The 129,332-nt window shown below is 36.1% G+C and overlaps 2 protein-coding genes across 2 annotated transcripts; both read right to left on the reverse strand.

The window, feature by feature from the left end:
* Positions 1–7,541: 7,541 nt before the first annotated feature.
* On the reverse strand, positions 7,542–54,083 carry LOC129255571 (calcium/calmodulin-dependent protein kinase type 1-like). Its single transcript, XM_064095988.1, has 5 exons — positions 53,680–54,083; positions 41,122–41,260; positions 24,217–24,416; positions 22,397–22,509; positions 7,542–7,624 (listed from the first exon to the last, which is right to left on the reverse strand). Exons 1-5 carry the CDS (start codon positions 54,081–54,083, stop codon positions 7,542–7,544), a joined length of 939 nt encoding a protein of 312 aa, XP_063952058.1.
* A 3,574-nt stretch (positions 54,084–57,657) lies between these two features.
* On the reverse strand, positions 57,658–119,611 carry LOC135153752 (calcium/calmodulin-dependent protein kinase type 1-like). Its single transcript, XM_064097885.1, has 3 exons — positions 119,257–119,611; positions 83,917–84,048; positions 57,658–58,139 (listed from the first exon to the last, which is right to left on the reverse strand). Exons 1-3 carry the CDS (start codon positions 119,328–119,330, stop codon positions 58,061–58,063), a joined length of 285 nt encoding a protein of 94 aa, XP_063953955.1. The 5' UTR covers positions 119,331–119,611; the 3' UTR covers positions 57,658–58,060.
* Positions 119,612–129,332: the final 9,721 nt, after the last annotated feature.

The raw sequence follows: 129,332 nt of genomic DNA on the forward strand, positions 1-129,332 counted from the left end.
GATTGTGATTTTTTGCATGGTCAGCCCCCCCCCCCCACTTTGAAAACCGTTCCGCGGCCCCTGAAATATATCATCAATATTTCGAGCCACCCATTTTGTTGAGCAGTTATACATGTATGTTAAGCCCATGCCCCTGCTATGACAAAAACAATTTAAATTGGGGGAGGGGGGGGGGGGGCAAGAGGTACATCTTAGGTACTACTTTCAGGAGGCATGAATAGGATTGCAAAAGTTTTCAGTAATTGACAATGGACTCATGATTCCACTGTTTGCCTAAGGCTTTGTTTCCCTAGATACACCACTAAAGTATTCCCTTCCCCTCCCTATCATAAAAAGAACCTGTAGCCCCCTCCCCCAGCTAGTGACCCACTTACACGTGTATTATCCTTTTCTTACTCCTCTTTTATCCCTGTCAATCCTTAACTAGTCTGTTCATTTGTTTCTAAATGAAATTGTACAATTTTGCCTCTAGAACAAAATCGACCCAAAACCCTATATTCTATGCCATTGTTTCTACATAAAGCAATGTGAACCCACATCTTCAGGCATCTACTCGGGAAGTACAATAGGATATATCAGATGAAATTAGTAAGATGTTTATGATATCCCTTGCAGATGGTAATGGAATGATGACTGTATCATTCAGAAAAAAAAAGTGTCTAATACTTTAGAAATCAATTATGAACACTTGAACCCAAAATAGAGAGAAAAGACATTTGCCTTTAATAAAATACATAAAAAGAACTTCTCTGAGATAATACAAAATACTCCCAATATACATGTTAAATGGTTTAATTGCATGAAGAGAGAGAGAGGTGTACAAATTAGGCAAAAGGAAAAAAGACATAAATGTACAAAGTTTAGAAAGAGGTAAGTATAATGATGAGATGGAGAGGAGAAAGACAAAAAAATGGAACAAAAAAGTGGGTACGTAATAAAGAGAAAGAGAGAAAAACTTCTAGGTGCGAGTGAAATCCTGGAACCTAAAAAACAAGGTCCTATTTAATGCCTAAAAGCTCTTCAAAAGCCCAACATTATAATCTATAAAGTACTTAGATTGATCAAACCCAACCTTCTCAGATAGTAGGGGGTGTGTGGTTGAGGGGGCGAAGGAAGACATGACACAGGATATTTGATCTTGAAAACAGGATTGGACACTTCTAATGAAAAAAGACTAGAATGTTTAAGAGGAAGGTGGGTGGGCATATGAAAATAAATGTGGGCCTACCGGATAAAAAGGGCAGACAGACAAAGGGACATGGGGGGGGGGTCAGAAAGAGGAATGAGGCCCAGGAATAGATCAGGGGTGGAGTAAGGAGGTAGAAGGTGTGGGATAGAGAAGAATAAGAGGATATTGATGAACAAGTCGAACGCCTCTGGCAATCTTGCCTGCATTACGCTATTTGATACACATGTAGCAGTAGTACTGACTTTGAAAACAGCTATTGAATAATTATTCACAAAAGAAAACACTCATTTGATAAGAAAATACTATGTCCATTGACCCAACATGACCCTTTAACCATGATCATGTGACCTAAGATGTGTGCAATTACCCTTATGACTAGATGTATCATGAACTACATGCGTAGATCCATAAACTTTCTAAGTTATAATGCCAATCAACAAATACCCCCAACATGGCCAAAGTTCATTGACCTTAAATGACTTTTGTTCTTGGTCATCTGACCTGAAACGTGCACAGGATATTCAGGGATACATGGTTACTTGTCTCTTATGTCCAAGTTTCATGAACTAGATCCATAAACTTCTAAAGTTATGATGGCGATTATACAAATACCTCCCACAGTATCAAAATTTGTTGACCCTAAATGACCTTTGACCTTGGTCATGTGACCTGAAACTCGCACAGGATGTTCAGAGATACTTAATTGCTCTTATGTCTAAGTTTCATCAACTAGATCCATAAAATTTCAAAGTTATGATGACAATTCCACAAATACCCTCAACATGGCCCAAGTTCGTTGATCCTAAGTGACCAAAAACTCAGGCAGGATCTTCAATAATACACTACTACCCTTATGTCTAAGTTTTATGAACTAGGTCCACATATATACTTTCTAAGTTATGACAACATTTCAAAAACTTTACCTTGGTTAAGATTTCAAAATTGATTCCCCCAACATGGTCTCAGTTCATTGACCCTAAATGACCTTTGACCTTGGTCATGTGACCTGAAGCTAAGCCAGGATGTTCAGTAATACTTGATTACCCTTAGTTATATCCAAGTTTCATATATACGAGGTGCATATATACTTTCTAAGTTATGATGACATTTCAAAAACTTAACCTTGGTTTAAGATTTCAATGTTGGCAACGCCGCCGCTGCCGCAGTCGGAAAAGCGGCGCCTACAGTCTCGCTCTGCTATGCACGTGAGATAAAAATGGCACAACCCCAAAATTGGAAGAAAAAAAATGACCACAGAAACAAGTAACAACTGAAAAAAAGGAGGAAAAACACAAAAAAATAAAAGGAGGTTAGGCAATATACAAGAGATTATCCAGCATATCGATCATCCTGACATTTTCTTCCAACTCCTACTTAAAAAATGAAGTTTATAGTTCTTAATGAGTGATGGTGCTTTTTCATTTTACAGCCCATTTCAGTTATCAACTTCAACCTACTTTCCCAACCACTGCATGGTATTTCAGAGGGACAAGAGTCTCCACATGCTCTGACCTCATATTTCTTTTTTTATCATGGATCGTCCACATTTCTGACATAAATAACATGTATCTGATGAAATGCATAAAGATATCTACATGTAGTGTGTTTATGCAATCAAAAAAGCTTTTTAACTCTTATAATTATATTTTTGCTCCTGGAAGACAACTGACTGCATAAAATCAGAATAACCGGTTCACTGCTAGTACAGAGTGAAATAAATGTACAAAAATTAGGTCAATAAAGGAACCAGAAACGTCCTAATAACCAAACTACACTTTTCTGGGTTTGAAAGTAATGTTTTCTCATGTCCTAATGACCGTATGGAGCAGGACAAATTGGAGCATCTTGGTTTCATGTTCTGATTAAGCTCAGTTCAATGAACTGCTTTTCAAAATGGAAGCGATTCTCTTTCATGTTTATGCTCGATGCACATTTAACTTAGAACTACACAAGACAAATAAAATAACAGCCAAGTTCCATTATGCAATATTAGATATAATGTAATTACCAGTATACACAGTGCTGCTTTTAACAAAAATGCATAGATTATGTAGTTAAATTCTTATTGTTCACAGGACTCGGCAATAGCCAAATTCTTGAAATATATAAAGAATTCTCTTCTATTTCATACCTGCAAGCTCAAGAATATCATAATGCAATCACAATAAAAGGATGGTTGGGGGGGTTATGAGTCTGGATAAAAACCTCCCTTGATGTTCGTTTAATAAATAAAAAAATACCTAAAAACATTAAGCAATATGAATAACTGCGCTTTGAGAAATACCCAAATTAGTTAATTTCTATATAACTGATGCCATGCAACAAACTTAACTTGCCATTTCATTTCGATATAGGACATATCTGAAAACACAACAGAAGGAAATGCAGGTTCAAGGAAGGAATCATGAATTGCTAATAAATGTCCATCTGTAAAGATCTTTTGTAGTAGGGTGAAAGACCTTAGATGACATCAGTTAAAAAGCCAAGACCAACATCAGGTGTGAGTGCTGTTCGCTATAATGCCCAATTAATCTACAAGGTGTAAAAAAAAGAGTTCATGGCACGGTGCATCCGAGGCTGAAGCCTTCTCATGTCACTACCCACTAGAGACAAATCTACCAACACACTCATGCCCTATTCACACCAGATGAATATTGCACAGTGAATTTTTTTTTCCAAATCACAATCTGAAAAACCATACAAACTGGAATCATACAGTGTATGACTTAACAAAAGGTTATATGAGAACCAATAAGAACATTCATCAGTTGCTCTAAAGCTAAATGACAAGGATTTTCAGATGAGAATGTGATATCAAATCTATATGAATTGTTACACTATCAAAATTAAACAACTTTTTATGGTGCATTTTTGGTGAATGAAACTTTCAACATGGACAAACTATCATAAAAGAGAAGTAAATCTTTATTATACATCTGCCCCATTAATTTCAAAGGTGTAATACAGGTACACATGTTTCCTCACTTGTACTGTCAATGAAGTAGAAGAGGATGGCGTATATTTGCCCACTTTCGGAAGTGGCACATTATGGCGAGCATGAGAGAATCCTGTCCGTTAACACCGTTAATCTAATGAGGGAGACAGGTGATACCAGCATGGTGATGCCTCTTCTCCAAACCTTCATCCTCATCTACCATCGCTTGAGAAACCTCCCATCACTTTTATATTTAACGGGGTGGGGCAAAAAACTAATCCACAGCCCCCCCCCCCCTTATAACCTAACATTGAACATGTGTTTGATTTATGCTTGGTGGCCATTAACACTTTCATTGAATAACATAATTATTATACAAATCCAAGGCAAATATTCTCTTGCCCATATTACATGCACAATTTCAGCAGCTTGTAACAGTAATGTGAAATTCACCATCAATATTACATATAATCAATAAGGATCATTTTGCTTGCCTTCATCTCTAACCATCAACCCATACTCTAATTTGAGCTCCCAAAATAAATCTCCAATGATATCTGAAAAACACTCTCTAAACCTGGGCAATTATCTTTTCATAGATGTCATACACAATTTTTTTTTTCAATTTAGCTAGATGGTATTACTGTGCAGAGAAACAGCACTAGTTTCACTCTTAAAATCTATTTTATCCAGTGCTTCACTTTTCAACTTTATGATTGTAGAAGAATTATTGACACATTATCTTAGGAGTAATAATGATACATGGTAATACTGTATGAACATAATCAAATGGAAAATGAAACCTCTGATTTCCCAAAGCTCAATAATAAGAATTTCATTTCATACTGAGACTACATTAAATAAAAATAAAAACACCTATTGAAAAATAGCACTCTCATTGCAGTGTGAGACAATGTTATATGACTTCTAATAAAGCAAATTACAAATTATCATGTGAGTAGAGTCAGGAGAAGTTTAACACTACATAGATTGCACTCAAGTGATTTTCACAGAGATGAATGTTTCCAATACACAAGTAACACACATTGACTGTAATCGAATAAGGGTTCAGAGCAGAACAACCATCCAGATTCACCATGTATATGAATCATTGTGTGGATATATATTCAATTCAATTAAAAGGAAGGAAATGGGTGCACATATGTTTCAACTGACCTCACATCCTTAAGTTAAAAAACAAAAATACAAACTCAGAACTGCGGACTAATTTTCCTCCAGGGGTAAGTTTTTTTTTTAACATGTGACTCAGGACTTCGTAGGATGTGTGTTCAGAACCTTCAAATATTATCTTCGAAGTCAATGATTTAGAGGGGAAGTTCACCCTGACGTCAAGCTGACTTCAATAAATAAAAGCAGAAAATGAATGATAAATCTCAACAAAGGTTTGATAAATGTTCATAACAGAATACCACGTATGATTTTCAAAGTTTTGATATGTGATGTCACTTGCAAATGGGCTCCTTTACATATCATGTAACTTAAATTCCTAAAATTGATGTTAATTAATTATGATTTTTTTTTACATTTCAGGGAAATTTCAATTCAAGGAATGCATTTTATATACAAAACAAATATGAGTTAGCTCCTTGAATGTGATCACAAAACTAAAACTCAAAAATAAATTTGTTTCAAGATTTTCCTATATATCTAATGACAAGTCTGCTGTACTATAAGGCACATCTCTATATTACAACAAAAATTGGGGAGGGGGGGAATAAAGAGCATAAAACATGTTACCTTTGATTAATCAAGCCCTGCTGTAGTGGATTGTCACCAAACTTTAATTGAAATGGGTTTTTTTCTCACATAATGAATGCATTAAAAGACTTGTCATCGGGGTGACCATTGCCTTTTAACACCAGCAGATTCCATTATAAGTAGGATTGGAGTAGATTTTTTTTTACTTGACTATATTCACATCTACCAAAGATAAGGGGAGCATTTAATGAAACAGCCAGCCAGTCATTACCCCTGTGTATTGTTATAACTTTCCAACATCCTTGCCACTGATTGATTGACAGCACATTTATCAGTGAAGGACACTGACTATTGACTTCATGACATGCTTTCAAGGCATGACATCTAATAACTACTTATACAACAATATTATTAAGATCAACTTGTACAGTCAGTGACTATGTATCAGGACACTGATGATTTTTAGTTGAGATTGATCATATCAATCATACCTTTTTGTAGCATTTGGTCCTGGTGTTCACCACAGAACTATGATATCTACCTATTTGAAACTGCAGAAACAAGGTAATGAAATGACAACTTTATAACTTACATGAACAGCATATTATCAAAATAAATTACACACAACTTACTTGGATGCATTGGGCACAGTTTAAGAAAAAAAAATATATGACCCTGTGCACAATCTAGGGATACTGCCAACAAAGGTTTTGGAAATCACATCGCAGGTGAAACTATAAATACTGACAGATTAACTTGGTTTTTTTATAATGAATGATATAATATAGCATTGAGAAATTGGTCACATATCTGAAGGTCATCAGATAAAGAGTTAATTGTAACTTAGGGATGCACTTAGATTTCAAGTTGCATGTTATACAGCGGCATTAGTCACATTTCTACAACTCCCAAGAATGTAGCTGTAATCTGATTGGTCCAAATCGGATCACATGATATTCAGCAAATTGTACGTTTGCATCCAAAATGCACTATCCTGCTCTCTGACGTCATACCAAAAGTACTATCGTGCACTCTGACGTCAGAGTGACGGATAGTGCGAGGTCTGGAATTATCTAGAATTTAGCATTCGGGTAGCATTCGGGTCAACTCAGTAACATGGGGGAGGGGGGTTGTATAAAACAAACAATGCAAACATTCTTGTGCATAGAGGACCTAAATAATGAACTCTGTGCTTGACTCCCCAAATGGATATACCGCACTCGGTCCGCAGGACTGAGTGCGGTATATCCATTGGCTCTTCTCGCACATCGTTCATTATTTGGTCCTGCATGCACGCGCTTACGTGCATTATTTGTATACTATCTTAGGGGATGCTCGCCACAGGATAGTTATCACACATAACTGTTTGTGAAACAGTCCCAAGTAAAGCCAAAGAAAAAAGCAACCAAAGAGTGTTGCTATAGAAATAATTATGCAAATTTTCTTATGAAAAGGAAATGCTAAATGTACCTTTACAATGTGTTTATTTTTTTTTTCAAATATAGATAATGTAACCTGTTTGATACAATGGATAGAACTTCAGTTTGTTTAATGATTTAGTTCACACTATTCTGCTGCAGTGTTTTATCTAATGATTGCTGTTTATGTACTTAATGCATTTCATTACATCTTGTTTTAAGAACACTTTTAATCTACTAAAAACTGGAACAAGGAAGACATATAAGCCTTGAAGAATACTTACCAGGGATGTCTAATGGCATCTTCACTTGTATATCTATCATCTGGATCCAAAGCCATTAAATGCCCGATAAAATCCTTAGCTGTATAGAGAAGAGAGAAAAAAAAGGAAAAGGTTGGCAAACAGATTAAAAACCTTGCAGAACTAATAACCAGATGCTGTGTGGGGTTTGAAATGATGCATGGTATAAATGGAAAGCATGGTGATTGCACTCGTCTGATGTAAGCATTGATGTCCATATTTGATCAGGGGTGTGACTTATTGGTAGAAGAATTGAACCACCTTTATAAATGATAATCATTAACTTGAATTAATTATGGTCAAAAAGCACACACATTACTACACAGTTGAATTTACAAAATCATATGGAAAAAGGGGAAATGCGATGGTACTTCCAACATGAATGTCAAAGCATTCTCATATATCAGTACCACCAACATTAAATCCAACATGGTTCACCCTTTGATCCCTTTAACCCTTATTTTACCAGTAATTTATCACAACAATAATCATCAAAGGTGTGCATAAGAATGCATGAGTGAACATAATCTAACAACATGAATGTTTGGCAATGCTGTGTTTCTGTATATTTTTATGGGGTATTTTCACATCTTCAGTAGATAGCCTAACATCTTAACTCTTGATATCAGTTAAAGATTCCCTCAATATACCCCAAATGAAATTAACATCTTTTGGGTCAACCTCTTTACTTCTCTTCCTATTTTGCTGTTGATACACATTTTCCCCCAATTTATCATTTCCTTCATTTGTGTTCTTTTCCATTTACTTATGCAGGCCAGTTTCATTGAAAAACCCTGTAACATTTATAATACCTTTGACATTATGGTAACTACCATTGTAACAGTAATCAGCAGCTGATCTAAATTATATCAATTTCCATGGTCTCATAATGCGGAAGTATAACATGACAATCAGAAGTTGTTTTGAAATGAAATAAGCCTTCTACAATGCTCTCCATCCTCCAATCTCTTGCCTAACACCACCCGACCCCCATTTCTCTCTTCCTCTCCCATGTCTTCTTGTTTCTCTTCTTCATACATAACACAACCCTTCTCTATATATCTATCTCAACCGCCATACCTTCTGCAACAGACTGATGACATAATCTCAATCACGCACAAAATACAGGTATAACTAGCATGAAGACAAAGAGAGAAAAAGGAACACATCTGTCATCTGGTACCCTTTCCCCTCTGTTTAAATTACTGAAAAGGTCATCAAGAACCTCTAGCATTCAGGTGATTATCTCATCTTCCTGCTTTCTTGAAAATAAAAAGAAAGAGTACATACCCTCCCCCAACAAAGTATTAATAAATGAATGAAAATATCAACTAGAAATATCACAAAAGGTTATTACTAATCCTATGCTGTTACAATGACAATGCAGTTTCAATCACGTTTGGAAAATGTATCTTACAATTAGTATTTATATAATGCTCCTCACAATGACTGTATCACAACACTTTACACATGAGTAAAAATAAGATTTTTTGTAAAGAAAAAAATAATAATACATACATATATGACAAGTAAATTAACTATTACAAAGAAATGTCTTTAATGACCGTTGAAATGCTCCAGGGTGTGGCGCGGCAGCAGCGAACGATCAGTCCCCTGAGGAGGTAGCAGTTCTTGGTCTTTTTAAAGGACAAGTCCACCCCAACAAAAAGTTGATTCGAATATAATGAGAAAAATCCAAGAAGCATAACACTGAAAATTTCATAAAAATCGGATGTAAAATAAGAAAGTTATGACATCTAAAAGTTTCGCTTAATTTCACAAAACAGTTATATGCACATCCTGGCTGGTATGCAAATGAGGAAACTATGACTATTTCTTTTGTATTTTATTATATGAAATAAGAAATATTCTAATTTTCTCCTCATTGTCAAGTGATACAACGATTCATTCCTCCCTGAACATGTGGAATTAGCATTGTTTAATACTATATGGTTCAGTCATGTTGGTCCTTATTGTCAAATCTATTAAAAATGAAATATTCTATATTTCAAACAATAAAAAACAAAAGAAATAGTGAGTGATGGACATCATCAACTGACTCACCTATTTGTGCATGTCACTGTTTTGTGAAAAATAAGCGAAAATTGAAAATGTCATAACTTTCTTATTCTACATCCGATTTTGATGAAATTTTCAGCACTATGCTAGTTTGATTTTTCTCTTTTCATTCAAGTCAGCATTTTCTGGGGTGGACTTGACCTTTAACAGTAATATTGTTGCCTGATCTTAGTCCATGCCTTTCACTCTGGTATGGAGAAATTAGGTATTGAGATAGGATGGAGCACAATTATGGAGGCATTTGTAGGTAATGGTGAGGAGTTTGTATGGGATACGCTTATGGACACGAACCAGTGTAATTGTTGTAGAAGGGGAGAGGCATGATCACGCTTCTTGGCAAGTAATAGCAAACTTGGCTGCCCAGTTCTGAGCTTGTTGAAGTTGCTGGATGTTAGCCGAAGATGTACCACATAAGAGAGAGTTTGCATAGTAAATTCTTGATGTAATCAAAGCTATCAAAGCTCTCACAGTATGCTCACAGGCAGTCTGGCTTAGGAACGGCTTTATACAAGCTATTTATATTTGAGAGATGAAAATGCAGCAAGCTTGAAAGGGATGTAACATGGCGATTCATCTTCAGGGAAGAGTCGATCACAACACCCAGGCTTCTAACAGAAGGGAAAGGTTGCACTACAGCGTCATCAATGACAGTGCAACATTGGACACAAGATGAAGATAGCGGGGGTTGGCAACAACCAGGAGCTCTGTTTTGTCACAGTTCAGTTTCAACATGTTGCTCTGCATCCACTGCTGCAGGTCTCTAACACACACAGATAATGTGGTGATAGCTAAATCAACTACACGTTTATCTTTTGGTCTACAAAGGTATAGAGCTGCAGGTCCTCTGCGTAGGTATGCTAATGAATACCTTCATGCTGTTTGATGATGCCTGACATGGGCTGGGTATACAACCTGAAAAGCTGCGGACCAATCACCGATCCCTGTGAACTCCGAAATTAAGAGGAACTGATTCCGAGAGCTTGTTCGCAACCTATGAAACTCTGATCCTTCAGGTAAGAATCGAACCAGGATTTTACACTCCCAGAAATGCCAAATTGACTAGTGAGACGATTCTGAAGAATGTCATGGTCAACGGAGTCAAACGCAGCCGAGAGGTCTAAGAAGACAACAAATGTCACAAGTTTGTTGTCTATCGCTCAAAGAATGTCATTTTGAACCATTAAGAGAGCAGTCTCTGTATTATGGTCACGTCGGTGGGCTGACTGACTCTTAACATGCAGATCATTTGTATCCAGATAGTCCAAGATTTGGGACAAAGCAGCCCTCTCAATGATTTTGGAAAAAAATGGAACATTGGAGACAGGTCTGTAGTTATTCAAGTTATTACAATCGAGGTTAGATTTCTTGGTCAGTGGAGTAACCAACGCTTCCCTCAATGTTATAGGAAAGACACCGTTGTTCAAAGATGTGTTAATGATTGACGCAATATATTGAAGAAATGTGTTAATTTTCTCCTTCAAGAGTCGCGTCGGCAATGGATCCAGCAAACACGACTTATAAGGTGCAGAGTGAATGAACTTGTACACTCTCCGCATTGACATCATCAACATCTTTTAGCTGAGACACTGCTCCATCTTCATGTGACCCACTGGTACAAACTTGAAGAGATGCCGCATTTTTGCATGAAGATCTGATCTAATTCTCTCTACTTTTTGAATGAACAAGGTGGCAAATCTGTCAGGTAAGGATGTAGCTGAGATATCTGCAGGAAGAATGGTTGGCGATCTGTTCAACAGCATATTGAGAACACAAAACACGTTCTTGACATCATGAACTGCAAATAAGTACAGCTGCCGGCTCTTGGGTGTTCGCAACTTTCTCTAACATCTTTCCATTTTTTCGCCGTGTTCGTCTCGCTTCATGGACTTCATCTGTATACCAAGGACGATGGAATCTTGCATGTCTTCACCCAAGATGAATGTTTGTACCAAATTTCATGAACAATGGTAAAAAAACGGAGGAAGCAATTCAATCTGCAATGAATTTTCATGGTTTTTGGTAATAATGTGCTAATACCATGGCAACACAATTTCCAACAAATTTGGAATAGGGAATTGTAGGTTTTTACTCAAAGACCAACGTTGGTGCGACCTTGCATGAACACAAGCAAAAAACTGGGGAAGTAGCTTAATCTGCAATGTCAACACCATGTCTGAAAAACGCCAAAAAAATGTCTTGCACATCTTTAGCTCAAGACCAATGTGTGTACTAAATTTCATGAGCAGGGCCATAAAATGAAGAAGGAAATGTTGAGACCACCACTTATTCTAAGAACTATTGTCCAAAGGATTACCCAACAGTCCTTTTCAGGACTACCTTACATTGTGAAACCAAAAATTTTATTATCTATATTATCATACTTGTTTGAGATTTGTGCCTGTACAGGTACAGTAAAATCAAAACCAAGGCTACTGGGCTATTTATGTTATCTTATGACAATATGACAAATATTTTGCTGCTTTATTGCAGTATCATTTATTTTCAAATGGCTAAGATCGTTACATGTCCATTTGTACAATATACAGTAATACTAATTATATCTTCAAGATGATAAAGATCTAAGAGGTTGCAAGGGCCACAGAACGGTTTTAAAAGGGGGATGACCATGCAAACACAATCAGATCGTCAGCGGCAATCCAAACTTTTGTATCAAACATACAACAGTGCAAACCCATTTCAGAGAAAATCGCAGACGAAATGGTAATTTTTACATTTTTTGTACATATTTATTGAAAAGGTGGGGGGCTGAATCCCCTAGCATCCTCCTGCATCCCCCATCTTATCATTATAAAAGTTCAGAATTGATTTCACATACATATCAGAGACTATAGATTTTACTCAATTTCACACAAATAATTGCACCTTTTGTCATTAATTCATATCATTTTAAAGGAATGTTTATGTGTCTTTTATTCCCAGGGTTCTTGTATCATGACCTCAATATCAAATGGAGTTTATGTATCACTATGCTAGTAGAATGTATGGGGAGTGTCTATTTCCTTGCTCATTTATAAGTTAGAAAGGTCATGAGGCTCCCTCAACTGGCTGTCAGCTAAGCCTCTAGAGTGCTTACACAATCAAGGTACCACTCTTTTTCAATATGGAGAATAATTCAACAACATTCCTTTATACTCAATTCATGTTTGAATGTATTGCGCCAATTCTGATTCCAAATATTTTTGCTAAGCCTGGAACTACTACTGCGTTTCATTTAGAGTCCATACTTGATCAAAGCATTTATGACATCTGAAGGGCAAAGAATTCAACCATATCATTTTCATGCAATATCGTTTGGCTAAAACTTCAATATGCTGTGAGATTCTAAATTAGCATATATCTCAAGACAATTTAGAGACATATGATACAGATTTCCTGTCAGGATATTAAAGGGAACACCATCTACTCTATTCCAAACTAGAATAACGATAAAACGATATAGGCTGAAATAAGACTGAATACAGATTAAAACATGAAATCAATAAATGCTTGATAGTTTATTTGATCTAACATTAATTAGTAAGACTCTGTGATAAATTCCACTCCAAATTGATTCTGCTAATCTCATGAATTTAGTATTCTTTTAGTGAGAAATGATGACAAAATAGGCACATTCCAAAAAGGGAGTTTGAAAGAAAAATATTCCAAAAAGGAGTTTTGAAATAAACATATTCAAAACTAAGGGCACATCTAAAGGTACAAATGTGAAAAAATACACTTGTGGGTATATAATTTTCAGATTTTCTATTCTTATAAAGCAAATTTGTAAGGTTGCACATTCTCTCTTTAACCCTATTAGAGCTGGGTTATTTAGACCATCTCACAGCAAGGGGGGGTTGGAAGATTCTGCCTCCTGAGATCTCACCGCTGTTTGCACAGGGGTACTGTGCGATGAAATCTACAAGGGGTAGTATGGGATGAAATCTACAAGGTTGTATGGTTAATTTTTCCACAATAACAAGATTTTTTTATATGAATTGTTACTTTATATGCATAAAATATATGCATATAAAATATGTTAGATCAATAATATCCAAGTCCTTTGGAAGCGCATAGAGACATTATTCATAATGTGATATGCGCTATACAAGAACTGTATATTATTATTATTATTAAATATTAAATTTGCTCCAATTAACTAAATACAGCCCTCGAACAGCTACTTTTCTACTCACAGACTCCTTATAGGAATTTCAGTCAAATGTACTTTAAAAATATTTGGTATCGCCATTTCTTACTCATGTATCTTTAATATAGATTTTGAAATTCCTTATATATTCATGTATTTCTTTATGTTTTGAGTCTTTGTATTTTTATAATTTTTTAATGGAAATTGAGTTTAATTAGTAAAAGTGGAAATAATGATACACTTATGAATTTTGGCTAAAAACACAGTTTACATTGGATTTTTACATGAATTCACATTTTGAGCAATTTAGGTCTGACAAGTACTTACATAATGTGGTGTAATTTCGTAACCGCATACATGGGCATCACAAAATTGGTCTAAAAAGTCAGCCAGCGCCATGGTTGAAATACTATGCATGGCAGATTTATCACGAAAAATGCTGAGGGGGTGGATTCCAGCCGCCCCCCCCCCCCACCTTTTATGGTTAAGCCACTATTATTTAGTGTGTGCCATATTTTGCCACTACCGGTATATTGAATGTAAAATGATTGTATTAACATTATGGATTACCAAGGGCCAATGTTTATTTACCAATATGAGTTAAGAATTCTAAAAGTATATGTGTGCTACATGGTATTATTGTGTTTTTTTGTCCTTGGTTGAATGAAAGCACTCTTGAATCAATATAAAAGCATTCAAATTAGTATTATATTTACAATTAAAAATAGCATGCAAGTTTTTATCATCTAAAAAAATTATTTTATCCTATTTTATCTCTTGGATTTCAAATTAAATTTCAAAAAGTAAATTTCATATATTAAACTTTAGTCTATGCAATGTACCGATTCTAGTTTTAGAAGCTCACAAAGTGTTTTTTCAGTTTTTATAAAAACCGAATAATCATAAAAATTGGAATTATGGTAGTAAAGGTAGTGAATTCAAGAAAGTCCACTGAAAAACCAATTCAGGATCCCTTTTTGCCCCTAATGATGGATGAGTGACTCCCCTCAAAATGGCAGTGCAATAATTCTTTTCATAGAAGACTGGCCCCTGTACCGATTTTCATCAAATTTAAGACATTAATATCAACCAGAACTGGTGTAAAAAGAGATACAATTTCTTTTGCTTTCAAATTTAACAGGAAATGATATTCGGTAGACCCCAATTAGCAGAGTATTTCAAGCAAACTCAGCATTATGATACATCAGTTTACTTAATTTAATGCAATAATGTTGGTTGCTTGTACTTTGAGGTAACTGAGCAATCTCTTTTCAATTCAAGTCCTCACTCCTTTCAAACAAACAAAAATCGTGAATTCTATTCTTTTCATGATAGATTCATAGAGCCAATAGAGAATTTTCACTTGAAACATGTCTGCATTAATTTGAACAAAGATGTATCAAATGTAACAATACAAGAAAATATTAAGTGGTCTATGGAGAGAATTTTCCTTGATCAATCTGAAATGCTAATTAGACTTTTGTAGATCAATGCTGTCTGTTTTATTCCTACAAGGGAGTCATAAACATCACTGTTCATAACTCATCGACACATCGGAAGCAGGTAGGGATATCACTTCAACCACAAATCAAGAAAGTGATTGCAATCCATACTCTAATCTGACAGATTTACTTCGCCCTTAATGAAAATCTTTTTAGTGCATCAGCGTAGAAGATCTGATGAGGGGTCTATAGTTTCAATTATAAACCTCTTGATGAAAATTGAGCATGAGATATCCACGGTCCAATGTTTGATCTATTCATCATTTGATCATAAAATGCATGAACAAGATAGGAGTGAGTTTAGGAAAGAGGATTGTTCACAAAAGAAAGGCTGATAAAGGGAAAGGTGTATAAGAAACATGAGATAGAGTGTAAGGTCGTTGGAAAGGCAAAGATACAAAGCAGATAAAAACAAATTCTTTTAATATCAATAAGAAAGATGCAGTGGTCAGAGAGAGAGAGTCAAAGACAGACGGACTCATAAGAGACAGGTAAAAAGAGTTGTGGTGAACATATTGAAACATGAAGTGAGAGAAGAATATTAGGGGTATGGTAAGATAAGGAAGGAGGAAACAAGAAGAGATGTGATTAGTACAAAAACTAGTTTGAGATTGAAAAAGATGTTTAAAAGAACAAACAAAAATTAAAAACAAAATAAAAATACAAAAACACCAGAGTCTAATAAAAAGGAGATTTCAACAGTGTTTTGGTGGAAAATGTATGTAATCTCAGCACTGCATAACCAATACTACAATCCTTTCTTTAACAATCAACACTATTATCATCATCGTCATCACCATCAAGGTGTCCAGTAAATATAAAATGTCTTTCCTGAATTCCCAATAGGTCATAGCAGCTCTTAAGTCTGAGCCAGCCTCAAATTGGCAACAATAAAGTAGCTTCGCATAACCAGTGGGTGAAGATATACCCCCACAGAACCACATGCTAACCACTCATGCATGAAGATCAAAATGCTATTTATGGCACCCTTCATTGTAAATTTCATTAGTCTTCTGGATCCATGCACATCCCGGATCCTCCTCGGTAGAATTTCAAGGAATCACATCTGAGCTATAGCCTTGTTATCAGTTAGCATGTTTGGCTTCAAATGTTATTTTATTATTGTTTTTTACTTATTTCTTTATTTTCAAGAATCATAAAAACCCCAAAGTAATACAAAATAAAATCATATGGATTGCCAATTTCCAAGGCATTTATATGGTTTATCATTCCAATGACCTAATACTCATATACCATCTTGTGATGGTGGTAATAAATATGTTGACGGTAACAATGAGCCAGATGATAAGCAAGGAGGAGGAGGATCGTAGTCTACTTTACCCAACTCAATGTTATAACAATGGTCAAATTAATAAATACACCACCAAATAAATCTGGAACATACCACTAAGTTTTACAAATAAGCTATCAGGCATCTCATTGTGTGGAGCACCATGGTTGAATGGTCATGTTTTTTTTCTTCAGCAAGAATTACCCACATCGTGCTGCACTCAACCCAGGCAGAGTAAATGGGGACCAGTAGGAAAAAATTCCTTGAATGCCTAAGCGCCTAGGCAGAACTGAAGTGGCTACCCTGGATATGCTGTTGTTATTATGATTATCATTATCGCATTTTCTCTTATGCAGTTCATTTAATTACAAGTGCAACCAACTTATCTGTAAAAATAGGCCTAAAAAAGAAACTTATGTTGCCTTGGTTACTGCCCTGCACAAAGCAAATCATGCATGGGATGATTTACTCATGCTGTCAAACATGTCTCAAAACGCATATTAAAAGGCTTAAATGGGGTTGATGACGTGGCGGTGTTGCATTAAGGGAAACCCCAAGGCCCCCCAGTTTTGCCGAAAAAGGTGCATTTGGAGTTTTGAATTAAAATATTTATCCTACAAACAGTCATTTAAAAGAAGCGATCATCCGGATCAGTTTATTACCACCTGGTCTACAGCCAGTTGGTCTAATAGCCAATTGGTTTAATATCATTTGGTCTAATATACCAAATGACAATTAGACCAAGTGGTTATTAAACTAAATGGATGTAGGCTAAATAGTAATAGACCATCGTTGAATAGACCAACTGATGTTAGAATGAATAATGTTACAGTAACTGTCTATATTACACCAATTGGCTGTCGACCAAGTGGTAATAAATCAATCTGGATGATAGCCGCTTTTAAATGACTGTTTGAAGATTAAATATCACTTTAAAACTCACTGAAAATAATGAGAATGGCATTTTTTTTTTAAAGTCCCAGTGCAACCTTTTTGCAAAATGCGGGGGGGGGCGAAGGGGGCTTTGAACAAATGGTGGGGGTTTTCCTTAACACGACATCACCTACCCCTTCGGTACAAGCGATATTAAAGTGGTTTTTAAGCCACTGAATACAAATTCATGCAAATTCTACCCCCAAATCTGACCTTTAATTCACAATAACATTGCACTTGTGTAGTTTTGATCTGCTTAAAAATTAGAAACCATTTTTTTAAAGGTCGAATTAGGGCAACAGAACAATATTTTAGGCCTTAAGAGAAATAAAGAATAACATTTTGCACTCTAGAATGAATTAGTTCTGTATAGGCTCTTCTTTACAATGCCAAATCAATAGAGGACGGCTCTTTTGTATTTTTAAAATACATTTTGAGGGAAAATTACAGCATATCCCTAATAAAAAAAATTCTTGTCACCCTTAGACAAGCTAGAAAATGTATACCCTTGTGATAATGGTGTCCTGTCTCCTTTCCTGCTGCAAGTTTAATATGCTTTGGAAAAATGCAGGGTGTTTATGCTTAGAACCATGGAAGTTCAAAGCTAATAGCCACATATGGAATACACATTACTTGGTTTTTGGAGTAATATATCTATCATCTTTCACCTTCGATGAACCCTGCTTATTCTCATCTTGAATTATAAGTACTTCAAATTTGTATAATATTACTAAATATAAATCAAAGATTTTCATTTCAATCGTCATATAGTTCTTCTGCCTTCATCATGTTTACCTGTTCCATTTTATGTTTCATTAATGAAAATTATGTTTATTATGAACGTACTAAATTTGCACTTATATAATATTACCCCAGAAAAAAAACAACTAGAAAGATAACTGCAAACAGCCAAAATTTATGTCTCCACCTCTGCCAGACATGAATGTCTTACACATCTAGCTCTAAAATTTCTGAATAATGACCTCTGAGAACTCTGACCACATTATGACTTTGAACCCACTTACAGGTAGGGCAGAGGCATTAAATTGTGGCAGTTTCATTCTCATGTCAAGTCCAACAGTCATGTTTGATCTATCCAACAAAATACCCTTAAACAGTTTGATACAAGCACATTCAATATGGATAACTAATTTTTTTATTAGAATGGCTAATAAAAACTAGAAGTACTAAGTAAGCCTCCCCGTAAACAGGTCCTTTACATCCATTTCACCTCTGTGAATCCTTTCCCAAAATAACTATTTCTTGATGCTCTCATTCTCCGGTGAACCCCAAAATGATACGCCAACTTATCAATGAGCATTTAGTAGATTTACAGCACCGGGAATGATAAACAACTCACTTCGTCATCATCCTTGAGCCGGATGGAGACGTTGTGAGGATGGGATGTTTTCTTGCTTGCGCATGATTGCACAAGCATCAAATCAACTGGGCACAGCTACTTTACATGAAATTTCATGCATACTCTAGAATGCGCAATCACTATGCGATGTGTCCTGTTACTTGTGATGCAATATTATTAACATGACGATTCTTGTTGTTGAGAATAAATTGTGTTGTTGATTGTGATGATGATGATGGTGATAATCATTTTATACATGTTAGTATACAGAAAAATGGTGGTCTATTAAATCAATTTTAGTTAGATTAAGCAATCATAGGAATAATTCTAGTTCATTCAATTTCACTGTTTCTGTAGTGAAAAATGAATTATAATCATATTTCCCTCATTCACAAAGTGGCAGAAACAGAAGAAAATCATATTTTTCCCCCAATTTAGATTTTTTTTTTCTTTGACTAACATCTTTTATTTAACCTTAAACAAAGTTCATACCTTAAAAGTGATTCTGCATATTCCTATGATTTGTGAAAGTAGAATTCTCAGAAAATGTGATTTTTTACAAAGTCACTGTTCTGCTCAGTGTCCTATGTGTTTTACACGCATGGTAAATGAGATGACAGCTGTGGTGCACACTCATCATGTCCTATATTATTTACAAGGGGATGGAAAAAAATATGTCACTTCGTAAAAAAAAAAAACATTGAACAAGACATGTTAATTTCCTTTTCATAAACTGATACCAAGTTTAATTTCAATATTTCATTAAGAAAATTTTGCTTAAATAACCCCCAAATTCATATGATTTCACAAAATATGGTAAAATTATTCCAAATGCAAAAAGATATATGGAATCATAGTGTACACATTCAGAAGCTATTATTTTGGAATCACATTTTTTTAAGCAAATACACATATGTGCCAGTAAGTGAAATAAGGGATAACATTCATATTAGTGTATCAGATAGGTATTTGGAAGGGGCAATTGCAAGAAATGGTTTTCATAGATTTATAAGCATTCTGAGTAATGCAGACAGGAAGGGGGTTGTAAAAGATATGGAGACAAGAAGACAACTATGTACAAACAATCCATTATGACTTTCGAAATTTCTTTACTGTGCACTCAAAATATAATGTTGATTAAATTTCAAGGAATGCTACGTATGGACCCCAACATCCCCATGCTCCTCTCGCACGCACACACACACACACGCACACCCCCTATTATCTACGGCAATGATCCCACACCAGAGGTGCCCATGTCAAGGGGTATAAGTACAGCAATGCCTACATTCCATCAAATCATTCATTATTTATACAAACATCAGTATACTCCTGGTAAAACAGGAAAAAGATGAGGTGAAGCAGCTAGGAGAAGGGAAGGAGAAGAGGGAGGAGAGGAGAAGGGGGAGGGAGTGTAAAGCATTAAAAATAACAACCCTAAAAATAAAAATGTTTAGCAATTGAACTTCTCTACTATATATCAGCGACAATACATGTATCGTACAATATCAGACTGAAACCTTAGAACTCTACCACTTCCATTCCCACACAATACTATACACATACAAACCAATCTGAAAAAGTGGAAGAGATATAGTGTTGGTGAAAGTGATAAACGAGACAGAAATAAGACGGAAGAGAAGAGGCATAGAGTGAGACGAGAAAAGTACATTGCACTTGCCCATATTTCTAGATTCATGCCGTATCCATGGCAACACGTCACAGTCAGATATTACAGGCATAATATGGTGTTGGATTCATTTACGTCGTGATAACCTGGTATTTCACCTCACTTATTTACAGAGAACATCAAACTCACACAGCAATAATCCCCATGAAGTCACACTACATTTTGATACAAAAAATAAATGTACACCTATGTTTCAATTTTTCTTCCTTGTTCTTAAATGCAGTTAGCAACCTTTAAAATGATTAAAAATCAAAGACAATGATCCAACTCGTTTTACTTCATTCATATTGAAATCTCTTAGGGTCTTACAGGAATGACCAGAGCTTTATAATATAAGCCAAGTGCTGATTCAGCACAAGACTCCAATTCTAATCTCATTTAGCGAACCTTGTATTTTGAATTCCCAACGAACCTCCACACAAGATCTAACATGTGGCAGATAAAAGTAAAAATTTTCTATCATTTGTTGACACAAACAAATTTCAAATGCCACAAGTGTGACAAGCATATATTCATGAGACTTCATTCCTGACATGGTGGCAGAGTCCCAGGGGGGTACTATGTATATTGCGGATAGTGGGTATGTATTGCGGATAGAGGGGACCCCTGTTTTTACACTTGATTTTCCATTCCAGGGCGTACCATTTTCCCCTCTGCGGCCAGGTGCCAAATAAAAACTGTTCCAAGGCATGAGGAATTGTTTTCCTTCTACTACCAGGGATACCATTTTTGTTTCGCCCCGTAGTTTATGACGTCATCTTCCAAGCATTTTCTGAGGTGTTACGATTATGCTCTCACAGCTCTGATTCTTGGGTTCCCGAAGCTGGCCCGAATCATTCATGCGTGAAGCTCATACAAATTCGAATGGGTAGCGAGCTAGTTGTCTCCATGCAGTGCACGGGGCAGTGCAGTGGCGCTGGCCTGCGCCTGGGTACGTATCATATCATAGATATAGCGCAGTTAGCCGTGATGGACGCCGACGGCAGGGGACCGTCACTCAGATTTAGAAGGTAACAGCATAAATGAATCAGTTATTGTACATTTCATATAAAGATGAGGAGCCATAAAATCTAGTTCTAAGGGCCCCATGATTTGTAATGTTTATTAGTTCCAGGGCATCATATTTACATAAAGATTAGTTCCAGAGACCCCCACTTTCATAATGAGCAGTTCCGGGGCCCCCTAATTTTGACTTGCCAGTGGCACATAGGCCCTCCATGCACGGGGGAAGAGTTCACTGGGCCGGTCTTATATTTTTGAGAGAAAATCAACGGTAAGCATCTATGTTGGGTGCAGAGTACAATGCAATCCAATAAAAAGTGCACATACTGATGGCACAACTTGAATGCTACATTCATTGTGCATGGAAACTGGTGTATTATATGTACTAGCACAAGGACTTGCATTGTTGTTTTCTTCTATATAAGGATACGAAAATGAGCGTAAACCGCTAAATTTGGCTCAACTTGTAGGCCCGAATTATCAAAGGTTGTTTTCAGGTCATGGTCTCAATCAAAGCTTTATAAAAATTCACCATTCATTTCCAAATTTTGTGAATGAAGCACCCTTTGAAGTAAACTGAATTCAAAGCTAACTTATTTTCAAATTCCACTTTAACACATAATTCATTCAATTAGTCCAGAAGAAATTCTATAGAAACATTCTTATTCAGGATTAATGTGATTATTCCAACACTCTACCATATACACTAAGTGTATTCAAATCAAAATTCACAAATTACAGATTTTTTTCCCCAATATACTCCCATGACGAGATCTTAACTTCATATCTTTAAAGAAAAAGAAAAGATAAGATGTATATTACAACTCACCTGAGTCTGAGATATCATCCCAGTATGGAGAGTCAAATTCATACTCCCCTTTCATGATTTGCTGAAAGAGCGCGGCGTCGTTATCATCATAAAATGGAGGATAACCGCATAATCTGATCAGGGGAAAGTAAAGGTTAATGAGATAAGATTATGGCTCTAGCTCAAGATGCAATCACCTACCTGCATGGCTTCAAATATTTAAGATGCATGGTTGCCATTTTGTAACAGGATCTTTTGTCCTTCTGCTAGAGCCTACTTTATAAGAGGTCAGAAATGATCCAACTTGAATTGATACAGATATGTCATGAGTAATATACATGATTCATATAAAAAAATATATAATGGATTAATGATTTGATAATACTTGAAAATGTCACACATATCCAAAACCCATTATCCAAATTTCAACAGGATTGTTTAAAATCAATATGGTATACATCAATTGTCAAAATGCACTTGTATGTACAGTAGCTATAATCATTTTTTACTCGTGGTACACAAAATGCATTCTCTTCACCATTCCATTGACAATATCTTTGTATAAATGTATGCTTTATTCATATAAAACTTTACCAACCAAGAAAAAAATTGTTTTAACTTAAAATTTGAAATTTGTGCTTAACTGCCTCATTGTATGTGCAGCCAATTTTCATGCATTATCATGACTATTTAATAGTTTTTAGTATTGAATGATAGATAATTCATGGGATAGATATTCAATATCATGAACACTGAAAAATACACCTTTCTCATAAGCACTGAATAAAGTAAATACTGCATAATTGGAACTTCCATCAGTTCAATAATAGCCTAAGTAAAATAAATTTTCAAACCAAAATATCCAAAACAATTTTGAGACCAAAATATGCAGCATGTGCCATTTGTATGAAATTTTGCCCTAATCAAACAGATTTTTGTGGTTCCATGATATTTGACAGATTCATCTGTATCTGTTTTGATATCCGATATGATAGAAGGAACATAACAAGGCCAGTATTCAATCCCAGACTGAAGCCAAAATACAGTATTCTGCTAAAGGGCAATTCCATAAAATGATCAACCTTTCTGTACAGCTGACCCCTAGTTTTCTCTAGTTTTACTTCATTAATTGACCAATTTATGGTCATTTGACAGCATAACAGACTGTCAAAAGAACAAACAAGTGGAGCTCCTCTGGCAGTCTCACCTGCATTACGCGATTCAATATAACAGCAGTGCTGGCTTTGAAAACTACTATAAAATAATTATTCACAAAAAACACTATTCATATAATAATACAATACTACGTTCATTGACCCTAAATGATATTTGACCTTGGTCATGTGACTTGAAACTCAGGCAGAATGTTCAGTAATACTTGATTACCCTTATGGCCACGTTTCATGAACTAGGTCCATATACTTCCAAAATTTCTAAAACTTAACCTGAGGTTAAGATTTTAATGTTGATTCCCCCAATATGGTCCATATACTTTCTAAGTTATGCTGTCATTTCAAAAACTTAACCTTCGGTTAAGATTTGATGTTGACGCCACTGCCGTCTCACTCTGCTATGCAAGTGGGACAAAAATCAGAGACAGAAAATTTCATGAAGGTCCCACAAAGAGGGGGGTATAGGGGGTCGGAAGCACATATTTTATGGAATTGCCCTAAAGTAAATCATTATTGTAATTCAATTGTCCTTTTTTTCCTGCTTAGTATTTTGCTTAAATCTAAGTCAGCACCCTACCCTCTAATCATGATGATTGGGCACATGTCTCCCTTGCCTCGATCCCAAGATATGTTACTAGAGTGACTATGCCAACTCAATAAGCCACTTACAGAATGTATGTGATAACACCTATTGACCAGATGTCAATTCCCTTCCCATAATTCTTCCGCCTCAGAACTTCTGGTGCTACGTAACCGGGCGTGCCGCAGGCTGTCGACATACCCTCCTGACTCTCGAACTTTGACAACCCAAAATCACTGATCATGATTTTTGAATCTTCATCAGGACTATAGAATAGTAGATTCTCTGGCTGTAAGTCGTAGAAAGAAGAAAAAAAGATAAAACAATATGTATTAGGTGCAGAGTATCAATGATCAATGATTGTGTATTAACCTAATTATGTAAGAAGGCAATGAGACAAAGTTGGTCACAGAACAGAGCTTGTATGTTGAAACTTTTATACAGGGGGGGAGGGGGGCAATTCATAAAGCTCTTCATAAGTTAAGAGCAACTTTAAGAATGACTGGTGAACCTTTGTAACACACTACACCATCACTGATGAATATTTTGGTGTGTATACCATATATCAGAAAAAAGGATTATCATTCATTCTTTAAGCCATTCTTAACTTACACACAGCTTCATGGAACACCAACCAGGATGACATATTGGGAGACACTAACTGGGACAAATTGAAAATCCATTCAAGCATGCCATTGTTTCAGACAATGCTACAACCATGTAAACGTGGTAAAGAGTTTAGTCGTATCTTGTTCATGGAATGGATGCTATAAATAATGCTGTGAAAACCAGAAAGATGGAGCTGCTTGTTTATGTATAGAGAGACTCTTCATCAATTCACAGAGTGACTTTGAGTTGCATTGTTCTTTGAGACCATGTCCTCTACCCTGTGATGAAATATCCCTATTATCATTATACAATTTTCTTGTATAAACCCAGGTGAACATATTAAAAAATTTGTACAAAAAATGCAATAGAAATATGATGAAGAAAGAATCGCTTTTATGCTCAAGTATTATACATCAAAGGCATCTGTAATGCCTTGATAAAATAGTTGTTTCATCTATCAAAAAGAAATTTGGTTGACACGGTCGATAACTTCTGGAGAAGTACAAAACAGGTACCAGAATGTTGATTTCAATTTCTAAAACCTAAACAGACAAAACAAAACCCGGACTGCATAAAACTATATTATGAGAGGCATTTATTTAAAATAAATCAAGCATTCACAATTTACTATCATATGATATACATCACTGACAAATGTAATATTAAATCTCATTCTGTATTCAACTCAAGCAGGGAATTCACTGAAACAATGGACTATTCAACGAATACAACTAGAAGTGACCGACTAGCAGGCCCTGTTTACAAGTGAAGCTTCAAGTCAATTGAAAGGGATTTGAGCAGCCCAAAGGTTGACTTATCTAAATCAGATCATGATGGACAAGAGACCAGAGGGACCTCTCTAATAATTGCTTCAAATATTCTCTCAATAAAACACAATAATACATGGACTGGAGTTCTATAGACAAGGGATATGATGGTCATGTATCTTAATCAGCAGCAATAAGGGATCCTTTTGGTAGCAAGGCTCTGATGGCAGTCTGAGGCAGATGATAGCATACCAGATGGGTTAGGAAGAGACATACAACAGGCTTATAGAAAGATCCACAGGGACTTGAATTACACCCACTCATTTAGGCGTGGTGGATTATACTTCAGCGAGGTGATGAAAGCTGTTTTCTCTTCCTATGCTACATTCAAGCTTAAAGTAGGCCTAACAAACGAATATATGCAACAGGCATACAGGCAGGTGGGAGTTGCCTTGAGATCCTGATCTAGAAGTTGATTGAACTTGTATGTCTTCTTTCCAATCTTTTGGGACAGCGCGGACCAGTTTAATCAATCTTGTGTCTTTGGGACTGAAAGTTGGATTCTGTATAGGAAATGAATATTAATTGTATTGTCTAGACTGAAAAAAAAATGTACCTGGGATTACACTGACTATCATAACTTTTGTTGAAATAAATCCCCTTATATTGGATTTTAGATGGGCATTAAGTCTTGACATCGTAAATCGTGAAGGAAAATAAGCACATGAAAGCAGTTAATCATTTGAAACACAATATAAAACATAGACATTAGAAGGGGGGAAATAGAAGAGAATTTATAGAAGAAGGAAACAACACCAGAGATATAGGAAAAGGAGGAGATCTTACAATGAAATGTTCAAAAAGGAATAGACAATGTTCTCTTTCATCATAATCTTCATTCTGACAAAAGTCATATCAATATTATATCAATTTCAGGTATTTTAGCACATATTTGTTGAATGACAGACCTTCTTGGATTCTGAAATACAAATATATTTGGTGCAGTTTGCTCAAGACATGTGAGCTACTATAAGGGTGTGTTCAATGTAGATTTTCAAATTTAAGCAACAGCATAAATCATGATTCATAATACAATTTCAAAACACTGGTATAGTGAGTAACAAAGGGTGTCATTCAATTTCCCTCATTCCCGGTAATAAGAGTAAACAGACGAAAATTTAAATGCTGAAAAGGGTACGTTTGGAAACACGATCAGCTCAGATTTTACAACCTTCAGCATCTCAAATTAAACAAAAAATGACATTGATCACAATAAAGTTTTGAAACATCTTTAAATTTGCTCTCGCAGTGAATGGAAGCCTGCACAAATGCATGCCAGAATTGACTTTTCTTGTGATGGGTCAAACTACACAGCAAGTTGGCTGTGATCAGTCAAACTGTGCAGTAAGCTGCGCTAATAATGCGAGTGGGAAATTCAAAGATGATAAACGTAATTTTCTCTACAAAATTTGACACTGAACCATGCAACTTTGATGGCGTTTTGTAATTGCGTTTTTAATCATGATTCATGTTGCTTTTTAAATTTGAAAATGGACATTGAACACACCCTGACTAGGCACTTTCAATAGGGGGTCAATTTGCACCCGACCCTCTCAAAATTTGTTGTAATTTGGTAAACATAAAATTTCCCATGGCCCAAGCACAAAACAAAAAAAATTAGTCAAATCGGTCCGTCGGTTCTCGCGCTACGGCCTGCCCTTTTCTCCTTGTTTTGACAAAAATGGGCGTAACCTTCAACTTTCAATTGCCACTGTGTCGTAACGTGTTGACCAATTTTCACGAAACTGGTACCATTCAAAAGGAAATTCAGAGAGGAATCCAAAACATGCATCAAAAATGTATTGGAGCGATTTATAAGGTCATGACCTTTGACCTTTACTTTGACCTTGAGTTTGACCCCCGGACAAATAATTTTTTAACTTGATTTTCGTGTATGTTAATTATTAGTATAATATTGACAAAATATGTTAAAACCAATGATGATATCTTATTTCTTCACCTTTTAAAACTCTTTCAAAGATACCATTTTGCACAAGATAAGTTACTAAGCATTAACTTTTTTTACAAGTTGCTCCATACTCCATACTAAGTATTCCTTTATCATTAAATTGTAGAATGCCTATTTCAGGCCAAACCCCCCATATCAATTTTGTTGTTATGTTTTGAGATATTGGTGTAAATCTTGAATTTATTAAAGCAAATACTCAGTTTCCCGTGGAAAAATGCAGTACCCACAGATGAAGAACATGTTAAATAAACTCAAAAAAAATTATGCAGCACTTTTTTACCCTAGAATCATGATCTGAATCATGCTTCAAATCATGATTCTGCAGAATCATGATTGTGTTTAGTCAAAAGTGAAAATAAACATCTTTCAAATCACAAACATTAAGCACGGAGAAAGGGGCGTTTGGAAAGATGTTTCTGTAGAATCACAAATTAAAAAGGTTGTATAGACGCAATCGTGAGTTGAATCACGATTCTATGACGTCACTGTATTGGGCTACTTTTGGTTCGACTCTTGCCAAGCTCAAGGCGCGCGCTATGCTCAGTGTATGTACGTAATTATGTGCTATGCATGCATTTTTGTCACGTGCATTTAACTTCAAGTTCTGAGTTGGTCATCGTATCGTCCACTGTTTTTTTAAAATATTTTTTGTCATGTCTTCAACTGTTCTAGTAAATGAACTAACTGAACACACAATGATCTCAGATGTTATTGAGTTAACAGTGTTGATATTAAATTGGATCTACGCTAAATTTCACTTCCGAACACCACTTACAATAAACTGACAAGGTGAGTAAAAGTAAACAAAATGAGGTATAATAGAATGAATTCTGGAAGCAAAAGATTGATTTTACGAGAGCCGAAACATGTGCAATTACTTCCTCTGTCAAACTGCACACTGTGATGCGCAATGGATCGGCCCGAATCCGAGGAGAAATAGCATTGGAATGAAGATCGTCTAAATGCTGATTCTGTTGTATTGTGATTCATGTTTGTATTTTGAATCATGATTCAAATCATGATTCTGGCTTGAGGTCCCATAATCGCAGCCATAGACACACATAATATGGCTGATAGAAATTTCATGAAATTTAACATTGAAGCCATGAGAAAGAACAGGCTCTAACAATGCATCACAGCACCTTGTTTGATTTCCGTTAGTCCATTTCAGATTACCAAATTGACTTTCACACCTCGTGAGATTTTAATACTCCCTCTTTGAGGCTACCATATCCAGGTAAGTGGTTCCAATCATCATATTCCACACGAATCATGTGAGCCAACTCAGCCAAGGTATTATCTTATGTGGAAGATTTCATGTGTTAGAATATGACTCTCTTGTGCCCTGACCACGAGGCAATGTCTCTTGGATGGAAACAAAGGCCTTTGACAGAGTTATATATGAAGTCTCTCGCAAGTCGGCCTATACACATGTGATTTACATTACATTACATTTTGGTCAGGAACTTTATATAGACCTGTATTCTAAACTTTGGTTTATTTTAAAACTGTGGTCTAAAGTTGCTGTTGGATAGTCCATTGTGACTCAAGCTATTATCAGTAGGCCTCCATGTTCAATATTTTCAGCTCATTCAACACTTATTCGTAACTGTCTGGAATAATAACTAAATTTGTTTTATTCACCGTTAAAGATTGAGGAAAGAACACAGTAAGCATAAGAGACGGGTAAACAAAATGTTAACATTTTTGGCTTCCAAGTTCCAACAATTTTAGCCCATACTGAGACCATGTGGCCTAAGTGAAACTGGAGCTCAGAATATGGACCATAGTTTCTTGGCTTGGCATATGGCAATAACTTAAGGCCTATTACTGTTTACTAAACAAATTTAATTGAAAGCTTAATTATTTCCCCAACCTACTTTGAATTTTAATTATTCTATTTTACAGATACATTCTTACCTTTTATCTCACTTATGTAGGTTTGCCATGGTTGTAAGATTGAGGCCCCCATCTACCCCAATATTTTCTAAGACGGCTGTTTGACCTTGGTGTCAGTTAGTATCAAGCCCCTAGATCACTTTTAGTCACTAGGCACTCTGTGCATACATCTTAGCATTTAGTGTAGTCAATTAAGAGCAAACCATACCATACCAACCATACACCACACTCGCAATTAGCTAAGAGGTTTTAAGTCTGAGCGGTTCCCATTGCTCTGTGTACCATCATCAAAAGAGCCAATCTTCAATTACATCTACTTTAGGAGTTAAGCATAACACATTACAACCATTGTTCACTTTTCATAGCATGTAAGATAGACAAGATAGCTTGTTCAAAGTGAGATTTTGTTGATTTTGTTAAAAACTAAATAAATACAAAGCTATAAGTTGACACTGATGTTTCTGTTCATAATAATCAAGTAAACTTTCAGGAAGCACATTTAAACTAAGCAGCTACATGTAGCCTAGGGGTCCAATAGTGAATGTGAGTTTTTCTTATTTAGGTAGGCCTACTAAATTCATGTATGTTCCTATTATTATGATAACTTACAGAGAAATCATTCATACAATTCTGTGGGCTTACCATGCTATATCGATATATAGCAACAAGCAAGCATGACCCATGTTTGCAGGCACAGAACCTTTTTGAAACTTTGATCAACAAGTGGGACTTCACACAAGACAATCACTATATGAATGTTGGTCAGTTTGGAAAGTATGGTTCCTGAAGTGATATGAAAGTGACTATTTTATTGAAATTATCACTGAGTTCATCATAGTTAAAAAGGGACCTTAAATAGTGAGTCCTCAAGGTTGTACATATTCTTCTTCTTTATATCTTACATAACTCCACACTTAATTAATCTCATAGTTTATATTAGGGCAATTCCAAGCAAAATTTGAAATTTTCCAAAAATTTATATTGGCTCTATTTCAAATCTGGATCGAATTTTTCTATCAAAACTCATATGGGATTTCATGAATACTAAAAGGGAACATAATTAGCTACAATTTTTTTTCTTACGCATCTCCTTATAGGAGAATCCAAACCATACAAAAAATTATATACATGGGACTACATATATTGTTTTTAATTAATTTTAATCTAACAGAAAACTATTGATTGTTTTGTAAAATTTTCTTTCGGATAATCTGAAGGTCATCATTTTACATCATATCAAAAGAAAATTTTAAAATATAAGTTAATTTAACGTTGCCAGTGTGTGAATATTTCAGATGTCACTTCGTAACCGTCACACCGTAACCGGGTATGGGTTTATGTTTTAAGTTGTAATTAATGAAATAATACACCAATATTTTAATGTAATGCAGCATATTAAAGCTAGAACAACGTAAAATCCAATCAATAACTCAACATTGTGATGGCCATTTAAAGTTCACAGAGTTTGAGCAATGTGTTTTCTCCTCAAATATGCATGTCCATTTTACGTCACTCCGTAACCATGTTTATGAATATTCATATCTCATTAATTCAGTGGATCAAAATAAAAAATGTTATCATTTTGAAAAGAGGGTTTCAGCAACTACTGTCAGGTACCATTTTTTTGCAAATAACTATCTAAATATGGGTGATATCTTTGTTTGAATGCTAAAAACTTGTTTCTGAATGTCACTCCATTACCTTGGAACTGCCCATTATGACAGCTCACACATGGTCCAATGCTCAAAGTCATATACATATACATGCAAAAATGGTTGCATAAAAATGCAGTATACCATGGTCATGATTAAGTATACTATGTACGTGGTGTAATAACTGGGTAAAATAGTTTTTGTGTGTGAACAGAGTAGACTCTGATGCAATTTTAAAAGCATTTGAAGTAAGATATCATTGCCGGTCTTCAAGACCAATCAATCATAATTTTGTAATTGATTGCAAATATTTGAGCTTCTTGCACCATCCTTTAAAGTTGAATTTTCAAGCTAATATCATAAAAATCAAACCCAATCATCACATCAAGTGTCAACATGTTCCTATCTACTTTAGATGTACATTGAAGTAATTTTATATCAATTGAAGGACTGATTAGGAGGAATTTATACATTTGTTCATTTAAGAACAAATACCTTATTGTGATATCCCTGGCATTTATTCATTTACAATTGGAAAATCCCATTGCATCACTTAATCCACCCAAGGCTAATCTGGTTTACTAAAATACATGGGTCCCATGCCAATTCACCCAATGAATGTGCAATTTTGCACCCGACCCTCTCGGAATTTGTTGTAAATTGGTACACATAAAATTCACCATGGCCCACGCACATAACAAAAAAAATAGTCCAATCGGTCAGTCGGTTCTCGCGCTACGGCCCGCCATTTTTTCCTTGTTTTGACAAAAATGGGCGTGACCTTCAACTTTCAATGGCCACTGCGTTGTAACGTGTTGACCAATTTTCATGAAACTGGTACCATTTAGTAGGAAATTCAGAGAAGAATCTAAATCATGCATCAAATAATGTATTGGAGCGATTTATAAGGTCGTGACCTTTGACCTTGAGTTTGACCCCCAGACAAATAATTTTTTAACTTGATTTTCGTGTATGTTAATTATTAGTATGATATTGACAAAATATGTTAAAATCAATGATGATATTTTATTTCTTCACCTTTTAAAACTCTTCCAAAGATACCATTAAATTTCACTCTCGTCCTACATACTGATATTCTTGTTAGTAAATAGGCATATAATCAACAATTTGATGATAAAAGTAAACACTTTACTAACAAGAATATATATATATATGATATATATTGCTGAACATCAAAATGCCTAAACAGATACCTATTCATGAGCATAAATGTTTAATGTTTCATTTGTGAACTGATGAGCTTAATTTCTTTTCATGTGTTTGCATACTGTAACTTAAGATTGGAAGAAATCATGTAACTGGTAAACACTTTTACTAACATGAATATTAGTATGTGGGACTAGAGTGAAATTTCATGGTATCTTTGGAAGAGTTTTAAAAGGTGAAGAAATAAAATATCATCATTGGTTTTAACATATTTTGTCAATATCATACAAATAATTAACATACACGAAAATCAAGTTAAAAAATTATTTGTCCGGGGGTCAAACTCAAGGTCAAAGTAAAGGTCAAAGGTCACGACCTTATAAATCGCTCCAATACATTATTTGATGCATGTTTTGGATTCCTCTCTGAATTTCCTAATAAATGGTACCAGTTTCATGAAAATTGGTCAACATGTTACGACGACGCAGTGGCCATTGAAAGTTGAAGGTCACGCCCATTTTTGTCAAAACAAGGAGAAAAGGGCGGGCCGTAGCGCGAGAACCGAAGGACCAATTGGACTTATTTTTTTTGTTTTGTACGTGGGCCATGGTGAATTTTATGTGTACCAAATTACAACAAATTCTGAGACGGTCGGGTGCAACCACTGGGTGAATCCAGATGGAATGACCCACATGGTAATTTCACTGCAAATGCCAAATCCTGCATGTTAAGAATATCAATTAATAATTTTAAAAAGTACTCATTTAAAAGAAAATAAAACAAATTTTTCATAGACCTGTGGGAAGAATAAGCAGCTATGCATTTGGAATAAAAATCAATAACTGTCAAAAAAATTCAAAACTGTTTAAAAAATATACATATATGTTCAAGTCCACTAATCAATATCAACATTGTCCTAATCACTCCTGTAATAGCCAAGATTACAATCTACATTATCCTAATGAGGTCTGATTCTTATCATGGAGGGAGAAAGGATTCCACAAAAATGAGGAACAATGTTAATCTTTGCATGGATGGCTCATTTAGCTTTATAACTATGCACCTGTGTAAAGGTCATGGGAACCTTAGGGTCACTGCCAAAGTGATTATAAAGATTATAAAGATAAGATATAAATTATAATCCATGGAAATTTTTCCCAGAAATGTGAAAAGGTTCAAATGATTCTACTAGGGTAGGTAGAGTACCTTTATGAAAGTCAGAGCTGTATCTTTCATGCAGGAATCCCACAAGCAGCTTTTCATTACCAATTCTCACACTTCATCATAGACAAAGCAATGGGGAATGCAGGGATGCCGCTATGAAAAGACGCAAAGCGGGATTCTTGAAAAAACAGATGCAGCACAGAACTTTGACAATAAATACTTCAAAGACAATGTAGCTGAATATCTGTGAGAGTGAATGTGGCATGGAAGTAATCCATCTGACTATTCTAGACTTAATCTGATTCTTGTTGCCACGTCAAATCAATGAAAATAGAGCCTAAAAGTGTGAAGAGCGCCAAGTAGACACAGCTGTATCTTTCCAAGATGTCTGTAAACTAAGAACCTCATCATGACTCTGTGATTCATTTCTTGAAAAGTCCTGCATGGTTAAAATGAAATAGGAGAATACAAGGGTGCATTTGTTTGCTGATGACAAGAAACACATTTCATCCATGTTTGTAGTGTTTCAAGAAGCATTTAATAATATTTCTCAACCCCTGTATACTTTTCAAATCATGAGGTGACAGTATATTAATTATAATTGTGTCACCTTATGTTCTTCATTTTGAATTATTTGCAAAAAAGGTATTAAAGCAGAGATGGGCTACTGGTTATCTCCAGACCTATACTGACTGACGACCAATGAGTGACAGATACTAGTATCAATAAAGATGTTGTCAAAACAAACCAAGCAGCTCACAGTTTGTTTTTCTCACCTCCTTCTCCTGTTGATTACCTTGTCAAACCTACCTTTTACCTCCATGCTTTATCTTCATTCCTCAGTGCAACTTTGACTAGATATTTTCTTCTGCAAAGATCTTAATTAAACAATTTAACTTTCATTGGATGGACATAGTCATGTGTAATTCGGGTTTTATAAAATAGTCTAGTATATCTTTAAACAAAACCATACATTCCTATTGAATGTTTTTCTGTTTCTTTCTCTCACCTAATCTCTCTGGAGTTATGTGTATGTGGTATGTACGTGTGCGACATCTGTAAGTGTTTTCTTAAAGAATCCACACACCTAATACTGGTCCACAATCTTATTTTAGAACAAACTGCATTTTGCTTATTTTCTGAAAATGTCAATTTTCTTTTTATTTGAAGTTCAAGTTAACTGTAACAATAATAATGTAACAATTTTTGATAACTGCAAGCTTTTGTTTTTAGTAAAAACTAAATTGGTTTAATCGTAGCTAATCATAATACTGCTATGATGTCATACTAGATATTTAATTCACTTTTATTCTTATGAGGATGGTAACATAGTCACAGATTTGAACATGAGTATTTGTATAACTTTACATAGTAAAATGTTCCATATCTCATTATTCACATAAAGATTTACGAGTTTAATTTCAAAATCGGGTCACAGACCAATCGTATTGTGAGCGGTTGCCTTTATGGCAAGGACTTTATTTCACGCATGTAGTTAGCGCTTTGAATTATGCTGAATGTACGCACTGACATGTAAGTGGGTATCATAAAAACAAGACGAAAAATATCCCTGAGTATCCCTAAAGGAGTAATTAATTATAAGAAAAGACTTGTGAGACTTGGTACTCATGTTTTTGAATTAGTAAAATAACAGGACGTGCAGATAATGTACATATTCATTTGTTCATTATCCATCTGCTCAAGTTGAGGCTTTGCTCATTATATTGTGCTCAGCCTTACAATCTAATGATAATAATAATAATAAACCTAAATTTGTATAACGCATTTTTTGTATGAATATATTCAGCTGCGCTAGTTCAGAGCTCTTTTTGCTTAATTCTATGTGTACACAGAAATTTCTTAATTAAAGAATTATGTTTTCAATTTCGATTTGAAAATATTAAGTGATGGAGAGATGGAGTCAATTGCTATTCCAAAGCTTGGGGGCAGCAAGTGCAAATGCGCGTTTGCTGAGAGTGACTTCTGTTTTGTGAAAGATCTGGAACAATAATTTATATGTGGAACTTCGCAGACTTCGACTATGTGATTGGGTTTTAAGTTTGAGTAATTCTGTTATGCAGTATGGGGCTTGACCGATTAATGATGCAATGAACAAAATTTTGAATGAAATTATTTGATGCACTGGCAACCAGTGGAGCTCTCTCAGAAGAGGTGTAGTGGAACAGAACTTTGGTACATGATAGACAAGTCTTGCACATGAATTTTGGACTCTTTAACTTAGAAATAAGATTATCAGGCATTCCAAACAACAAACCATTACAGTAGTCAAGCTTACTTGTAATCAGAGCATGTACCACCAATTTGATACTTTCTTTATCAAAATATTTGCAAATGCACCTAATGTTGTACAAAAAAATAACATGTTAATTTACATACATTTGTGACTTGTGTTTCCATGTTCAGGTTTGTATCAAAAGAAACTCTTTAATTCCTTGCAGTATTAGAAGGTTTCACATTGGAATTTGGATATTCCAATTATGATACAGTCAATATCAATTTTAGAGATCTGCTGTGTGGAGTGTGGTACAGGTACCAATGAGCAAAAACTCACTTTTGCTATCATTAAATTTAAGATTATTATTCAGCATCCAACTATGAATAAAAGCAATACATTGTTCTAGCACTGAAGCACTTGTGTTTGCAGTGGTAGTAGACGGCCCTGAAAGATATATACAATTGTGTGTCGTCTACATAGCAGTGACAAGAAACTTCAGGAAAATTATGTTGAGTGCCATTGATTAGACTACTTTTGTATGATGCAAAAAGCAAGGGACCGAGTCATGAGCCCTGGGGCAAAGGGTACTACTGGGAAAGAATCTGAGACAGTACCATCAATTACAACTTTTTGATGCCGATCAGACAAGTACGACTTGATCCAATTCAGAGCACTGATACCAAAACATTCCTGCAAAATTTCCAATAATCTGGTGTGGTCTGTAGTGTCAAAAGCACTACTTAATTCAAGTAACATCAAGAGTGATTTTCTGATTGTCCATTGCCATCAGAATATCATTCTTTATCCTCAGTAGTGTGGTTTCTGTACTATGAAAGTGTCTATACGCAAATTGGTTGGATGGAAGAAGTGAGTTTCTATTGAGATACTGTAAAATTTGTTGCGTGGCTGCACCTTCGACCAATTTTGAAATGTACTATAAGTTGCTTACAGGTCTTAGATGACAAAATTCAGGATCGAGACCTGGCTGTATCAATAATGATGAAGCCAGGGCTACTTTCCATTCCTTAGGAAAATGACCTGTAGACGGGGAGACATTGATCATAGATCTGTAAACACTAGTAGTATAACATTGATATGTTGCATAATAATCTTTGTTAGAAGTGGATCGGCAGAGCAAGACTTCTTACTGAGCTTCATCACCAATTTGTCTACTTCTCATTCAGATAAAGGTTTAAATTCATCAAACTTGATACCTTTAGGTACTGCAGATAAACTTGATGAATTAATATCAATATAATCCATTAAATTTATTCTAGTTGAATATCAATGTGGATACTAAGAACTTTATCATGAAAGAATTTTCCCAAGTTGATCATCAAATTCTTCCTATCAATGTTACATGGCACGTACCACTGGATGTTTGTTTGAGACATTCAGCAGACATTTAACAGTGGACTTTACGTCATCCTTGTTACGTGCTATCAAGTCTTGGGGATAGGTTTTGTGAGCAGCATTTTTTTTATACTCGTTCAGACATTGATCGGTTCTTTTTCTGTGCCATTTTTTCTCTGCTTTACAACACTGCATTAACATTGAATGAAGCCTCAACACGAGTTTGGAAAGATTGTATAATGAGCTCATGTAGTCCCTTCATGGGGAATAGCAATTTAAATGAATGAAGGGGGGAAAAGACAATGAAAAATGGGATATTTGGAGAATTCTAAGAGCTTGTTGATAAAAATGGCGATAAAAAGTTCAATACCTCCTAGAAAAAAATGGCTTAATATTCAGCATGAAGCAACAGGTCCAACTTTCTGAAATAGAAGTTTACATGCTTTCAAAATCAATGTTTAAACATTTCATTACATATCCTCATAAGGAAACAGAGAGAGGAAAAGGAAAAAAAAAAGTAGAGGTCACATCAAATGAATTTAATTCCTATGGAAAAAAGCAACTCTTTATCCAGATGAGACAAATTAGGATAAGGAGTGGCATATTCATACTTTCAAAATCAGAAAAGTTTGCGACAATAACAAGAATTTGTTCTGGCATAAAACTGAAAAAAATGTTGGCATGTTCACATATTAAGACAAAATTCTCATAATTACGGGCCATCGACAAGATTTTCGTATTCTTTTAAGCAGATGCACAATGTTCTTGCATCACATTAAAAGCGTTTGTACTTTACTTAAAAACTGCAAATAACCTGTAAGATTCTGTTTTTGTTTATGGTACATGTAACTCCCGTGTGAACTCGACAGGACAGCATTTTTGCTGATAAACGCCAAGCTGGTACATAACCAATTACCTAGGAACCATTTTATGTCTAGGTTAATTATTCATAGTGGCTGACCTTATAGACGACAGATATTACTCTCGGGCCTTTTTATCAAAGTGGAGACAATGGCAAAAAGGAGATTCGAACTCACAACCTTGCGATTATGAGTCCAATGCTCTAACCACTGGACCACACGTCCCGTATAAAGTCCATACATACCAATTTTATCAAGGTTACTTGAAGCATTCCTCATTCTATTCTAAACAAGTGGAATGCCTCTGGCGATCTCACCTGCATCACGCAATTCAATATAGCAGCAGTGCTTACTTTGAAAACTACTATAAAATAATTATTCACAAAAAACACCATTCATATAATGATACAATACTACATTCATTGACATTTGACCTTGATCATGTGACCTAAAACTTGTCAGTGATACTTGATTACCCCTATATCCACATTTTATACACTATATCTATAAACTTTGAAAGTTATGACAGCAATCTAATAATTACCTCTAAAATGGCCAAAGTTCAATGACCTTGAATGACCTTTGACTTTGGTCATGTGGTCATGTGACCTGAAACTCGCATGAGATGTTCAGTGATACTTGACGACTCTTATGTCCAAGTTTTATGAACTCGACCAATATACTTACAGAGTTATCATGGTAATTCAACAAATACCCCCAACATGGCCAATGTCCATTGACCTTTGACCTTGGTCATGTGACCTGAAACTTGCACAATATGTTCAGCGATACTTGGTTATTCTTATGTCCACGTTTTATGAACTAGACCAACAAACTTACAGAGATATGATGGTAATTCAACAAATACCCCCAACATGGCCAAAGTTCATTGACCTTACATGACCTTTTTACCTTGATCATGTGACCTGAAACTCGCACAGGATGTTCAGAGATACTTGATTACTCTTATGTCCAAGTTTCATGAGTCAGATCCATAAACTTTCAAAGTTATGATGGTAATTCAACAGATACCCCTATTATGGCCAAAGTTCATTGACCTTTGACCTTGGTCATGTGACCTGAAATGTGCACAGGATGTTCAGTGATATTTGATTACTCTTATGTCCAAGTTTTATGAACTAGACCAATATACTTTCAAAGTTATGATGGTAATTCAATAGATACCCCCAATTTGGCCAAAGCTCATTGACCCTAAATGACCTTTTACCTTGGTCATGTGACGTGAAACTCAGGCAGGATGTTTAGTAATACTTGATTAACCTTATGTCCAAGTTTCATTAACTAGGTCCATACATTTTCTAAGTTATGATAATATTTCAAAAACTTAACCTTAGGTTAAGATTTTGATGTTGATTCCCCCAACATGATCTAAGCCGCCGGCGGAAAAGTGGCGCCTATAGTCTCACTCTGCTATGCAGGTGAGACAAAATATGAACAGAATCTTAAATAAATGATAACAATTCTTATTTCAAGAGAGAAAAAAAGACAGATATTGAAAGGTTAAGATCAATTGTAGTCCCCACTACCTTTCGTCATTGAAATCATAACACAATGTTATGATTTCAACTACTACAGTATGTACGTATGTTGTGACTCATGTAAAGCAAATTAAAATTGCATTTTCTAAATTTGCCATTTATTTTCCTTCACCATTCTTATTGACATCCTTTCATTGTATGTAGCAGATACTCAAAAGTATGAATGCATTCATGTGTCGCTTGATATTGCTTGATTTAATTGAATAATTTTACATGCTGAGATAATGTGTACCAAGGTCACATTTTTGCTAATTGTTTGATATGCAAGCAGCATATGTTTGTCTCTGTTGACTATGTTCCGCAGATTTTTTTTATCCTTGTACAAAAGCAATTAATTTCAAAGAGCCATGATGTGCTGAATGTTGCATCAAAGGCATGACCTTTTCTTTCAGCTGCGGCTAAATTAGCCTAATTAAGCTCGTCCTAGACCTAATGGGTTTCACTGTTTATGATGCAACCACGTCTGTCTGCTCTCCAAGTCAAATTCGTGTTGCTGCTTGGAAAAATGTTCCTTCCTAAATTACTTTTGAGTTGTCTTGTACGAATGCACTCAAGATAGTTTCAGACCTCCCTGATCAGGAAAAAACCTTGGTATATGGCGAATGTGGAAGCAATTTACAAGTAATAACTCCAAATGAAAGAACATAACAATTTTGGTTGATGAAGTTTCCATTTTAATATGAATCACACACATGGTAGAGTATTCCGTCATTTTCAGGGGCTCACACCCCTAAATTTTGTGTAATATGAATCAATCTAACATATCTTTTAAATAAATCTTTTAATATATTTTCTACCCAATTCATACATGGGGGAAATGGCCATCAGCAAGCTTTCTTTACATGACATCCAACCTGACTATGACTGAAATGCATGCTTGAGAGAACAATACATATCATTGTTACTACACACATAAAATCTATAATGGCTTGTAGCAAAAGATGTGTTCCACCAAGTACTAATAGCATACACCACTGGCACATACTTCACTTGCAAAAATTCAATTTGGATCACCCCTTGAACCATGGGCACGCATAGTCATGTTTTAAGGACTCTCACTATCAGAATGGATGTGAAGTTTTAAAATATTTTTTTTTAATTAATTATAAAACCATCCTCTTTGTGTTAACCTCTCTCACTAGCTACACCTCTAAAAAAGCCCTTAAAGATTGGATCAAGGTACTTCTAAGAATATCTACCCCCTCTAATGAAAAAATTACCAAGGCCCACGTTGGTACTTGAATAAAGGAGAGGGAGAGCCATAATACAAATGACATTCAGCCCCACTAATTGTATTTCAGATGATTACCGGCACCGATTGGTGCAGACTGAATGTTTGACATTCTTGTGCCTTGTTGGCTACACATTGAACTGTTGCCTATGTGAAGGTCCTCTTTAAAGACAGACACCATGGAGACAGTCCAAGTCACATAGGAACAATGCATGTGCTATTCATGAGAGTCAATGTTTTAATACAGGGCAGAACTGAACACTTGGTAGATTATCAGAAGAGGCTGGACATACTAGGCACATCATCACCGTTTAAAGTCTTGTTGAAATTATTCCATAAAATTACTTTTAATTATTTTTAGTACTGCAATACAAACTCACTGATGATATCTATGTAGAATTCACTTATTTTCAGTTTTCATTGAAAGTTACTTGCACTAATCAATACAAGTCTTTTTTTTGTGCTTACCTTAAGGTCTCTATGTACAATTCCTTTGCTATGGATGTATGTTGTAGCTTCAAGTATCTGTCTGACTATCTCACTGGCATCTTTTTCTGTGTAATTACCTTTGGCCACAATCCTATCAAATAGTTCTCCACCTGATACTCTGTAGATAAACACAAACATATAGAAAATGATGGGGTTTTTTCAACTCTCAACCATGATCAATAATTCCATGCAAAAATGCGTAATGATATGACAGAAATTGGGAAAAACTTAATTTTTCATATGCAACAATGATCTCATCTGAAGAAAAAAAATTAATGACCTAGTTCAGATCTTCCCATATTTCCTTAAGATGCATTGTTAACGTCAAAACCCAAAAATATCTGTTTAAGCTTTTTTTTGTAACAAGCAAACCTTCCTTACTATCTACTGAATTTTTAGCAGAAGTGGAGTCTGCCCCATCCTTGAGGAGGCTCCAATAACATGTTTTCTTAAATCATTTTGTGTGAAATCTATATGCCTGTCCCCAATGGAATCATGATCATCATGAACCATTTCCGTTTATCATGAAAAGGCACAATCTCTGTACGTCTAGAATGATGGGTGAAGAAAGGAGAGAATGAAAAATAAAGTAAGACTATAGCTATCATGATAAGAAAAAATCATTTTCAACACAAGTTGCACAATACCCTTCTACACACACATCAAGCCATAAACACTTTTTATAAATCTCAGACAAACCAGTTACCATAGAAACTATTTTCAATGCATTTCAATTATGACAAAATATCTCCTTATACTGGCCTTGAAAGTATTGGTTGAATAAGATGTGTTTTTGTTATTTTTGCATTGATTATTAAAGCAGAATTAAGCATTAGAAACACGACTAACTGAATCAGAAGGTAACAACAAAGTACAATAACAAATTGCAGTGGCACACACATTTTAACATGTTCAATTAATAATCCAGTGTACATTCTCAGATGCGGGAAACTATTGTATACAAGTGGAATGCCTCTGGCCGTCTCACCTGCATCACGCGATTCAATATAGCAGCAGTGCTGATTTTGAAAACTACTATAACTCGCACAAGATGTTCAGTGATACTTGGTTACTCTTATTTCCACGTTTTATGAACTAGACCAATACACTTATAGAGATATGATGGCAATTCAACAAATACCCCCAACGTGGCCAAAGTTCTTTGACCTTACATGACCTTTGACCTTGATCATGTGACCTGAAACTCGCACAGGATGTTCAGTGATACTTGATTACTATTATGTCCAAGTTTTATGAACTAGACCAACACACTTTCAAATTTATGGCTGTAATTCAACAAATACCCCAATTTGGCCAAAGTTCATTGACCCTAAATGACCTTTGACCTTGATCATGTGACCTGAAACTTGCACAGGATGTTCAGTAATACTTGATTACTATTATGTCCAAGTTTCATGAATCAGATCCATAAACTTTCAAAGTTATGATGGTAATTCAACAGATACCCCCAATTCGGCCAAAGTTCATTGACCCTAAATGACCTTTGACCTTGGTCATGTGACGTGAAACTCATGCAGGATGTTCAGTGATACTTGATTAACCTTATGTATAAGTTTCATGAACTAGGTCCATATATTTTCTAAGTTATGATGACATTTCAAAAACTTAACCTTAGGTTAAGATTTTGATGTTGATTCCCCCAACATGGTCTAAGTTCATTGACCCTAAATGACCTTTGACCTTGGTCATGTGACATGAAACTCAGGCAGGATGTTCAGTAATACTTGATTAACCTAATGGCCAAGTTTCATGAACTAGGTCCATATACTTTCTAAGTTATGCTGTCATTTCAAAAACTTAACCTCAGGTTAAGATTTGGTGTTGACGTCGCCGCCGCCGCCGCCGTCGCCGTCGGAAAAGCGGCGCCTATAGTCTCACTCTGCTTAGCCTCTTGTCGAGGCCCTGTCGGCTGCTTTCCGAGCGAACATGGCAAAGCAAGGGAGAGAGCGAAGCAGAGCGCCGCGAGACAGGGCCTCTGGACATCTGACCCGAATTTCACCGACTTTCTTTTGTTTTTTATTGTTTTTACCAATTCACCGACCAAAAACTGGTCGGTGAAAATCATCCAATGAGAGCGCGAGCTGCTATGACGTCATATTAAATATTCATGAGCTCATCTTGAATGGCCACCCTTGGATTCTTGGCGAAGAGTGACGACGAAATATCAAAGAGCGCTGAATATGACTCTAAAATGCTGAATATTGACCGATTTAAGGATTTGCAAGTCGATGAAATTAACTCTGCACTGAAAGGACGAGATGTCTTTGTAAATCTACCCACAGGATATGGAAAAAATGTAATATTTCATGCGATTCCACCGGTCGAACCTGGGCGTCGATTATCGATCTCCGCTTGTGCAGTGCAGTGAGGGAAGCTGGGGTGGAGTTGCTGGGAGTTGACTCGAGTCTGACCAGCGGCTAAGCAGTATCTCCCGGGAAGTTTCGGGGCGGTGATGGGTCTGTTACGGCCAGTAGTAGTATAGTAGTAGTAGTAGTAGTAGTACCACTACTTGTAGCATTTTGCTGGTTATATCCCCTTTAGTGTCCCGCAATTAAATGAATCCCCTGCAGAATAATGGACTACTATACTATATAGTATTCCGAACCCAAAACGAAACAGCTCTGACATTTCATTGGTTTACTCGGTGACCGGTAATATCATGACTCATGTATATTCATTAGGAAGACGTTCCTCATGAATATATAATTCAGTTCAGATGTCAAGAGGCCCTGGCTCGCGCCAGGCCTAATTCGCTTCGCGAATTAGGAATCCCTCGCTTCGCTCGGGAAGCAGCCGCCAGGGCCTCGACAAGAGGCTACACTCTGCTATGCAGGTGAGACAAAAACAAGGGAAATCAATTATAATATAATTTACATGTACTGTATGTATCACACAATTTGTTTATGTCCCGAGACATTTACAGATTGGTCATGTTGGTATTTGTATCGAAAAATGAAATACCAATAATCTTCATCTTTTATCTCAATAAACATCATGTGGATTGCATGAGACCATATGGGTATCATACCAAAATGTATCAAAAAAGGGGGAAGGGGGTAAAGTAAATGAGCACATTGGAAATGGTTAAAATGAACTAGATGCAAGGTATAGAAGGGGGGTTACAAGGTAAAATGACCTAAGTGAAAATTAGACAAAATGGTTTGAAGTGAACTGGATGTAGAATCTACAGTAGATGAAATCCTAGAGGGCATTGACACTTGATAATACCAAATCACTATCCAGCTTCCAACTGACCATGAGCAACTTAAAACAGTCCCTATATGAAGGGGTAACTTCAAATTTGACAGCGTGAATTAGGCTTCTAAAATGAGCTCCAACAATCAATTTGGGTTTTAATACATTATGATAATACTTGCTACATTGAAAGCCCAATTCAATGTTTATAACATGTTAATACTTATAGTCTTCTTTCAAGTTGGGTGTTGTGCCTATACATTTTTATTTTCCTTTTTGCTCGAAAAACTAAAAACACCAGTCCCAAGCCTTGAAATAAGCGGGCACTGAGCGCAAATTCGCGCCCATAAAGCCATCAATTGCGCCCATAAAGCCCCAAAATCATCAAAATTTTGACGACCGGGCGCAAATATTTTCCAGGTAATTGCGCCCGCCGTGAGTGAGCAGTGAAGCCATATCATACATGTAATTTAAATATCTGAAAAGCCAAAATCAAGTAACTTTCAATAACGATCATGATTAAAGCACAGTTTCAAATTGCCAAGTGCTTTTTTTTTCTGTACCATAAAAAGTGAGCTACGTCCGTCTTTTTTTTCTTCTGTAATACATGTGCGCGGGTGCTTCCGGTAGCGGTTTTTCCATACTTCACCATGTGCAATTTCTAATACACACATTTCCAGTTGGGATATCACAATTCCGCGATATAGTAATTCGAATTGCACAGGAGATAAATCCCTGTTCACAGCACATACGATGTGCGAGTCTTTTATCCTCACAGTCGCCGACTTAATTTGCTTATCAAAACGGAGCCTTAATAATCCAAAATCACTTAGCTTGTAGTTGTGAATTGTAGCTGTTTAATTTCTTTCTTGGAGAGGGGTAAATATCAGACAAATCATCAAACAAGGCTCCATCTAAAAAAAAAAATAGGACGCCGTGTCGCCGTGCACTTGAGAGTGGTGTTAGCTAGCCAGTTTGAGCTCGTGTTCTCTGCCAGAGCTCTGGGTGAGAATTCTATCAGTAATGGCCTAAGTGATGGTGATTTTCCGTTTCAGATAGAGTTTAGATTTCATGTTAATTTTTGAAAACTGTCAAAAAACTTTATGATTTCTTCATTGTGATGAATATTTAAGTTATTAATGAATACATTTTCACCGAATTTAGACTCTCCCAGAATGAAAGGCATTTTCTGTGGAGATCTGCGTTTTCAAATAACTTGTGAAAAACTTAAGGAATACATGTACATAGCGTGTGGCTATGTGCTGGAATTTGAATAAACTGAGTTAGATATTGATTTCATTTCTTCATTTCTTTAACATAATTTATATGCAATCCAAGTACACCTCACAGTCACAACACACACAAACACTCACACACACCCGTGATTCTAACCATGAAAAAAAACCTTAAATTTTTTTTTTTCTAAATTGATATTATTTGATCTGAATTCTCCCTTTCTCCATCTCTCTCTCTTTTTTTTATTTTTATTTTATTCATTTATTTAGATTTTTTTTTTTTTTTTTTGGGGGGGGGGGTTCATTGTTCGTGGTTCATTAAAGATGAAAGATAAATAAGCCCAAGTGTGTGTGGTTGTAAAGGGGATGTGGAGTGAGTGTGTCAAAACACACTTAAACATTTAAATCTGATTTCTTAAATGTTTGAATAAACCTAATACTTAGCATGCTATTCATGTACTAATTAAAAAATTGCAGGAGCTGCGCTTACTATAAACAAATTTGCGGTGTGGTTCACCGTTATATATATATTTCTTTAATTGCCCCCCGGTTCCAGAAAATTGCCCCCGGTTCCTGTAAAAAGCCGTGAGCCAGGGGCAATTTTTTTTGAAAAATTTCCCCTGGTCTGCAGCAGCTTATTTCAAGGCTTGACCAGTCCTCTGATTGTGAATCACCCAATATGATCCATAATCATTTAGTTCAACCTGTATTATACTTAAAAAGGACCAAAGGTGTGTGTTCCATTCTAGTTTTAACCCTTGATGTACCTCTTCTTTCTCATGAATTATCTATCCCTCCTGCGCATAGCTTGCAAGACAACCTTAAGTGAATGACCTCAGAACACAAGGGGTAATCAACGAACAAGATAGTCTATCCATCTTTTAGGTCATACATCATCATATCCCCCCCCCCCCCGGTAATATAAAAGGTTGCGATGAATTGCAAATATGAAAACCGCTGTGATTGGTTCCAGCTCGATGTTTTGAACAAAGTGCACATACACTGATGATCTTGATTGATCACTGGCATCTAGCGATTGATTACAAACCTTAAGGTTACAGAGCCCTGTTCATGAATAACTACCAATCTATTCCCTTGCTGTCAGTAAGTGTATCAATCCCTCCCTTATCCTCGATCACCCTCCATAGGCATGGCAAAGTGCTATCATGGATCTATTATAGCCAAGACTGCCAAAATCTTTTCATCTACATTGGCGGCCATAAAGACCCAATTTACAAGGTGGTTAGAACATCCTAATGTGGGCTTTCATAATGCAAAAAAAATATCCAAAAAGGACATCTCGCAGTAAACCATCCTTGCCAATTTATGCAAAATTCTCACAGCAAAGGCAAATGTTGTGAGCACAGTCTGTTTAAAAATGACTAATTCACATGCTAGGAATAGTGATTTACATGCAAAAATCATGAAAAAATTTGCAAGAGTAACTAAAACATGCACGCTCCTTGAAGACAACATGGATTCCTATCCAAGAAACATGATGTCCTTAAGGATGTACACAGGTATTAAGGCCTTGCTGCGATTGCTCATTGCTCTGTTGCCGCTGAAAAAAGTAGTAATGTGGCATCTTGGAATATGCGAATCTTGTTTTTACCTCAATACAATTATAAAGTATTAAAGTCCATGGCCCTTTGAATCCAAGGCCTGAACCATGGTTTACACAGATTTCAATAGCATTTCATTGTAAATAAGTGCAATTATGAATGCTTGTTTTGTAACAGGTTGCCTAATTTATGCTTGTCACTATAGGTGCTTTCAGACCGACTCCAAATACCATGTAGTTTCTGATCGGGAAATTAACTCTGATCTACCAAAATACCAAGTGTGAAAGCAAATTACTTGTAATATTCCCTGCAAAAAATACCTGCTAAACACTTGAAACTTGTCAAGATTATAAGAACTTTCACAGGGACTTTTCAAAGTTGCATTCATTCTCACATGTGAAAGCAAATCACACAAAGTTTCCCATTCCAACAGATACCTGTATAGATTGCTAGCTACATGTAGTCTGCAGGCACAGACCCTGATTGAAACTTTGATCAACAAGTGTGTCTCCAAGCAAAGACTAGCACATAGCGAGAGGGCCTTCAGTACAAAAGGCATGAGTAGACTGCACACTCAGACCCTTAACTCGATTGAAGGGTTTGCACAGCAGACTAGTTGCTAGCTTGCTGAGCTGGCGAATCAGACCCACACTACGAATGCTCATAACTTAAAGGACAAGTCCACCCCAACAAAGAGTTGAGTTGAATAAAAAGAGAAAAATCCAACAAGCATTACACAGAAAATTTCATCAAAATCGGATGTAAAATAAGAAAGTTATGACATTTTAAAGTTTCGCGTAATTTCACAAAACAGTTATAGTCACATCCTTGTCGGTATGCAAATGAAGAGAGTGATGACATCACTCACTCACTATTTCTTTTGTATTTTATTATATGAAATGTGAAATATTCCAATTTTTCACATGTTGTCCTGTGTAACAACGATTAATTCCTCCCTGAACATTTGGGACAATACATGTATTTCTCTCAACTCCATCAATGCAATGCCATGCTGTCATCAACACGTCCAATTACTCCCACCATCACCACTCTTTTCTCACTCCTACACATCCTTCCCTCATCCAACGCCAGAGGGGGCCTCCATATTGGTGGATATTGCACAAAGATGACTATCTATATTCTACAATTGACTGGAAGCAGGCCAGTAAGAAGACCCTGGAATTGTGGTATATCAATTTGGACAAAACTACATGAGGACAAAATCATATTCATGAAAGGGTGTCAGAATGTGCTTCCACACAACTCGCTCACCAAAAATACAATGACGTTTTTTTCTGCATTAATATCCACTTGAATCAGATCCTTTTGGTGTATAGTAAGTTTCTCAAATTCATAACTGTGTGCAGTACAATAGTCATAGTAGGAAATAATCTTGTAATTTTCTTGCAAATTGCCAAAAAATACCTTGGACAATACATTGGAAAAAAAATATGTGAATGTTTTGTACATGCAGCTGTGAAAATACTAAGTGGGGATATTGAAGGACAAGTCCACCCAAACAAAAAGTTGCTTTGAATTAAAAAGAGAAAAATCCAACAAGCATAACACTGAAAATTTCATCAAAATCAAGCGTAAAATATGAAAGTTATGACATTTTAAAGTTTTGCTTAATTTCACAAAACAGTTATAAACATCACGATCGGTATGCAAATGAGGGGACTGATGATGTCAACCACTCACTATTTCATTTGTATTTTATTATTTAAAATATAAAATATTCTAATTTGCTCTTCATTGTCCTGTGAAACAAGGTTTTTTCCTCACTGAACATGTGGAATTACCATTGTTTTAAAATTTTATGGTTCAGTCAAGTTGGCCCTTATTGTCAAAACTGTAAAAAACGAAATAACGTAGAGTATAATTCAAACGATAAAAAAAAAAAAAAAAATAGTGAGGGACATCATCGACTCTTTCATTTGCATATCACTGAGTTGTCCACATTACTGTTTTGAGAAAAATAAGCGAAACTTTGAAATGTCATAAGTTTCTGATTTTACACCCAAATTTGATGAAATTTTCAGCATTGTGTTTATCTGATTTTCCTTTATTAATTCAAATGAACATTTTCTGGGATGGACTTGACCTTTAAAAGTAACATATATCTGGGACGATCGCGGTTAATTTCCCAATCAGAAAGCACAAAATATTTTCGGTGTTCAAGTGGGTCTGAAAGCACCTTCTGTTTTGTACAAAGCACTGACTTCCATATTCTTTTTCACAAAAAGATAATCTATCACAGATCTTTAGAGAACAAGCTATCCACAAATATAGGTATATAAACCACTGATGTCAGAATTTTGTACGAAGAGAGGATAAACAATGTAATTATCACACAAAATAAGGAAACCTGAGAGTGGGCGAAAAAGAGTAGGTGACCGAAATTATCTTCTTGTCATCTTTTCATCATATTACTGGTGGGTTATAGAATTGATGTGGAGAAGAAATCAGATCTACAATCAAATCAAATTATGGAGTGGGTGACATGAAGAAAACCCTTATAAAGCGAAGGTGGAATAAATTACTAAACTTGATGTAATTACTAAAATGAATTTTGTAAAAAAAAATATATATTTCTTTCAAAAATGCAAAATTGATAATACTGATTTGCCCTAATTTTCCATTTGTATATTGTCTTACAGTATAAATCAATTTGGTAAACACATATTCAACAACATATGACTAATTTGACTTTAATCTAAAAAGTAATTACATTTTTAAGATCACACATTTTGGTGTTCATCACTACATACTACAACATTTAACAAAATTACTTTGGATTGGAAAGGGGAGAATTAAAAAAAATGAATTTACTAGTAATTTGACTTCAATACCATGCTGCTGTATTGCCCAAATCCCTAGGAGAACCAGATGATCAATAGTCACAATGCATCTTACATTCTGGAAATTTGTATTTCCATTACGAATATGATTATAGTGCTTGGCTATAGTGACTCCAGTGTGACATCTGCCAATTGTCTCCCAAATGCTAACTCCACAAGATATGAATTGGACACAAACCCAAAATGATGAAGAAAAAGACTTAAAGATCCCTCAAAGTAAACATACAATCCCAATCATATCTCCACCCTTGAATAATGTCTTTGGAGAGGGGCACTTACAGAGGTTACCTCCAGATTCATGGTCCTGCATCAGTGACCGATGACTTCATATCATACAAAGTCTTAAAGTGACTATTTTTGAGAAAGCAATAGATAGAAAACAAAAAGTCATAGCAATGACCCCGATAATGCAAAAATAATATTGATAATGTGGGACCACCAGGGCTATGACATTCATATACATGCGTCATGTGGCCCTGGAATGGAATAAATGACACTGAGATAATATGATACCAGTATCATGTCCAGGGACATAGCAATTTCTAATGTAACAGAGTGTATTCCAGTAATCAACCTTTAAACTAGTAGTAAAAATAGAAATGCAGATCACGACGTGCTCATGTTTGACGCTTGGCTGGATGACAACAAGTGTCCACGAGCATCCTCGCACAACCTGTTTATCCAGTCATTATACATGCCTCTAAAATTAGTTGGTTTTTTTAGATTCTTATGAACAAGCATCATCTGGGAATCAATGGTGCTTGTGTTATTACATGTATCAGTATGCTATTATGCAAACACACAGATTTGCCTAACAAGCCTTTTGATGAAAGAATTTAAAGATTGATATGTAAAGTCACAGCAAAGAACCACTTAGTCTTTTGACAACTACAAATTGAATAAAGGCAATCACCAAGTGTTTTCTTGCCTTAAATTCCATTTTCAGACATTGGCAATGCTATCTTCAATCCATAGAAAGTTAAAACAGGTACTTAACTACTTCAAATGCAAAATTTCATTGCCTTTTGAACTGGATCAGATCCAGATTTTTGTCAAACTTGACCTAATACTTCAAAAGATGTACCAATGCTGGAAACTTGGTGATGCTGCAAGTCAGGGAAAGTTACATTTTCTCTCCTCATGTTCATGTAGGCCTACTCTTAAATGTACATTTCATTTTATTCTCGGGATTTTCTTCAGATGATTGATATGTTACACTGCACTTCTATTATCTATGAGAGATTGTCTCTTGTGATACACTCGACAGGTGTGCTCTACCTAATCAAGAAGTATCGTGCTGATTTCTTCAGAAATTTGTCATATTCTTTACATGCCCAATTCCTTTACATGATACAATACACAAGACATCACATTGCCACAAATGAAAAATCTTCTGATTTCTTTTTATAATACTTAGAATCTTTTTGTCTATAGCGCCCACAAAAAGAGACCTATTCTAGAACAATAGAATGCTCATTGCTTATTTATATTCAACTGAAAGACATAATCTATTGTCAAATTCCCTTTCAAAGAACACAAATATATATATTTTTCAAACAGTTGTGCACATTATTGTATACCACTTGGCAATACTAACAGAAGGTCAATTTAAAGTTCAGGGAAAACAATGAATAATCTTACACACAAAAATGGATCTTGGACCTTGACATGAGTTATCTTTTAGGCGTTCAACATCAACATCACATACTTCCACTATAGCATTTGAAATTACTTAAGTCCGATGTAACTGTAATTTACAGTTTGTGCACAAAATTAATAATACTACAAAGTCAAATAAAAATAACCTTGCTCACATAAGTTTTTGACTTTTAAATTTCTATGAAATTCACTAAAATGATGTGATCAAAATGTCTTTCTTTTTAATTTATCTATGTTATCACTTGTGTTTCGGAAAATATCTTTCAATAAGAAGAACAATAGTCCAACAATTACAAAAATACAAATTTCAATCAATATTGATCATGCGAGAATGCATCACAACAAAAAGTTTGTCTATAAATAAAAAATGGATGCACGAGTGATCCACAATATGCATCTAAATTAGGGGCCCCTACAAATTCACAGGAGTAAATTCTGCTTCAGTAGATAACCTACAATTGCACGTCTACAAGCTCTTCCACATCAATGCACATACGATCGTGACTTCCTAACTCTCATCTCCAATTAAACACTAGAAATCCTTGATTTTCAGACCTAATGAATGTCCACAATTGTGACTTCTTAAATGAAGGTTTGGATTTGAATGCAATTTTACACTTCAATTCAGGGATACAGGTTCCAATAGACAATCTTGATCCTTGGCTAAAATAAAAAAAAAACACTTGTTTCTTTTTAAGATGATGTCTACATGTATTTGGCTTTTCATGATTTCAATTGTTCACTGTTTAAGTGCATGTTCATGCTTTTAATTGTTCACAATATTGCTGTGAGCCATTGTTAAAAGGAGGAGGATGGTAGTCACGCATATAGGGTATACAGGGATGTGCTGCTGGGAAGGGTAACTTTTTCAAAAAAATATCCGTAGAAATGGGTCCCCCTTTCATTAAAAAAGATCCTTAGACATGAGTCCTATTTTTTTCAAAATATCTTTAGACATGGGTCTCTAATTTCATTCCTCTCTTTTCTCCCTCATTATTTTGTCTGAGATTTCTGGATATGTTCCAAATACTCCAGCCTACATTAAAAATGTGTGTATGTAATATACTCGTAATAACCAAGGGGGCGGCGCAGGTGATTACACCTCATGAATATAGGATATATAGTGTAATTTGACAATTTTGTCATCTCGACTAGAATGGTGCAATCAGTAAAAAATTGCATTAAGAGAGATTGCAGGAAAGGGATTGAGTCTTGCCACGAACACATATTCATTTTTTTATCATTAAAATTGCATTACAGTACAGCTGAAAATGTGTAATAATCAAAGCTAAAAAACCCTAGACATAGGTCCACTCTTCACAAAAAATCCTTAGACAAATGGATGTGCGTACGGGTTCTGAGGTTTCAGCCACACAACCCCTTCTGATTGTAATCTGAGCATCCCCCCCCCCCATGTCTGCCTGACCTAGTATCATTATACATATGAAAAGTTATATGAATCTAGATCTAGACATGTATATATGATAACATCAAATAAATATTGTGCACATGACTGAAAGCCTTTATCAAGGTTCAAGTTATGAAAATACTTACTTGATTTTCCGATTTACGAGATAACTGATACATCTACTTGATTTATGCTAGTTCAGCCCTTGAACAAGCCATACCCGAATAGTACTCCCAAAGATTTTTGCGCGATAGCGCCATCTCCCGTTGGTGCTTACTACCCATAGAACATTGCGCGATGTGCGACCATCTTCCTCGTACTGCAATCCTATACGTTGAAACATGTTGCTACGCAAGGCGGAGGGTTGGTGGGCGGGGATCAAGTAGATGTATCAGTTATCTCGTAAATCAGAAAATCAAGTAAGTATTTTCATAATTTACTTCAATTACTGCATACATCTACTTGATTTATGCTAGATCAACACGGAATCACCCGTGGGGAGGCATGTTTTCAAAGGGTAAGCACAGGAAAAAATTAAAATAATTTAGGGAGATGAAAATACAGCCGTCGCTGCTTTTAGCGCTGAAGAGGCAAACCTTTCCTCGCTGGACGGGATGTCCTTCAAATAAAAAGCTGTAAAAGAATTCGCAGAGCGCCAAAAGGCGGCTCTCAAGATGTCTTCGACTGGGATCCCTTGGAAGAGGGCCCACGAAGTACTAATACTTCTCGTATCATGGGCCTTTGGCCTGGCTGTATCTGCAAGCAACGCGTCCGCGCCCGCTGAGCTGATAGCTTCAACGATCCATCTAGAGATTGTATCGCGAGACGCTGCAGAAAACGGCTTGCGAGAAATTACAAACAACTGATCTGATTTCCTGATCGACCTTGTACGGTTGATATACCACTTTAACGCTCTCACGGGACACCACAATTTATCCTCAAGAACAGAGGAAAAATTTGACAATGGTGCAAGGAAGACTTCGACTGAACCAGAAGACATCGTCTGATTCTTGGCAATAAAAGAGGAGGTCGGAATTAACCTAACACCCCGCCTTTCCCAACGAATATGTCCCAGAGAAATACATAGAGCGTGAATAGAACTCCGCTTCTGCCCCGAGGCAATAGCTATTAAAAACGCCGTCTTAATAGCTAAATTATGGAGAGAAGCCTCCGCTAGAGACTCAAATGGTGGCTTCGCAAGGGCCCTAAGTACCGCAGACAAGCTCCACGATGGAGCTAATGATTTGACTGGCAGACGCTTCAAAAAGAAGGATTTCAGTAAACTCGAAATGACTGACGAGTTGGATACCGAAGAACCATCCGAGAAACCGCAATGCGTCGCCGTAATCGCGGACCGATAACCCCTGATAGTTGCAATCGCTTTGCCTTTATCAAAAAGGCCAACGAGAAACTCTGCAACCGACGCAACCGATGCAGTGCGAGGGTTGAGTGAGCGTTGATTGCACCACTCCGAAAAACCACCAAGTCTGGAGTTGTATAAACCCAGCGTAGAGCTTCGCCTGCTTTCCGAAACAAACTTAGCTGCCCGAACGGAAAGGCCTAGGGCCCGAGCATCCTCCCCGAGAGCGGCCATGCAGTCAAGTGAAGTGACTCCGGCCTTGGATGCATGATCCCCAAGAGGGGTTGAGAAACTAAGTTCCGCGTCATTGGAAGAGTGAGAGGATCGCCCCTCACTAGTGCAAGTAGTTGAGGGAACCACGACCTCCTCGGCCACCTAGGCGCTATCAGTAGAAGGCCGCAAGGCCTTCTATCTCCTCCTTGAGGAGAGAGGCCGCTTCTCCCCCGAAGAGGAACTTTCCTGACTGGGGTATTCCTGGAAGGAAATTTGAAATGTCCTTCTGCGGGATGCCAAGCTTCGTGAGCACTCTCTCCCGCCGAGTGTTGGATGCCAAGGCTGCGGAATACGACAGCTGCATCCATAGCTCACCCACTAAAGACAGCAACGCCTCGTCCAAGACGACGGCGTCGCTGACTGACACCCCCAATTCCAATGCCTGAGCTCGGAGGGCCATTAAGGCCCCGAGATAGGCCGTGAGGCGTAATGACAAGCGCGCTTGCAGCTCGTAACCTGTGTCTTCCTTCTCTAGCGCACGAAACTGCCCGGTAGAGAAGCAGCCCCCTAGCCTCGCCCCGATGCGGTCGAGTTCGGGGGAGAAGGACTTGGGCGTAAAAAACGTCTCCGTGTCCTCCGCGGCAAATTTGAATTTCTTGCCGAAGGTTTTATGTCTCTTATTCTTAGCCGTTGGGGCGCTGGCTAAGGCGGCGGCATTATCAAATGCTGCCTTAAAGTCCTTGGTTAGTTTTATGCCACCCGAGCTCTGAGCTGTCAGGGCAAAAAACAAGGACTCATCTGCCTCCTTATCATGCTCACTAGGAGGATAGATATGAGGCAGGTATTTCTCCAGTAGCGCCTGAGCGCTCACCGAAGGGTCGGCGGAGGATTGGGGATCATCCTCGTACTGATCGTCTCCATAAGACTCTTCGCACGACGAGTCATGCTCCACGGCCTGCTCCGGGAGGTTGTCCCATTGACAAGTCTCCTCTCCCGGTGGAGCTCCGAGAGCCGCAGGTGCCACGCTGCCTCTCGGCCGGCTCTCGGAAAGACGGGGGGACTCTTCAACAGCGTGTGTCGGCTGGATCACGCGTGTCGGATTCAGAGCGCGTGTCGCATCGAACACGCGTTCCTGAGGTACCAGGCTAGCCGGTACTCGAGCCGGTGATTCGGGTGAATCACTGGAGGACCCCCGGTGTGCTTGGCGGCTACTGTCAGCTTGCCTCGCTAGGTGCTCGGGGACACCAGCGGAGGAGACTGACGGTGAGCATGGGGGGTAACCACACTGCTCGAAAGCAGATTGGAGCAACGTGAATAGTTGAGCCATCTTGCCACCGGCACAAGCGTCAGAAAGAGGATTGCCCGGGGCACCGGGGCTTACCGCCTTCTCTTTCGACCGCTTCTTCTTCTTTTTTGCGGGCTCCGCCGGCGTGGCCGGAGCAGAAGAAGGTACAAGAGGCGCGGGTGATCTTTTACGACTTGCCGACCCTGGCGGGACGGCGACCAACGAGGATGCCTCACCCGAATCTGACGGGGTCAGATTGTGTTGCCTCTCACGGTCAGGGGCTGGCAGCCCTTTGCCGAAACTCCCAGTTAAGGAAGATTCTGACGGCATCAAGCCTGACCTGTGCCGGGCGGAGAGCACCGCACTCTCCTCCCGGACTTTTGGTGACCCGGTAGCCGGTGGATCGATCAGCCCTAGGGGTAATGATGAGGTCATAGCTGCATCAGAACCCTGGTTTGGTTTAGGACTGGCGGCCTTGGCTACCACCTTTTTTTTCTGCCGAAATCAAGGCGCTTGGTATAGGATCGATCCCAGCGGCAGCGCAAGGTCCCCCGGGGCTGGAGCCGCCCCACTCATCAGGCAATTCCCCTGAAAAAAAACAGAAAACAAGTTTTTTCTTGGGGGGGGGGACAGAGAAGAAATTTCCTGTAACCGCCACCAATCTAGGAACGAAATAACACGCTACTCAATGGGTGAGCTATGTAAAAAAAAAAAAAAATTATGTTTGTCTATTGGCCAAAACAGAAATTTGTTTGTTTGTTTGTTTTTTGGCGTAAGCTAGAAAAAGCTGTAAAAACAATTCCTGTAAAGGAAAGGAAAACAGTGAAAAACAAACTGGAAAGACCGGTCCGGCCTAAACGTCCTCCTATAAGAAAAAAAGCCGACAGACTTGTCAGAATTTTTTTTTTTTTAAATAGCGCAAAAGAATTTACGCTGAGACAAGGAGGAACAAATTGTAAGAAACTTGTAACTCCCACTCCTGAAAAAGAGGAACCGAAAAAAGGAGAGACCTAAGAAGACAAACAATCTAGGTGTCTACCTGCAAATAAGACAAAGTCAAGAAGTTTCTAAGAATTTTTTATATAATTTTTTTAATTAATCAACGATCAATTAAAAACAATCAGAACAAAGAGGCGATTAAACGATTTTAATCAACCAGAAAACAATCAACAAGTGATTGAAGAAGCAAGAATTCAACTGGAGTGAATAAAAGCTAAAGGAAAATAATTGAAGGCCCCACCTGTGAAGATCGGATAAACAGTGCAACAAAAACACACCAAAGCCGCGCTGGGTAACAGATTATAACAATCTCACATACAATATAGTAAAAAGATTGCAAAAGGGAGATATATGAGTGAGGAGAATGAACAAAATACAAAAATTTTGAGCGATTTTCAAGAGCACTTAGCTGATACGTCCTACTCATAGGCTTGCGAAAAGCAAAGAGGAAGATGGTCGCACATCGCGCGATGTTCTATGGGTAGTAAGCACCAACGGGAGATGGCGCTATCGCGCAAAAATCTTTGGGAGTACTATTCGGGTATGGCTTGTTCAAGGGCTGAACTAGCATAAATCAAGTAGATGTATGCAGTTATTGAAGTAAATTATAATTATGAATCCTCATAAAAAACAATTAGTGGCATATGGGATTTGCTATTAGAATATTAAGAAAGGGTTTCTTCATCATAATTTCTATTTATAAACTTTTTTTTTCTTGATACAAAATTTTTCGTACATAGAAGTTTTAACATAAATTTGGAGGTCTATTTTCATGAAATAAAATATCAATTTTTTTTGTAATATTCAAATATTTAACACACAAAATGCATTTTCATTTCATATCTTTCACATCATAACTTTATTAGGAAATGCACATTCAAACAATCTTGTAATGAATCGTTCATTTGAATGGTGCATTCTGGGATTTACAGGAACAATATACAGTCTTTAAATGTTTTATTTATAAAAAATACTTTGCACAGCATAAGTACTTCCTCACCCATTGCAATTCTCAATTTCATCATCGCCAAGAAAAGCGCCCCAACGATTGATGACACAACAATATAAGTAAATTGATAAAAAATAGCTGTAGTTTAAAGAGTAGGATATAAAAGAATACTTACAATTCAATAACTAAATATACATGCATCTTGTCTTCAAATATGTCCAATAGTGCCACTATGTTTGGATGATCTATTCTGTAAAAGACAATAAAAAAAATAAGAAAATTTAGTAGGAAATTGGGATAACATTAACAGTAATACTAAAAATAAATGAACTGCAACTGTTGTCTCAGTGTACATGTAGCAATGAAAAGCCCATTAAAGACCATAATATTATTGGCTACCTTCTATATGTCTTTATTCTTAAAATAAGCGAACAGAGAAACAAAGTAAATTGGTAGATAAATTAACTCTTCAAATTTCATACCCATATCAGACATGGAAGAAATCAGATTGTTGATATGTAATTGATTTATATAAAATATCTGCCTTGCAAATAAAGATACATAGGCAAGATCATCTGATATTTCCTTCATGATTTCAGGTAGGTCTTTACAGTCTAATCCAAAAATCCAAGCAATTTCAATCTAGTACTTTTCACGAGAATACAAAATGACGAAACATTTAAAAAAATGTATATTATCAACAAGGATGATAACAATGACAATGAAATAATTAATTTCTTTGATAACTTCTTATGTTTCTGCTTTAACACACTGTGGACTGAGCGAGTACACCCAGTGAAAGCTCGCTTCCACATATCATGCTGTAAAGTTAGTCAAGATGGAAGGAAGAGAGAGAGAGAGAGAGAGAGAGAAGGATGAATGAAGAAGAGGAGGAAGCAGTGAAAAGAGAGGGAGAAAGGAAGACAGAAACAGGATTGGCTATTGGAGGAAGGGTGGAATCCTACTAACCAATGTTATATAACCCAACCCATTACCAAACACCTCCCTAGTTGTACAGAATGTCTGACCCAGCCAAATGGATTCAAATTGGGACATCCATCATATTGAAAGCTTGAATGATTGGGACGAAAAATGGCGGATGCAAGCGATCATTTAAAGTACAAACTGAGGTCAGAATACAGTAATACTGACAGTGGTTAGTAACTCCCAATACCATGTTCCCATAGATACAAAAAGATTGTAAAATACACATTGATCAATTCTGAGTATGGCTGCGAGTGAAAGATGAGCTTCTTTCAAGGTAATGTGGAAATGCGCAAGATGGGAATTGCATGCCATGGATCCTAATGCTCCTCAGCAGATGTTTGTGGGAATGTCCCCTACCAAAATGAAATAAGGAATGAAAGCCCGAGCGGGATATCTCTTTTACTGAAAATCGAGAGTGTGTAGAGAATAGTAAATGAGCTCAGATTCAGAAAAAGGGTTGAGATCCACAAGAAACCGGCTGTGCATATTTATTCCCGATACCAACTTAAAACCACTCACTCTACTACAGTTACACATTGAATCAAATTTAAGATCACCATTTTATTTAGGTTATACTTTTCTTGGATAGGAAAAGCCACACGATCTACTTTTCTCTGAATTTTATCTTCAAAGTGCTCCAAAATGAATGACAAACCAAACAAAATGTGCATGTCACTATTAATCTACTGCATAAATGCATCCTGTTTATATAGAAAAATGTAAGAACCCACAGACATAAAGATTATTACAGTATGAATGCAGATAAACTGGAAACATTGGGATTTCCAAGTCTTCAACATTTTTCCTTGAAAAGTGGATCTTTCCAAGAGATTTCAGCCTACGGAAGGACAGTCTTGTTGTTTCAAAGAGAGAATCACTTGATTTTATGGACTAGGTTTTCAGGGAAAGTCGACATTGCTTTGTGGCAAAGCTATACCTACACACCCCATGGTTTCAAGAATAAAGTGAAAGGGTTACAATTGATCAATTTTATATTGCTTGAATTTAGGCTGATGAGATCAAGGGGCCTATTGAATGAAAATGTTAATAACATTGTGCAGAACTTTATGAACAGCAAATATTACTCATAACCTTATCGGTTATCAGACCATCTTAACTAAACAACAAAAGAAACAAACTAACAAACATCCAAAATAAGATTTGAATTGCAATAGAAAAATAATTTACAAGGAAGTGGAGGATTTCAATGCTAACACTATAAATAGAGCTATGGCAATTCTATACACAGTTTGCAATACAAAATACTACATGTACATTAGACCTCTGTGGCATTATAGGCTTATAGTATTATAGAAGCATAGGGATTCCTGTGTATTATAATAACAATATTTGGCATGGTTTCATCAAGGCATTGTAGTTGAATTCATTCACATGAGAGTGATAATAAAAAAAATCAAAATGAATGGAAATTGGGAGGAGTATGTCTACATCTACAGTAGATAACAAAGGTATTAATGATCAAAATAACTGGTCATCTGGGGTCGTCGTAAACATAATATCAAAATCGGATAGACTTGTAGTTAACTCGGGGGGAGCTGGGTGGGCTTTAGCCCCCCCCAAAAAAAAAAAAAAAATGACCATCTGATTATGATTTTTTGCATGGGCAGCCCCTCCCTCTTCCACTGTCAAAACTGTTCCACAGTCCATGTAACTGAAGTGTGTTAAAGATTTTTGCCTCTAAGCTATTTCAAAATCAATTTAGAATATGAAATGCTGCCATTTCCAAGCTTCCAATAATTGAAGAATAAGAATCCTACTGCCAGCAAAGCAATACTTGTATTCTTGAATTATGATATTTCCAATTTTGGGGTTTTAGACCAGAATCAATAATCCTGAAATGATAATGTATTGAAACTGAATATGTATATGATCACACAGTTGAAAACACAAAATTTCATTCCATCATTGATTTGTGTGCTGAAAGTGTTTGGTATGGTGTGTGTGTGGGGGGTATCCTGTACATTATAATTAGTTCATGAATTTGTAGCATTTGATATCCTTTTTTAGAGAGAGAAAACAATCAAATTGTGAATACTCTAGTCAACAGATTCAATACAAGTACACCATGGATGTTGCTATTTTTAATGAATAAAAAATTAAAGGGATAAATTCGAAGTTACTATAACAGCATACCATACAACATCTGTCGCAGGCAGTGCAAACCAGTATAAGATACATCAAGAGTATTTATGTCAGTGTACAAGCACACATAAAATGTAGCAATCAATATGTTTACATTTTCACTGGCATTTGCCCAATATTTGGATTAGTTGACAGGGTTCGGTGGATACCTCCACTCCTGAAGATGACCTTTTCTTTAATTAGCGATGCAGGAGCAATTTTAAATGTTTACTTGCATGCATAAGAGAGCCTGGAAAAAAAATCAGACCAATTTCATGATACATGGTCATATCAAGACAGTGAAAAGATAGAGAGAGAGAGAGGGAGAGAGAGGGGGATAAAGAAAGAAACAAAAATCCTTCTCTGCAAGAGACTACCATTCTCAATTGTGATATATTTAAAAATACTATCAACTAAAATCTTTCAGTTGAGATATACATACTCAAATTTTTTTATTCTAGACACAATTTTTTTTCAAAATCTATAAAGCAAGAATATCATAATGAAAATAAATGAAAACAAAAATTGGTTTAATCTAACCAGAGGAAGACAGGGAGAGGAGAAAGGTAAAGAGAGATAGAGAAAGAAGAAGAGAGAGTAAACAACCTAATTGGAGGGGTTTAATTAGACATGGGTACATGCATGCGATGAGTGTGATTACTGATATCTTGCATCAATGCATTCTACAATACACAGGTAGAATAGGATTTATTCCACCATGAATATTGTAAACTCACAGAATCAGATGAACTTTGTAGATTTCAAACCTTGGCTGTCACATGACTGATTTCAAATCACATGACTGATTACCTGTCCTAAGATTCATGAATCTCAAGTCCTTTCACATCATCTGAGGCTAAAAGGTCATAAAATCACGACAGGCCTTTTAAGCCACATGCTTTTTTGTGATTGTTAAGCATTTTTCTTCCTTCTCCAGAATATGTCTTGAATATATGGACTTTCGTGAGAAATAGCTCTTTGTAATATGTTTTTAAATTCTGACTTCTAGGCAAACAAAATTTGTACTTTTGAAACCAATTTAACTCAAGTTTTATTTTCCAACAATAAAATTTGCCTTGATAAACACATATTTACCAAGTCCGATAATCATGTTAAGATAAAGATTCTGAGGTATACCAGTATAGCCATGGATGTACAAACACAGGAGATAAACAATCCCAAGACAATGCATTAATGAAAGCTTGCCACTATTAATGTTTAAACAGATAAACATTGTTGGTCATCTACAAATTAATCATTCATATCTTATATTCACATAGAAGAAAACAAAATCAGATTCGGAAGTAAATTTTTTTTCTTTCCAAATGGTAGGCAAAGCTTTATATTTATACCTTTTTTTTGGGGGGGGGTCAAACTGGATGTCTTCTGAAATTGAGAGTTTGATATTTTTACAGCTATTGTACTTTTCATTCAATAAGCTTGATTAATTTCAGTATGAAGAAGTTCACATTCATAAATATTATTTTGTCACATTTGGCCCAAATCAAATGAATAACATGGACTTCTCCATAGTCTAGGGTTTTTAATAAAATGAGGAAGGGATGTATTCATTTTTTTTTAAGACAGCTGCTTCCACATAATACATGTTCAATACAAACATTATGATTTGATGATTCAATTGCATCTAAAACTCTTTGTATTATGTTCTAAAAGTTAACCAAAAATCAGTTTGATTTGCTCTGAAAGTGGAGCTAAATTGATATTCTGATAAAATGAGGGTGGGAGGTATGACAAAGATTAAAATTGAGTGGGGTACAAGAGAGAAGGAAAGATGGACAGGACCTTTAAGAAGTTTTGAATGATAGTTGAATGATAGTTGGTTTAAATTAAATCAAAATTATACGGGCCACTAATTTCACATCAACAAACAGAACTACACTGAACATCCAAAATATGAAAATGGTACACTCTAAATTCCAAGGATTTAAAAGAAATCCAGATTGGCTGTGAATAGTGATCAGCCAAATATTAGATTGAGATTTAAACCAAGAGGATTTAATCATAAAGCTAAAAGATTTGAATTTAAATCATTTAAGATTTAAAAGTTAATCCTAAAGATTAAAAATAAATCCAAAAATTGGCTGGTCACCATTCGCAGCCAATCTGGATTTATTTAAATCCTTGGAATTTAAAGTGTAACATACAGGGTGATAAAAGACTGAATATCTATGCTTTGAGTATTTATGATTTAATACAAAACTAGAAAAACAAATTTTGTGACAAATTATCTACTTGTAACACAGATTTAGTCCATGCATTATTTAAATTTCTTGTGTATGCCACTGATTTTCTCATGAAAAGAAACCAACAAGTGCTTTACTAGATATCCATATTGGAAAATATGTATAAACCCTTGTTATGATATTCTGCTTTCTTGTGTGCTTTCCCATGCTATCTATTTTAGGAGCTATGACGCACTTGTGTGACTGTTATGCACTGGAGCCTCACACTTTGTCCATCTTTTGTTGTCATGATTGCATCTTACAGATCTCTTCGTTAAAACCAACCTGACTTTCAATAAGACTCATTGTCATTTTTGCTATATCATGAGAGCATCGCAAACCATAAATCAATGTCAATACACTTTTATTGTTGACTGAGAAAGACCAAGGGAGATATGGAAATGAAGACAGAGAGAATGACAGAGACATACAGACCGAGAAACAGACAAATAGAGTACAGAAGCCACATGTTGATAGGATTAAACCAATGTTGTAGCAATTATATTTTCATCTAAAAGGCTATGTATCACTGAATGAGAAAGGATACAGAGAAACAGAGAACAAAAGAGAAAAATACAACAATGAGCTAACAATGAAAGGGGCACATGAAGCAAGATAAAAGAATATCAGAAAGAGACATGAAGAGAGAGAAAAAAAAAGACGATTGTAGAACAGATGGAAAGAGAGGTTCAAGAAGCTCTATAGCAATGATGAAGAAAGGGAAGAATAGCAAGAGAGAGAAGAAAAATGGTGTAATTACATATCTTCTTCCAGCCTCTGGATGATAAGTTGCCATAGCAACCAGGGATCAATTGAAGAGCACAGTGTGTGCATCTTGATGACCTACTTTCGATATCTTTATCCCCTTCCTCTCTCTCAGCTCAACTCCTAGAGTGTATGCAGTTGCTCACAATATCATGTTATATTATCCGTTCAAACCAAACCATAACACATAGCAACCAGGGATCAATTGAAGAGCACAGTGTGTGCATCTTGATGACCTACTTTCGATATCTTTATCCCCTTCCTCTCTCTCTCAGCTCAACTCCTAGAGTGTATGCAGTTGCTCACAATATCATGTTATATTATCCGTTCAAACCAAAGTATAACACATTTTTATGGCCCATTTCCGTTCTTACATGACTTAGTAAAGACTTTGGTGAATAGGGGCAATACTATCATTATGGCAGATAATTGCTATCGATGCTGTAATCACCAAATTTATTCATGAGCAGATCAAACTACATTATCACATAATTATTTATCCATATTGTACATTCTTGTTCAAGTTGAGGCTTGAGCTCTGTGTATTTTCACTTAAATATAGATTAATACTGAACTGCAATCAAGAAATTTCACAAGAGAAAAGTTTCATTTAGTATTAAATCTATTTCTTTCATTAAACATAAATATATAAATTATACGTTTTGTTTCTAAACATACATGGTTATAAAATAGAATTAAAAGAAAAAGAAATCATCATTTTTTTTTTTCATTTCAAAGAGAAAGTGATTTTGTGCTTTCAATTTCTATCATATATTTCTACTTATTATCCTTCCTTGTAGTATAAGGGAGTTTCCGAGTATAAAAGCCAATGCCAAGAGGGAGAATGCCTGATTTACAATGTCGTCTTAAATGAGATGACTTCACCATTTTGCAATGACGTTATTCTCTGTTTTGCATGCGCACAGCTGGGCATACACAACAATGATACACTCCATGCCTAAAGAGCTCTCTTTCTCTCTCTTTCTTTCTGTCCTTTTCTCTCTCATGGGTCTGAGAAGCTGTATCAAAGTTTGCTCTCCCAAAACACTCTGATGTTTGGAAGTATCTCACACTGTTTTCATTTTCTTTCTCACAGAGGATTTGGCAATAAATAACAAAGACATTTACAAACAAAAAAACGATGCACACAAAAATCTACACATATAAAGATGGGCAATACTTTATAGGAACAGGAAAATTCCCCATTTTCAAAGCAGGTGGTTGTATTATTCAGTTTGTAAAAGCTCATGCCAGGAAGAACAACTACTTAAATACGATTGGGTTGCTTTATGGAAAAACTAGATTTGAGTATTCTGTCTCTAGGTATAGTTACTTTTTGTTCTATTTTACAGCACAATTACAATTACTCCTACAACATGTAGGAATAATCCCCAAGTAAATCACTAGTATTTTTAGTCCAAATTTACTTAAAGTGAGCATGATAATAATCATACATGTAAATGCAAAAGAAGGCATACTGAGCTTCAGATGGTGACAGATTTTGGATAAATCTGTTATAAGAAAATGATTTTGAAAATACAAAATTATTTCTTTTTAATTAAAGACGTTGATTTGTCTCTTAAGTCCCTTTCACAATCAGTGGTGCGACTGCTTACAACCGTTACGATTGTGTGCAACATATATTGTGACCAAATGATCACAAACGATCGAAAGAGCGATTGTGAAAGCCCCTTTATTTACCCCATCCCTTATTGCAGAAGACCAAGATCCATTGCAGATTGTACATTAATTCAGTGAAAGATGTGTGTTGCTTATTCACTTTGGGTTTAGAACAGTTTTGGGTTTAAGAGCATCTGAATTACAATACATCGCCTGACAAAAAGGGCAGAGAATCTATGCACAAACTCTTCAAAAACTATTAACAAACTACAAAGCCTTCAATAATGAAATGAATTCAAACACTCTTTAAATATTTTATTAGGATCAGTGCACATAATTCAATGAACAAGAATCAATCATATTTAGTAATTAAAAATCTCTTTGGTTTCAGGGGAATTCCACTTCTATACAAAGGTGTAATCTTTCGTGAGAAATATCTAAGTGTGTTCATATCTTATGAAGATAGTGTTCACTTGCATCTAAACTGTGTACTTGCCACTTAAAATCAGTGAGGTGAGTACTGAAAACCAGTGCAGTGAGCAATTAAATAATTACTAACAATGAAAGCATTTGCTACTTACTATTCATGCAGTAGGTCCTTATAAGCAATGCACTAACTACTTATCACAGCACTTGCTGCTTTAAAATTGTCCTACAGGCTATAGAAAATAAAAAATCGATTTGGTGGCTCCTTAAAATCAGTACAAGTATACGAGCTACTTAAACTAGTACTGTACCTTTAAAATCACAACAGACTACACAACAAGTACTTTCCATAGAGGCAATAGCTAAATATTAAGTTATTCAGAATGGTGAGATCTCAGCACAATAATCTGTACACATGCCTCAGGTTGTTGTAGGTCTTTATGCGGAGCTTTTCACACAGAGAAATCAGTAAATATTCTCAACCATGCAAGAATCAATGCACTATTTGGAGGGATTAAAAAAACAAGAATGTTCAAAAGAAAAACACCTCCTCTTCAACCTTTGACAATAGATTTGAAAAATAATACAATGTTTAAATGAATTGTACTTTCATATAAATTTTGCATTCTCACTGAAAAACAAAGCATCAAATATATACTGTGATACTTATAAGAAACAATTGACAAATTGTTGCTGGAAACAACAAAGTGCCACATATTTTGACATTGTTCACATATGTGATTCCCACTGTCAAAGTGTTCAAACCAAACAGTGTGAAGATATATCCACATTGTGTTTCACACTATTAACACACTGTGGGTCACATAGTCCATACTGTGTTCTTTTATAGCAGAAATATCTTTACAAAGTATTTTCACCTTTCAGTAATTCTAAAAGGGGGAGTTTATCCTTACATAAAATTGTTTTAAATGAAACGCAGAGGAAAAGCCATATACTGAAAGTGAAGGTTGTATGACGTTTTATAAGTGGAGGTCAAAGTTAACTATACATGGTCTCACACATTAAACAATAGACTACATTTTTCATTGCATTATGAATATGACCACTAACACTAAGTAATTATATAAAGCAGTGAATAATGTAAAACGTTTGGAAATGGTGTCTCCTAAAGGTTACATCAGCATATCTGTACTATGAGATACAGTTGATATTCCATTATAAAAACCTCAAGCAAAATTGTTTAGTTGTATGACAACTGAATCTAATTTACATCTTTCATTATCCTGCAATTTTCAATAGCACTTATTTTTTCATATTCCATATTTTGATGAAATTCTTTTAACATAAATATATTAAGAAATTGACTTATTAAAGGTGCCGTGATGAGAATAAACTGATGAGTTTCCACCCTGTGTAGTAAAGTGACACTGACTGTTTACTTTCTAACAAGAGCTATTGGTCACACTAAAGCTAGCCCACTGTTTGGACTGAAAGCAACTTACAACATCCATTATTGCCCCAGACTAGCAATCAGAGATTTTTGAACGGCCAAAATGAGCGACAGACTGATAAATTGTCTGGACGAGAAGTTAAGGGGTATGGACAGGGGAATTGACTCAACAAATTATGCCATCAATACAAACACTGCCCAATGGCAGGATGATTCAATGCATGAGCTGCTTTAAATCATACAGAAAATTCATGCTTGATAGCTACTCCATAGAAAAAGGTTTTCATATTCTAAAAAAAAATACTGGCAAATATTATTGGTGCAATAATTTCAAGGAAATATATCAACTAAAAGATGATACTTGCTACTCATAAACCTATGTTATTGGAAGAACAACACAGCACAAAAATGGATGATATGGACAACCATAAAGCTCATGTATTGTTGATTTACACAAACCCAACTAAACATAAGGGTGGTATTCTGATAGGCATGGGTTAGTTAAACCTGGGTTAACTTAGACTACACTTATGGAGTGCCAGTTGTCAACTAATTTAGCAGTTAAAAATTATTCTTATCCTGCTGCAAAAAGTTGTCAAATAATTAATTTAGACATAAAATGGGAAGAATATGAATGTACACAAATTATGAATTTTAATCAATTAATTGATACATTATACTTGTCACGAATATGGAAGAAAGATTATACAGCCCAGCATTCCATAGAAGTGGTTTAAAATTCCAGTTTAAACTAGGTTTAATTATCAGAATACCGCTAAGGGAGGCTGGGAGATACAAGGGACACGGAAGAGAAGCAAAGGGAAGGAAGGTAAGATCACACACAAATTACATCCTTAAAATCCCACTTAACTTACGTTTCATAATTCGACCCCCGATATCAAAAACATTTTCACACTTTAAAGCCATAAGAAACTTTTTCAGAATAATATCTGAAAGCAAAGATCACCCATTAACAGTATGCATTTGGTTAATTGAAGTTTGGCCTGGTATTAACACATTTAGCTCCAAAAAGGCTGTCCCTGTTTAGGTTCCTTTTTTTTAATGAATATAGTGCTGAGGTTAAATGGAGTAAGGGTTTTAATTTGATTTAAAAAAAAAGAGTACTTAGATTCAGGTTAGTGTTAGGTATGTATGATGTCAGGTTTTAGCATTTTTTTTCACTTTGGAGCAATATTTCTGGGGAAAATGCTGGTCCAACGTGTAGCTCTATTAATAAAGTATACTTTTCAGGCTATCCCTTTACTTTATCCCCTACCCCATTCCTTGAGTTTTTGCTGCACTGTAAACATGCGCATCGCCTAAGATGGCATAATCGTTCATTTCTGCCACCTCCCCACCTTACACCAAATCATATAACGCCTCTCCCATTCCTAATCCTCCCCTCTATCTACCCCAATAAAACCAAACTGCATGCATCACAGTTGTTCTGATGCACAAGCTAATCTTTCAATGTTGCCCCTCCATTAATCACTTTAAAAGATCACACCAAACATCTTGTTTATCTTACTCGAGGAAATGTTGCACGGAGGATAAAATAACTGGACATGGAGATAGAACGCGATGTTAATGCAACGACAGACCTCATGAAATGAACTAGTGATGATGTCATTCCAATGACGTACAAGTAGTTCCTTTCGGTGCAAGCTTCAACCTTCAATTCTTCCTGTCTAGCTCTGTATATATTTTTGTGTGTTGCCATACAATCACCCCTAAATCTGCTTCTAGGTAAAATAATAAAAGGGATGTCCTTTTAAACTGGGAGTCAATATTATCATGACGTATATAGCAAGATTATGACACTTATCTTATACGTTGAATTCCCCAAATGATTACACAAGCATTTGTTATAATGATACAAAATCATCTGGTGCCTCATGTATTTTTTAACATTGGATAAAAAGCAGAAGAAAATTTGGCTAACTTGCTATTGTTGAATAAATATCCCGCTTCACTAACAGGTTCTTCAATGGGTTTTTTTTTTTAGCAATATGCTGTCATGAGCGATCAATCATTTCATGACATTTTTTTTCAAATTCCTATGAAAACAGGACAAAACTCATTTATTCATTATAAAAAGATAAAGCCATTCTGATGATAGATGAGGACAAACGTTTTATAAATTTCTGAACACAAGGACTTCCTACATGTACATACACACACATACGCGCACTTAACACACAGAGACAAACAGAAAAGTTTTCAAGCGAAATTCAAGGAAACTTTAGATCCATTGATGATATGCAATTCACCCTTCAAAACTTTCAAGCACATGCATTTCAAGTATATTTTAATTCCCTTGGTGAATCTTGTATCACGATTCTTATTGCGAGATTTGTCCCTCAGAAAAAGTACTTCATATGCCTCCTCAAGTGCTACTGAACCAGTGTTTCTCACTTCATTATTAATTCATTCATTTACAAAAAATAAAATGAAAACCAACAGCATGTGGATTATGGACACGTATTTCATATGCTAATTGCATACTGCCAGTACAGACTGTATTCATTCATGCAACTGCACTACAAGTGTATGACAGACACAGACAGATGGCCAAGCAGGATTTTGTTAAAGATGGCACCCACAAACATGCATTATGGGAATGCTTATGTTTACGTCCAGATGAAAATCTCCATGTAGCTCCCCAAAATCATCTTCATCCATGTCAAATCTGTCTTTTCAGCCCTGGGATTTGCTTGTTTAAATGGAGATGGAGTCTCAAAGTGAGACTGTCTAAATGGTGTTCTATTAAAGTATAACAGAGTTCTCCACTTGTTTACACTGCATACATTACATCTACAATCTAGAAATTAAAATAAAGGCCTACACTTTATCAGGTAACATATTGATTTGAAATGCCTTTCATTTTCTATAGAAAATGATATCAGTAATTAATTACAATAATAACAATCACATTAACAAGTAAGATCATGTCAGTTTTTCAATACTATTTACCTATCATTTTGAGAAGTTCTTTTTCCCTCAAAAAAGAATTACCTATTTAATCAACATTAGGCCTGAGTTGAACCATCCAATGCTGTCGGTCATTTTTTAATGCATGAAGAAGCATCGGAAATATCTGTATATTTTAAGGTTTCAATTTCACTGCATTATAAAACAGTAGCGTAATGAGCCAAAAAATTTGAAAGGGGTATTGCGCAAAAATTTCGACATTTTGTAACAAAAATCCAAGTTTGTGACAGATTTTGACATATTTGGAAAAGAAAATCATATTTCCCCTTATCCCTTTCCTTTTCTCTTTTTTTTCTTGGTCATTCAATTTTTTTTGGCTCTTGCCCCCCCCCCCCCCCCACACACCAATGTTATAAAAGCATGTACTTTGATAAAAGGAAGACCCACAGTGCAATAGACCCACTCAATCATCAAAATAACCATTTATTTACAAGAAATTGTTCAGGCCTAAAAAAACCTCAATATATATATCCTACATTCATATCAATCCAAACCTCACCCTTACAAGAGAAGAGTTCTTGAACTTATGAGCATGAGCAAAACGGTCTGAGTAGCAAAGAAAACATAACCAAGTCTATTTAAGATCCCCCTTTGCAGTTGACTTTTAATAATCACAAGATAACAAATCTGTACATTATTCACATTGTTTGCAGTTTTTTAAGTTCATAATTATCAGACACTTTTTTCCAAAGTGAACAAAACCTTTAGGTTTTTATGGTAACTTTTTTATTTCACAATTTTATAGAAGAGAATAGAGTAATTGACATTATAGTTATCTGCACTGTATGCTATGTATTAGGCCTACCTGAAAACAAATTTGTATAAAAAAAACCCAAGAAATATTCATCAAGAGACGCATTAATGGAGAATATGAATACATGGAGCAATAGTACTGTATCAGTTCATTTCAGTAATGTCAGTAGAGAAAATACAAGTTTACAACATGTACAAGAAGTTCCAGTGTAGACTTCTTTTAAATGGTTGTCTCAGCAGGCATTTATTGAAAGGGAGCAAAAATCAATAAGGCAATAAAGAGCAAAATACAGCGTAATTATTCATGAGAGCAACAAGGCTGCATGATAAAGTGTTTTTATTAGCCACACCTTGATAGTAAGATCAATTCTACATGTGTTCATCTCAACACCGCACAATACAAGCATGGTGTCAAAGAAATACCCGCTCACAGGTGATTCATACAATCCAAACCTTCATAGTATTCAAGGACTTTATGACAGATAATGTATAATAGCAAGTGCTTACAGTACACTCCAAAAAGCTTATTTATTTGTGGGGTTTCTCCGCATCATGTATTTGAATCGTTCATGGATGTAGATTAAGATCAATTCAGAAATGTTTCTTTCCTTTTTTAAAATTTCATTTCACCAATATGAAAAAAAAAACATGTGGATTTCATCATCTGAAAATAGCGATAGCATTGACCAATTCACATACGGATAATTTCCATATTAATATTTTTTTGCCAAAGAATTTCATCATTAATAAGAATGGGAAATATACTGAGATACATGTTACGAGTATCCAGAATTTTCATTTTTTTTTTAGGGAATGTTAATATATATATATGCCGATTCTGGTTTGTTCCATTTGATATGAATTTTATTTGTCAACAGCAGAGTTTTAACTCCTAATTTACAATAGACCTAAGATCATATACTGAATGGCCAAATATTTTCATGAAGTTTGTCTAGAAAAGAAATGGGTTCTAAAGAGAGCACTCAATTCATAATGAATAACATACAAATGGATCAAAACTGAAATTGTTGCAAATTGGTATTAGGTTCTTTTTAATCATAGTATAAAAAAAAACCAAAAAAATATAATGAAAATAATAGAAAATAAATTAATGAGTAAGTAAATACATAAATGAATAAATAAACAAATAAATGACTAAATACATATATAAATAAATAATAAATGAAAATTAATTGAAATGAAATATAATACTAGAAAATGAAAAAAAAATTCAACAAAAATAATTATATAATATTGACTGGCCTTGAGGGGAACATCAAATATATTGCCAGCAAAAGTATCATATTTTGGTTTGATATGGTTTGGTTTGGTTTTATTTACCATATATATAATCACAGCAAAATACATTGCACAAGATATGAGATTAAATGTAAATATATAAAAACTTATACGGATGGATCACTCAATTCAGAGCCATTGATATAATGGCTCTGTTCTTCCTAGAGAAGAGTTTTTAGATGAGGGCAATATGGGTCTTTTAAGAGCAATATATTTGATGTTCCCCAAAAGAAGAGCCAGTCAATATTTTTATTATCACCCAAATCAGATATCTAGAGCAAATATCATGATAATGGCGTTATTTATTTTAAGAATAGATTTCTATTGTGTCATGTTAATATCAAGGTCTAGGCTCTGCACTTAACCATTATGGCATACTTGCAAGTGCCCAGATCCAGCGTTGTCTTTATTATGACAATTTATACGCATCCTCAAATGCCCGGATGTGAGACCAGGGAAAATACAAAGACCTGTATATTTTGCGTTGTCTCTGCATGCTAAGTCAATACGCGCATTGAGACCGAGGAAAATACAAACAATATACCTATCCCTTCCCAATATTCAGAAAATGTTGGGCAATATGGTTTTGTAAATGACCAGCCCAGACATCTGATACGGGTGATAATATATAATATGTATACTGTAGCAGGTTGCTAAAGATTTGAAACCAACATGATGACACTGTACCCTACATGTATGTATTATAATTTACATTCACAGAGTATATTGAATTTACTTGACACAATGATGATTTATAATCCTCCTATGAACTATTTTGATGGACATTCTAATGAATATATATTGAAAAAAAAAAAAAATGAACTTCTGTGAATGGTGCCAAGCTTTTATTAGGCTACTATAGCAATACATTATTTTTGCAATATGTAAAACTTCCTTCTTTTCATTTCATTGAATTATTTGGTAAGAAGTATATTAGACTCTTTAACTTTCCTTATTAAGAGGTAAACCTGTTTGGGGTGGGGTGAGGGTGATATTGATCATTTCACAAAAAAATAATCAATGGATCACTTGGACAAACCCTGACATAATTCACAGACCTTGCTTTCATGGCTGCTAGACCCACTGACATGCTAACAAGCTTAGCTGAAAATTAACTCATCTCTACACTAGGTTAATGGTATTACCAATGTCATCATGGGGTGCAGATCAGCAAGTCAGGACTTTAGCTTAACTGATCTGGCAACTTCTTCACCTTATCTTTCCTCTTTTGGCTTAGTTCAAGGGACCTTTTCTGCCAAGACACTTAAAACTCTGGCAAAATAGAACAAGAATTATCATCCATCTGCACCAAACTATTTTTTCAAAATGGCTTTTCAGATATTGGTAACATAGTGAATCCAGGGATTTCTCCCAACAATTACTAGTACCTGGTGAATCAAGCTCATTTCTTTAAATGAATTTATTTTACTTCAAGAATGTAAACATGGTGTTGACTCACCATGCAATAATTACTAAGGCCATTATTTAGCTTCTGAAAAAAATATGAAAGGAAAAATAATTTATCATAGAAGACATAATTACCTTTGCAAGCCATGTAGGCTACATATCACATGCATGCCTACCATTTTAAAGTGTGTAGGGAAAAATGATATAACTTTCATATTTTTCATCTGATTGTGATGAACTGTGTTAAATTTCACTCTTTAAATTGAACTCAACTCATATCATGAGTGGAAAGATATCTCCATATTACATAAAACTGACTAAACCCCTCCTTGATCCACAACGTAATATTGAACACCAAGGTACATGCATCTCCACCTTCTGCCCAAAATGAAACTCCCTGGGGCTAGACTTTCACTGGAAGTAGCTGCCCACCTCAATCTCATGGAAAATTCATTCTCTCAATACACATCAAGACCCAAACCCCTCACGTTCACAACCACCAAAATGGTGGGGGCGACACAACTGATGGGATTTAAGAACTTAAATGCTGTATTTCGACAGGTGTTTTTCAAGAGGGATAGGCCTACATGAAAGATGGGCAATCCAGAGGCTACATGTATATTGCAGTTAGTAGACATGAAATGTTATCTATCAAGTAATCATCCAACATTATGAAGTCATCACACTGTGCATCGTAAGAACATTCCACAGTTGAAATGAAATCCATATTATTTCCACCAAATTTTGCACAAAGTTACTTTAGCACCTAATAATTCCAAATATGCAAAACAAGTGGAATGCCTCTGGCCGTCTCACCTGCATCACGCGATTCAATATAGCAGCAGTGCTGATTTTGAAAACTACTATAACTCGCACAAGATGTTCAGTGATACTTGGTTACTCTTATTTCCACGTTTTATGAACTAGACCAATACACTTATAGAGATATGATGGCAATTCAACAAATACCCCCAACGTGGCCAAAGTTCTTTGACCTTACATGACCTTTGACCTTGATCATGTGACCTGAAACTTGCACAGGATATTCAGTGATACTTGATTACTCTTATGTCCAAGTTTTATGAACTAGACCAACACACTTTCAAATTTATGGCTGTAATTCAACAAATACCCCAATTTGGCCAAAGTTCATTGACCCTAAATGACCTTTGACCTTGATCATGTGACCTGAAACTTGCACAGGATGTTCAGTAATACTTGATTACTATTATGTCTAAGTTTCATGAATCAGATCCATAAACTTTCAAAGTTATGATGGTAATTCAACAGATACCCCCAATTCGGCCAAAGTTCATTGACCCTAAATGACCTTTGACCTTGGTCATGTGACGTGAAACTCATGCAGGATGTTCAGTGATATTTGATTAACCTTATGTATAAGTTTCATGAACTAGGTCCATATATTTTCTAAGTTATGATGACATTTCAAAAACTTAACCTTAGGTTAAGATTTTGATGTTGATTCCCCCAACATGGTCTAAGTTCATTGACCCTAAATGACCTTTGACCTTGGTCATGTGACATGAAACTCAGGCAGGATGTTCAGTAATACTTGATTAACCTTATGGCCAAGTTTCATGAACTAGGTCCATATACTTTCTAAGTTATGCTGTCATTTCAAAAACTTAACCTCAGGTTAAGATTTGGTGTTGACGCCGCCGCCGCCGCCGCCGTCGCCGTCGGAAAAGCGGCGCCTATAGTCTCACTCTGCTATGCAGGTGAGACAAAATTAACATGGGTTCATGTGCTTGATTTTTTGTTTTCGAGCTTTGGAATTCATTCATTTGCAAGGTCTCGAGAAATATGCAATAAAAATAATTTTTAAACCCCACGAGATCACAACATTGAGTGTAAACCTCTATTACCCAGTCAAAATACATTTAGATTTCACAAAATTTTATGGTTCAGAATTATCCACTCACATTGCTATTCGTTTGCTTTTAAGAGTAGTAGCACCTTCAAGGTGTAAAAGGCGACAGAAACTTATCTAAAAAATTTGAAATTTATATCAGAAATTTAAGAAGTACAATAAATGCTGCACTTTATTTAAATACCATGTCCTTTTCACCAAATTTGGCATGGTTGTAGAGAAAGGTATACATGTACTAAAGAGGTGCAAAAATTGGGGGTTCATGTGCTTGTTTTCAAAATATCAGCATTTATGTTGAAACAAATTTAATTTAAAAAACACCAAAAAATGTTTTAAAAGGCTTGTATCTTCATAAGGGGAAATTCTACACCACTATTGCAGACATATTAGTTATTTTGATTTATCCTTTAAAAGAATATATTGCAACTTATTAAAGTAACAGTAATGTTGTACAAAGAACTTATAATGCAAGTTGATAACAAGGAGAAACTACAAAAATCCCATACTCTGTCATAAACAAGATACTGAAGCAATGTTACAACTAACACAGAACCAATAGCCGAGAGTGCCGAACTGGGCATGCAGTCTAACTTGGTCCAACAACAGTTTTTCTGAGTCTGGCCAGTCTACTACGTTACTTGATTTGCACATGACCACCAAGCAATTAACATTTTGCAAAGCTAGAGAAAGACAGACACTGAGATGGCTCAGCATGTCCAACTCTATGTGGTTGGTCTGAGGTGGCAAGACCACAATCATCGGCTGGGCCTATACTGTGTTGACCTAGCAACCAGAATCACATCTGGATGTCTGGCGAGGCAGGCCGGGAGCTGCGAAGACGAGAGGAGACAGGTTCTAGTGTTCCGAGGCCTGGCCTTCCCATCATCGGTGGTGACCTATTACATATGTTCATATCAATATCACTTGGTATGCCTCTCTGTCTTTCGTATGTGATGGGGCCCACAGGCCTCTAGTGTTTGCCTTCAATACAGAACCTGCATACTCACAATGCTATATAACCTTGCTTTGTCACTTACACTTTATTCTATTAAGACTAGATGTATGTCTATAAGCAACAAACATTGTCATAGTGTGCCAAATAAAAGATCAACAAAAGCAAGAAAATTCATCTGGAAAAGGGCAAATAATCAGATTCCCCCTCCCACACACAAACGGGTTCATTTAGAAAACAGGTCAATGAAAAAATGGGTTGCTTATAAGAGGGATCATACTATTATGCAAGCAAGCATTTTTTTTCCAATCTACATGTATATTACCACATCAAACACCAAAATCTTGAGAGAGAAATTTCATCAGGCAAATTAATAATTCTGTGAAATGTTGACCTTATATACCTAGTCCTTGTATCTTAATAGTATTATAATCTATCTTTCTGGTTATTTCAATGCAATACTTGTGCAATTCGAATATGATGAGCATGTGATTGGTAGCCATTCAAGAAGCTGTATTAAAACAATTTTAAAAATTTGAATCTTCATTTGGTGTAACAGAATTAAAATTCATCAGAGAAATCGATACATATATGAAAAAGTGATGACTGGTTTTTTTTTAAAGACTATTAGTTTGTGGCATGAATATTGAAATAGATTAAAAGGTGTATTAACAAAAAAAAAATTCTGAAAAAATATATATATTTCATCCATGAAAACAGGAAACAAGAAAAACAAGTGGAATGCCTCTGGCGGTCTCACCTGCATCACGCGATTCAATATAGCAGCAGTTCTGACTTTGAAAACTACTGTAAAATAATTATTCACAAAAAACAATATTCATATAATGATACAATACTACATTCATTGATATTTTACCTTGATCATGTGACCTAAAACTTGTCAGTGGTACTTGATTACCCCTATATCAACATTTTATACACTATATCTATAGACTTTGAAAGTTATGACAGCAATCTAATAAGAACCTCTAAAATGGCCAAAGTTCAATGACCTTAAATGACCTTTGACTTTTGTCATGTGACCTGAAACTCACATGAGATGTTCAGTGATACTTGATGACTCTTAAGTCCAAGTTTCATAAATCAGATGATTCAGATCCATAAACTTTCGTAGTTATGATGGTAATTCAACAGATACCCCTATTATGGCCAAAGTTCACTGACCTTTGACTTTGGTCATGTGACCTGAAATTCGCACAGCATGTTCAGTGATACCCTCTTATGTCCAAGTTTTATGAACTAGACCAATAAACTTTCAAAGTTATAACGGTAATTCAACAAATACCCCCAACTTGGCCAAAGTTCATTGACCCTAAATGAACTTTAATCATGTGACCTGAAACTTGCACAGGATGTTTAGTGATACTTGATTACTATTATGTCCAAGTTTCATGAATCAGATCCATAAACTTTCAAAGTTATGATGGTAATTCAACAGATACACCCAATTTGGCCAAAGTTCATTGACCCTAAATGACCTTTGACCTTGGTCATGTGACCTGAAACTAAGGCAGGATGTTTAGTAATACTTGATTAACCTTATAGGTCCATATACTTTCTAAGTTATGCTGTCATTTCAAAAACTTAACCTTCGCTTAAGATTTGGTGTTGACGCCGCCGCCGTCGGAAAAGCGGTGCCTATAGTCTCACTCTGCTTCGCAGGTGAGACAAAAATCATAGTGTCTTTAAACTGATTTATTCAATATTCAAAGCAGAATTTTTGATATTTTAAACAATTCACCCCCCCCCCCCCAACATTCACTTAATTTTTTTTTGCCTTGAAGCATCATATTTAGGCACATGCTTTGAAATCTATGTACATTATTTTGAAAGTAAAATAAAATAAAATATATTTTATTGTTCTCGATTGATTATCAAAAAAGGTGGACCATCTACTTGATTACTTATAACCATTAGTATGTTCACTTACATGCAATAGAAAATAGTTTCAATTGTATAACCCAGCAATATAGAACAAACTCAATGTCGATTGGCTATCGCCTATCCAGCATTTTCATTGAAAAGTATTAAAAGGAATATTCCCCAATTTGACAGAGACTTCTTTGTGTCACTTTTTCACTAACCAGCTTATTTTATGTTTCTCTTATACTAACTATTCCCTTCTCTCAAATCATTGTTATAGATTTCGATTCATTATCTTCTTTTATCGTGGAAATACTGATCAATTTTCATTCATATCAATTTCTAATGACAATTATTAGTATAACAATGATCCACTTTAGGTTATCTTAGGTAGATATTAATTATAGTATTAATATGACTGCAGAATGCCGACTTTTAAAATGGAATGAAATGTAATCACTACCAAAAAACAACAACAAAGAAATGGAACTAAATATCCAAAAATAAATATTTGAATTTTCACAAAGAATCAACAGATGGGAAAAAGGGTTACTGTACTTTTTTACGAGTACGATAGAATAGTAAATAGTACTCTTTCACATTATTGGCCCTCTAAAAGGTTTATGCAGGCTTTAAAATACATACATGTAAAATGTAGAGTTTGCTAACAAATGAGGGCCACAATATACAAGAAAGTTGCTATGCAAATGTCATACTATGGGCTTCATGTGTAAAATAGCCAGTGGTACATCTATTGTTATCATCAAAATTGATGACGATTGAGGAATAGCAGCTCCTAAATTTTGAAGCACAATCAGAAACTTTGCCCAGTTATAATGACGATGCTGAACTTGGACAGAAGTTTTGCCTTGGGATTGAATTAAAGACTAGCTATTACTACCCATATATCATTTTAATGGGTACATACAGTAAGAGAAGGTGCCATCAAGTAAGAAGGTCAAATATCATCACTTCTCAGAAGAATAGCTTTCTTCTTAATCAGTCTCATAGCCAGAAAGATATTAAAGGCAATCACTTGTTTTATTTAATGATGCAAAAAGAAAACCCACTAAAGATTAACCCTGCCTCCCATTGCATACGGAGGGGGCAATTTCCCCAAGTTCAGTTAGAGATTCTTTAAAATGCTGACATACGGTACCAAGAACACCAACCCTTTCAATCACACACATGATATTCAATCATAATACAATTACTCAATACACAGAACATTTTATCCCCCTCCTTATCTTAACTGTTCTAAAATTGTCCTTTTTTTCATGACTGGGCCAAAATTTTGGGAGTTGGGACTCTAAAAAATATTCTTTATTGAAATGAATAGGCTATTTTTCACTATATACTCTTTTTCTTGCCTAGACAGCCATTACCCCTTATCGATTTCCCAAACATCAAAATATTCCTCCCCTCTTGCCTCCAAACATAAATGTATCACATCAAAAGTATCAGCACAACTGTACTCATCAAATACATTAATCCAAACATTATAATACCATGAATGTAGAGCTACATGCATTGAAATGTTCTATGAAGCTTCTATACACCTCTTCCCACATCTTTCAGTCTCTTCCTTACGCCACTGCATCTCCTATTCATAATCCTCCCTCTTTGCCTACATTTTACAAAAGGTATCATCATCTCCTTACCACCATTGTCATCATCATCATCATCATTATCATTAAAATCAGTGGTGGATCACATATTTCTAAACAGGGATGGCGCAAAAAGCAAATTTGAAAATAAAGGGAGGAGGTCAAGGAGCACAATAATAATAATAACGATATATTTATCCAGGGTAGTCACTTCAGTTCCGAAAACTGTTCTCCCAGTGGACCCTGCTATTATTAAAGATTTAGCCAATGTAATTTAATGTATAATCTATAAAATTCTTAGATTGAAATAGATTGTGATCCGGGACCAATCCACTGGGGGAGTGGAGCTTTCCATCAAATAAATTTAGAAATCAATCTTATTCAATTGAAACTTTTGATCTAATTTTGGCTAAATTCCTGACCACAATCTATTAGACTGATTTCAATCTACGGAATTTAGAAAGTATGTTCAATGGTTGATTCTCAACATTATGGAGTAGACGTCCATCCCTTGCGCGCCCATCTGGATACACCACTGAACATGATCATCATCACCTTCACATCATTGACACCATGATAAACCTCATCATAATAGTCAAGATCACCATCATCATCACTGTCAGTCAATCAATCTTCTGTACAGGAAACTCCACACCATTCTGATCTGAGTTTGTTACAAAAACATTAATATTATGAAATTGGAACTCAGAAACAGAAGGCAAACTTCAACATTATTCTTTTCAAAATGTTAGCTTTATAAAATCTGAAAAATATTGGAATTTAAACTAAAAGGGACAACCTTTCCCCATGCCCCATCTTCAATCTGCACATTCCCTCCTCCCCTCCTAACCATGCCTTAACATTCATTTGTGTAGGCCTATCTCCATAGATTGCAATCCCACTTCTGAGGCGACTGGGTGTCTCCCCATCATTTGCACACTTAATCCCCTGCATTTAAAACCCAAATGCAAATGACAGATCAGGCAGAGGCTTCACTAAACAAACCAGTAACCCTTGGTGTTGGAATAGAAGAATAAAGGCAATCCTGTTCCATGTCAATTGAATGTAACCATGATGATTTGACAAATTGTAATTGCATTGGGTTCCAAATGAAAAGGTATCGACAGAAGACTCACAGGAGAGATAGTGTGTGATGCGTGTTTTCTGCAAGCAATCCCTTCTGCGAGAATGCTCCCATTTATATATTGATAGTACTGTAAGAAACAAACCTTGTCTCACATTTGTGAAAATAAGTAGGTTATTGGACTATTATCAAAGTTGGTAACTTCCCCATATCTTCATTATTTTTATCATCTTACTTGTACATTTTCTTGCAATTTCAATCACAATTAGAAATAATGGCATGAGAAGAAATAGTGCTGGGATAGTAATAAAAAATCACACCTGAAATTGATCTGTTTGTTTAAAAATACAAATGATAATAGCTGAACGAACTCGATATTAATACTGTGATCTAATGAAGATGTCAACTTACTGAGTGATTAAAGCCATTCACTCCTAATTATAAATCAACATTGTGAGCAGATATGTTCTCCCATTTTGAGACAAGTCATTATATATCACTTGTGGAAACAAGGTGGACTTGAATAAAGTTTACTGTTAAATGAATTTTAAAGAAAATCTATGTTTCTTATTTAATTACTTTACCAATTTTTTTTTAATTCAATTAACATTAAGCTCACAAGAATAAGAATTGCACTTCCAAGGTCTTACGACTCAATTTTTTATTTATTTAGGAAAAGCTTACTTGAGAATTCACAGATGTGTGAAATATCATCCCCTCCCCCATTACCCCATGTACCAATCCTGCAACTCCCCTCCATCAATATTTACCCCCTTTCCACCAACTCTACAGTAGCCTTGAGGCAGGTGTTTACCGGTTAACGTACCCCTGCCACATTACAATGTGTCTAATCATACATGAATGTAAGCCGCGTGCCCTGCATGCCATCGTATCGATTGAGGAACGTGATGCAAGCAATGTGTGTATCTCTGTTCAGAGGTCTCTCGCTTACTGAAACCATTTTACAGCCTCATCATCATCTTGTACAGCCATGTCACTATAGCCCACATCTCATACCCCTTTCATAAACCCATCCTCCAATTAGCCACCTAAGAGTAATGCGGATAATTCAATAAAAATTGCGTTCACAAACTCCGAAAATAATCCGCACTATTTTTACGAGCGCCCGTCCTGAAAAAGGCGGATAATCCTCATGGCAACTGCACACACCCCCTCCGATGCGGTTGTGTTGGAAAAGGGTGACCTTGTGACCGCACCATGGCAATTATCCGCATTACTTTCGAAATGTGTTCATAAAGTCAAAATCTGGCCCCGATGCCGCTATTATGCGGATAATTGCAGCATCAAAATAATGCGGATAACTCTGGTCCTCCTCCGATTTTACGACCAAATTATGCTGCTATTAGCCGCATAATAATTGGGTTTATGAAAGGGGTATTAATTTCATAATTAGTTTGGATTTTTTTTAATTCTCTAGCCAACCATAATTGGTGACCTTGTAAGTTTCCTAGCAGTTTTGAACAACTAAAGCATTCTTTTGCAATGCCTGAAAGGGTATAATATCATTTTTCATCATCATCCACTATAATCATTATCACTTCAATAGTAATTAGCATAATTTATATCAATGTGGAGTCTTTGCAGTACTTTCCCATTCATAATTGTGTGTTAGGTGCTGAAAAGTATCGGTCTACATGTCATCTTCAGGAGAATGAGCAGTATATGGAAATATGATATGTGGTTATTGAATGACTCATTAGCACTATCTTGTGATATCTTTTTTTTATTATGGAAAGAAACACATCAAATCAATGATTTAATCTCCACAATGTGTGAAATGTTATTTTTCATTACCGGTAATGTCAATGTTAAAATCTAAATAGCAGCTATAAATCAGACTCTCTTGGAGGTCATACCGTACAGCTATGCTTTGTATAGGTGGATGCATTCCAATTTCTGATTTGATTATCGTTATAAAAATGCAACCCCTTTGGGGTTCATTGTGATATCCATTATTCAATGATCACAAATTGACCCTAGTAATAAGGTTAAAACTGACCCACACAGCCAATTCAGCACAAAGTCTTCAACAATCCCTCCACGTTTCTAAAACCAAGCCAGGTCAAAGCAATCAGATCCATATTCACAAACTGCTGATTTAGTGTCCACAAAATTTTTGGAAATATATCGCAAACATTGTTGGTTAGGGAACTTTGGTACTGTAATGTATTGAATATAAGAAACAGTTCGACTAAAAAAATAGATATTTGATCAACAAAGGTTTAGCAAAATTCAATTTTAAAAATTGTGACCAAATATAGATTGAAATTTTGACTAAATGTTGATCAAACACTAACACAATATCAGAATTTTCAACAAAGTGTTGGTCAAAATTAACTTGTTAATTTATTGAGCTAAACTTGACCAATAACTAAATACAAACAGTTGGCCCAACACAAATACGAAAAGAAATGCCCTTATTTTTGCAGTGTAGCAAACTTATTTTTATTAATGAACATAATCTTGCCTGAACAAAACACCAAAAGATACATGACAAAAGAGTATGAGCTTCATGAGGGGGTGTTCACACATGAGTCAACTTACTGCTTTAAGATTGCGATTTCATTCTCCAGTGTGTCCTCCTTTCCTTTGATTTTCTTCTTCTCAATGCATTTTATGGCTCTGTACTCTCCACTCTTTCTATCCTCTGCTACCACTACCTCTGAAAAAGCACCTCTGGATAAAGATTTAAAAAAAACAAAAACAATTATATGGCTTTGTAAAAAAAAAGAAGAAATGCATCCATGTTGTCCAAAACAGTAGAAGAAAAATGGGTTCCAAACAGTCAAGAGTTAGATATCAAGAAATAAACACTAATAAAAACAATGTTAACTGATAAAACTTTTATGAACATTTAAAAATACATGTAGCATACAAATGAAACAAAGTATTCATTCTCACACAGGTAAAGAGATTATGCAGCAAATGAGATGCACATTTTTGTCATGAATGATTTTGTTTACATATTTATATCTTATATAGGGGAGAAATTAAAACACATCTAGGTCTACATAAAAACATTATAGGAATCATTGTACTCCAAACATATCAACTGTCTGATTGATAATTCAGTCTGAAACCAGACTGTTACTTTCTTTGCATGAATTTTAGTTAATTAACAGTGCTCATCCAACTGAAAAATATTACCATGCCATCCATCCGAATCGACCTTCACCCATAATTTAATTAGAAAAAATGGTGGTATTAAAAATATCTGGAAGTGGGCTAATGAAGAAGTAGGTGGAGTAGATGGCTGGATGTTATTTCGTTTGAAGATCTTTAAAAATAGCTATGATGGAATCCATGCTGTGCCAGCAATTACATATTAATTGTTCAATAATTTTAAGACTTGCAAAAAAAAAACCTAAGAAGTTAAAACCAATTCTTATGCAGGAGTTTGTTCAGTTCTACCACACACTGGCATTGCATAAGGACTTGAAACTCCCAATGGTTTAATGTTCCATGAAAACACCTAAATCAGTGTTTCCTATTTAGACATCATGGCATTCAATTGTACTTTGTGCTCGTTCAATTAAAATGTAACTTGCCAAGCTTTTAGGTTATCAGCATGCATGTACACACAAGCCTCCCACGTGAAACGTATAAACAAGCCTCCCTATAATTTGAGAGCTATAGGTATATAAATAATAATTGTGCATTATCTAAATTCATGTACATGATATATCTATTATCTACTGTTTGACACATTGGAACAATTTTGTCAATCATTAACATTTAATATCAAAATTGAATGTACATCATGGTACACATTCTTAAATAATTTAGTCTGCAATATTGTCAAATTTGATAATATTGCAATTTGATTGACATTTACTCAGATATTAAAAAAAATATGAAGGTTATATGTTTTCTTCAAACATAAAAACTAAATTCACCGATACTGTAATGTGTAGAATTCAGTCATTCTTATCAGGGCTCAAACGATATGGTTGCCTAGGTGACAAATGTTGGCAACCTAAAATACCAACAGGCAACCTAAAAATCCAGTCTTAGATACCTGACTGCTAACCGAATTTTTTTTAGATTTTTTCAAAAAAAGAGGGGGAATCTCATGACATGAGGCACCTGTCATACCTCGGTTGCTTTTCTGCATCACATAGGAAAATTTGAATGTGGCATAGACAGATGCTTGGCTAGAAGTTGATTTATGTGGGTATCAATTCCATTTAAATTGAAAAAAATTCTTCTGAAGCTGACACATTCCAAAATGGTTTGCTATAGATGGTTCACATGGTTTTTTCAATAATCAGTGTGACCACCCGAACTACCTTTTTTTGCAACCTTACAGGTCAAGTCCACCCCAGCAAAATGTTGATTTGAATAAATAGAGAAAAATCAAACTAGCATAACACTGAAAATTTCATCAAAATCGGATGTAAAATAAGAAAGTTATGGCATTTTAAAGTTTCGCTTATTTTTCACAAAACAGTGATATGCACAACTCAGTTACATGCAAATGAGTCAGTCGATGATGTCCATCACTCACTATTTCTTTTGTTTTTTATTGTTTGAATTATACAATATTTCATTTTTTTCAGATTTGACCATAGGGACTGACTTGACTGAATCATATAGTATTAAACATTGCTAATTCCACATGTTCAGGGAGGAATTAATCACTGTTTCACTTGACAATGAGGAGAAAAATAGAATATTTCATATTTCATATAATAAAATACAAAAGAAATAGTGAGTGGATGACGTCATCAGTCTCCTCATTTGCAAACCAACCAGGATGTGCATATAACTGTTTTATGAAATTAAGCGAAACTTTAAAATGTCCTAACTTTCTTATTTTACATCCGATTTTGATGATATTTTCAGTGTTATGCTTGTTGGATTTTTCTCTTTTTATTCAAATCAATTTTTTGTTGGTGTGGACTTGTCCTTTAAAAAATCGTATAGGTTGGGTGGAGGGCTGCTCATTATTCTACAAAATATCCTGCCACTAAAATGTTCCTTTACAAGCATGGTCATCACAACCTTGTCAATAATCCCAAAATGCTTTGAAGGAGATATTGGGTGAGATATAAACTCTGGAAGAGACATTCATAGCAGGACCTGACAGTGTAATGCCTGAAGACTTCACAAGTCAGGCAGGTTTTATTCCGATAACAGCTGATAACCCACCAACTTTTCAGTTTTTATGAGAGTGGAGTGCTTGAACTTTGATATTAATATGTGAGTGATGGAAGAGAGGCATGATGTTATGGTACCCGCTGCACTTTCGGACTCGGTCTGTTTGCACTGCCAGCAGACACCAACAAAGGCTACAGCTGTATAGCCCGATAGCCCTGTGTACTAAGGGGCCACAGATAGTCAGGCTTGCTTGAAGGGGTGCAGTCTGTCAGCGCACAGGGCCAAAACAACCAACATCATTGCAATTCATTTACGCACTTTCTGCAGCAGCAGTGAGAACACTTTCATTTCTGTGTAGGTGTCGGGTCATATTTACATATGTACAAACGAGGAATTGCCTCTGGATATTGAATGTTAAGTGCTGTAATGCCTTCATCCAGGGATTCACAGATAAAAAGATTAGCCAGTTTTGAGCCCTTGGAGTACAAAACCCATGCAAAATGCAAAAGTTATCAGAATAGCGAGATTAACTGTGGATGTTGGTTCCTTATGTGTTTTATCTCTGTATACGTTTCATGTTTTCAGGAGTTTTATCTACCATTTGTTTTATCAATCACGTTCATGAGCATGTATAAAACTAGGGGTTCAGGAAGATTACAGTATGTGATCAAGTAATTGACTATCACATTCTTAAAGGAAATATGATAATCAACAACTGATTTTGTTGTCTCATTTAGGCTAATACTCATGATCATCTGACTACAAACAAAGCCATTGAAAAGGTTAGTGGACACATCTAGCCCATGTCACCCATCACCCCCACAACCCTTTATATAAAATAAAAATCTCCCTTCAAAAAGATATTCATTCCCTCTCTTTCTCTCAAAAGCAGCATGAATAAAAATTGAAATAAACATTATTGCAATACATAAATGATAAATTATAAACAAATAAATTGACATATATAAAATCCATTTGTATATATGAATTTACAAATAACTGAAGCAAATCAAAATAGGCAATAACTAAATTGAATGATTAAATATTTTTATATAAAACAGGCCTATATAAATAAATGAATAAAATGAATTGAAGAATAAATGAATGAATCCATCGGAGAAAAACAGATGAATAAATTAAATTTCAATTTTGTGGCATAACATGCAAGCAGCCCCCCCCCCCTCCCCTCCACCACACAGTATGTCATGGAATATAAATTCCATTAAATTGTTAGTTCCAAACTTTCAAAATGGCAATTTATGGGTCCTCAAGGCAGTCTTTCGAAATTACCAATAGTACAATACAAGGAAATGATAATGTGCAGTTGAATATAAATAATCATTTAGCTGAGAAAGTATGACAAAATATTCCAAAACTGATACATCATACATGTCATTTTTCTGAGTCCTCTTCTATTATAACAAAAAAGTTCCTGGAGAAGCTGTCAGGATTGGAAAACATTCACCCAAGATTTACTAGGCATTCTACTGAATGGTCTGTCATCATCATGATCCCATCAGGCGGTGGAAGCTATGGAAACGAGCATGTGTATGGGTTGTCCAGCCGTCAGGGCCAATTTACAGAGTTCCCCCGCTCCTGGGCCAGTCAAGACCCTTTATTAGTTCTGACAGCAACAGAGCCTAATTTGTGGCAGGAGCTATAGGAATGTTTTAGATGGGCTTAGGGAGTGTTGGGGCTTCCTAGGATACAGGAGCTGGACCGCCCATAGACCAACTTAGTGACTCTGTGGGAAACCTATGGGAGGTGAAGGTGGGAAGCTACAATAGTTCTAGGTCACTTTGTATCAGGTCATATACATCATCATATTTCTAAACACTGAATACATATATTTGACTTTTCCCTAATAATCATCATGTGTACAGGCCTATTTGTAGTGGGTAACAGTAGGGCATATGTAAATGTTTCATGGATGAACATTCACTTCTGTATTTTCCAGCAGGTTAATTCATGTTTTAATCTAATGTCATTAAATGAACACTGGTTTGACAAAGAAAATATATCAAACAATTTCTAATTAGTCACTTTTATAATTTTTAACTTTTATAATCTTGATCATGAAAATAATCATAATCATCAACATCATCATCAGTGTTCAGTAGTACTAGTATCATCTGCCCACGTCACAGATTTATACTGTCTAGAATGATTATTATTGTTTCAACCACAACCATAAGCGCCATCATCATAACACATGCTGTACTAAGGACACCATTATCATCACTACCCCCGTCACCACCACCATTATTTGTCATTGTTACGTTGGCCCATCACCAAACACTGACATCCCTGTTACAATCATCATACTCTTCTCAACCTACTACATCAATCACCAATATCTCCACCACAGAACATGAACACTAAAAATTGTTGTTGTACTACAGTGGGTGTCTCACCATTCAATTAGGAGTGGGTGTTTCATAAAGCTGTTCGTAAGATACGAATGACTTTACGCACGACTAGTGATCCTTTCTTGTGCTAAATGATATCCCTGTATAATTCATATATGACCTAAGAACATAATCCAGTCGTGCGTAAAGTTGTGCGTAACTTTACGAACAGCTTTATGAAACACTCACATGTCTAAACTAACAATTTCCCGGGTAGATCTACAGTGATTCAGCAGTATGATGCTACAGTGTATATGTTAGTATACTGACTTAAAAACACCTTACAAAATGTATGTGCAAATATCTGTAACAAGAATCGTTGTATAAGGTGCTATGGTTGGGGCATATGACAACAACATTCAAAGAAGTTGAGACTTGACCATGCAATGTTTCGGAAAAGACTGTCTCTTTCAATGTGTTTATAAATATTTTCTGTAAATCTGCAGCTGGAAATGGTGCTATATCAAATACCTTTGGAATGGTTATTGTGATTGTTTTCTGATGTTCTGAACAGGCTAAAGGCAATTCCACTTTTCCAAGTTAACTTTCCATTCCCTGAAATCTCATCCAAATTATCTTGTTTGAATTAGAGAATTCAGATAAGTCATGTTCACTAACTTATCTCACCTAATGTTTGAATTAAAACAGGAGTTGTGATCTGTCATGTCCATTGACTCTGCCAAGATAAGCTAAGTGCATTCAAACCTCAAAGCAGTATACATGTATTGACAATGACAATGACAGCTGTTTCTTGGAATTGAACCCTCGAACAGGGAAGAATACATAGTCTTAATTGAGGTCTGCATTTATATTAGGACAAGTACAGTGTATCATGTTCTTAATCAACAATGTGCTTCACCATCAAAGTTGTAGGAACTAATACTGACTCAGAAGGAAAGAAATTAATTCATGTTTGACTTCTGAATAAAATTTGAAATGTTTACACTTCCTTAAAACATATTTTAAATGGAATGTTTTGTGCCAATGTGAATGTGTGCATCTTTTGCAAACATACATGCAAATAATGCTTCAAGACAATAAAATTCCAAGAAGTTATGGGTAAGAACAAGACCTATCAAACGCTTTATGAAGCCAAGAAAACAGACATTTGAGTTTAGTTTATTTTAGTTAAAACTGTTTGAAAGAAACCAATGTATTACAAACACTTTCTAAGTTATAGACTGCTATCTAGACAAGATATGAGCTTAGTTGTATAAACTATAATGATATTTCATAATACCTAAGGTACAATACTGAATATATGACCTGCAATTAAGGTAAAGTCCTGGGAATGTCTTACAAAACATGTCATGTCATCTTTGAAGCCCAGTAAAATACATGTAGTTATTAATTAAGGATGACTTGGTTTGGTTCAGTATAACATGATATGCTAAATCATTGTTTGTCTATTCATTTGGGAGTTTCCAAGATTTCTCAGTCAGAAACCATGGGAACAAATATCAATTTACAAAATACCGTTCACAAATTAAGAAAACTCCTTGATATGTATGTACTCAAAAAAGAAAGAGGCCGGAACTACAATATTCATCTTTTTATTACACCTTAGCAACTGTTTCCCAGGACAAAGCTAGTTTATGTGCAGCAGATCATGAAGAAAATATGGGTAATATTTATTCTCATGGTACAATAAAAGATTCACATTAAACACAAACACCAACAAACAGTACTGCTGGATTCTATGCACCACACAGTGTATCAATCAAATGGCTGTCATGTTTGTATCTTGAGTTCATACAAAGGGTCTTGTGTGCCGTTCCACACGTCTGTATTGCAAGCAATTTGAAGAGTGTCAAATACAGACGGAGCAAATTTAATGTGTCGCGTTTAGCACTAAGTGAGTACAGCGCTGCATACCCTAGAAATTGACCAATGCAGGCACTCAAGGACGGAATGCATGATGTCTGACCTTCTGTTCCATACCAAGAGATGGCTTATGTAACTCTTACACCTTTTAGAGTGATAGACTACTGCAACATACGAAGGCAACAATAACCTAGATTCTAATCTGTCACATTTAAATGGAATCTAGAACTGTCCATCAATTCATTTATAACGATCAATCCTGCCTTCAGGGCCACCCAAAGCATTGATCCCCTCAGACTCTAATCTTGATCTCCTTTCAACTTATAGGAAGAAATCACACAGCTAACCTTTTTGATAATGATGTCATCTAAACATGGACTGTCCTCTAAAATCAAATCAAATCAAATAATGAGTCACCAAAATACAATTGGATTGGAAAATGCAATATTTGTCTCTGTATGATTTCATGCTACATCTGAAAATCAAGCTGTAAATGTAATGGTACAATTTACCGTAGATGTATGGTGAAAAAAAAGAATTGGGCAGGTTGACTGACAGAAGAAAAATAAGCCAAATAAAGATTAGTAAAGTAATATCTCATCCATTGAAATGACAGACTTCACATAATTCATGACTGCACATTATTGTTCATTAATGAATGCGAAAGGAAAATTCACACACAGAAACTGCAATTTTGTTTGCTATGAAGCAAAATTCAAAGGCTTCGGAGCAAATATAATGGAATGATGCAGCTAACATCCATTGACAACCACACAAAACTACCAAATTAACCTTTAAACCAGACAAATTCAAGTTCTAAGACTATTGTATAAAAACTGAAAGCTTACGTTCTGAATATTGTGACCTTTGCATGCATTGGCAAATTGATTGGGAACATGCACAGGGGTTTTGTGTTTGGTTCATTGTCTTTTTTCACAATTATCTCCCTCTCTAAAACCAATCTCCACCCCACCTATTTGCCTGTCCTGAAAGGTCTCACTAATCATCTTTTCAACACCAATTAAATGAATGACTAGGCAAGGGAGAAGAAAAACATTATCTCCAATATTAACCATGCTTCATTCTTTCTCATCCAATTTCGATGCAAAATGAGTCTATGGCCAAACAGCCATTTCTATTTGCGCTTTTTCTCTGCAAACATCCATTGCGCGGCTCGTTGCAGAGCAATTATCATAACAGAGTTCACTCCATGAACTAAACCCATCAATTACCATTGTGTATTTGCACCCATTATGAACTGGTAATGACATTTTATGCTTCATCCTACATCTCTGTTCATGATTGCCAATTTTGAAGTTTCAACTTCAAATTTGAATATGAAAAATCTTACCTAAACAAATTGTTTTTAGAAAATGATAAGAACTTTTCATAAGAAAAGATATATCAGTCTTAAAAAGACTGAATAGCAAACAAAAAAACCTCTTGGCTCATTATGGCTGGTACATGGGCACAATGTGAAATTATATGTAGCTGTAGGCCAGTCCTTCAAACAAAAACTCCCTTCAATATTCAATATCCACTTTATATGACAATTGATTTCTGACAAAGCAAATTTACATATTACAAAAATTTATCTCCAAAATATCATTCAAAACTTTTCCAGTCCCTCTTCATACAGACACAAGTCTCTCCCACATTATTAACATGTATTTTGAGGAGCCTATTAAAACTTAATACTCAATAACTAAACAAAATGGGATTCAATGATATGAATATACTGTTTGGGGCACATGGGAATAATAAATCATGTTCATAATGTAATAAAACCAATGTGAATAAAGAAATTATTAGCATCATAGGCATTCCAAGATCAGAAAAATAACATCAATCTATTCCAGATTTACATCACTTGATGGTATATTTATAACCAATAATTGATTATCTTCTCTTTTTTTTAGTTAATCAATTCAATTTGAGCAATTTATTTGAAGTTAATGGGTGTATGATGACTAGATAACTATATTGATTGTTAATGTAAAAGGGCAATTAGCATTATTATTTTTAATATATACGGAACACTGGTGAAAATGCAACCCCACAGTATTTTTTACAGCATGTAGCAATGTAAAAGTGCATACACAAATGAAGATATGGAACAACTAAACAGGTCTTGACCATTTACAACCGCTTTATACCACCCCATCATCATCATCTCTTCTCTCATGCGTGTTCCATACCACGACAGCATTTGTCAGCTTTGTGTTGGTGCAAGTGGCTGCACGATACGCACACACTCCGTGGAAATCGCATAGCCACCCTCAGGGACCAATCAGGATTTCACGAACCGGACGAGTCGCAGCGATCCACCAATCTCATTAATTCAGGATTTACGGAGAGCTTAGCTCAAAATGAATAGGCAACAGCAACCATGATAGTACAACATCCCCAGTAGATAACATATGGAGGACACAATATAACGAAAGGTTTAAACATGTCATGTCAAAAAAAGTTCTTCCGTTTGAATTTAACAATCTTTGTTTGTGCTCTCCCTTGAGGGAAAGGTCCACACATGTAACTGTTTTCCATATTCACAATATAGGCCTTAACAACAATACACACAATTTAGCTTTCAGCATTTGCTCGTCAAAATTTCTTGACATTCACTTTTCTGTTTTAAAAAATGCAAACCGATGTCAGCATGACTGCAGGGATTGCTCTGCATTTATGAAGGAATTGTACAATCAAGGACATGTTTGCAATGCGTTACTGATATCATTCATAATAAAGATATACCAAGTGGCCCTTCTTATATGTTCATATACCAGTAATCACCACCTTTAAATTTACATTTTATAACATCAATCAAGGATATCAACATTTTTTTTATTTCAATGTCCTAAATCTGAATGCTAAGGCGGGTTTCAATGGGATGATTGTAAATTTAAACAAATTAGTTTATATCTACTTAATATATGTATTGTTTCGCATATGAAACACACTGTATTATTTATGGAACTGAATTTACAGTTTAGAAGCATGACTTACCTCCTGTTAAGAAAGCATGAATGAGAGAGTCTTTGGCTTGGGCATTACTGGATTCAGATTGGGTAAGAGGCAATCGTTAAAAATCATATCATGATGCTTTACTGATGCTTGAATACATACGTACAAGAGACAAAAACTATTTCAAATACATATCTTACATGTATTACTCTGTGTCTCTTTCAGAAGCCTTCACAATGATCTTTCTTACCCTATTTTTGCAAGTTTTTAATATATTTTAAACCCTATCCTTTCAGTCACTCAGTTTGCATAAATTTGTGTTTGTTCGAAATCATAATTTGTACTTGTTAGTATTGTACTCAAGTAAAATGTATTTTCTGCCATAAGAGATCATGCACATTTCTGAGGCCACTGATGTTGCCCTCTATGCTATTGAGTTGACGATGATCATGATGATGATGATAATGTCTTGTACACGGTATTAAGGAATGTCTGTCTGGGTTCCTATGAATGGGTACTAATGTTATAGTCATCATGCTGTGCTTGACGATTCTCCAGCGAATATAATGTGTCTGTCATTGCCTTCGTTATCAGACTATTCACAAACAGTTGGGAATTTTCCAAAAGGGATAACTTACATGTACATGTAGATTAAAATATATGGCAAAGCATTAACTATTTTTGGTTGCTGACATGGATAGTTTATAGAAAGGGGGAGAATATATAGAATTGATTAAATATTTTTTTCTATTAAAAAAAATAATAAAATGATCATTCATCAAAGACTACATGATAATCTTCACGTAGATGAACTTGTTTATCAACTTCTCCATGTTCACAGTCACAGACAACAAAAAGAGAATGGGAAATCCTATATAACAATTCTTACAATATTCACTACATTTTACTGGATATTTCTTAAAATTGAATAGAATATACAGATTAACAAAAAGGTGTGTAAACTATTAAGCAAGAGCAGTATGTCCTGTAATGCCATTTCCTGATATTTTACAAAGAATTATTTGATACATCTTGTATCATTTCAATCTAAGAATCCTGAAAGATAAACAAAGAAGCCAACTCACTGTGTGAACACATTTCCAAACAAGTCATGTTTTCTAGGATATTTACTGATCTGCAGTAATCAAGTCACATTCTGCTTGTCATTCAGAGATTGGATTCATTTTTATTTGAAATAATCAAGAGAACAGCTGGTTATATTGGTCAACTTATCAGCCTATAAAGATGCTTTCACACCAACTCAGTTCAAAAAATAAAATGAGCAAGTAAGTTTACAAAAGCTTGTCAGGCCTAAAATTAATGATAATTATTTTCTGAATTCATACCCACCAGTGGCTACCTGGCATATTTCGTCAGGGGGGGGGGCAAGCGACAAGGATGAGCAAGGTGGGGGGTAGTAGGCATGGACGTATAGGCATAATTTTTTCACGGGGGGGGACTGATAATCATTGCCCAAATATCAACAGTTTTTAATTTGCTCGCTCTAATATGTTTTTAATCTGTTCGCTTGCTTCACGAGCGAACATTTTTTTCAATTATTATTTAGCCTTTTTACATGATGTGAAACGTGCAAAAATTATACATTCGGTCATAAAATTACCAATACCCAAGGATATTTGGGCACCTCGCATTCCTCCTTGCCCTGCATTTTGCAGCCCACCCACCCCCCCCCCATACATGTTTGAATGTGTAGGTCTAGAAGTGGCACTGAAGGTGGCACTGAAGGTGGGAAAGGTTACCCAGGGGGTGCCCAATAAAACAGTTGGGATCTTGCTACTACTGATATTTGCTATCGGATCAGGAACATAGGATAGAAAGGGGGATGGTAATAACTAGAGGAATTTTAGTAACCATGAACAAATTGGTTTCTAACTGAATAATTGATGCGAGCGCGAAGAGCAAGCTAAAAATTTGAGATATTCCCCCCCTGAAAAGTGGACATTCTAAGCACCTTTTTTTTATAACTATGAACAAGATGGTAGTTTAAAACAATTAATTGGTGTGAGCACGAAGCGCGAGCTGAAAATTTTTGATATTTTGACCTGAAAACTTTACATTCTAAGCACTTCATTTCATTATGAACAGGATGGAATTTTATGCAAGTGCGAAGCTCGAGCTGAAATTTTTTATATTCCGACCTAAGAACTTGATAATCCAAGCAATTGTTGTAACCGTGAACAAATTGGTTTCTAATGATATATTTTTTATTTTTTATATTCCGACCTGAAATTTTTTTTTTTATAATGATGTCACCTAAAAGTTGTTCTCTACCTTTTTCCTGTCCCTGGTCAGCCCAGTCCGTCCTCACTATCGGTACAGAGAGTTCTAAAAGTCGCATTGCGTAAAAATCACAATTTACCAATAAAAGTGTACAGTTTATTGACATTTACCGACAAAGATGGTAGAACTAAAAAAATGAATGAGTTGGAACAGTCCCGTGTGCCTGACAGTTTATCATTTTTTCCGACAGTCTGCAGTCCATTTTTTGTTTTCCCCTTTCTCTTAAACTCTTTCTTCTTTTTCCCCTTCCCCTTTTTTTCTCTCTTTCCTTTTTCCTCTTTTCTTTTTTCTTTCCCTTTTTCGCTTCCTTTTTTTTTACTTGTGACTCGTCAGGGGGGGCAGACTGCCCCCCCCCCCTTAGGTACGCTAGTGATACCCACCCGAACCAGACCTTTTCAGTATAGTTCTCAAAGTAATAGAGTCTGATTTGCAGCCGAGGTGCAGTATGAAAAAATCACTAGCTCAGCATGTTAGCAACCAAAGCAGCTCTATTCCAGCTTTCAACAGTGCCCCTGCCAGTAACCCTTCTTGAGGTGGAAATTTATTGTAAATTGCCTTCACACTGAGAGTATACCCGTCACTTTGGAAAAAATCCCCGTGAAAGCTCTTATAATTTGGAAAAGTACATGCCTAATTAATTTTTTTCAGGGATTCAGGAAAAGTAATTAGGTATCCTCAGTTTTCAAGTAGGTATAAAAGCACCCTAAGTTGCTTTCATATACACACTCAATCAAGCTTCAACATACTTGACAATCTATTTGGCTTGTTCCTATACCATGGATCTAACCAGGATTGGGAAGGTGGTCAGAGGATCGATGTTTCATAAAACAATTACTCAGAGAATTTCATTGACTAATTCGCTCTTTAGGAGCCATGAAGGATTTTGGTAGCTTAAAACAATAGTCAATAAAAATCACTGATTATTTGTTTCATGAGATGTTCCCAAGGAATAGCATGCTACTCATCACATACATGATAACAAGAACAAGCCTTGTGAAATCTGCATCAGACAAGTCCAGAGAGGGATATTTAAAAAGGTTACAATTAGACATGCCACAGGAATGTAGCTCCTGTCACAGCCAGACTGACTGGACTGGCTGATGAGAGATATTATGTACATGTCAAGACTGTGGATGTACATTATCTAGGTATATATATGTATGCAGGTAGACATGTTCTCACCTACTTGATCAGGTAAAAGGTTTGTAAATTGGTTAAATTTGTTTGTAAACTCAGTTAAAATACAATTTTTTTCAAACCCAGAGAAATCCCAATGAATGCTTATTTATGTTTTGAAAAGGGTGGAGCGTTGTGGCCCAGTGGATTAGTCTTCTGACTTTGAAACAGAGGGTCGTGGGTTCAAATCCCAGCTATGGCGTAATTTCCTTCAGCAAGAAATTTATCCACATTGTGCTGCACTCCACCCAGGTGAGGTGAATGGGTATCCGGCAGGATTAATTGCTTGAAATGCATGAGCGCTGAAAGGCAACTCGAGCTAAAGCCGGGGTAATAATAATAACATCGCGCCTCGAAATAGACTATTTCTAGATAGATGGCGCTATATAAATGCCTATTATTAATAAAAGTGAAAATATATATTGAAGGATTTTTTTTACTTTATAGAGAACCTGTAATAGATGATACCACAAATACTGGAAAATACCTGATATTTTCTACTCATCTGATTGGGCAGGCATGAATGTATTTGACCATGGGCTAACCAGGGAGTTGTTTTTTAGTGAGTTCCCTCGGCTAACCATAGCCTCCATGGGCTAGCATGATGGACATGTACATGAATGCCATTTATTTTTTCGCTCTGCAGGGGAAATAATTATCACCAGATATTAGGCTCCTGTAGTTTGTGTGAATGGCCACAATACAAAATTAGTTATCATTGGGCTTCATTTCAGGAAAATAGGTATGACATTGCAGGTAATTCTATCTGTCAATTTCCAGTTTATTTATGAATCTATCAAAACCTTTTTTTTCAATTACTATTGATGATGATGCTTATTTTATATCTGAATAATTTACAAACAAAAGTAATAATAACAGGTCTTGCCCATTTTTCACATCTGGGGCCCGCTTCATAAAGAACTTGCAACTGTTGTAACTTTGCCATAATGGCAACTACCATGGTAACAGGGCTTAGCTGCCAATCAGAATCAAGTTTTCCATGGTAGTTGCCTTAATGGCAAAGTTACAACAGTTGTAACTGTTTATGAAACGGGCCCCTGGTTTATTCACCACACTTTATCTTGATGAACAAAAAAAATACAGTTATCTTCAATAATTGCCTTGGGTAGCCCCCTCATTAGCTACAAAAAAACAGGGATTTGATCATTTTTAAGCCCGATGAAAGGACTTGGCTTTTTGGTAAAAGAAAGTGAGATCCAACTGAGGTAGGCCTATTACACGGGCCGTGTGGTCCAGTGGTTAGAGCATTGGACTCATAATCGCAAGGTTGTGAGTTCGAATCCCAACTCTGCCGTTGTCTCCACTTTGATAAAAAGGCCCAAGAGTGATATCTGTCGTCTATCATGTCAGCCACTATGACTGATAAACCTAGACGTAAAATGTTTCCAAGGTAATTGGTTATATACCAGCTTGGCGTTTACCAGCAAAATGCTGTCCTGCCGAGTTCCTACGGGAGTTACCACAAACAGAAACAAGTCTGTAGATATGTTTCTATTTTGCCTATATCCTCCATGTACTCAAACCAAAAGAAGGTGTTTCTTAAAGGTTATAGGCAGCCTTGCAGGAAATAAAACATACAACAGGAAATATCTTTAAAGACCTGACTGACAAAGGAAGGCAATATCAAAACCTCTTTTGAAATATTCTATCAAACAGAATAAAGTAGCCGATCACAGTATATCAATATCCTTTGAAGTTCTCCCGTCCTGCATAAACACGTTTACTCTTACAAGTATGAGGTACTTACAGTTTATCATGATACTCTAATCATTACACTGTCCTTCTAGTAGATATGAAAGGTATGATGCCATGGCGGTGAACTTGAACAAATAGGCCTACAAAGAGTCACTTGTATAAATGCCCTGATAAAAACCATATCATTCGAACCAAAATATTTACAAAGAGCTAGCCGACAACTGTAGTCTCTTAACTAACAGTCTTCTGTATCCATACAGTTCTGTACGTTGTAACTTGTTTACAACTTTTATTACATGTATAGAGACTTCAGTGTAAAACATCCACAGTGATAAAGTCAGATTGTTGTCAACAACTAAATTACATCTTGATATAAATGGAGGTATATTTTTACCTTTCAAAATGGGTTATATTTATTTTCAGTGAGATGAAGAAATTGAGATTGAGGGGGGGGGGGATGAATTTCACAAGTTTGTTGGTAGGATTAATGTTGATCAAAGTATAAACAAAGTCAAATAGGCATACGTTTTATAGGCCCTATCTATCTGTATAAGTTTCACTTTTGTACAAGTTTCACTTGCAAATGTCATAATAATTTACAACCATTTATTTTTGTTCTGTGAAAAAGAAATAAAGCAAAATTGAATTTTGAATTTGAATTTTTCAAGAGGGAATGACACATTTGTCAATGCACTGCAATGTGTGCACAATTCAACATCTCCATAAAAATATTGGCCAAGACATATGCATAAACATCCTTTTCAATAACCTGCTACTAGTCTACTTGTGGTCAGCACTAAAATAATAGTAAATTTCTCAACTACTAAGCAGCTTGAGCTAAAATAGTCAGGGCTATTGTGGATTTGCATGAGCATTCACTAAAACAATAGACGATTATGTATACATGGGCTCGATATATAATTTGGAAAAGTGAAAGAAAAGAAGAACGGAAAAGATGTTGTTCTACATGTAACTTTGCTCCCTCACATTCACATTTTGCAAGTACGCCTGCCGCAGTAGTCATCCTGGCATGTTTTGCAAGCACAGGTCTATCCAAAAGACAAGTGATGCCAAGTGCCTGCAATTGATGAGAATTTAAACGTTCTCCACCTCACAGCAAATCGCTATCAATCTGTCTTTTCCCATCAGTGTCCATTGAAATATGATGAGGATAACGAGCAAAGATCAAGCTGTATGCCAAAAATGCCCATGATAAATGTTACGCTAAGCTTCGTTGTGTTGGGGTCCCTAATCTTGACTCTCATTCAAGAGCTTTTCAAGGCTACCGTCCTTTGAATAAGCTACATACATGACATGGTTAGGATGTGTTAAATAGTCGCCAATCGGCAAAAAAAAAGATTAATACAATAAATTAATTCCAAATTTGTAATGTCACAAAACAACTATAATAACACATTGCAGTGTAAGATATGGATCAAGAATGTCAGGCACCACCAATGTCAGAACTTTACCACCTAGCACAAAGGTCTATTGAAACTGCCTTGCAGCATCATAGGTGAAAGATTTGATTCCAAACAAGGAAAATGATTGTTACATAAATGTTTTCTCCAAGTACTAATGAAAATACCAATAAATTTCCACCACTTTATATGAGCATTCAAAACATAAAGAAAACTCGGGTCAATTGAGAAACTCTCTCTTTCAAATTTACCATGAAACCGAAAATGGGCTATGATTTAAAACATGAATTATGAAGTTTGAAAAACAGAAAATCTAAAGAATCATCAAATTTTAAACCATGTTTCAAAGCGGTAAAAATCAGGATTGTTATATTCTTCCACAGCTGCTCTACCTAATTTCCTGCATCCAGTACCTCATAAGCATTTTATACGGATCACCAACTCTTCAAATGTGAGCGTAGAACACTATAGTTGTCACTGGAATGGGATTAGGGATGATGCCATCTTGATTAACCCCAAAGCAGACCCCATTAATCAATAGTAATTATGCAGTGAATGGTCATGTAATAGACCTAGCTTTCCCTGGCTACCTATTGACACAAGGCAGGCGAGAAACCAAGTGATCAGAATCTTTTAGAGAGGCAAAGCGTTATTTGCAAATATTTGTATCTGGATTTGTTCAATGAATCAAATATAACAAACTCAGAATGTGTTTTCTTATGAAATATATAAAATGAGGTAACACATCAAATTGATAGCATTACATGGCGTACACACAAATTTATCTTCCTTTAAAATAAAATGATTCTGATCTGCTTTGGCTGTGGTTGTACAATACCATTCAGTTGCCCCATCCCTATCTCCAGTGAATTATTATCTACCCGTTACTGATGATGCACTCAAGCATTGGTTCAGGACTTTATTCATGGTGACAATCAATGGCATGATATTTAAACAGGTAGCATTAAGTACGTGTGTAAGTCATATTTCACACTCAAACAAGAATTCCAATGTCAGGCTGACAGTTCATAATCCAGAGATTAATCCTAAAGAAAGATGATTGATCTTGAATCTTGAGACTGAAAAAAGTCAGGCTGATGAAGATATTTTTACAGAGTCTCCTGAAAACCTTATCACAAAGCAATGAGGGAGAGTGGGGTAATTGAGGCCTCGTGGTAAATCAGGCCCCCAGTTAGTTTTTAGCGTACTGCTCAAGTATACACGTGTCAAATGGATTGATGTTTGTGTGGTATTTGAGGCAGTTCTATAGCACAAGTTTTGAGCATAGACAACATGTCATAGCCCAATGCACATGACTAGGAGGAGCACAAATCTAGCAGCACTTCAAAATCGAAATTTTGAAAGAGAGAGTCGAGTACTGTACCTATACACAGTAATGTGTATTAAAGATGAATTACCAGTTGTGGAACGATCTCAAAATGAGTTCGAACAGAATCAAATGAAATTACCACCAAAGTGTTTGTATGTATAAATAAAAAATATGTGCCAAATAGCTCTGAAAGAAAATGCATAATTGCTGAGAAATGAGCAAAATAAGCACGGAATTCCATCAAATGTTGGGTATTATTTGAAACAATATTAATACACTGTTCCACATATGCTTTTCTGTGTTAGTGATCATCAGAATTATCGATTTTGAGCTAGGATTTCATGATTTTATAAAGATAAGTTTACATTTAATCTACCAGATCTATTTGTATGATAATATTTTGACAATTAACCTTGATTTAAAAGACTTTCATGAAATAATTGTTTGCTGCAACTACTGTCCTTTACCTTTAACTTTATCTTATTTTACTTTTGTAAGGCATTATTGTACTTGCTAATACTGAAGTAAAATTTGCCACTTTCCTTCTTGTTTTCTAACTGGAAGCCTATGAACTTAACATGCCCGATGTTTAAACAGCAAAATGCAGTGTAGACATCTCCACACTTACTTAAATGCACACTAAAAGTGTCCAATTCCAATAGAACATGAAGAAACACAGTAATTATAACTGTGATAGTTGAAAACACAATCCGACAATAATTTTTTTTTTTTATAAATAGAATCAATAAATATTTCCTTAAATGGGGGCCTGTGGGAAAATAATCCTGTAATTGTTATTAGTAAATGTTAATTGATTGCATCAAACCAACTGAACTATTTTTACCTTGAATACAGCAACACAAAATAGTTTTTAATCAAAGGGCCTCATTTGCTCCATTTTGATGGGGCAAATAAGGCCCCTGACAACAATGTTCAATGCTCATCAAATACATATTGTACACCTATTATTAGGCATCTATTCATGTTTCTACTGCTATGCATTACAAAGATATGATAAAAATAATAATATTTATTGGCTTTTACATAGCACTTTATCAATCTACGACTGCTCAAAACGCTTCACAATTATTATTACCCAGTCACTGGATTCATAGCTTTTCATATGATTGGAATTATGAAAAAGGTGGCCTTCTTTACCCCACTCTCCCCTATATTTTTATCTTATTCTCTTTGACTTGCTATCCACACGTCCCTTGGTGAATTATTAAGGAAACATTGTTTGCACAACACTCTAGCACACATCAAGTACCTCCTCCATTCAGTAAAGTAAAATGTAAGCTGCTTAAATACCTTCTGCTACTATTTGTCAGAAAATATTTCCACTGGTTTCTTCTGATGCACACACAACAACTAGTAATCTGGAGTCTATATCAAAGATGATGTTGTTGGCTTTAGTCTGATAAGACTACAGTGTGTAAATCTTGGGGGAACAGTCCATTATTTTTTATAAATTTGTGAGAGAGCAAAAGCAAAATTAGGGAGACAAATATTTTTTATTTTCTTATTATTCATCATCAATTTTGTAAACAGTACATTGTAAAAACACTGTTTAAACTTTTAAGCACATTGTTTAAGCCCATCACTCTAACAACTATTGTTTAACCTTTTTAAACAAATGTTTTAAACTTTTTTAAACAACTGTTTAAACTTTTTAAACAAGTTGTTAAAAATTTAAACAATTACAAAAAGGTTTTAATAACTAATTTTATTTATGTATTAAAAGATATCCAATGACAATGATGATAATGAAGATAACACAATTATCCACAACAGAAAGAAAGTTTTTGTGGACTTGGGGGCCAGCAGCACCCCCTCCCCATATCAGAGTAACAGTACAAACAGACTCATATTTGGAGAACCCTGAAGAGGCTAAATGCACCTGCAGGAGGTAGTAGACTTTCAGTCCAATGAAATGAAAGATAAGGTGGCTATTATGAAAGTGAAGTGGAGTAAGTGCATGTAAGTGTAGCAGATTACAACAGGGGCACAAAGAGACTTAGTTTCTTGTATGTTTTGACTTAAATCCCACCTCCCTTCCTGATTCCTCTCAAAACCAATTAGGGGCTGATCAATAAGGGCAGAAAATTTCAACTATACATTTGACCTTATAAAGATTGTTATTAAAATTGCACAAACCACCCACACACAGCTTTTTGCCAAAGAGTTTTTTTTTTAATCTACAAGATAGTAGAAACAAATACCATTGAGTTTGAAAGTCTATTTACTGTCTATAATGAATAATCTTAAAAATCCAATTACATACCAAAGAAAACTACATGTATCACTTTGGATGGTCCCCTGCCCCCGATTGCTTCCCCCATCCCTGTTACCATGGCAATGGTACCCAATACACTTGTGGAAAAATGCTATCATACATGTCTTCCCTCCAAGATCAATGTGTGCATCAAATGGTCAATGAGCAAAGACTAAGTAGGCCATGGCCCCCGGGGGGGTCACTCTCCACATGGTCTGCTACGCACCCGCGTAAAGAAAAAGCGTCAGAAAGGGTCCCGTTTCAGGCACTCAGGCGTCGTGGACATCTTTGGCAAAAAGAGTTGCATTTCTGCACCATTCGCTGGTAAATCGCCTTTTAGGGTAGCCTTCTCTCTCTCTCTTCACGCCATTAAGGGTTGCTAATTTGGTTAGATTACGCCTTTGAGGGGTGCAAATATGAATAGATCTACGCCATTTAGGGTTGCAAATTTGCGAAGATTCGGGAGCAGACCTAAGCCATAAACACCATGAAGGGTGTGATTTTAAGGGATACAAAATAATCCTCGCACACGCTGGCCAGCGCATCACTCATGAGAGAGTAGCCCCGTACAGTCTCTTAGTCTTACACCCGGCTCTATACTAGGCAGCACGCCTAGGGTTTAGGCCTATTGTCTATACCATTTTGTTTGATTCATACCGGGTATTCCTATATTGATTTGTTTTTTATTATCAATTAAAAAAAAAGATACATGTTTAATTAATGTATGTATTTTTCAACACATTAACTGGTATGGATTCCATTTTTTCAAGTTTTGATGAAATTGGTAAAACGTATGGTAAGTGATGCATCAGTCAGTCAAGGCAAGCAACATTTTTCACTTGCATTCATTAATTTAGGCTAAAAGATGGCTATTCAAAGTGGCTAAGAGAGGTGTCATTGAGAGTATATTATGCTGGCCTTACTTGCAATAACTTTTTAAAAATGCCGGGAATTTATACCTGTTGTATGTAAAATCAATTTAACATCAGTATGGTATCAAATTAATCGATTTCGATATGTTTACGCCACTTAGGGTATCGAAATAGGGGCTTTTCCCTGTTAACACCTCTTAGGGTGGCTTTTCTCATGGGTCATGCCATTTAGGGTTGCAAATTTAGTTAATATAGTTACACCGTTAATAGGTCCATGTTCAAACATGGGTGGGTAGCAGTCCATGTGGAGAGTGACCCCCCCCCCCCCCCCCCCCCGGGCCATGGCATAGCAATGAACATGACAGCTGTAGTACCCAAAACATTTTTTTTCATATGTCTTGCAGGTCTTCATTCCCAGATCAGTGTGTACAAGCCATGCATGCATTGGGAAAAACCATGAAGCTATTAAGAGAAGGAGTTCTGACTCTCTCAAACGCTCTGCCCCATGCGCGGCACCGCTAATCAGGGTCCCTCACGGCGCATTACACAGGCCGCTCGTAAATCAGATAAAGAAATTTGATTGACGCGGTCGACAGCTCGGGTTTGCGCCATATGAATTTGTTGTGTTCACTTAACGCGCACCGTTGCAAATCCCCTATTCCGGCGTCAAAAACTTGACAAAATAGACCCATTTTCGGCTCTTTTAACTCATATCTCAAAAACCGCTCGAGATTTTTCACGGGTTCAAACGGTTTCTTAATCTTAGACTTGTTCTACATCTCATGATATCTGTCATTTTATAATCTGATTAAAAAAACAACCGTGTTTTTTTGACTGAAAATACACAGTTTCTCGTGTTTTTGTGTGAGAGAAGCACTTTTTGCACTGTTTTGGGCTCGATCTTCTCTTACAGCGTCTGACTTTCGTATCAAAGTGTCTTAGTTCAAACACTATCAGATAGACAGGTTGTAACTCTTTCTTGTGATATAAGGTTCAACCTAATTGGTTGAAAAAAACCGCCGTGTTTTTTAGGTCAAACTTTGCAATCCAATGAACTTTTTTTGTATTTATCACGCATAATCTACGTTAATTGATTAGTCGCACTGCGCACGATTGTCTATTTTAGTATGCCTATCAACTCTTTATACTCTTTCCTCTCCTATCAAAAATTGAAAGGGGGTACAATATCCTCGTCCTAGATATAAGAAGAAGAAGAGAACATTTCCTTTTCATTTCATGTAAAATCATGCCCATTCTTGAAAAAAAAAACATTCGTCACTTCTAGGTTAAACTTTACAATGCAATTAATTTTTTTGTTCTTATCATGCACAATATCCATTAATTGGTCGCACTGTGCTCGATTGGATTTTGGTATACGATGTTCAACCTGGCAGCAGCGCGTTTTGCGTTAGATTTGGAAATCCTCGTTCCCAGACAGGGATATGTAACATGTAAGCTTTTCATACATATAAAATTCATATTGATTGATTAATATTTAGCTCCGTCAATTTTCACGTTAAATCATGCTTGTCTCATTTTAAGAAGCCAAATCCAGGGATGAATAATGTGTGCATACCGGTGCATATACGTATACGTGCAGCGCATGAACGTTGTATATACCACACAATACGCCGAATACCTTTCTATGCAATAATCACGTACACACACAATGCGCGCAGTAGTAAACAATGCGTCGCTAAGACAACTGAACCTGAACTCGGGAGTACATCGAGGGAAGGAGTACAGAATCAGAGAAAATTATCCTCACTTTTTGGTCAGAAGAAAACATTTCCTTATATGTCTATATCTTAACATAAACAGAAGCTGCTCCGTTATCCTTATGTCGTACCACAGTCAATATCATAAACAAATTACAGTGATTCTATTTTGTCACAATTAATAAACTTAATTAGGGCAATTTATGCACCCCCAAGAAGTAGTGTTTACGGCCCGGCCTATCTCTACCACACAGACCACACAGACTTCGCACAGTTCGGTCAAGGCGGTACGCGTATCAGTAACTGCCAAATACAGCCGACCCAAGCTGAATAAAACCTTCATATTAGGTGAACAAAATAGGGGGTAACAAATTCATATGTTGCGCATTAGCGTTTTCACCCATAATGCATTTCACATCGGCTTCACGAATTTTATGCAAACATGGTGGCTCACGATTTCGAAGACGAAAATCTGGTTTTGGAACCAGCTGAATACAAGGTGACCAGATTTCACAAATAGAAATACGGCCACAATCGACAAAGTACGCTGCATGAGCGGATCGACCGAGCCAGGTCTTTAAAAAAAAGATCAACAAAGGAGGCTACACGGTGTTCGACTTGGGAAAAATGTACAGAATTGGAAGGGGGGTGAACGAAAGAATGAAGGAGGGAATGAAAAGGCGAAAGAAAAGAGTTGAATTGAGAACGGAAAGAAAGAAAAAAATGAAGGGGAAAATGAAGGGAAAAAAGGAATGCTAGAATAAAATGATGAAAGATAGAATAAAAGAAAAAAAAACGTTTCCGTCATTCTTTGAAATGAATTAAGAAGGAAAGAAAAAGAAAAGAAGGAAGGGAAGATGTGTGAAAGAAAACACAAGGGAGAGAAAATTAAAAAAAGAAGCAAGAAAAAAGGAGGAGGATAGAAAGAACTAATAAAAGAAAAATGTTTCCTTCATTATTTGAAAGAAAGAAATAAAAAAAGAAGAAAAACAGGAAGGGAGGGAGGGAAAGAACGAAAAAAGGATACAAAGTAGAAAGAAAAAATAAAATAAAGAATGAAAGAAAGGAGGAAAGAGAGGGAGGAAAAAATAAAGGGAGGAGAGAATAAAAAAGAGAAAATAATGGAAGGAGAGAAAGAACAAAAAGAAAAGGGAGAAGGAAGCAAAGAAAAGTTTAAGGAAAGAAAAAAATGAAGGTAGAAAAGGAAATTTAAAAAAGGAAGGAGAGTAAGACAAAGAAGAAAAAATGAACAGAGAGAGAAGATCAGGAAAGAAAGATAGGGAATAAAGATAGATGGAATAAAAAAGTGGGCAAGAGGAAGGATAGAATGATGAAGAAAAAAGGATATGAAAGAAAGAAAGAAAAAAGTACAATCTTAAAACAAACAAAAAAATCATATAATCTGACAAAAATCATAATGATATTTGGTGTTTCTAAATATATTTAGAATAGAAATAGAATGTTTTAGAAATGAGGGGGGGGGTTGGGTGTCCGGGGGGGTTGGGTGTCCGGACACTTTATATTTTGGAAGCTTCCTTTTTTTTAGATTAAACTAAAAATATGAATTCAATAGTTGTAATCATCATTTATTTTGTTCTCTATGATATTTTTAAAATAATAATCATTTTTTGTTCTAAAAATTGTAGAACTTCGCTTGTAAATTTTTCCAAATGACTTTGTAACTTAAAATGAATTGTCCTGACACAGAACTGGGTATACTTCTTCGTGGTCCCAAACATGTTATTTTTAAGTTCTTTATTATGTAGACTAATTTTTTTTTGTAATTTGTTCTCCTTTTCTACTATTTGTAAATTAAATTTATTCGCTCCGCGGGCCCTGCTATTTAAAAAAAAAACGATCCAGAGACCAGAGCTGAGCGAGCTCGGAGCTCCCGTCATTCATTACACTCACTTTCAACTTACACAAATAGGAGTACGTTGGGCACCGGAGGGTACTTCACGATGCGACAATCGCCAGAGAAATGCCCTGCAGATTCGTCGTTATATTATCAAGGCCATCGTACCCTCACAAATGATTTTTGCATTAAAATTGAGCTCAAAGTCTACCCTTTCACCTTATTATAATTTCTAAAACAGGAACGGGTAGATGGAGATTTAAATAAGGGAGAAAGACAGACATACCTAAAATGACCAATCTCCAACTTCTTCCGTTTGTAATTTTGTTGAGTCAAATCAGATTGTGACGTATTTGGTATGTATGCCAAGGGGATCATCTCAGAAGTTCAACCATACATAAAAGACGTACATCAGGAATCCGTACGAAGAGATATGGATGTCAGAAGAACTGCAAGTCGTGTTTCAATTTTGAACAAAAACTGAGCTCGGAGATAAGTTATGTGGGAGAACGTCGTTTACGGCGGTGCCTCGCATGGTCCTTCAAAAAATCTCTGACCTCAGATTTTACGAGGGGGCTTATCGCGATATGTAAGCGGGCTCTAACTTTCGCCTGGCGGCTCGCCGATTGATGTTAGATATCGTTCCTTCGCCCGAAGGAAGCGATAACAAAGGATTAAGAGAGAAATTGGAAGATGGTTCTCCTTCTCTTAATAGCTTCATGGGAAAAACAGATGAAATATAGTTCTATCCACAAGACTCCTCCTACCCCCCCCCCTCCACACACACACACACACACCATGAATTATTGTTGTGTAAGGTTCAATGTATGTGTCGAGTCTCGTGAATATTCAGCAGAAACTGAGGATGTAGTTCAATCTCAAACTGCTGCTGCAACTGACCAACTGACTGTCTGACGGTACATAACATTGATTCCTACATGTAAATATAATAGGCCTACATCATTCAGACTTCATTTTGCAGGGTATACAATAACTGCCCTTCACCTACATTATAGTAATAGAACCTTTTATGATTTATCAATCCTACATCTCAAACATGATAAGTGGCTGAAAATATTAATCAGATATCATAAAAGTAAAGCCACTCGGTAATTAGAAACTAATATGCTTTTCACATTGCATTTCCTTAACCCCATACTATCCTTAACCCCGGACTATCCTTAACCCCATACTATCTTTTTTTGGATTCACACTGTCTTTCTTAACCCCATACTATCTGCTTAGCCGGGGTTAACGCCTTAACCGCGGACTATCCCACAGCTCATGAATATTGATGATGTTACCATAAAGAGAGTGATTAACATGCAATTTCGACTTCTGTGATTGGCTATTGCTTAGCCCCACTTTTCCTTAGCCCAGTTTCGTTTTAAAATGCATCTCTTAGCACCGCAATTGTGTTGCTAGCACCACAATAAGCCGGCTAACCCTGCTTTTTTGCAGGGCCAGATAGTACCATACTATTTACCGTGCTAGCCCACTTTGCTAAAACGTAGCGTGAAAACGAAGTCGGCTAAGCTTAACCCCGGGAAATTGGTGGGGCTAAGCCCCCCCCCCCTTAGTCCCACCAATTTCCCGGGGTTAAGGAAAAAAAGTAGTGTGAAAAGCATATAAAAAAGTATTGGTTTGCCTAAATTGGTACTGCATTTCCACTGACCATCTTTCCCATGCAAGGCAAACCGGTATAAATACAGTATTTTAATTAACAACTTTATGTAGGCTATATATCCATTACATTTGTCACTACATGCAAGACCAGTGATGGGTTGATGGGGGTCAAAGAGTTTATTGAGTACATGTACTACTAGTACCTGTTTATTTAACTGTTCATGCAAATAGGTTTCCTTCCTTCCTTATGCTGGGATACAAAGAAATGCTGAAACCCAGTAGGAACAATAATTGCTCATAAAAAGTGTCTTTAAACCACAGGACAGATTGGTAATACTGTGCACGTGCAATTCAAAGTATCAATAAACACCACTGCAAGTTCTATTTTTAGTCCAGTGTAATAATGATAGATGTGGTTTAAAGGGATGGTCCAGGCAGGAAATATTCATATTTCAATAAATAAGAGTAAAATTCAAAGAGCAAAATGCTGAAAATTTGAACAAATTCGGATCACAAATAACGAAGTTATTTAATTTTATATAATTGCATTATTCCGCTGAAACAGTTCTAGGCATGTCTTTATGAATATTCATAAGATGGGCTCATGATGTCATATCCCCACTTGTTCTTTTGTATTTTATTGTATGAAATTAGGTTCATTCAAAAATTTTCAACCAATGCGATAATTAGAAAAATGGTTAAGTATTGACGACTCCATGATAATTTTCCATAACAATACAAACTGAAAGAAAAAGGCATTTCTCATACAACTGATGCATATATAAAGAAGTTTAATACAAAATACATTTGCTCTGAATCACCCCCTTGCCTATGAAATTAAAGAAAATTTACAATTTATGGATAAGTGAGCTCAGATGTTTTATCTGACAGTAGCCATAGAAACAGTCAGGCACCTGTGCTTTTTAGCCAATGACACAAAATGTCATAACTTGTAGGATATATGATGATGAAATTCCCCCTGGTCAGCTACTAAAAAGCAACACACTCAAAACACACAAAGCTATCAGTGTTGATGTTTACAAATAGGCCTACATGTGTAACTGTACATACCCTACTTATAGGACACCTTTATCATTACACTTTCTAAAACTAGTTTACTGGAAACCGGTTCAGGAAACCGGTTTGGAAGATCGCTTTGCTAGCGTTCCCACTTGATCACACGAAAGTGGTTTTCAAAATCACTTCACGTAAAGTGATCTTGTTGCTCTGGAACTCTCTCAGTGGGGTGACACGTTTGGCGCGAAATTCGAAACCGCAGCGTAGGCATTCTACACCTGTCGTGTAGAGTAGCACGCTCAAAATGTGCGAAGATCACTTCACGAAGAACAGTTGTGTCCTCACTTGCACTAAAACCAGTTTACCGAGGTGAAGCAATCTTGAAAACTACATCACGAGTTGGTTTTCCGAACTGGTTTGGAAGATTGCTTCCAAGACCGCTTTCACCATTCTCACTACGCCAGGCCTGCACACGTGTTAAACTAGTTTCCACTAAACTAGTTTTAGGAACATAGTGCGAACGGTGTCTTAAAGAAGAAAGGGAGCCTTTAGCCTCTGACCCATAACACAAGAAATGTGTTATCCTTATTCTAAAATGAAACACTTGACATATCAATGGTAAAACAATGAAGCAGACGACAGATCATACTCAGAGTATGAGGGTTTTTTTTCATGATCTGCGCCAACACCTCATGAGTGGGTTTAACATTGCATAATGATCCCGGAGGGGCCACTTCCATTGACGAGTGGATACCATGCGCGACCATGGGGTCTCGAAAAGCACCCTAAACACGTATTTTCCATATTCTGAAAATGCACCCCTTAACAGATATTGGCGTGTGAAACCCTACCCTTAACAAGTATTGGAAACAAAACGATACTATTGGCAAGTATTCCCTGAATTGGACCCCTAAACAAGTACAGCGATATTTCAATTGTTATGTCACGGACGTCGGTCGTCAGTTTTACCTTTACCTACATCATGGGGTTTAGTAGAGCCCCACCTCCCATACCTCATGCAAATCGAACTCTAAACACGTAGTGTTGACTCTTGGTCTCTTGGTGCAAAAAGTACATCCTTTATAAAACAAAATAGTCTGAATTTTTTATACCCTCGCAAATTTGACCCTAAACACGTAGCCTTCCTAGCGAAAATAGATACCCTTTTTTCATTATTTTAGTGTTTTTGACACCCTTATTACGTTACGTACGTAACATGCCCTATCTTAAAAAAACATCCTTTTTACATGTTTTTTGGTCGCGCATGGTATCCACTCGTCAATGTAAGTGCCCCCCCCCCCCCCCGGGATAATGATACTGTTCTTCTTAGAATTACATTGCATTTTAATTTGAAAAGACATATCCGAAATCGACTAATATTTTTGTATATTTGGAATATATCAAAGTAAACATAAACACCTACATTACACCCCCACCACCAACCCGACTCAAATTAAAACTTTATGAAATAAACCCTAATCAAGGAACTTTTGGTCGCAAGAAAATTTGTGAAGAAAACGTAAACGTGAATTATTATACACTGCCATTCTACCCAATTTTCTGGTCACTAATACATGTACATATAGTAATACATGTACATTTTTTGAATGGCTCACCCTGGGGATAACATTACAAAATAAAAATAAAAAATCCAGAACAACTAAGTACCAGCAAAAAAACTTTGGTCTTCAATCATTCTCCAATGTAAAATATCCATTTTCGAACAAATTACAGTATTCACTCGCAAACAAACCAGGTTATTTTGCGGTTGTGAAAAAGATTGATCACATTATTATGTAAATAAAGCATGTTTTTTAGAAGAAACATGCCCCAGACGATACAAACAAGGACCCATTTTAAAGTCCAATGTCCACCTCTTAAAAGGTTTCTATTTCAATTAATAAATTTTCTAGCTATACATGCAGCATTAAGATATAAAAAATGATGGATATAAAGAAATATGACAGATACATGTATACAAATACAAGTACAGTGGTTTGTTCGTAAATTTATATAATAAATCAAAATATCAAGTAGGGAATATAAAACCTAACCATCTAGCCAGTTATATGAAATAAAATCAGAAAATCGGGAGGAGAGGATAACAGTATATTCCTTCTTTTATTCCGTTGCTTTTGTGTTAATTCATCTTTTTATATAACAAACTCTGCCAGTAAATTTTACTCTTTAATGTTTGGTACATGTAGATGGTTTGATAACAAAAACCATGATTATTTTCAAGGTATTCTACCTGATTCAATCTGTTCAGGATAATAGATCTACTTCTTTACATTCAGGGATTACACATAAGACTTAAGAGTAATAAAAGCTTTTTTTTTTACAGGGCTCGAATGGGTCATTTAGTTTTTAAAAAAAATTAATAGAAAAAAGGTGTTCGTTCAGGGAGAAAATACAAAGGAAAAGCAGGAATTTCTACTTAACTTTTATCTGAAAAGCTGCATCTCTAGTTGCTGTCATACTGTACCTTCTTGATTTGGGAATATTCAAACTAGATTTCAAACTAGATTTCAAAACCAGAAAATACCGTACTAGGTATTCTATCAGTATGAAAGCAAAATTACTTTTAATATCCCCTTTAAAAAAATGAAGTTAGTAGGATAAGGAACTTTTCAAAACTGAGAGTTTTCTTGCAGAGAATATCTCCGGGGTCACAGGGATTTTTTCAGTGTGAAAGTAAAGTGTGAGATCTTTAGTTTTGAACATGGATTCAACAATAATAGTAGCTAGGATCCATGGTAGCCTACTACAAGAAGAATACATACATGGAAGAGTCTTGTCACTGGCTCACAATAGTCTGCATGCACAGACCCTGATTGAAACTTTGATCAACAAGTGTCTCTCCACGCAAAGACTAGCACATTCATAATTCTGAGCAAGAGGGCCTTCAGTACACAAGGCATGAGTATATAGGCCTCACAGTCAGACCCTAAACTCGAGTGAAGGGTCTGCACAGCAGACTAGGCTCACAGCATGGCGCTGGTGGGAGTATTAAGACCAAGTATTTTGAGGCCTGAATAAGTTCTTATAATTTACAGGCATTTTTCATGATAGAATGGGTATGAAACCACATTGGTAAACATAAATGTATAATGGTTGATTCAGCAGCTGGTATCAAGTAGGGGTCTACATTTTCGGTGTGGATATGCACTGTTTTCATGGAATAAAATCAAAAGCAATTGACTTGAATTTCAGGAGTTAAAAAAAGCAAGACCTAGTTGCTCAGGTAATTGTATCGAACAGACGCACTTTAAAAATAGTGCCTCCAATTCAACAAAATACGGTGTTGTGATCCGTAGTCAACTATAATTATATGAAACCTACCAGTACTAGCCTTTGGGAAAGTCCCGGCGTGCTGTTTGTCTGTCAAATAGTTCTAACAGGGTTTGAAAATAGACTAGGATACAGGAATGATCGCTGGATCAAGTCACTCTCGCGCCTCGCCACATCTTAGTCTATGTATTCAGACGCATTTATGGCGCATTTTTGGGAAACATCACCAGTGCCTTGGCTAAAGACTATACTAGATAGATGAAAATAAACAAAATACAAGAAAAATATAAAACCTTGGAAGAGTGAATAGATCCAGACTGCATTTTAACAATGACGTTTTGCCATAGTTCTCTCAAACACTCGCATTTAAACAAATTTTTTGCGGTTAAAAAATAACATTTTTCAAAACACAAAATAAAAAGCCGAAGATGATCTACTTCTTTATATTCAGGGATGCCAATTGCTAGTTAGAAAAGAATTTTAAAAAATCAAATAGAATGGGTCATTTTGTAAAACAAATTGTTTGCTCAGAACACTGAATTTCAGGTAGGCCAATTTCAGAGCCTCATCTATTCAAAGACAATTCAATATTAGAGCCATGCAACTAAAAAATGTCAAAACATCATTTTAGGACAAGTTTATGAAACCATAATTTCCACATGCTCATAACCATAGTAACATTGTTAAAGTGAGATACTTAAATACCCGCAAATAAAATGGGCTTGTTCAGCTTGTGATAACAATGGAGTTAAATACTAAGGTCACAAGATCTGTCATTTGGATCATCAAGGAAGGGGGCTGGTAAAAGCCATCAGATCCTCTACCCATGACCGTTACAGGATGCTGACAGTGTATTGCCTTTCATTGCGTGTTTGTTATCGGACCAAGATGTGAAATGCATTGCTCGTCAGCTCAGCACACATGCCAATTGCATGAATATCGCCTGTACAACGCCGCCGCCAGCAACATCACCTTTGTCAGATGGGGAATGGAATGTTTTGCTCACTGTAATGTACATGTGAAGGAATACATGTATGGTGTTATTCACACTGAACACATTCAATGCACTTATTGTCCGTGATTATTATTTTGTTTCGCATGGCAGGTACTGTCCACTCTTTATAGACCGAATAAACCTCACAGGAACAAGCATACATTTCACAGCTAAAGGTTTAATCGTTTTAATGGAGTTGCCTGTTAAAATTATTTTTAAGTGCCTCTTGTTAGTCATAAATGTAACAGCTAGCTCACCAACAAATGAATAATTCAGAAATCAAGTCATATTTTATAAGCATGTAGACAATGTAAAATCAATCCAAAAAAAAGAGGAAAAATCTGAAAAAGTAGCTGTTGGATTTAAGTCAGTGAGAGAAAACTCATTGTACATACCTGACACATGGTTTTTAAACTATAACTGTTCAACAATTCATGAAGAGAGGTGATGGAACAAGTAGTAATCAATGAGTCACAATAGTAATGAAGAGAAAATTAGAAGCTGTCCACAGGACCTAGTACTATTGCCTTAAGCTGACCTGGGTTTCAGTACATTGAGAAAACAAAAATGGATCAGCTGCTCAAATGTGACATCACAAATTTAAAAAAAAAAGTCTAACTCTTGTTGTCAAGCTTTATTTCATATTGTCTGCAATTATTGCAAGGGTGGAAACCGTGGAATACCAAATGTTATCAGATGAAGGTAACCTTTGATTTTCGAGGAGAGGTGTTGTGGCTCAGTGGATAATTCAAACCATAATAATTTCCAATAGGTCTCCAATAGTACTTTTGCCACTCTCCACCCAGGTATAGTAAATGGGTACCTGGTAGGAAGAAATTGTTTGAATGCTTGAAGGAAGAGTCCCCACCACTTATAAATGTTGTATTAAGCAATGTTGCATATCATTTTACAGCCACAACATTAAGAAAAAAAGGACCATATGACACCATTGCCAAATACTTTTACTTTTCTTGTGTCATAATTCCACACTCATCATTCCCAAAGAGTGTGTGCTCATTGGTTTCAATGATTGACAAAATTGCAAATCACTTTTTTTTTCATCTAAAATTGACCTCACACCTGCATAATACAGGGCAAAAGGTTCAAACTCATGTACCAGGTAATCTAGATATGAATCCAATTACACCAGTGACCTCTATTTCACTAGTCTAGCTGCTTTATGAAGTTAAACGAGTCAATATATGTTTGAAATTTTAGCAGGATTTCTTTCCTGTGTTTTTGTTTGATTTGCTTTTCTTTTAAGTTTAAGTTGGAATGTAGGCAAATATAACAAGATTGGTTCTTAAGATAGTAATCATAGAGTGGTCTGTAAAAAAATGTTTGTATTAGCTTGTTGAATTGAATGCAAACAACAATGGATACAGTACGGTGCCAACATGACAAAATACACATGTAGGTTTACAAGGCATGTATACAATTACATGTGTACTAATGCAGGGGCCCATGTGAAAGGTCTACCTGAAATCCTGAAATGCACCTATGCATGATGGTCTTGCACCCAAGCTTTATCCAGTAAAGTTAAATAGAGTTGAAATTCAAAAAAATCAGGTGACCCGAACCCCCCCCCCCCCCCCGTTCATGAAATAACTATTGTTGTTGAAGACAACCCTTTGATCCTGCCTTTGATGAGCATGTAATAGGATAGGTTCTATAGGCCTACATTCTAGGATATCATGCTGGTATGTCCACTCCTTATCATGAGTGATGGGACAACTATAATTCCAAAACCAAGAGCAATATTTCCAGTTATTCATGCATATATTTTTATACCATTATCAAATAGAATGTACGGTGGGATCAATTACAAAGTGGCAATTTTATCAGTAGAGTGCAAGGTGGGGAGGGAAGAGGGGCACTTGCCCATTGCACCTCCCCCCCCCCCTTCTTGGCTTTTACTATGGCACTGCTAGTTGACTAGTTTAAGAAATCTTAACACATTACACCATGACACAACAAAAATTTGCAAAAACGTACATAGGCTTACACAATATCAAGCATCATCACCACCACTACTATCCGGGGGGGGGGGGGGGGGGGGCTTTGGAGCGGGCTTATTGTAAAAAGGAGGGTCCTCGGAACGGGCTTCGGAAGTACAAATGTTTGTGAGAACGGGGGTCCTTGGAACAGGTCGCCTGCTTGTGGGTGCGTATGCATCCCTATGGAACGGGCATACGTGCATGCAGCTAGCCCAGCGGCACCCCCGCCAGGTGCGCTCGCAAAAAGGCGATGGTCAGACACCGCTCTATGCCGCTTTTCACCAAATTGCAGCTCATTGTAGCGGAATAATGCGGCCGGAACGGCGTAACAACAAATATGCGAAGCTTTGGAACGGATTTCTTTCTTCTTTTTTCTAGACAAGAAGAAATGCTATGCTTTAGAGTGGCTTTCTGTCTTTTTTCTCAATAAGATAAAAATGCTATGCCTTAATTGGAACGGAAATTTGAGAGTAAAAATGGGGGTCCCCTCCACGGCACATACCCACCATGCATTATATACTGTGTGCCCCCCCCCCGGCTACCACTATCTAGTCTGCTGTGCAAACCCTTCACTCGAGTTAAGGGTCGGAATGTGCAGCCTACTCATGCCTTGTGTACTGAAGGCCCTCTCGCTCAGGTTATGTGCTAGTCTTTGCGTGGAGACACACTTGCTGATCAAAGTTTCAATCAGGGACTCTGCCTCTGTGAGTGCCCACCCCCCCCCCCCCCACTAACATCATCATCAGGAATAGCATCATAATCGCATCCAAATCAACATTGAAATCACCAACATCATTTACTCCAAAATACATACTACGGTACCGTACTTCTCAAAAGGATCACACAAACAGATGATATTCAATATTACTTTAAAATGACTTAGCCTAATCGTCATCAATATCTCATTTTGTGGGATTTCACCTGAAGATCAAATTGGGTCAAACCCGGGGGGACAGGGGTGGGGCACGTACTCAAGAAACCCTGAAATGGGGGTCTAAGGAACTGACTACTCAGGTAAACTATGTGGTCTTGGGAACTAAAAATATACCGGGCGGTGTGAAAAATGGTCTACGGAACGGGATCGTGGTACTGAACTATTACTAGGTACAGTGCGCGCTAGCACTGTGCATGTGGGCGCTAGCTAGCTAGCGCAATATACTAGAGGGAATATGAAGCCCTGCGTGCAGCTAGCTAGCTTTATGCAGTGCTTGCTCACGCTGGGCAATTTAGGCAGGGCTGAGATATTTCGTAACAGGAGTCGTGTGAGTGGGGCAGGGAGGCTTCTGAACAAAATTTTGGCATTCGGAGTATCTAGGGAACTGAAAATTAGGTCTGAAAAAGGGGGTAATCAAAGCGGCATGTTCCCGTACCACCAATATATGTGAGTGCCCACCCCCCACCCCCACTCCAAGGGGGGGGGGGCACTCAAAGTCAAACTTGTGTATTTTTTTGTGATGAAAAGTTATCACATTGTTTGGGTCAGCAAATTGTTGGTTGTGCTATAGTACTATAGTAGTATACCTACACCTCAATCTGTCACTCTCAAGATTTGCAAAATCTTGATCACCATCATTATTAGCACACTCCTAATGCCTCATAAACATTGGCATCATCATCACCAATATCATCAGTTGCTATGGCAATAATATCACTAGATCTACGGGATACATGCTACCACCATTAATCATCATCACCATTGAACATCACCTCAATTCACCACACAATCAACACAACAGTTCAGCTCAGCTCATGAACATCAACAAGTGCTTTCATCGGTGCCATATCATTACCATCAAATTATCAATAAATTCAGACATTATATTTAATATAGGCCTAGAATCTAGGCTAGATGATCTGATTTTGTATTGGATTATTTACAAGGATCAAAGTTCATGGATGAATTATATGTTATACCACTAACAATAACAGGCATATATCCATTCATTCGCACCGTCAATGTGTGGCTAGCATTTATTTTGAATATGATTTTAATACTTACGTTCCTATGGTGTGCTTCAGATCATAAATATCCGACACCTTTTCTTTTCGCCCTCTTTTCGTAAAAAGGGGCATGGTGCCTGTGATTTTCTGGATCAAGCTCGCTTCGAAAAAATATAATAAGATATGAATATTAATCCAAGGTCCTCTTGGAAATGAGCTCAGATACTCCAAGGCTATGAATTTATCCAAAGGGGTAGCGGCTATGTTTCTTCCGAAAAAAAGCTACCGGCTGTTACAACTGGCTGCTGTTAATGCTAGCTGCAATCAGAACATTATCATTTGATTCAGCTTGATCTTCCAGCCGTACGGTAAGCATGCATGCATCCCGCATATATGCGTCGCTATAGACGCGTGTTGAAGCAATGGGAAATAGACGCATACATTTTTCATTCGTGCATATCATGCCACGGTTTATATTTCCCTTTCAAATACGACGAAAAGGGTACCCCTGTCTCAATAAAATCAACTGTGAATTAAACTCTAATATACTAATTATTCAAATAGATTCGTCCAGAAATATATGACAATAACAAAAAAATAATAAATTATATATTTCTATTTTCTACCCATTGCAAAATAATAGATTAGCCCAATTAGCAAAGTAGATTTACAAACAAAATGAGGGAGTGGAAAATTCGGAAAATAATCGGCCGCAGGGGGGGGGGGGGGCCTGGGACCTGCATGTCTCCACGGAAGCCCGCCGTTTGCCAATGACAAAATTTAAAAAATAGGGATAATAGTGGGAGAGGGGAAATGGGGAAGGAAGAAAAAAAGACAAGAGAGGGAAAAGTGAAGGTGAATGAATAATTGGACAATGAAAAAAAAACGCTTGCCTTCGCGCTCAGTCACTGCACACTGCCTTGAGAAGGGTGATCATCTGCTCAAAATAATAGAATGGTGCTTAAGTATTTTTAAAGGGGACTCCAGGCTGATAATAATATGATTTGAACAGATAAAGGAAAATCAGACAAACAAAACACTGATAATTTGATCAAAATCGGACAAGGAATAACAAAGTTATGGCATTTTAAAGGTTTGTTTTATTTCGGTGAAAGAGAGGAATGAAGCAAAAAGATGATGTCATATCCCCACTTGTTATTTTATTACATGAAATAATGTTAATAGTATTTTTTTAGTCCAAGAACTTAAATATTAGATTAACAGCTGATTTAATGCATTATATATTCACTGCTGCAACTTATTGGAGGGAGGGAGGTAATACATAGGTATGTCGGTCGATATTCAGATATTGAAAGAAAGCAAGAAAGAAAGAAAGATAGATGGATAAATGAATAAATAGTTAATTAATGATAAAATAGACCCGGAATAGACCTACATCCAAATAATGGCAAATGAGGTTTCGGACCCTTCTGCAACCTGGATCTGCTCCTGTAGGAATCCACCGTGCTCTGTTCTTTTCCACAATCGGTCTCAAATTAGGATAAATACTTTTCTCCAATTATGTTAAGGTTATACATAGCTCAATTTTCATCCAGTGGCGGAGGGGACAGGAGGCAGGCTACCCCCCCCCCCCCCCACCGGCAGATTTCACCGGGAAAATAAAAAACCGGGAAAATATAAATAAAGGGAGAAAGAAAGGGGATGGGAATGGGAAATAAATGAAGGAAAGGGGAAAATTGAAGAAAAAATATAAGAAAATACATAAAAATGGAATACGTAAAGAAAGTGAGAAAAACGAAAGAAAGAAGAACATGTGAGAAAGAACAAATCATTCCGAATTACCAATACTATAGCGTGATTGGTTAGAAATGGAAATAAATTCAAAGATGACAAAAAAAAGCAAACAAAAGCGGGATATGAAAGTAGAATGAAATGAGCTAAAAGCTCATTAAGAAAAGTGACAAGAAAAAAAAAAGAATTTAAAAACACGACGGGAAGAAAGATGGATGGCATATAACATTGTGCATGAAGTCTACTATAAACTTACTAAATTTGATACAAAATAGTTTAGCCATGGTGCTAGAGATACCCCCCCCCCCCACACATTATATGTCCCTATATACGGTAGCTGCCCCAGACCCCATGCAGTAGGGACTCTTCATCTGTAACCTTCAAAGAGCTCTATAACCCCCCCCCCCCCCCTGTATGGACCCTTTCTGCATTAAGCTTTATGTTAATTGAGCCACTGGCTTACAGGGGGGGGGGTCGGCGCTTGCATGCAGGGTTCCACAGTCTAGGGGAAATGCCGGAAGAAATGAAAGAAAATAAAGGAGGCAACGGGCAACGAAATGAAACGAAATGAATGGAAAACAATGAAATATGATATTTGCTGAATATCATGAAAAATCTCTCACACACTTAGAATTTAATTTGAAAACTAAAATCTGTTTCAAAATTAGATTCTTATGAAAGGTGATTTTTTTTCTCGCTTGCTTGTGACTTATATTATTAAGCAACTTTTTGCCACACGCGCGACACTGTGCCCCTCTGTTTTTTTTTTTGTGCGTGTGTGTGTGTTAAGGCCACCACCAGAGGCGTCGATCCTGGGGGGGCAGGGGGGGCGATCGCCCCACCAATGAAAATATTGGGGGGGGCAAACATATCATTTTGCCCCCCCCCCCCCCAATAATTCCGGATATGCATAAAAAAAAACAAGATTGTAATGTTCAGCAAGCGAGATTGAGATACACAACTCGTTCTTTATTTAAAATCGTGCTCAAAATGTCCGCTTTTCAGATTGGAATATAAAAATTTTCAGCTCGCGCTTCGCGCTCGCATCATTTCTGTAGCAAAAACCCATACTTTTCATGATTAAATTGGTGAATGTAAATGTCCCGTTTTCAGTTCTAAGCCTCAAAAGAACTGCTTCAATTTGCAATCATCTTTTCTTGGATATATAGCTTGTTCTTTATAAAAAACGTCCAGTAAACTGTCATTTTTTCAGATCGAAATATCAAAATTTTCAGCTCGCGCTTCGCGCTCGCATCTATTCTTCTTTTAGATACAAATCTTAATCATTGGTACCAAAAATGCTTAGAATATCAAGTTTTCAGCTCAGAATATAAAGAAATTTGAGCTCACTCTCGGCACTCGTACTATCTGTGTAGTGAGATACGTGTCTGTGTCTCATGAGTCATATATATATATATATATATATATATATATATATATACACATATATATATATATATATACAGTATATATATATATATATATATATATATATATATATATATATGTGTGTGTGGGTGGGTGTTTTGTACGATCGAGCGCCTTTGGAACGTTAATGATTTTGCCCCCCCCCCCAATCTGAAAAATGGATCGACGCCCCTGGCCACCACACACCTTACGACTGTTCGCGATCCGATTTTGGAACAAAGCGCATTTTGCTCATTTTCTAAAAGTGTGAATGGAACATATCATTTTCTTTGAGGTTTAAATTAATTGAAAGAATACTAATATAACCATTTTGAAAGATTGCAAGCCTTTATTTCGGAGTAAAGGCCAAATTAGTTTCAAATCGTGGCCAATCGTACGACTGCTATGACGTCATTACGACTAGATATTAAATTCGCTTTTATTCTAAAAAGGATGATAGCATAGTCACAAATTTTAACATAGGTATTCGTACGATGATTTAGAACATTACACAGTAAGATATTCCGAGTCTCAATGTTAGCATCAAAGTCTAATACATTTTATTCTGAAATCGGGTCGCAGACCAATCGTAAGGTGTGCGGTCGCCTTTACTCACTTACGCTACTGCCGCATAGAGCTTCGCCCTAAATGCTCACGAATAATTAAAAAAAAATCCTGTTCACCGTGGCGTACACACCAAGAAAAAGAGATAAAAGGAAAGAAAAGGAAAGAAGGAAGGGTGAAATATGGTATTATTTTCCGAGTATTATGTTAAAATCTATCACAAAATTGGGTTTTCGTGATACATCCATCCCCTTCCCGACCTTTTCTCAGATCTGTTAATGGTTTTAGTTCGATTACAAAGGGGTGGATAAATAAGTTACGTTAAATTACAAGCAACATAACCTAAATTATGGCCATCATATATAGGCATAACAAAATTAATATCTGATATTGGAATGTGTCGTGCATACGCAAGTGAGGGCCTTTTTTTTGGGGGGGGGGGGCTTGTCAAATTTTCATGACATAGATCCCCATTAACTGGAAAGTGAACCCCCCTTTTTTTTGGGGGGGTGGACTTGTTATTGTTTTTCTGGCAATTTTAATGAGATGATAAACCCAGTTATAAACAGTGGTACATCAAACATAGCGCTATAACGGGCAATTTTTATGAAAATTATAGGGCCGACACATTTTGTTTTATACTGACAATAATATTTATGTAATCAACAATTTTAGTTCAAGTTTAATAAAACGGTGTGTAATTTAACTTAGATCCACCATTTTTTCGTTTCACCAATGGAGAAAATGTCGATATCTCTAAAATACTTTTACAGTGTTAAGAAGGTGAGATTGCAATGTAAAATGTCGTCAGGGGTAAGGCAGATGAGGAAGAAAGGGAATAAAAATGATCATTCCGTGTAATAGTTGAGAACATCATTGTATCAGTACAAGTGTTTCAACATGGGATATAAGCCTTCGACTATTATGGTAAGACTTGATTAATTACGTTTCGCCAATATAATAAATCACCCACGCATGCATAAAAAAGTGAATTCTATATAATCAAAATCAATAATATTTGCATGCACATGATTCTCTTAGCAAAGTTTATCATCACTAGATGGCGACATACAAAATCAAGCTGATGAATTATCAATGAAGTGACAACTATAATGATTTCATCAGGAACTTGGTGAAATGCATTTTATCAAATAATACTATGACATGTTGCATCAAAGGTAGATAAAGATCACAAATTGGTATACATTTTCCCTAAATATGATTGGATGTGATCTCTTCAACATGCCACCAAAATCAATTATAATATGCACAATTACTCATCCACTGAACTCTGCTAAAAAAAGGTGAATACCAGTAAAAGTACAATCCTAATATTACGTAATCAAAGGTAATTAAATACCATAATGACCAATTGTTTATGAAAAAAATAACAGATCTCATTTTGTTGATGAAATCTCCTCAACTGTAATGCTAATCCATGCCCATTTGTTCTGCAGAGTGTGTTGAAAAAGACACTTGGCACTGTACCTGGACAATATGGTTTAATATTCATTCTACGCAAATGCAATCTGAGAGTGCTCCAGCGGAGGAAGTTGAACTTCTTGCAGACGCCCGATGGCAAATGAGTGACGTGCTAACAGATTACTTTGTTTTCCTTTTTTTCTTCTTTATTTTCCTGATCACTCCAATCTTTTTGTAAATATTATGATTTATCATTATTTTTTTTTATATAATCTTTATAGTGAAGTTTGTTTGTTGGTGATTTATTAATGAAAACATAAATAAAAAACATTAATTACCAATCAACGTTTACGTATGATAATGGAATTATATATGAGATGATATAGATACTTAGTGACATTATAAATGTTAGAACAATAAATAAAACAATCATGAACTTGTAATACTATGATATGGGAATTGCATTTGGGAAATATAATCACTATGTATGTGAACGAGACAGAGGAAAACGTATATTTTGTTCAAAACAGAAAGTGCCCTAAACACATCGTTGCTACTAATAAGTGAAAGCAGTCATATCGATATCATTGTAAATGCTAGGTATAGCCTTTACTTCATTTAATTCACTTTCATGCGATGCATAAATATCAGACTAATATCAAGTATTGATTTTTCTGAATAGATCATAATTGCGTTGGAATTATGCCTTGATGAACACTGGTCGATTGAGGACCCTTTGTTTGTCCTGTAAGATGGTTTTCTCATAATTAAGCATATCAAGTGAGCTAGATAATTTATAATGAGCCCCCAAAATATGAGGAGGCCAGGCATGGCGATTTTGGCAAATTCCTTTTAAAAAACTGCGAACGAGCCAAAATTCGGCATTGTTAATACGAAAATCTAGTTTTGTGATAAATTTTGATATCATAATTTTCAGAAAACCATATTATGTTTCACCCAATTTCCTTTCCTTTTCCCATTTTTTATTCATGGTCTTGACAAAAATTGGGGTCCATGGCACCGATTAAAGCCCCAATTTGTACGCCAGTGACTGCCGCATTTGAAGTGGTGTTGATGAATATTGCTAGTTATAATTATGATATCAGATGACCATGATAATGATCATTACAATAACTATGACGAAAACAGTGCGCAAACTTACCGCGGTTGTATTGAGGATAACAATGAAAAGTAGCGGTGATGGTGCTGATGTGTGATTCTTATGATATTGATGAACTTGATTTTGAAATGAAAGATTTTTAATACCTGATCTTTCTTTCCATCTAAAATTATTTTAAACCAGAATAAAGACTGCAATTTAAGAAAAACATTGTAATATTGGTAATTATCATATATACTACTACTATATACTACCACATATACTACTACTACTACTACTACTACTACTACTACTACTACTACTACTACTACTACTACTACTACTACTACTACTACTACTACTACTACTATTACTACTACTACTACTACTACTGCTGCTGCTGCTGCTGCTGCTACTGCTGTTGCTGCTACTGATACTACTACTACTACTACTACTACCTCTACTACTGCTACTACTACTACTACTACTACTCCTACTACTAATCCTTGGCCTACTACTATACTACGTCTACTGCTGCTGCTATTCGCTACTACTTCTACTACTACTACTACTACTACTGCTGCTGCTGCTGCTGCTGCTACTGCTGTTGCTGTTGCTGTTGCTGCTACTGATACTACTACTACCTCTACTGCTACTACTACTAATACTACTACTACTACTCCTCCTACACTACTACTACTACTACTACTACTACTACTACTAATCCTTGGCCTACTACTATACTACGGCTACTGCTGCTGCTACTCGCTACTACTACTACTACTACTACTACTACTACTACTACTACTACTACTACTACTACTACTACTACTGCTGCTGATACTACTACTACTATTACTGTTACTACTGCTATCACTACAAATAAACAAACGAATGTAAGTATTCTCAAAATTTTGCACAACCAAATATAAAAATTCAAATTTTGTTACCTGCCAACTGTGTGTTTCATCTTGTACGCATCCGTCACTTTCTCTTTCCGACTTGCATTTGTCAAAAAAGGCATCGTCACCAAGAGACGGTTGTTTTTTTAAATATCAATCCAAAGTTATAAGTATAATTTTCACAAAAATATTAACGGCTCCCCGGTGCTAGTACCGATACTTCTATATCTGGTGGTCTGATCAAGGTGAAAAATCCTGCGGGTTACCGGTGACTGTATATAGCTCCTTAGCAGTTAACACAATGATATAGTGTGTCTATTATTGCCTGTATGATCAAGTCATTCATCATTCAAGACGTCACACCACTGTCAGTTTTTCTTTTCACGCATCGATAATCACAGTAGATGCAACGATTAAAGAGAAAGGGCATCCCGTATATACACATTCATTATCATGGGGGGGGGGGGGGGTGATCTCGAAAATGCCTATAGGAATTCCAAAGATGAAAGAGATACAACCAATGACATCAAATAATAATTGGAATATGTCATCCACAATTAGTCACGTGATACATGTTTGAAAATTGATCCATGGCCCGGACGATGTTGAAACCCCTTTCCTTACAATGATTAATGGTAGACTAGTCTCATCATACCCTCAAAGCAAAGGCAATAGGAGCGAGGATAGTCTCAGCGGGGATTATGATTCAGAGAATATGGGCTTAAATCGATTTTGTGTTCTTATCTTAATAAAAGCTAATCTATTTTCTACATCGTGTTGTTGATCGTGTTAATCAGCCCTATTATTTATGTTTTGGTTCGTATTCACGAACCCCATCTCATCTTATCGTTCTGCGTTTCATTGTCTGGTCCATTTCGTATTATATAATTATTTATATACACATTTATACACAAGAGAAATCGATTAAATTTTTATAAGCATGATATAGTGAATATTATTGTTGTTTTGAAGAATGTCGTCGATAAATGACAAGGTCATAGGTAAATAGGTTGAGGGTGAGCCTTGATATGTTACAAGTACAAAGAACATAGTAATCACCTCATCGATCAGCATGACATTATGACGATCATGATGCCCCGGTAACGCCCAATCAAAAACAAAATAATTAATATTGAATGATCACCCTTCATCTGAAAATAAGAACCAGAATTTGCCATGAAAAGGAAAACAATGAATATATCAAATACATTGAAGGCATCCACGATACATGTGGGGGCTGGGAGCACTGGACCAAAAATAAGTCCACACGCCAAAGGAAGAAAAAAAAGAATGTGTAAAAAAAAATCATCACATAATTCTATTAATTTTTGAAGGTATAAAACACAAAGTAATATGCACACAATTTTTTTGTCAATATGACAATGGGTGAATTACAATAACAAGTAAAGTTTTTTATTATGTAAACCTTAACTTGGCAATAATAGCTGGAGATGGACTGGAAATTAGGTTTTTTGTCAATGGATGTTATATCCAGGGACGGCGTTCCGGGGGGGGGGGCACATGGCCCCCCTCTTTCAAGCCCTGAAAAAGTGCCCTTTTTTACGCAAGAAAAATCCCCCCCCCCTCACTAACGTATTAATATGTGCCCCTTTCACCTGACGAGGACCCGTTTTAGGTGTTACAAAGTGCCGTATTAGGAGAACCCGTTTTAGGTGTTCCGAAGTGCCCTTTCTCGTATAAGTGCAAATTTTTTTAAATGCCCCCTCTCGAACGTGTTCAGTGCCCCTTTCACCTGAGAAGGACCTGTTTTATGTGTGAGCAAGTGCCCCCTTGCCTTCTAGTAAGTGACCTTTCTCGAATCATTGTCCCGTTTTACCCAAGAAAAGTGCCCCTCACGAATGTGTTCTAGTGTTCCTTTCACATGAGAAGCCCCGTTTTATGCTAATAGCAAGTGCCCCTTTGCCTTCTTATAGGTGCCCTTTCTCGTATCAGTGACCCTTTTTACCTTAGAAAAGTGCCCCTCACAATCGTGCTCTGTGCCCTTTTCACCTCAGAAGGACAGGTTTTATATTCCACCGAGTGCCTCTTTGATACAATAAAACAATATTCCCATTTTTATATGTTACTACTCATGAAGGAAAAAAAATGGTAAGAGTAATCCTAATCTATCACCAAATTGGATTTTCATTATAAAAATGTAAAAAAATGTTTACTAGGCAGCTCGCTTCGCTCGCTCGCAACTTCTTATGCGACATATCTAGCCCCCGCCAAATTTTGGGCCCATTACGCCACGTTAGATAAGTAATTTTTTCTTTGCTTTATTAAGATAGTGCCCGTTCTGATCATATCCGTAATGATTTTGTATAGTGATGCAGTCTTTCCTTTTTTAATTAAAAGTTTCGCTTAAATTCACAAAAAGTTGTATGCACATCCTGGTTAATATGCGATAAGAGGACTGAGGACATCACCCACTCACTATTTATTTTGTTTTCCCTCTATGAATATGAAATATTTTTATTTTCTCCTCAATAATAATAATAATAATAATAATAATAACAATAGTAGTAGTCAATTCTTGTATAGCGCATAACACATTATGAATATAACGTCTCTATGCGCTTCCAAAGGAAATGGATATCATTACCCCGGCTGTAGCTTAAGCAGACTTTCCAGCGCTCGGCATTTCAAGGAATAAATACCTGCCAGGTACCCATTCACCTTACCTGGGTTGAGTGAAGCATAATGTGGATAATATTCTTGCAGAAGGAAACTACGCCATGACTGGGATTTGATGCCATGATTCAATTTGATCCAATGCCATGTGAAACAAAGTTTTATTACTCCCTGAACATGTTGAACTACCATTATTTTAACTTTTTGTGGTTCATTCAAGTTGGTCGTTTACGTAAAATTTGTAAAACTTGAAATATTGTACAATTCAAACAATAAAATAACAAAAGAGATAGTGAGTGACATCATTGACTCTCTCATTTGTATATATAATTGAGTTATGCACATGTTTTCTGA

The sequence above is a fragment of the Lytechinus pictus genome, chromosome 3, assembly GCF_037042905.1.
Source record: "Lytechinus pictus isolate F3 Inbred chromosome 3, Lp3.0, whole genome shotgun sequence".
NCBI lineage: Eukaryota > Metazoa > Echinodermata > Echinoidea > Temnopleuroida > Toxopneustidae > Lytechinus > Lytechinus pictus.

Coding starts and splice junctions, on each gene's coding strand:
- LOC129255571 (XM_064095988.1), bottom strand. CDS start 54,083: ATGTCTTCTGGTTCAGTCGAAGTCTTCCTTGCACCATTGTCAAATTTT. Junction 41,261..53,679: donor ATCCCGTCCAGCGAGGAAAG/GTTTGCCTCTTC, acceptor GTTTATCTACAG/AGTATCAGGTGGAGAACTAT. Junction 24,417..41,121: donor TTGTACATAGAGACCTTAAG/GTAAGCACAAAA, acceptor TACGACTTACAG/CCAGAGAATCTACTATTCTA.
- LOC135153752 (XM_064097885.1), bottom strand. CDS start 119,330: ATGCCCCTTTTTACGAAAAGAGGGCGAAAAGAAAAGGTGTCGGATATT. Junction 84,049..119,256: donor CTGAAGCACACCATAGGAAC/GTAAGTATTAAA, acceptor ATCTTTATCCAG/AGGTGCTTTTTCAGAGGTAG. Junction 58,140..83,916: donor GAAATCGCAATCTTAAAGCA/GTAAGTTGACTC, acceptor TGTCTTTTACAG/AATAGATCATCCAAACATAG.